The sequence below is a fragment of the Cupressus sempervirens genome, chromosome 6 (genome assembly GCF_028749045.1).
Source record: "Cupressus sempervirens isolate cs-2001-9-10 chromosome 6, ASM2874904v1, whole genome shotgun sequence".
In the NCBI taxonomy this organism is placed as follows: domain Eukaryota; kingdom Viridiplantae; phylum Streptophyta; class Pinopsida; order Cupressales; family Cupressaceae; genus Cupressus; species Cupressus sempervirens.
In genome coordinates this window covers 8773354-8917532 of record NC_143123.1, presented here as the reverse complement: position 1 = coordinate 8917532, position 144179 = coordinate 8773354, and the positions used below count along the sequence as shown (strand labels likewise).

The 144179-nt window shown below is 34.1% G+C and overlaps 2 protein-coding genes and 1 pseudogene across 2 annotated transcripts; all 3 read left to right on the top strand.

The window, feature by feature from the left end:
- The first annotated feature begins 41046 nt into the window (after positions 1–41046).
- Positions 41047–42399, top strand: LOC149550749 (F-box/FBD/LRR-repeat protein At4g00160-like; annotated as a pseudogene).
- Positions 42400–86171: 43772 nt separating this feature from the next.
- Positions 86172–129411, top strand: LOC149550748 (uncharacterized). Its single transcript, XM_089789580.1, has 10 exons — positions 86172–86240; positions 86935–87093; positions 100820–101020; positions 101276–101371; positions 101746–101835; positions 102153–102284; positions 102364–102486; positions 123120–123239; positions 123856–124014; positions 128872–129411. The coding sequence occupies exons 3-10, from the start codon at positions 100907–100909 to the stop codon at positions 129082–129084; spliced, it is 1047 nt and encodes a 348-aa protein (XP_089645706.1). The 5' UTR covers positions 86172–86240; positions 86935–87093; positions 100820–100906; the 3' UTR covers positions 129085–129411.
- Positions 129412–135434: 6023 nt separating this feature from the next.
- Positions 135435–140572, top strand: LOC149550747 (uncharacterized). Its single transcript, XM_089789998.1, has 3 exons — positions 135435–135841; positions 137786–137892; positions 139731–140572. The coding sequence occupies exons 1-3, from the start codon at positions 135435–135437 to the stop codon at positions 140570–140572; spliced, it is 1356 nt and encodes a 451-aa protein (XP_089646124.1).
- Positions 140573–144179: the final 3607 nt, after the last annotated feature.

Genomic DNA, 144179 nt, shown 5'->3' with positions numbered 1-144179 from the left:
AAACTTGTGTGTTTTGAAAAGAAAAAGCACATTAAAAATTATCTTGAAGACAAACACTGTTTAAAAGAATTACATTGAATGCTTTACATAATATTTATCGTCAACATGGGTGTTGAATACTTCAGATATTTCTTTAGCAGTGTATTTATTAGCAGATCAGATTAATCTTAATTTGTTACATAGTTCACATGACACACTGCTAATACAGATTTCCAAAGTACTTAATATGCACTGCCTCTTGAGCAAATTTACAGATTTAAGGTATTCTAGCGTGTAATTAGTACATCATGTCTTCTAGGCATACGTAGCAACATGTCTGTCCTTCTTATGGAACTTTGGAATATCAAAGCAAAGCATATTAGATATAAAATAAATTTTCAAATGATACAAGAAGTTGTTTTTGATAAATTGTAAGAAATCACAAAGTATGAAGAACCTTTAAGCGTGAATGGTCAAAAGAATATTTCAATCAACAGCCAAAATCAAGATTGGATCAATCCTAAGAAGTTTCAAAAGTAGAATTTTCTTAAGCTTACCTCCAATAACCATCCCAGCTCCTTGATTTGCCTTTTTATTTCGAATAGTTCTGTTTCTAACTAAGATTATGAAGAAGATAAGTTAGAAAACAAGATCTAACTAGAACATTTTATGAAAAAGAAAAGAAAGAGAAAAAAATTCAATCTAGATAAACATTAATAAAAATTTGTAAAATCAACAGTTTTGTTTGGAAATGAAAGCTTACCTTTAATGTGCTATCTATCGCCTTGGATTTTCTATTTGTATCCATGATTTCTAACTCAAAATCAATTTTCGCTACTTGAGGTGTTTCTCGTCCTTTACTATTGTAAGCATAGTCATTTGTAATAGGAGTATTGAAGATTATAGAAGCCTCTTCTATTGGACTAAACCTAGACCCATCAAAGCTATGAATTTCTCCATCACTAACAATTTTGGGTGTATTTGGGAAATTCAAATCTAATAATTCTTCACATAATCCACAACTGAGAAAGTTACTCTCAAAAATTTCATCTACATTGGTCCAATCACTCACTACTCTTTTACTAGAAGAAGAATCTACATGGCATGCATTTGCAATAAGAGTATTCAGAATTAAAGAAGCTTCTTCTATGGAACTCAACCTAGACCCATCAAAACAATAAAATCCTCTTGCAGATTGCATTGGTGTCGCAAGAGGGGTCATAGTCAATTTGTGCTGCATAAATCGATCAGGTAGCAAATTGAGATCAAGCAATTCTTCCTCACTCACCTCAAAATTGAGAAGATTATTTTCATCTACAACAATTGAAGTAGAAGACTTGTTCATCACCTTCATTGACTTCTTTCTCAGATTGGCAGAAACTGTTTCTGCAACATTGCTTTTGCTTTTCAACTGGGAAGAATATAAAGATGCATTTTTAGAGGCCTTAACCTTAACAGATGTTGAATTATTAGTTGAACAAGAGGGCCTAACTTTAGAATTCACTTCTCCAGCCAATACTGCCTTTTTCTGTTTATTAAGACTAGGAAAACCTTGCAACTTGGTTTCTCTAATGGAAATCGAGTTAGACTTATCTTCCAAAACTTTTGACGTTCTTCTTCTTTGATATTGAGATTCTCTTCCTTTTTCCCTAACATTCTTACCACATTTTCCATCATTCTCTTTGCTATTCATAAACTCATCTTTCTTCAGATTGAGATTTCTCAATGGTTCAGCTACAATCATCTTGGAATATCTACGCAAAGACATTATAGAGGCGACAAATGAAATCTCAAATCTCCACTCTCAAAAGACTAAGAGCCCAAATTTTCTATATTTTCCCTCACAATGGGAATGCTGCGAGCTCTCTACAATTATAATCTCCTTGTATTCTTTTCTCAATTGTACAAATCTGTCCATTTTTAGAAAATATCTTCGTGATAGAATTATGGTAGAGTTGTCAATTTCTGATAGAACTCTGGTGAATTTACGTCTGGCATGGCGCCAATCATGCTTCCCAAATATAATTAACCTAGAATAAATGTATTTTAAATGTCATTAGAACTCTGCAGATTTTTACCGTTGGAAAAAGTTTTAGAAACATCTTTAATTTAGATATAATAAGCAAAACAGTCTTTAAAAAACACTCTGACAGATTAATGCAGAGCCAACAATCAGGTAACCATGCAATAGGAAGAGATGAAGTTAGGATAAGAGAATTGGGAAGAGTCTCAGATTGTTATTGGAAATAGATAAATGCATCTTACACAAATTTCTCCAGAGTAAAATAATTATTATTTGTGTTTTGATCGAAGTAGTATAATCAAGAGTTGAGAGTCATCTGAAAATAAATTTTGGAGTACGTGGTCTTTGTATAATTGAATTATAAATTAATTGAGGGAAATTTAATCACATAAACTTTCTTTGTTTAATTATAAACATAGCCATAACAATAACTGGTAAAAATGAAGCTCTGCAGGTTGTTGTTAAGCTGTTAAACAGCCCACCTTTCTAGATAAGTTCAAGTAGCTGCAGAAGTAGCTAAATGTGTTGTTGCCGATCTTTAAATATTTGAGTTGGTCATTTTTTCTGGTCCTAATGTGTTGCTATGTGGTTGGTCGGTGGTGGTTTCAATTTTTGCCGGTTCGTGGTTCATAGATCGTGGTTTGACGTTGCTAGTTCTTACTACCCCTCTTTTGTCTGTTTTTTAGTTCCAATTTTTTTCCTTGTCATGGCTTGTGAACCTATTTTTCTCTATCCTTGGACATGACCTCATAACAATTGAAATTTGGATTAATTTTAAAGTTTTAAGATTTTGTATTTTGAATTTATAGTAAATCTAATAATCATCTAATCATATCATTTTTAAATCTAAATATACTAATAAAATATAATTATTATTTTTATATTTCAATTTTTGAATGGCCTAAAGACAATACACATGCAGAAAAAGAAAATACTTAAATCCTATAGAAGAAGAACACTTATATAAATAATTTTAAAATAATTTTATATATTCTTCATTTCTAATTGGCAATCATATCCCAAGGAAATGAAAGAAAAAATATAAGAACCATAACTTACATGAGAAAATTGGATACCTTGATATGCAACTATTATAGTCTTGAACCAAAAGATCCAAAGCTCTAGCCTTGAGCTCCCAACTTGGAGAAAGAAAACTCTTGCCTTAAACTTTTTTTTTTTTTAAAACAAGATAACCCCAACTCATTCTCCACTCTTTGCTTTATAAATCTATAGCAATTATGAATTTGAATCTACAAAAAGCATCAATAATTTTCAAACTACAATTCTTCTTAACATGATAACACTTTGAAATGTTAAAGGAATTCAAGAAGGTGTCACATGTCAACTTCTATGATTAAAACTATTGATTTCATGTGTCATACCAATTCGATAAGATGAAACAAAAAATCTAATAATGTTTTAAAATCATTCATTTATTCAACAAATTCAAGACATTGTATGCAAGATTATTCTCAAATGGTAAACCCCCTATGAATTCCATATTCAAACTTCTAAGCATGCAAATGAAGGTTAAATATGTAAATGAAATAAGAAATATGCTTGTGGGAAACCATCTTAAGGAACATTATGAGAAATTGCAGATGATCAATATCCAAGTGATAAGGTAGAATTTGAATGTGGTCAATGTTTGAAGTGTAAATATTATTGCTTAAATTTGTACACAAGGTTAGACAAAAAATATCTAATTAATCTTATTTTTCTAATAGTGTTTGTTGATGATCCATGAATAATTGCTCTATAACCCTAGTGATGTGGATATAATAAATATCTAAAACTATCTCTAGTCATTGGTATATTAATATTATTGTGTTGACTAAGTTGAAACGGTTTTCTAAACAAAACTAGCATACTTATATATAGGCTCCTCTATCACTACACTCAATAATTTCCTATCTCTCTATTGTTCTTGAATATAATGAATGACTACCCTACTACTAAGTTAATATTTTTTAATCTCACATGTTCCTTGCATTTCTTTCTTAAAGGATGTCATCCCTTGATTAGATAATGTTTTTCAATTTCGCATGCTCCTCTCACTGTATATTGTAATTTACATTCATGAATCTATTTAGGTATTAAAAAGAATAATATTTGATAACCTATTTAATCAATTTTGCAACACTCTAAACTATAAGAAAGAGTTTAGAGATTCATAAAAAAATTTATAAAAGATAGAGGACATATAATCACTCTGTGAGAGTCACACTTGGGAAACCAAGAAATTAATAAACTACAAAATGATAGGACCAAGCCCAAAACTATCAATAAAATAAAAGGTCTATAAGTGGCTAGAATAGTGCCTACAAAGGAGGAGGGTTCTGATCATCCGCCTTCCACCATACATCAACATGGTTAAGATTAGGGTCCAAATGGGACTAGCCAACCTCAATCTTTTTCTTCTAATTTGTCCTTCCTCGATGGACAAATAGATAAGGAGAGCTATAAGAGCGATTGATGTAGGGGCATTCGAGGGTCAAGGTTGTTGACTCATATGTGAGTTTTGGTCAAAATCTACTTCTTGGGACCTATTTTTGGGTCTCCTCCTTGGGCCTTGTATCAAGATTCATCAAAGGCATTAATTATTAGTCCATATGATTGGTGGGAGAAATTATTTTTAGGCCCTTTATAAACCTATTCATTATCTCCATTTTGCATCATGCATACGTCTATCATTTGTATGCATAAATACTCAAGCATTCAAACATTCAAGTCATCTTCAATTATATTCAAGGAGATCATTTTGCAAGCCATTGGAGAGGAGATCTCTTGCATTCATGGTACTTTCAAGGAGATTCAAGGAGTTTATTTGGGGGCTTCATCACATCTTTATGTTCATGCCATAACCTTTCAAGATCTAGTTTCCTTCATTGATGATAGTAGAGCTTTTCATGAAGAGAAGACTTCTACATTCACCCTTCTTATAAATTCACATCCTTTTGATCCATTCAGTTGGAAAGGTGACTTTATTACATTCAATTTGAGAAATCTCACTATTGTAAAATGAATTTTTGCATTTACTTTACATTTCTAGCATTTCAATTATTTCAATTTTGAGGTCAATTCCAAAACTAGGGTTTGACCAAGGCAAACCCTCCATCAACAAAACTTAAGGTTATGAATATTAGAAGGGAAAATAGAGTGCAAATTTTGATACCACTCGTTTTGAACTTCAGAGATCTAAAAGTATTTTGTATTCCAATAAACTTCCAAGCAGGGACTTACTACAAACTTACCAAGTCAACCATGTTGCCTTAGGTCGACCTTGCTTCATCAGGTGGACCCTGTTGCTTTAGGTTGACTCTACTTTGTTAGGTTGACCTTGCTAGTTTAGGTTGACCCTGTATATGAGAAATATGTTAGCAAGTAATACTAATCTATTCAAAAACAAAAGCATTAACTAGCATATAAACCATAACATAAATGAGAGACTAAAGAGGAAACCCCAATTGGAAATGTGAGCCAAATGAATGGACTCTCCCAATGGGATTTAGCTCCTTGCTTGGTAGATGGGTCTAAAGATTGGGATGTATGCTCAAGGTTCCCAAAAACTAGCTTCAATGGAGATGAAAAATGGCAAATTGGTAGCTTTGTGAGCTCTCAATTTGGCATCATAAGGGTATGGTTGATGGCTTTTGGCTCTCACAAGGGCATTATAACTTTAGCTCCAAGATTGTGATTAAATGGCTTGGGAGGGGATTCAATTTATAAGCTAAGGGCTTGAGAGATGGAGGGCTAAGATGGAAGGAAAGATGAAAGCTTAAGGAGGGCTAGGATGCACTCAAAAGGGAGCACATGGATTGTGCTTGTTTAGCACCAATCAGGGAGTGACACATGTCACAAGGTGAGTGGATGGAGGAAAAGGGAAGGATGAGTCAAAAAAGGAGGCTCAAAGGATAATATCTTCATAAAGACCCTTCATTATGGCTTGTAAGAGCTTGTAAGAGTCTTTATGGCTTATGTAAGAGCATTCATTGTTGGGTGGTTGGGATATTTTGAGGGGAGTTGAGATTGTTGACTTTCTTTGGCTTAAGAAAGTCTTAAGCTTGTTTAGGGAATGTGACAACATTATGGGGTGGATTAGGCTTGGGTTTAGGATTAGCTTAGGGATGTTAGAGATTTGCAAGTGGATGGCATTCATGAGGGTAGGTGAGTTAGTGACTAAGCTTAATTCGTATGGGTGGATGGGGTGGATTAGGCTAAAATGGGGATTTAGGATAGGTTAAGGGTTATTAGATTTGAGGGTTTTATTTATCAAATGGGTTTATTTAATAAATGGGGATTTTGGATTTAGATAGAAGAATAGGATTTAATTGATAAATAATAGGTTATTTGATTTATCAATTAGGACTATAGATGTTTAATTAAATTAATTAGCTAGGGGATGGCAAAGGATTAATTAAATAGGAATTTAATTAATGATGCCTTTTGAGATGGCTAAATAGGATTATCAAAGCGGTGTAATCAAATTTAGGTGTCTACAGACCCTACTTCATTAGGTCAACCCTACCATTTCAAACCTTCTTCTCTAGGTTGACTCCACAAGAAATCTGAACAATTTTTGAGTTTTGTAGATCTCATTATTTCTAGTCTAGTTTGTAGGTTTTGACAATTTTAGAGATTATTTGACAACCTATTTATAGGTTTTTATTTCGTAGGGTGAGTCTATTTTCTTTCTCTAATTCAATATGTATTTCTATTTCTTTACAATCAGCTTTATATTGCATATCTATCTATTTTGATAGAAACCCTCTCTTTGTGGAGGAGAGGGAGAAGTAAATCCAAGTAATTTACCCTTTTTCAATAGGTTATGAATTGATATTTTCTCTTGTGCTAAATTGAGCTTACATTAGGAGGTGAATCTTAGTTTTTACCCTTCATGTGTGCATACGGTAGAGTATTCACTTTCCCCCTATACATTTTGGTGAGTCTAACTTCTTGCCCCCATCTTTTCAGTTTTGGAGTTAGAATGTTAAATCCTTTTCTTTCTTTTTTGGAGTTAGATTTCTTCTTGGTGTATCTAGATCTACTTTTTATGTTATTGTTTTCATTTTTGGTATTTAGATCTCCTTAATTTCATTTACATATAGATTGCATTTCAAATATTGTGCTATGGATTTAGTTGATATGTGATGAGATTACTTAGACTTTACATTTCATGTATGCATGATGATTATTCAAGTGATTTCAATTATTGATGATGATTAGTACGATGATTTATTATCATATGTGTTTTCTTATGGATACTTACCCCATACTTGCATGTGTATGGTGTGCGTGTTTGTTCTTATGTATGGTGTGTCTGATGTGGTTAAGGAAGGGAGTCATAGTCACCTGCTAGTCGTATCTACATGATGCACCACTTCCTGCCATTGCTTGTTTAGTTTAGTATATATTGTGCTTGTACATGCATAGTTTTTATGCAGGTTGCAAGTACCAAGTATTGACTTCCCTGAATTGCCAGGATGAGCATACCCTATCACATTATCTCAATGATAAGAGAGGGGAGATATATTCTCAAGTCCAAATCCCAACCTTTTAATCCATTTGTCTTAATTGAAAAATTAGGACAAGTATCTTAGTTGAGTACCCTCCAAATACGTTGGATAAGATAATTCATGATATTAAGCCTTGGTTTGATTTTGTATGTATTTTGGCTATGATGGGTTTTCATATTTTTACCTTGTGAGTCTTTGGTGTATTTTCTATTAATTAAGCCTAATTAAAAGATTTAATTAATGGTTTAATTTAATGGAAAATTAATATGGTATTTTAATATTTATTTTATTTAATTAATTGGGAAATTAATTAAATAAAATAATTAAATTTGAAAATAAAAGTTATAAGTTTAAATTTGGAATGTGACAATATTTATTTTAATAATAATATATTTGGAGTTCATCTTTAAATAAATGACTAAATAATATTATTGAAGCAGAGTATCATAAATTTTCTATATGACATGCAATGCCTAATTTAGAAAGCAGGTAACTAAGGATTTCTGATTTCAGTTGGTCATTGGAGAGCCTTAATTCTTCAATGTTCCAAATATTTGAGGTGGTGAAATATCCACTGAATTTGGCATTCAGGAGAGCTTCATTCTGGAGTTCTATGTGTGTTTAAATTGGAGAATACATTTATTGTTAGTTGCTATAGTGCCCTGAATAGTGACATGAACAACAATGTAAATAGTGTTGTGAATAGTACTCGTGCTACAATACTTTTCTTTACTATGATTACAATTTCATCTCCTTCATTGGGTGATTTGTATATTAGGTTCTATAATAAATTTGCACCTTTTAAATTGGTCATTCAACATTGTAAAGGTGGATATCATAAGTAGTTGTAGATGCATGTTTTATATCAGATTTATAATGTCATTTATACTCAATAAAGGTTGAAAGCCAAGAGCCTTGGAATATTATGTTAAGCATTGAATTAGAAAATATCTCATTAAAGGAGTGATAAGTTACAAGTCTATATATTTGATGTAATGTGCATATTTATATCTTCCATGATTGACATAATAGTATGTATGCCAAGTGTTTGACAAAATACCATTTGGCTATAAGTGCACATTTTTCATTTAGAATTCATCTATATGTATTTGAAAAGCCAAAAGAGAATTGCATATGCATTTAATTCTTTTCTTAGATATAGTAATAATCGATTACAAAATTTTTGTTTTCCTTTGATATCATTTCAAGCAAGCATAATTAGTTTGAAACTCAAAAACAAAAAGCATAGAGATTGTATTGGAAGTGTTTGACAATTTTCCTTGACCTACGAATCAACAAGTTGAGGTTAAAATTGACAAGGGATATTATAGTGGTATCAAAGCTTGCTTACAAAGTGTTTGACAAAATGTCAAACAATTGAATTTGAGAAGAATTTGGTGTTTCATGAAGTTATAACTAGTTAGGGTTATTACATTGGTATTAGAGCAGTTTCCTGCCATCTTGTGGGGTTGGAAAATAATTATTTTTAGATTTGTCATTGCATTTAGAGTGACCAGCACTTTACCATTTTCTATCCATGAATGGACATAGGAGGACTGGTAGTTCTAGAAGTCGGTGGAGTAATGAGGAAGTTAGCACAAAGATGAATTATTTGTAGGAGAGTATGGATAAACTGAAGCTTCATCAACAGAGGTTGTAAAAGTGATTTTCAGATCCAAAGATAGTTGAGAGGGTAGTGAGGTATATGGTTTCCATCTTTAGAAGGCCGACATCAAGGTTGCAGGGAAGGAAGATTGAGTTTTCCCCAATAGGAGTCCCTAATGCAGATGTACCTATATTTAGTACAACACCTAGTAGTCCTATCTGCAGTGTTGATGATGGACTCAGCAGCACCAAGCGTTAGCAGGTTAAGGCTCCTAGAGCTATTGTTACAGTTAGTGTAGAGACAATTGATGCAATTGTTACCACTAATACTTTTGGCTCTCTCAAGGAAAAGATTATTATTAAAGATCTCATGGCGTTGCTATAGTGTAGGAGGTAGTTGCTTCCTTAGGTGGGACAAAGGCATGTATAGAGTCACTCAGTTGTGATGTTGGTGATGTGGGTATTTCAGCAGAGTCAGTAGATGTGGGTTTATGCTCTAGTATTATTGATTCGTAGCCTATTATTGAGTAATGTGGGCAGAGTCAGGAGTTTGTAGTTGAGGCTTTGTCAGGAGATGTTAATGTTGAAAGTATCCACACATCTGATGATCCATTTGATGATGCTATGAGATGTACTGGGTGTGACACCCCTTGTCAAATATTGGGTGACAACTCTGAGGAGGATTTGGATGAGTCCTAGGATTGATGCTTACAGAATCTTACTATTGAGGTGGATGTTTTGACATGGGAGGAGATTGATATAGTAAGGGCTTCCATTTCTTCGGATGAGGAGTTGGATGAGACACATGGTAGTTTTATATCAGATGAAGAATTGTGCAAGGACAATAGCACATGTATGAGTGATCTTGTGTAGACAGTTTTGATTCAGTTTCCTATCTTAGTGTAGTTAGTGAGAAAAAGAGCTTGCACAGGAGACTAGAATTATAGAAGCATCATGTGACTTGTTAGTTGACGGTACATGATAGTAATATTTATTTAGCTCTTAAGCATTATGATGCTATTCATTAGATGTTAGATACATTTTTTTTGGGTGCTCCTATATTTGATGAGCATGTTGATAGTACTCTTTCGCTAGTAGAGGTTCATGCATGTTGAGAGGCTGTTAGGATCTTTAAACATAGTTACTCTTAGCAAGTTGCTGATAGCTATTACCTTTTGGAGCAAGGTAGCACTTGCTATGAGAAGTTGTTAGGGAAAGATGAGGTGGTTGAGCTTACCTGGGAGCTTGAGATGATTGTGGACTCTCTTTAGTGTACTCAATTGGCTCTTCAGGAGACACAACCAAAATTGGATAAGGTTTCCATGGAGTTAGAATGGGTACAGTCAACACTAGCCCTAGACCATGTTCAGTTACATGTTGTAGTTGGTGGTGAGTTTGCTTCTACGATTGAGGATGAGGGACGTGATGATGTAGCAAACAAATTTGTCCAAGATATAATTTTAGTATGGACAGAGGAGGTGAGAGCATCAATGGAGACAGGCTTTCATGGCGATTTGCTTCCTTCTACTAGAAGTGAATGTATTTCTTCTTTCAATATGGCTGGTAGCATTTGACTATTGGCATTGTTAGATTTTTAGGGGGATCAGTTATGGATTGTGAGGGAGAAAATTGATGCTTCCAAATATAATTTCTACTATACTAAATCATTCATGGAGTATTTGCTTGATATCTTAGATTTGCAAGAGGTTTCATACAATATATCTAAGGATACTCTCATTCAGGTCTCTCATGCTATACAATGATCGATGAGGAAGATTGTACAGACCTTGGCTACAATGCTTCCCAATAGGGTTTTTTTGGGTTTGCTAAGAGGGTTTCCTTGGATCCTACTTTACCAATAGTTTAGAGTCAGAGATTGAAGCCATCTTCTAGATTCCCAATTTGAGGATGATGATTACTTGATAGAGATTGGGATTTTTTATCGGTATTACACTGTGAGGAGTGCTCATCACTTTTCTTTTGACCCACAACTAGAGGACTTGGTTTTCAACATTATGGATGGTGACAGAAGGTTTGGTATTCATTATACTCATAAAGAGCATACTTCTTCACCAAGGGTTGAAGATTCTAAGATACAAAATATTGTGAAACATTTGGATGTGCTAGTGAAAGAGATTAATTAAAATCACAAAATATGACCCAACTAATTTTGAATTCAAGATTTTAGTAAAGCATGCTATCACTTTTTCAAAGAGTAAAATGTGATGACACAATTGTAGCTTCATATTTGCAGGACATTTCTTATGAGATACTGCATGAGTTGGGCACAATTGAGGTGGAAGGTAATAAGACTTCATGTCAGGTTAAGTCAAATGATGCAATAGTTGGCATGAGTTCCCTGGATTATATATTTGATGGCGATGTAGAGATAGTGGGAGTAGGAGCTTGTGAGGATACTGCCATATTAGAAGCCACTTGGTGTTGGTTGAACCATCTAGCGAGGAGTTTAGTAGTATGCTTGTAGTTGTAGATGTGTGCTCTAATGATAGTAAACTTGTTAGTGCTAATGCGGTGAGTGAAATAGTAATAGAGTCATGTTGTACTATCGATTAACAAAGTGTTCATGTTCACTTCATGGACAGTACTATGTTCAACATGGATGCAACATTGTCTTATGATAATTTGATGTTTGAGGTTGATGTTGATCACTCACCTGAGTGGAGTTGGGCTCAATTTTCACCATCTATAAAGATTCAATTTTGTGTTGTGGTAGTTGGTAATGTTCTTATATCCACGGATTTTGGTGTGGCTACACCTATTTTTGATACAGTTGTCATGAGTGTATATGGTTCTCCTATAGCTACATCTCTTCAAGGTATTGTTGATCAGGATTCCAATGTAGTATATATTATATGGGTGGGACTAGGATGAAGATATTTCTTGAAGGGTTTTCTTTCAATGATATCCTAACTCCTACATCATTAGCATTAGGATTTTGAGTTCTATACTGTAGGCTATGTTGTTGGTCCTAATGTTGTTAGTGGTATGCAGTTGGTTCAATATTGACAAGGTTGTCACATACTACTTCATTTGGGATCCAAATGGAGGTTGGAGTTCATTGTTGTGCTAAATTCCTTGAGCACAAGCAATTTCAAGGAGGGTGGACTGCAATGTTCCCCATCTTTTCGACCCTCAATGGAGTTCTTAACTTTTCATTCTCCAAAGGCTAAGTGGAGAAATAAATTCAATTAAAGTCAATAAATAAATAAATAAATCTAAAGGTGACTTTATATTTAATTAATTTAATTTTCTAGAAGCACAACTAATTATTGTATTGGAAACGGGGAAAATTTCTATAGAGTGCATTTTATAGAAGCACAACTAATTATTATATTAGAAAGGGGGAAGCTTCTAGAGAGTGTAATTAAATAATATTTGATTTCCTTCTAGAAGGGTGAAAGAAAAGAATAAATAGAGGCAAGAGCTTCATTGTTAGGCATCTAAATATTGTCAATTGCAATTTTATATAAACTTGGGAGAAGAAACTAAGGGTTTTTTATTTTAGTTAGCCATTGGAGAGTGTTAATTCTTCAGTGTTGCAACCATTTGAGGTGGTGAAGTATCCATTGAATATGGCATTCAGGAGAGCTTCATTCTAGAGTTCTATTTGTGCTTAAATTGGAGAATACATTTATTACTAGCTAACATAGTGCCATGAACAATGTTGAGAACAATGACATGAACAACGTCATGAATATTGCCATGAATAGTACTCGCACTATAGTACTTGGCTTGATTATGTTGAAATTTCATCTCCTTCATTGGGTGATTTGTATATTAGGTTCTACAATCAATTTTCATCATTTAAATTGGTCATTTGGCATTGTAAGGGTAGTTGTCATAAGTAGCTATAGATGCACATTTTGTATCATATTTATAATGTCATTTCTATTTAGTTTTTTTGGGGGTTGCAAAGCCAAGAGCCTTGTAATATTATGTTAAGAATTGAATTAAAAAATATCTCACTAAAGGATTGATAAGTTGTAGGTCTATATATTAGATGTAATATGCATATTTATATTTTTCATGATTGACACAATAGTATGCATGCCAAGTGTTTGACAAAAGAACACATTTTTCATTTAGAATTCATCTATATGCATTGGAAAAGCCAAAAGAGAATTGCATATGCATTTAGTTCTTTTCTTAGATATAGTAGTAATCAATTACAAGCTTTTAGATTCCCTTTGATATCATTTCAAGCAAGCATCATCAATTTGAAACTCAGAAAAAATAAGCACAAAGATCATATTGAAAGTGTTTAACAATTTTTCTTGACCTACAAATCAACAAGTTGAGGTTTGAAATTGCAAGGGATATTATAGTGATATCAAAGCTTACTTTGAATTTGAGAAGGATTTGGTGTTTCAAGAAGTTATAATCGGTTGGGATTATTACAGATTCCCACTTTTCTCTTTAATAGTGATTGTAGACACCTAAAAATCCTTTAGAAAATAATATTTTTATTTTCTGAAAAAAAGTCTCTGATGACATCATCATTTATTAATTAATTAATTATTTAATTTATTTATTTATTTTTATGCCATTAAATCCCTTTATCTTAATTAAAAATATTTAATTAAGGAATCCCTCCCAAAAATGTTTAAATCTTATTTAAACTTTATTTCCTTATTTATTAATTATTTAATTAATAAATTGAGCAAAAATCCCAAAATAAATTAAAAAATTATTTTTTGCCCAAAACTTGGCCAATTTCCTTAAGACCACTAACCTCTTCCAAAATCTTCTAATCTTTCTTTAATTTTGATTAAAGGCTAATCCCATCATTTCTTACCCTTAATCCCAACTCAAAATATTTAATTAATATTAAATATTAATCTTCATGTTTATTAAAAATATTTTAATAAATATCTCCTCAACCCAAACCCTTGAAATAAATAAAATTGTATTTATTTCCTAAAAACCTTATTTATCCTCATCCTAGGAAGTTCTAGACTCTTCTAGGTAGTCTTCATCCTCATCCAAAGCCTAGACTCTTCTAGAAGATGTCAATCCTTATCTTTAATCCTAATCCTAATCCTCTCCTAACCTTTTCACATTCTTTAAACATGGGTTAAGACTTGCTAACCCAAGCCAAAGCCAGCAAATATCTCCTCCTTCACCCACCCTCATTTATTGTCATCCACTTGCCCATCTCTAACAAGCCTAATCTAATCTTAACACAAGCCTAATCCAAGTCTTAATCTTTTGCACATTCCTAAGTCAAGCTTAAGACTTTCTCAATCCAACCTAAGTCAAAATATCTCAACTCTCTCACAAATATCCCAACTATAAAACTTTATGAAGCCCACAAAGCTATAAATGTCTCTTACAAGCCTATTCATTGCTCTTACAAGCCATTATGAGGGTCTTTAAGGCTTTGAGCCTCCGTTGTTGACCCCTCAACCCCTCTTGCTCTAACCAATGACCCTATGACATGTGTCACTTCTTGATTGGTTGTAAAAAATCACAATCCATGTGCTCTCCTCTCATTCAATCTAAACCTTCCATAAGGTTTCTCCCATCCTTGCATACTAGCCCTTGATCCCTCAAGCCCTTTGCCTATTTAAGGAATCCTCTCCCAAGCCATTTTAACACAATCTAGAAAGCAAAGCCATAATGCCATTTTGAGAAGCCACTTTTACATCAAATCCATTCACCAAAATTTATCAAAAATCCTCCATTGAAGCCCATTTGAGCATTTGAGCATACATACATAATCAAGCCATCTTAGCTATTAGACATGGCTCTACATCAAGTGATCATCCTCATTGTGAGAGCCTATCCATGGCTCATATTCTCATTTGAGGACTTCACTTTGTCTCTCATGAAGTTATGTTAAATTAGTATACAAATGCTTTTGATTGTTTTTAATTTAGTGTTTCTAACATACTAAAGTAGCATATACATTTTGGCGCGCCAAGTGGAACCCCACATGGGTCATCTTCATTAACTTTTTTAGTCAAATTTTGTATGTCATTTGCTAATTTTGGCTAATTTTGCTTGTTTTTTGTGATTGTATGATTGTATAAATTGGTTTTGTAGGTCCACATGAGCATGAAGAAGACAAAGGAACTCATAGTCTATCTCATAGTGTTTGCAGATTTTTCAAACTTGTAGGTAGACAAAGCACTTGAAATTCTTCTTCCTCTTCTTGTCTATGTTCTTCTTATTCCATCTACTTCTTCTTCTTCTTCTTCTTGTGGGAGATCTTGGCCATTTTTTTTTTTAAGGAAGAAAAATCATACACACTTCTTTTTAGTGCTTAAAATGAACCCCCAAATCATACTTAAATCCATTAAAAACAAAAAATTTGCAAAAAAAAAAAATCTTTTAACAAGTGAAACTAAACCAATCCAATCATTTGAATCCTTGCAACATCAAGGTTTTAGATGCATTTATGCAAAGTTAGGAACACTTTATTTTTGGGAATTTAAAAAGAACTTCAAGTTTCCATTTCAAAAGGTTCAAAATCAACACTAAGTGCACACTAAAATCTAAATCAAACTCAAAGCATCAATCAAGGATAAAATGAACCTCATTTGCAAATATTTTAAAGTTCTTTTAAAAATCTCATGAAAACTAAGAGTCCTAAATGGTTGCCAAAAATTGTCCTAAAAGCTTTGTTATTTGTTCCAAATAAATGTCTTGTTGTAAAATCTTGAATGTTTCTTAGGTTTTTCATGCATCAAAACAACCTAGGAATATCATTTTTGGGCTTAAAATATGCAAAATAGAACACAAAATCTTGAATGAAAACCAAAGTCCAAAGAGTCATTCTCATTTGAGGACTTCACTTTGTCTCTCATGAAGTTATGTTAAATTAGTATACAAATTCTTTTGATTGTTTTTAATTTAGTGTTTCTAACATACTAAAGTAGCATATACATTTTGGCGCGCCAAGTGGAACCCCACATGGGTCATCTTCATTAACTTTTTTAGTCAAATTTTGTATTTTAGTCAAATTTTGTATGTCATTTGCTAATTTTGGCTAATTTTGCTTGTTTTTTGTGATTGTAGGATTGTATAAATTGGTTTTGCAGGTCCACATGAGCATGAAGAAGACAAAGGAACTCATAGTCTATCTCATAGTGTTTGCAGATTTTTCAAACTTGTAGGTAGACAAAGCACTTGAAATTCTTCTTCCTCTTCTTGTCTATATTCTTCTTATTCCATCTACTTCTTCTTCTTCTTCTTCTGGGAGATCTTGGCCATTTTTTTTTTTAAGGAAGAAAAATCATACACACTTCTTTTTAGTGCTTAAAATGAACCCCCAAATCATACTTAAATCCATTAAAAACTAAAAATTTGCAAAAAAAAAAAATCTTTTAACAAGTGAAACTAAACCAATCCAATCATTTGAATCCTTGCAACATCAAGGTTTTAGATGCATTTATGCAAAGTTAGGAACACTTTATTTTTGAGAATTTAAAAAGAACTTCAAGTTTCCATTTCAAAAGGTTCAAAATCAACACTAAGTGCACACTAAAATCTAAATCAAACTCAAAGCATCAATCAAGGATAAAATGAACCTCATTTGCAAATATTTTAAAGTTCTTTTAAAAATCTCATGAAAACTAAGAGTCCTAAATGGTTGCCAAAAATTGTCCTAAAAGCTTTGTTATTTGTTCCAAATAAATGTCTTGTTGTAAAATCTTGAATGTTTCTTAGTTTTTTCATGCATCAAAACAACCTAGGAATATCATTTTTGGGCTTAAAATATGCAAAATAGAACACAAAATCTTGAATGAAAACCAAAGTTCAAAGAGTCATTTTCATTTTTGTGTCCAAAACAATCTTGAATGATCTAAGGTTAAAACAAAGCACTTCAAAGTTCTTAAAACAACACACAAAATCTCAATCTTGAATGCTCAAAGGAAAAAACTTGAATGTTTAATCACTTGTCTTTGAATGCATGTTGCTAAAATCACTCTTGAGTGCCATGGATTAAAATCAATTTTTTCTTGGAATGCATGATTAAAACAAAAAATTCAATCTTGAATGCCATAGATCAAATTAATCATCTTTTGGGGCATAAAAAGAATCTACATTCTAGAAACTTTCTAAATTATAAAAACCAAATAAATACGCTCTAAGTGAGTTTGTAGTTGGACTCACCCTCTTTAATCACCCATAAATTTAACCATTGGTTGCAATCTCAGTGCCATCTATGGGGATGGGTCTACCTAAGAGGGTGTTAAGTGCTCCACAAAAATCAAACTCTACTTACTCGTGTTTTTATTAGTTTTTCTAAGTTAGAAAATTTCTTGAATGCACATTAGGTTCGCTAACACTTCATTTGGGCACTAAAATTGAACAACTCTTGACGTGGAGGGCCTCTGGGCACGTGCTTGAAATCGAACTTCACACACTTTCATTTTGGGCTTAAAACAAACTCACACTCAATCTATAATGCCTAACAATCAATGAACATCGCATGGTTTTGATGCATTTTCAATGACGCTTGCATTTCTTATGTTGACAATCTCTCGATTTCCATTATGCCGATGACGCTGTCAAGTTGGAATGAACATTGTATGCCATAATCACAAGTGTCTTCAATCATAGCTTACAAAATCTAAATCATCAATTAGAATGAACGTGTGTCTTTTAAAACCAAGATCATGTATGTGGTCTTGTTTTACACTTTTTAGGAGACCTGCTTGGGGATTTCATCACCCCTTGGGATGACCTCAACTCCAATGTTCCGACGGAGTATAAAGATCGAGAGGTGAATCCAAAGACACCTCTCTTGGGATCAAAATTTTGTCACTCGGGCTAAGCCTCAAGGAACTTTATACCCTTGAGAAGTGAAAGAGGAGAATGGGGTTACCGCTCCTCTCGGCTATGTGACATCTTTTTGGTTTCATCTACAGATTTCAGCCTCACATACCTTGCGTATATGGACGACTCCCTAGATAAACCAAATTTCATCCTTGTAGAAAGCTTCCTAGGATGTTGGTGTGTTTGACATGCTTTCCCCAAACTTTTGTCTTCTTGTTTGTTCATAGCTTTTGAATGAATGTTTGCCAACTTTGGTCAAAATCCCAGAAAAGTAGAAATCCCCTAGCTCAAGGCATACTTAGCATAGTCACTGCCTCATCAAAAAATCATCCAAGCTCCCCCGCCGCAAATTAATCTATCCAGTTCTTTGCTTTAGAACAATCCCAAATCCAAAGTCCATCCAAATCATCCCCCTAGCCAGCTAGCAACCCAATCCAAAATCACCCAAGCCTTTAAGGAATTGTTGTTACTCTGCCAAAGTTTGATATCCAATCAATCCTACCAATCAACCAATCTCACCAAGGTTATCCCTCTAATAGAGCATTGTCTAGGGTAATCCAGCTTTGTCACTTGTATCCCTCATCACCTTGAGCTAAAGGTTGGGATCCACAAGTGGTCAATCTCATGTCATGCCCATAGGATCATTAGTCTATCCTCAGGTTGACACAGCCACCAATCCTGCACATAGGAAAGCAAAACCCTCACCTTTTGACAGCATGCCCTTGAAGTCTTCCATCCTTAGAAAAGCCTAAAATCCCCATCCAATCCTCCTTAGGTTTGTCATGCAGCTTTGACTTTCCCTAGGAAATATTTGCAAACCTAATCCAAAATCTGAGCTTAATCCAAATCCAACCATGAGCTTCCGTGTTCATCCATATTTAAGACCTCATCCCCATCAAACTCACCATCAAAGCATGAAGTCCCAATCCTATCATGATGAGTTTGGTCACATTGTCCTTGCTTCTGCCACCTCCTATTCCAATGATGATGAAAATCTTGTTGACTATGATGGGTATATTGAAAGCCTTAGAAACATTCCGCCAACCATCCCCCAAAATCAAAGAATTCTTCCAAACTATCTAGTCATGCCATCTCATATCCCAGCTTCTCCTCCATCACCCAATCAACCAAGCTTCCAATCTTCCACCCCATCACACCAGCTATTCCTATCAATCCACCAACTCCACCTCTAACAGACGAGTCTCCCAGGAATCTCCTAGAGGAAATACAAGAAAAGCCACCTCCAATAGTCGATAAGCCATGTCATCTAATCCAACCATGTGAAGTAGTCAATGATGAAGCTTCCCCATCTATAATATCACCTCCATCTCCCAAAGCTATCATCCCCATGCCATCCATCAAATTTCTTAAAATCCTTCCACTTCCTGCAAGCATCAAAATCCCACCACCTATCAAATCCCTCCAAATCCTATCCACATCACCTCCTAGCATTTCCCAAATCTCCCATAATGACCCTTATGCATCCATCCTTTACTCACCCATCTCCACTATCAAATCTCCCATCTATCCATCTGCTGGCTTTGAAGAATCCATCCCTTCACCTCCTATCCCACCACCCACTCCAATCCAATCCTATCAAGATCCTACCCAAAAGCATGTTGATATCCCCCAAAGCATAAACAAAGATATCATCATACCATGTCTTCCACCCATAGTGCAGTCACCATCCTCTCCATCTCCAAAACCTCAAGTCATACCTCCTCTACTACAGGATATCTTTTCATCCCATCAGCTAAATCAAGATCCTATCCTACCATCTCCTCCGCTCCATGCTTCCATCTTACCACCTATCCAAGCTATTCCACCATCTATAATATACCCTCTTGGTTCACTTGCATTCATCCATAGTGGCCCCTTCTTCGTAGAAAAATTAAGAACAATATCTCCCCATTGTAGTACATCTAATAAAGAACTTCTACCATTTTCTACAAGTAAAAAGTTTCCTCAGCTTGTTCAAATGCTCAATTGATGGCATCATCAAGGTCAAGGCTTAGGACCACAAGAGCAAGGAATCATAAAGCCTGTTATTGCACAAAAGAATCTAGGATTTCATGGTCTTGGATATGTATCCAAAGGCTCGCCATCTAAAAGTGTTGGTACATGCCATCCCCAAACCAAGCCTATCTCCAGGCCCACCATGCCATCCTCCCATCACTCCTTCAAGAAATCTTATGTCATCTCCCCTTCACCATCTTTACAACTGAAAACAACCTACCATATCCCCCCTTCATCCGCTAAATCCATTTTGGGTCCCTATGTACCAAAATCTACCATCAGCCATCCTCCTATCATCTAGCATAAAAATCCCACTCCTTTTATTCCTATTCAGGATCAACAAAGGCACATCTCTCTACCTATCATCCATCATCCTCCCACTATAAGCTCCTACATATCCTCTCCATCTCGTAAAGCTTCTCATAACCATCTTCCCAAAGCTTACCACAACAATATGAATGCCAACTTCAAAATGCATAAAGCTAAAAATCCACATCCTAGGCAATCATATGTCTATTCTAAAAGACATACTCCACAAAGGCAAAATCCAATCAAAGAATGCAAAACAATGCAAAAGCCTATGAAAAGACAATCCAAAACCATGTGGATCTCAAAGAAAAAAGTTGAAACCCAATGTATAATGGCAGCCACCATTGCTAATCCCCCATCCAGTGACTCGTGTCCACCATCTCCTAACTCCATCTTGGGTGCCTATATCCCCAAGTGCGCTTCCACAAATCCTCCATCAAGCCCGCATCTACCATCTATCCCCCATATGCTCTTTTCACATCTATCCCAACATGTGCCAATGTTGATCCTACAAGCATCCCCATCTCATGCTCCTTTCCAACCTTTTCATCCCTCCATCTCCTACCATCAATCCCATCTAATCCGATCTATTGCATAAATCACACATCTGGTGTACCAACAACTAGCAACAAAATTGAACATTCCAACAGCCAGTGAAAAATCCCAAAAAATCCAAAAATAGCTGAAGAAAGACAAAATCATTTCAGCTAAGTCCAAAGTCAAAAAGTCAAAAAATAAAGAAAAATAAAGCGTCCACTGGTGAAAACTTGGTAATTCAAGCACCTTGGACAAGTACCATGATGAAAACTTGGAAAATAAGCATCATGCATAATCCAGCCATCCCCAGCTTAGCCTATCATCCTCATGCTTTTGGTCACATCTTGCCATCTAGCTCCATCTTCCAATTTATCCACCTATCTTTCATCCTCTAGCTTTTATCTATCACTATCCACTTATCTTCTGCAACCTCACCCCATCATCCCAGCTATCATCCATCTCCCTAGCACCTTCAGCTTTTCCATCCTAGCTTCAATCCTATCACATCCATCATAAGAACTCCTTTTGCATGTCATCTTCTAACTAGGGGCACTGTATTCCTTGGAGATCTTGTCTTGTCCATCCTCCCTTGTCATTGGTATCTAGCTCTAGGCTATCCTCATGCAAATCCAATGTCATCCTCTCATTAGCCATTCACTCTAGCACCATCTATCAACTCAACTACCACCAACCTTAGCATTGTCCCCATACTTGGTTGCACATATATCATCATCGTTGGATGCATCTTGCCAAATCCATATCTTCCACTATCACCTCATCCTTAGCTTCTGCATCTTGTACCAACTTGAGCCATCCCACTCTTTTATCATCCGGAGCTTCTATACAGCTTGTAAATAATCTTGTATCCAACGCTTGTATCATACCTTGTATCATAGCTTGTATATCCAATCTTGTCCAAAAAAAATTGTACATTTGTACCATATCTTGGTTCGTCAGCTTGTACATCCTCTTTAGTTTAGTACCATTGTATCTATCCAGCTTTCATGTCAGTTCATCCTTGATCAGCATCTTGCACACATCGCACAACCCTTGGTTAGCTATACCAAATGCATCCTTTAGCTAGATCTCCTGTCACCAAAGTGTTATCCTTCTTAGTTTAGCTTGCCAAACGCATCACTCATCCAAGTCCACCAGCTTAGGTGCTCTCCAATAGATCCTTGCAGGATATAGCTTTCCTCATGTCTGATCTTGGTCTGTTAGTACCTCGTCCTACCCATCTCATTGGCAAATGGTTCTCTTTTGGATTTTTGCTTTCTTTTGATTTGGAATCTTCCCTTTTGGGTCTTGCTGTATTTTTTCCAAGAAATCTTCTTGTTCCCTCCTCAAGGTTGCCACGATCTTCCATATCATAGTATGCTATGAATGGGGCACTCTGAGCGTATGGTTTTGATCAAGTCTTTCATTTGTTTCTTGTTTGCTTGTGGGTTACCCAGTGTCAGTTCCACGCTATTTCCTCTGGGTTTCATGTGTGATGCTGGGGAAATCCTTGTGTGTTTGTTTTGAGTCAGTCTGTTAGTCCTCTAGATAGTTGGTGAAAAGGCCTTGATGTTCTTGTTAGCCTTGGCAATTAACCAACAGTCCTATAGCAAATCTAGTGCTCAACTACATGGTGGTACTTCTCTTTGAAGTATCCCCCCGCTCAAAAAAGCTTTAATGGATTTCCTTCATCTCCATTATCCCCCATCCATATCTGGCATCTATATCTCCTACCCCAGCTTATGCATTAGTATCTCTTTGAATCAATCCTCACTTTTAGCCTTAGGGATCCACAATCCTAGTCTTAGGAATCCACCAATCAAATCAATCCACCAAGCCTCATCTTTCGAGATCCACAATCCTAGTCCTAGGGATCTCTAAAAACCATCTTCTACCAATCTGACTCTTTGAAATCCTATTGCATCAACTTTATCATCCCATCATCCATCTCCCTATCTTGGATTCCTTTTTATAGCGCTCTGCTCCTTCATCCTCTACAATCCCTGAGATCTTAAGCTTGCTTCCTCTTGTGCCTTTGATAGCCCTTTATCATTCTCCCATAGTGAGAGTTTGAGCTAATTTAGCCCCTTCTCTTTTCCAATCTGAGTCTCTTTTCTCATCCCGAATTCTTGAATTTTTCAAGAAGTCGTTGAGCCTCGCTTTCTGTTCCCATTGCCTTCTTGACGGGGCATCTTGCAGTACATTCTCTCCTCTTCTACTCTAACCTTGGGCATCTTATTTTCTTATCCTTCATGCCATGCCACTTGCTGCATCACATCAAAGAGGGGCAAAATGTAGACACCTAAAAATCCTTTAGAAAATAATATTTTTATTTTCTGAAAAAAAGTCCCTGATGACATCATCATTTATTAATTAATTAAGTATTTAATTTATTTATTTATTTTTATGCCATTAAATCCCTTTATCTTAATTAAAAATATTTAATTAAGGAATCCCTCCCAAAAAATTTTAAATCTCATTTAAACATTATTTTCTTATTTATTAATTATTTAATTAATAAATTGACCAAAAATCTCAAAATAAATAAAAAAATTATTTTTTGCCCAAAACTTGGCCAATTTCCTTAAGACCACTAACCTCTTCCAACATCTTCTAATCTTTCTTTAATTTTGATTAAAGGCTAATCCCATCATTTCCTACCCCTAATCCCAACTCAAAATATTTAATTAAGATTAAATATTAATCCTCATGTTTATTAAAAATATTTTAATAAATATCTCCTCAACCCAAACCCTTGAAATAAATAAAACTTTATTTATTTCCTAAAAACCTTATTTATCCTCATCCTAGGAAGTTCTAGACTCTTCTAGAAAGGCTTCATCCTCATCCAAAGCCTAGACTCTTCTAGAAGATGTCAATCCTTATCTTTAATCCTAATCCTAATCCCCTCCTAACCTTGTCACGTTCCCTAAACATGGGTTAAGACTTTCTAACCCAAGCCAAAGCCAACAAATATCTCCTCCTTCACCCACCCTCATTTATTGTCATCCACTTTCCCATCTCTAACAAGCCTAATCTAATCTTAACCCAAGCCTAATCCAAGCCTTAATCATTTGCACATTCCTAAGTCAAGCTTAAGACTTTCTTAATCCAACCTAAGTCAAAATATCTCAACTCTCTCACAAATATTCCAACCATAAAACTTTATGAAGCCCACAAAGCCATAAATGACTCTTACAAGCCCATTCATTGTTCTTACAAGCCATCATGAGGGTCTTTAAGGATTTGAGCCTCTTTTGTTGACCCCTCAACCCCTCTTGCTCTAACCAATGACCTTGTGACATGTGTCACTTCTTGATTGGTTGTAAAGAAGCACAATCCATGTGCTCTCCTCTCATTCAATCTAAACCTTCCATAAGGTTTCTCCCATCCTTGCATCCTAGCCCTTGATCCCTCAAGCCCTTTTCCTATTTAAGGAATCCTCTCCTAAGCCATTTTAACACAATCTAGAAAGTAAAGCCATAATGCCATTTTGAGAAGCCATTTTCACATCAAATCCATTCACCAAAATCTATCAAAAATCCTCCATTAAAGCCCATTTGAGCATTTGAGCATACATACATAATCAAGCCATCTTAGCTATTAGACACACCTCTACATCAAGTGATCATCCTCACTGGGAGAGCCTATCCATAGCTCATATTCTCATTTGAGGACTTCACTTTGTCTCTCATGAAGTTATGTTAAATTAGTATGCAAATGCTTTTGATTATTTTTAATTTAGTGTTTCTAACATACTAAAGTAGCATATATAGTGATGAGTTGTGAAATAATTTTCATAATTGTCATTGCATAACCTTTCAAATTTAAATGTGCTCCAATTTTTCATATGTAAAATTTGTGGGATTGCTAAAATTGGGCATCTTCTTTTTGAATTAGCAGGGTGTGAGAGCTTAGAAGAACTGAGTAATAACTTTCACTACCTGGTAGACTAAAAACATTAGAACTAAGTAATTGCAAGAGGTTGTTAAGGCTAACTCTAGGTTTTGGAAAACTTGGCTCACTACAAACGTTAAAATTATCAGTAAACTGGAGGAATTGTGCGGTGATTTCCATTGCCTTATAGCACTAAAATATCTAAATCTTTCAAAGTGTAATTGTTTAAGCAAAATTTCAGATCATTTTGATAATTTTAGCTATTTGGAAAGATTAGATCTATTAGGATGATTAGAAATATTGATTAGAAAGGCTTTCTTCTTTATGCTCATCAACACCCCTTCCATTCATTGTCACTCCAACCACAAACTCCCCTCATCTTCATCATGAATTCAATGAATCATGACTATACTCATGACAAATTGAAACATAAGAGAAGAACTTGCAGTGTCTGTAGTTTACTTCAAAAGACGTGCAAATCATATACGTTGGGAGCTATCATAAGTCATAAGCATCTAAGTTTCCCATCAGAATCCTGAATTATACACCTAACAACTCCCAAACTTCTTCTTTTTGTCATCAATTATATATTGTTTTTGAGATTGAAAGATTTTTAGTTTTCTATAAGATTTAACAATTAGAATAGAAGGGCCGAAAAAGCCTGTCAAAATGGGAAGACATGTCTTCTTATGCACTAGATTGAGTGGCCTTCCTCACAAACACTCTAAGATATATTCCATTGTTGGCTATAAAATACCTTGTGTTTGCGTGGTGGACGAGAAAGGGAGGATTTTGAACAAAGATGCAATGAAAATGATTGATACCACTTTCTCCATTGGTTAAGTACTTAAATAAGAGTACTTCATTCTGATTAGTTTTTGTGATCTAATTTCAATTAACCTCTGTTGAATATTAGTTTGATCTGTGTTCTATTCAATGAGCCTTGTCACAATATACTAATTCAGAGATGGAATATACATGCTTTCAAAGTTCAAATCTTAGCAACCATAGGGACAGCCACACCAACAAAATTTGTGACCAAAACCATATGAGAAAGAGGAACCTCCAAGAAAGAGATGAGCAAGGAAGACACACATCCCCCATTGAAACACCAACAAATAGAGTGGACACGACATTGCAAGGACCAAGGAAAGGAGCTCTAGTGACATCTTCAACAACAACAAGATGACCTCGAATTGTGATAGAAGCAATTGGAACCATCACAATGGATTCTTGAATCACATGATTTTCTACATAATGTTGTGAGTTATTAAGCATGATTAATTTTAAGATCATAATCACAATATGTTAGTATACATTATTTAGAACATGTTAAATTTTTTTTTTGTTCTTTTTTGTTAGAAATACATTTTACTATGTTGATCAGATGCGTACGTTGTTTAGCACAGGTCATGCAGTTTCCTCTTTGGCCTCTCTGACAGAGATTGTGTTTGACATTCTTCTAAGTTGTCTAATTGATATTGCTTCTACTCAAGCATTTCAAAGATAATGTTGCATTTCTATTTCCTTTTTATATTACTATACATAAGAAGATGAATGTCATGATTATTTTTCAATGTGCATAGATAAATAATTATGACGTTCAACTTCTTATCTATAGTAATATAAAAAGGAAATGAAAATGCAACACTATCTGTGAAATGCTTGAGCAAAAGCAGTATCAATTAGACAACTTAGAAGAATGTAAACCACAATCTTTGTGAGAGGGGCCAAAGAGGAAACTATATGACCTATGCTAAAAAATGTATGCATGTGACCAACCTAGTAAAAATGTATTTCTAACAAAGAAGAACAAACATTTTTTTTAATATATCAGCAATCTATTGCAAGTGTGATGGCACGTTTGAAGGAACACTGTTAGAATAACATCATTACCCTCGCATATCTATCGCAAGTCTGTCACAATTGAAATGGCATGTTTGAAGGAATGCCATTAGAATAATATCATTTCCCTCACATATTTGTCTCAAGTGCGATGGATAAACACAACAGAAAGCTATTGTACCCATGGAACTATTGTTGCATACCATAACAGTTACAATGTTAGTTGCAATGGTCTCCTGTCACAACTGACAATGTGACGACGACATATTGACCTTGGCTTCTACCAAATTATAATGGATTTTGGTGTCATACTTGCAATAGACAAGATTTCCATCACAATCTGTGACACAAAAAAGTGTGATGCCTGTCTGACGGGAAGCAATTTTTAGTTCTATCGCTTGGGAGATGGTAGGATGTCTTAATTGTGATGGCTTGCCATTGTAATTTGGGTCCAAATGTAACAGTGCCACCTGGTCATCATCATGTTGTCAATGTGTTGTAGTTAGATGACACATTATAATGCATTACACTTACTAAAAGACATTATTGGGAGAGAGGTTCTAGGGATGGTTTTGTTAGTTCACACAGGTCCTAGGTTGATGATAGGGCTAGAGTTGGTGACAATATTAGAGTTGAGGAGAAGGTTAGAGTTGATCATGGGATTGACAAGATAAGTTATATTGGAGCATACAATAGGCTATAAATTTGACCCCTTTTTTGAGCCTCTAAAGATTTCAAAACTGACCTTAAAGTTTTTATACCCTCTTATTAATGCTACAAATTTTTAATATCTTCAAAAATAGCTTTTATTTTATAAGAAAACTTTACTAGAAAGTGGATATATCTAAAGTGAATCTCCAAGGAACAAAATAGAAAATTTTGAGGTCAAAAAAATGACTTACTAAAAATAGTAATCTTCCAAGTATAACAATTATGCATTGAGATTTAACCCTTATTGAAAAAGACAAACCAAACATATTTTTTGGGTGATGCAATATTAACATTACACCTATGATTCTCTTGTATCAAAATCTTAGAGAAAGAATTTTATCCCTCTTCATTGTTCAATAGGTGTGGTTTCTTAATCCTTGGGTCAAGATGAGAGAAAAGAAGAAAGTTGATGCAAAAGTACCCTTGGTTCATTAGTAATCTTGCATCACTAGAAAACCTTTCCTTTCATCTTTGTTCTTATTTTCCATTATTTTTGTTTTGTGTGGCGATCATTCAATTGGCTCCATGGTTCATACGATCCTATTATTAATGTTGTATGTACCCCATCCTCAAAGCCATTATCTTGGCCAAAATCATTACTCACAAGATCTCATTGTTGCGAATTCTACAAAGCCTGCAAGCCATGACCATGCTTTTAGCACTTCCTTGTTCCCATGACTTGGTGACATTGGCACCGAGTCTACCTTTTCCCCAAGTTGATGACTTCTGACTAAAGCTTCAAAACTTTGGGAAGTAAGAATTTTCCCAATGGTGGTTTTCTCAAAGAATATTCATCATGATGTTACCTTGCATTTAATGAAGCAACCTTGAAAAAATCTTGTAAAGGGACTTACGCTCGATTTGGGTGTAAAAAAAATTCTTGTCATGAGGTGAGAAAGTACAATGTTTAAATTTCTCATGCACTGCTCTCTTAAATAAGCTAATTAGAGTGGTTATTAATAAAGTAAAAATGCATTCTTTGGATAATAAGAATTAAAAAATGGAAGTATGAATGAGGATAAATATAGATTGTATAAGCACTCTAGTGCTTTTTATCCATATTAGTGTGTACATCCTCGATGTCTAGAATGTATTCACAACATTTTTTGCTTGTTCCCAAAACTAGTGCACTTAATTTTCCATTGGGGTGTCACTTAATATTCATTTAGAAGTGGTGGTATTGTTTCTATTGTGCTAGGTTCCGTCAAGATTAATATACTATTTGAATTTCTGTGATCATATTCTATCTTTGGTGCAATTTCAAATATTTTTATTGATATACCAATTACTGTAATTATTGTTTTGGTACTTTTTCTTCCTTTGGATATCCTTCATTTTTTTTGCTAAATCTATAGTCATTTCAAGATGCAATTCTACCATAGAATGTGAAATTTTTTACTTATTCATATTTGAAGTATAAATTAAAATGAAGGATGTGAACGGTGAATGTATGAAGTAATGGTTTAGTAGATTCTATATGTTGTTATTTTAATATGTAGTTTTACAAAACTTTGAGAAGCTTTGATATACATTCAAGGGGGATAGTGAATTTTTATAAAAGTAGAAAGGTGGTATGTCCTTGATATGTTTCTATTTTGTAAGTGGAACATGTATTTTTGAGTATTTTTATCCATACATGGTCAATTCACGTTTTTATTTTAGTCTATGCTTTGTTCAAGAAAAAATGCATGTTGTATTGTCTCATTTTATGAATGAATCTTCTTGTACTTGAGTTTTCTATAGACTTATCAAAATTGAAGTCACCTAGAACGAAAAGTGGAGCCTGTATAGGTACATATGTGACTATTTTTTTTTTTTTCATTGTGCACATTATCTCTAGAAGAAGAGTATTGGGTTGTACATAAACATTAGAAAAATTAAGTTGATTGGTATGGTATCAATTTGTAAATGTTATGGATTGAATATGTTTTTTCCGATGTTATTTTTTTGTAGTCAATGGGAGTAGTTTATTAGCCAAACAACTTGTTATGCCACATTGTATGGTGGTTGTATTTTTAAAGGAGGGGATTTGTATTTGATGAAACAAAGTGAACCTATTGAAAACATAAAATTTTAAGGACATTATATCATGGTCATTGATAAGCTCATTGTGTGGGCTTTAAAGCTTTGTATGTTTAATGTCCATATAGTATGCGTGAGCCATGACTTGAGTAGGGAATAGGATTGTCAAATTGTCATTGCATAGTTGATTGAAGTTGAGACATTTGATGGTGAATCTCATATTTGACTATGAAGGCTTTAACAATATAGTGATTGAATTCCCCATGTTAATGAGACTGTTGTGTATAATATGTCATGTTGTGCTATTCTAGTTGGCTCAAATACGAGACCTTCCATGGTTAATCCATATAATCATTGAATTGCTCAAGTACATGTGGTTTATATTCGGAACTATTTTCTAATTTTTAATTTTCCATTAGTGAGTATTTTTGGATGGGTCTAGCAATTCACATTATGGGAACACAATCTCTTTCTATTATTTGAATATTGTATTGAGCTACTTTTTTTTGTTGCTTTCCAATTTTGGGATCATCAAATTTGATGCAAATTATATTGACATCTTGTTTTCCTATATATGACCAGAATAGTCCACTAGATCCATTTACTAGGTATTGTAGTTTCCTCTAATGTTCTCAATTATAATATTTGGTTTTATATTCCATGTAAAATACTATGTTCTTTTTGGTTTTTCAGGTGAATGGATATCAAAATTCTATATGGCCAATGTCTAGGCCTCTATTTTGGTGTTTCGTGTAGATTATTTTCAGATAACTATGAGCATTTAAAGTGTATTTCCCCTATTTGTACTACAAAATGTTTTATGCAAATGAAATTTGTTTCATTTTCATTCATTATTTATTTCAAAAGTGGTTTATTTTATTTCTTTGCAATCATGGTTATTTCCTTTCTTCTCTTTTTGGTTAAAAGCATACTTGTTTCGTATTTATTATACATCTTACACAAGGGAGTAGTACCTCTAAAATTTGGAGATGAATTTGGCATAATAGTTCCCCCATCTATTTGTTGTGAATGTTTTTTAACATTTATGGGCTTATAGAGTCATTTCCAACACTTCAATTCTGACTAATAAAATGTTCACCAATATCTATCATGATGATGTTTTTTTGACATCATAGTGAATCTATATTTTGGTTCACATCTTGATACATTCTTTCTTGGTGGGTATTCCTTATGTTTTGGTTTGGACATATTATTACTCCTCATTATCAATCAATTCAAGTTGTTGGCTCTTATGACTTGTGGGTTGTAATCTATATATAAATTATAAATTTGGGGAAGTCTTCAAGTAGGGAGTTTCTTAGAGGTTAGAATCCAAAAAAGATTTCAATTCCTATATGTAATCATGCATATATGTCTTAGAAATCAAGTTGATATGTTGTTGGGTAAGTATGATACACATATTTATTAGCTAAGAATGAGAAGGCTTGTTAGGCATGTTTGGTTGTAATCTATATATAAATTACAAATCTGGTTTCTTAAGAAGTCGTCAAGTATAGAGGGCAGAAGTAGTGTTAAAGTCCTTTGATGAGGAATTTACAAATTTGTTGAATGTTGCAGAGTCCAAAGCCCAAATTTCTCATGATGCTAATCTATTTAGCACCATTTGTTAGAATATCAAGAATGATTTGCTAAGTCTTGATACTTGTATCAAGGAACTTTAGAGATGTCAACAAGATGGAAAGGTATTATATATTAAGTGTAATTTATCTCATTAGTTGATCAAGGATTTTGACAACAAGATGGAAGGAAAATTGAGTGAGCTAGAAGCTCTAACAAACCAGATACAACAACCTTCCAACAAAGTTGATGACTTTAAGGACAAGTCGTCAGTGTTCATAGTGATATTAGGAAACTGGAACCTGAGAAAGAACAACACTTGAAGAGATTATCGGAATTTAGAGAGTCTATTGATATGAAGATATCATCTATTGAGAGATAGTTGGAGGAATGTGTCAAAGCCAAGGACACCTATTCAAACTTCTTATACTCTAATCTCAATGCAGTGGGAATTCCATCATATGCCCTATGTGTAATTCTCACTTCTACTGAAACAACCAAGGGCACATGGGTAAAAGTTTTAAATAGTATCAAGGAAATTTTTAATGATTACATGAATATGTTATCATCTTAAGGTAGATGAATGGAGTTTTTGACAGCAAATGAACAGTTTTGATAGGTTTTGACATTTTGACCTTTGTCATTGATGTCAAAGGGGGAGAAGATGCATAAGAAAATTATAATTAAGATAAGTTTTGAAATCATATTGAAAGGGGGAGCATGTGTAAGTTGTAATCAATTGTAAAAGATGATTAATGTATTGATATTGTAATATTTTGGGCAAGTTTTTGATACTTAGCCAATTTTTTCTATTTTATTGCCATTAATGCCAAAGGGGGAGATTGTTGACAATTGGCTAATGAAGATATGTAATTTTTTTCATTTATGGAAACACATGATGTACATGCTTGTAGAAAACCTTAGAAATAAAGATACTTAGCTTTTGGTACAAAGAAAATCGTCGAAGTATGAAATTGGTTTACAACAGTGTATTGTTATATATGTAAAATGTTTTTGACATTATATTATGATTAGTAAAGTTAGATGAAGATAGTATACATGTTGATGATGATGTGTATAACCTCAGATATTAGTATAGACAATACAGAAAAGAGATATTCACATTTTACTAGTGAAATTGAACAACGAAATTCAAGGTAAATGAATTATTTTATTTACAAAATAATTACTTTACCAATTAGGGCTGACATCCTAGATGTTTACTCTAAGTTGGAAAAGTATATTATGGTCTTAGTTGACCTAGCAACAATTTTTGATTCAAATGCATGGGATTTATGCAAAGGACATCTTGTGAAAAGAAGTGTGCAATTGTATTATGATAAATGATATGCAAACTTTTGTATCTTGTGAAGCAAATTTTTTGAGAACCTAATTTTGTGATCGAAGATCGAGTTGAGGTAAACGATCAGTCAAGAAAGAAGTTACAAAATTGATATACTAGAAGACTAGTTACTTGTTTGGGTAGTAAGCTCTTCTTGTAATTGGATGTACATGTTTGAGCAGTGAGCTCTTCTTGCATCTACTATACTAAAACTCCTAATAGGGTTGGAATCTCCTAATAGGGATCCAAAGTCTCCTAACAAGGACTCTCTTTATTGAATGTACTCATTAACTCCTAACACGGTCCATCCTCTAATAAGGAATATATATATCAGTATATTATCTAGTGGGTATTATCCCTACTGGGGTTTTCCCTTGGCCAATGTTTCCCTAGTTAGCAAAATATGGTGATCATACCATCTCAACATAGAGAGGTGGTGAGGAAGAGAACCTTCAATCTCCTTGTAGTCCTCGAAACTTTCATTGTTGAAGTTGAGGTAATCAATATAGATTTTCAGACTATATCGCAAAGCCAGACATAGAGAGGCAAGCCAAAATACAAAAAAAGTACATAGAGCCCCACAATGACACTAATAAATAGTGGGGTGAAGATTTTTCCTAGAAAATGCTCTTTTGCCACTATAATTACAACTGCATCCACATCGGCCCAAATCATCACTACTCTGTGATGAAATGGGAATGATGTTATGCACTAGAATAAAGCACAAGAATGATCTTGAAATGAATCTCAAACCTTGTTCCTACCATTGTCACAATTATTATCTTCTTGACATTCAGAACAAATGAAATTATTAGAATGAATGAGAATTCTATATTTACAACAAATGAAGCTTAACGTAACAAGTCATAAGGATATCATAGCAAAGGCATTATAATAAATATAAATGGGCAACTTAAGGAATCGACATGTGGATAACAATAATAATGATCTGCTATCATTGTATTTCGTGGAAGTGAAGAATATAGAATTGCAGGTGGATATAGCTTTCCTTAGCATGCGGCAACAAGGATGAGCCTGTGGAATGAACCCGCGTGGTGATGAAGAATTGAGGAAATGAAAATTGAAATGGTGCCCACAACCTTGATAATCCTAAACAAAATTTAATTTTTGGAATCTCTGGCTACGCAAGCTTGTAGCAGAGAATGTGCCTACGCAGGTTTTGAGTTAATTGTAATTTACAATTTTCAAAAAAGAAGAAGAAGAAGCATTTCCTTGAAGGGATATTCCACGTAAATATCTTGTAAATGGGAGGCATGTATCATGATTAGTATGGATATATTTGCTATGATTGCAACGTGCACCCCATGCAAACACATGCTACCTGACCCATCTTCGAGAGGCGAAAAGGGTAAAGTTAAAAGGATGTTATGGAAAGAAATATCCTTGGGAGTGTTGTAGAGAGTTGGGGAAGTTACCAACTTCTTTTAGGAGCCTAATGCTTTTGCAACATCTCGATTTAGTGGAATGTGAGCAGCTGGTACTTATTTCAGAGGATTTCCAACACTTCACAATGATGGAGTATTTGAAACTTTCTCATTGTGAGCGAGTGGAAGAGAATGAAATGGGCCACATCAGGAGAACTACAAATGTGTCATCCAAATCAGTCCATGACATGCAGCAAGCCATATAAGAGGGGTAAGTGATAAGTAAAGAAAAGTAATAAATACAGGTGGCATCCCATATAATAAGGCAAAGGGGAATATTGAAGGCAGACCAAACCATCCTTGAACCGAACTCACAAAATGCGATTACCAGCTTGGATGGGTACGATGAAATCAAGGAAAAGAGACTGTTCATATTACCTCAACCGCAGACTGCTATAGAAATATGGACTAAGCCACATGGATGACAACTGAGCGAGGAATAGTGCTATGTAATTGGTGGGCCCAAAGCCAAAGATTTAACAAAAAGATGAGCAAGGGTTCGAATATGTTGCATTCATAATAAGTAATAAAAGCATCCAAGGCGAAGTGATATTGTACCCCACCACATGAATTAATTATATCAAGATCTGAATAAGCAGGAGTTGATATATTTGGTGGAACAACATTGATGTCTAGATGGTGTGCATATTGATAATGATTTTCTTTCTTGGAAATGGAGAAAGAAATGATGATAAACAAACATTATTTGATACATGTGCATGTGACACATTGCGAAAGCCATACCAATGTGGTTTGAGTTACAAGGAGATAGGTTGTGTGTCCATATTATATGTTAAATAATATAAGAGTGGGAATCCAACATTGTAAGGGGGAATGATGACCAATTTTCTATTCCCATTTGAATCGTCCTTATATGGGAGCAGAAAAAATGTACTCAAATTGTTTGACAAATTCTTACATGGAGGCATTTCCTGATTTGATGCATATGAACCTTCATTGGAGCAACTTATATTATTATTGTAGATAAGTATTTATTATCCTCGAGTATTGCATGTATCTACTAATTGTAGTCTCTCTCTTAATTTGTACGAAAAGAAGATTGGTACATTAGGCATGCTACCAAATATGGTGCAGACTCAATAGTAGCTTCAAAGAAGTTGTGATTTAGGATTCACGAATCATCCGATGATTAGGTTGGATAATGTGAGTTTCTTGAAGAAAATATCCTTGATGATTGAAATTATGAGAGGGAGTCTGACAGTTCATTAGAGGCAACCTTGGAGAAAGAGAGGGAGCAGAAAATAAAAATGCTTCAATCAAACTTTTGATGATATTGGTTCAGAAGGAGTAGACCTTGTTGATGGATTCAACACTAGTAAGAAACTATAATAGCTAAAGGACTATGATTCATGGGATAAAGTCTCATGTATGTAGGCTAGAAGGCTTTATGCTATCAGGATACCCATTGAACTAGAAAAGCATGATATGACTTGCTACCAAGAGGTTAGAAGGATGATAACAGATTCAGAGGAAGTTTGACACTTCATCGGAGAGAACCTTGTGCTAAGAGGTCAAAAATTTTGATATCAAACTAGGAGGGAGAAACCTTATTCTCTGATATCTTTTATGGTGAATGTTGTGACATCACCACATGATAGTATTCGTGGAGACTTCATGCGAACTTTTGATGTCATACATGTATGAGTCTATCCCCTATGTACATCATGAAGAAGTGACGAATTCTAAATGATTATCACTTGTATTAGGAGAAGTTATTGTAAAGTGACATCCTTACAATAACTTGTAGCATGATTCATTTTGACGAAATTGTTTCATGTAAAGGCGTTATCTTATAAATCAACAACTAGGCAGTTGATATCATTAATTTGATTATCTACAAGTTGCTTGTATAGATATATTTTTGGTACTTGGTGTGTATCTTGCCTTGATATTCTGATAGGCCAGTACCACATTGAGTACTTGGTGGATATCATTTAGTTGATGTTCTAATAGGCCATTACTCAGAGTATTTGGTGAATATCATTTGATTGATATTTTGATAGGGCAATGCTCATGTTACCAAATATGATATCAAATAGTAATTGGTGAATATCATATGTTGATATTTTGATAGGCCAATACTTGCATGATATCATATTCTAGAAATCTTTTGATCAAAGATTTCCTATATGTATTATTTTTGAAATATTACCTATGGTATAATATCTATGTGTTTTATCCTTCTTCATTAAGATGGAGTATTAATGTTATAATTTTTTCGGATAAATTATATTATATATATGAGAAATATAAATAATATATGGTAGATATTATATATGGAATAATTAACTTATGTTATATATATATATATATATATATATATATATATATATATATATATATATATATATATATATATAACCATTATAATAGATTGAGAATATATTACTTGTATTATAACTATAACTAATGTAGGTTAATATATAAAAGAGACATGTCTCTTCAAGAGACATGCCTCTTTATTTCATATATATATTCATTCATATAATAACTTGGAACACACATAAATATCTACAAGTTCTATTACAAGTTATAGATCAAATTTAATGGATCCTATCACTAACATTTCTCTTCATAAATAGATATACAAAAAAGAAAAATATCTTGTCATGAAAATGATTGCATTTGAGGCTTTGTTGATTAATATATTAAACCTAAACTTGAATATTTCCAAAAATATTTTAGTTTTCTTGTTTTGTAGTTAGTCATTATGATGTAGAATAGGCTCAAGTTCCTTATGAAGCCTTAGTTATTTAAACACTCTTTTTCTTCTAAAGAAGTCAATAATAACTCTTAATTATGAAACATATATAAATTTTACAAGTGTTCTAATCATTTATTTACTTTGGATTAATTATTTTCTTTTCAATAATAAATAATATTTATACATTTTTTTAACACAATCTAAATAGCTTAAAATTCTACATGCCATAATTTCAAAAAGTCATGTATTCAATATAAAATGAAAAGATTTATGTCTAGGTGTTATTATTTATTGATATAAATGATGAATAAAATAGTATTTTATTTTAATAATATTTTAAATTGTATTAAAAATTCATGGCTTGCATAGAGAATATTTCTCTTCTTGATAAGAAAAAAACATTTTTTAGGAATACAAACTATGATGGGAAACTTGGTGAACAAGAGTTTCTTATGCTTAAAATAGCCTTGGTGCCCTAATCCAATTGACAAGGGATGAACATTTAGTCTCAATCGATGATAATTCTTGAAATAATTCAATTTGGAAAGAAGATGGGCAAATATCTAGTACTATGGTTTCCTCTTTAATTTTTTCATCCCATGTTGATGGGCATGGGAAAAATAAGTAGATCACAAACAATGGTGGATGGGTCCTCATATACTAGTTAGATGGGAGTAACTATCCTATCATGAAAAATGTTCAATCTATTCTTAAAGGAAAAGTAAAAATTACAAAGAAAATTTTTTTAGACAACCCTAAGAAAAGGGTATCCTTCTCAAAAATTCCAAATGTCCAAAGGTTTGAAATTAGGAAGGCTCCTTCCAAATCCCCACCTCAAAAAATTGGTCATCTAATCCTAATGGCAGCCATGGTAGGGAGATTTAGAATAATATTTTCATTTCTTAGAGTTCTCTTCTCTATTAAAACAATGGAAAGAACCTTGATTGGACAAAAATATAGTTACAACAAGGAAAACAATCCAAAGAGAACAAAAGTTCATTATGGATAATAGTCCAATGAAATGAACTAACCAAAAGCATCAAATATGCCATTAAAATTCCTTTTAAGTAAAAATTCATATTCCATTCATACCACAACTCAGATAGCTACTTTGACCTAAATCATTGAGTTCAAATCATGTCATCTTTCATCATTACACTCTCACATACACCTTGTCTAAGTTGACAAATTAATTTCAATTTCCTATAAAAGTCTAAACCACATATTAGGGCAAGTCAATTTAAGACCTAATACATAAATAAATTATATCACTCAATGCAATTTCATAAGTGTTAGTTTGACACACATAGAATACATTGAAACAATAGTTATCACAATAACACTCAATAGATAATCATGATAATTCAAACAACACATTTCCTGATTGAGTGAACTACAAAATTAATTCCTTCTCTATCCAACAACCAAAATACCTTTCAAACAAATACTCCTCAAGAAAATTTGCAAATAAACAAGAATACATGTCTCCATTAAGTATCCTAAATCATAGATCAAAATTTTTCTTCACTAAAACTCACCGATAAAAATACCAAACTACTGTCTGAAATAGTTCTTAGGAGGTAATGATAGTAACTAGTTTTTAGAAAATCCTCTTTAAATTTTCTAAATTATCTCACAAACACATGCGATGGAAAATGTAGCATGTAGACTCTTTGAACAATATCCTTTAACATCCAGGAGAATAGGTGCATCAAAATATGTCTCTACAAAACCTATTTCTACACTGATTATAAATGTCACACTAAAAGATAAACAAATATGAATTAATAAAAATATTAATGTAAAAAAAACCACTCTCAAACAATCTCTCAAATGATCACAATCTCTCAACAAGTTATGATATCATTGATCTCTTTATATCCTTGTACAAACAATTTTTTAAAGGTTACTGAAAAAGAAATACAAAAGTATGACACGCCAAATAGCATAATATGGGATATCACATTGCACACAAGTGAACACACACAAAAAAGTATCCACTTCATCAGAATACTGGTATTAAAAAATGTCTACTTCCTAATCTTTCTCAATATTGTATAGAAGTCCTTGAAAATACACTAAAGAAGATATTACTAATGTGGTAGAAAAAAAATTTCTAGTACCAAACGCCATTGGTCTCTTTATATCCTTCTACAAACAAATTCTCAAAGGTTACTAAAAGAGAAATAGAAAAGTATTACACACCAAATAGCACAATATGGGATTCCACATTGCACACAAGTGAACACACATAGAAAAGTATCCACTTCATTAGAATACTGGTATTAAAAAATGTTTACTTCCTAATCTTTCTCAATATGGTATAGAAATCCTTGAAAAGACACTAAAGAAGATATTACTAATGTGGCAAAAAAAAAAATTCTAGTACCAAACATGGAGCATGATTTTTAACGAAAAAAATATACATGACTAGAAACTAAAGTTGGTGCTTATAAAAATGTTAAAGAAATATCACCATTATCATTCACAATGGTTTCAAAAAATTTAGCTCAATCATATAAATATGTCACCACATAATATTTTATATAAGGATGAGAAGAAGAGTCACCTACAATTGATAATGAGGTCTCAAATGTTAAATAATCTCTCCAAAATTAAGTTAACCATTCCATCAAGATTATGTCGCACTATGAGTTTATCAATTATGCTTCAATTTTTTTATAGGAGCTCTTGGATATCACTCCACATAGTTCCATTTCCTATTCTTTATCTAAGAATATGGGGAATAAAATGAACCAGTAAAGATTGAGAAATGGGTCCATATTAATAGATGTTGGTATGTAGTATTGTCTTTTCCCTTTATAAAAGAGAAATGATAGTACAACAAAATTCTAGGAATATTACGACTAGGTAGGATTCTTGTTCTAAGATCCTATTCACTTCATTAATCACATTGAAAAATAGATCATAAAGAATTGTTGAAGGATAAACTAGACGATCTTGGAACTCCTAATCATGTTCAATTGGATGCTACAAATATTACAAGTTTCTAAAATGTTTCCAAGAGTTGGTTATGACAACCCTAGGTCACCCCTTAAGTCCTAATGGTCATAGCCATTATGAAGGCTTCCCCATTGTTATAAGATTCAAGATCTCCATAGTTTCTCTTCATAGATAGTTATACAAGAAAGAAAGAAAAAAGAGAACACAAAATATTGGCATGATAATGGCTCCATTTGAGATTATTTTCATCCATATACCTACGTTTTGATTTAAACTTAGAATATTTCCTAATCTTTTACCTTTTTCATTCTATATTACTATTCTATGATTTGAAAAAGGTTCAAGGTCCTTACCAAACCTTAGTTAATGGGATTTTTTTTTTTGTCAATGTAGTTTCTAAATTTGATTGTGTAAGTTTATTTAAGAAAAAAAAGGTTTTCTAAAAAGCTAGTGACAAACTTTTAATTATAAAATAAACATTTATTTTAAAAATTATTCTAGATATTTTAAACTTTGATTAATTGACCACACATCATTTATTTAGCATATTTAAATAATTTAAAATAATATAGTCCATAATCTTAAAATAATAATAATGTATTTAATATTTTTCTAAATTATTTTAATGTATTACTTATTTAGGATATAAATTTATTATTATTTAAAATTATATTTCTAAGATTTAATAGTTATTAGAATTATAAGAGAATAATTGTGTTATGTGAAGAATGCTTATTATTAGAACTTTCCCTATTTCTAACATAATATTTAATTTTGATGGCTACCATCTATTATTACATAGATACTAAACATATCTAAAGAAAGGTCAACCTAATGGCCACACTCCATCTCACTTTTGTAATTGATTTCTATTTTTAATATAAATTTTATATTTAATTTATTTGAACCAATATGCATAAATAATAAAACTAATTGGTGGGATGAGATTTAAGACAGTTTATAATTGTTCTTAGATTTAGGTATGTTCAATCATACTTTTATTTTAGTCATTAATTAAATGAATATTTTAAAACCTAATTGATTTATTTTAACTTTATTTATTCTTTAATTAAATAAATAATAATTATCCATTTGTTTCTTTTTCTATTATGTTTATTATTTTGATAAAGAAAGGTAACATTTTTATTTTAGAACTATGGTTGCCCTATCACTATTATTCTTACAATTAAATTATATATTTTTTAAATTTTAACTATGAATTAAATGAGGTCTTAAGTATTATTTGTTTATTTATTATTATATTTTAAAATTAATAAATATTATTATTATATATTAAGTTCAAATAGACAGAACCGGAGACCTTCTAGATAAGAGACTTAGAGATGATAGTGATGGCATGGATGGCCTCAGTCCTTGACCTGTGTGGGTCCATTTCGGTAACCCAGCCATTTAAAAATGACACTTATCACACACCGTAATCCTCATTCGATTTTAAACATCCATTACCAATCTATCTTTACCTTTGATTTTGTTTTGATAATTCTATAAATTGATAGTTTCGTGTAATTTGGACATTACAAGTCCGGCATCTCCCACCATATTAAACCTTTCATCCTGTTGTTTAGCTCACCAAGAGGCGTCCAGATGATCTGAGGTTTTATTTTTAAAACTAAGATTAGCTCATCAAGAGGCCTGTACATGCTTTGAGGTTTGATTTTTTCAGCTCAACAATCTCCTTCGAATAGTTCAGAATTTAAAAAGGAGAAGTTATGATGGCTAAAAGAAATGAATTAGGGCTAAATGATCTTTCAGATAGCTTGTTAATCAGAGTTCTGTGCAAAGTTCCATTGAAACAAACAGCATGTTCTTCTCTTGTTTGTAAAAGATGGAGATTTCTTTGGAAATTGTTACCCAGCCTAAAATTTTCATCAAATGATTTCTCATTGACTTCAACCAGCTCCATTATTGATAATATTTTTGGACATCATTCAGGTTCTCTTGAACTTCTTGAGTTTAGCACTACTTTCTCATATGAAATTAGTATCAAACTTTATGAGTGGATTCGCTTAGCTGCCTCCAAGGATGTAAAAGAGATTAAAATTGTAGACATTTTCTTAAATAACCCCTCGCATGTTAAGGTTCCCACCTCAGGTTTTTTCATGTCACAGCCTAACATCTTTGAATATCAAGTATTTTGTTCTCAGAAATGTACCCAGTTGCTTTGTTGGCTTTTGCCACCTAGAGACACTCAATTTTGAGAATGTTGACCTAAATGACAAAATCATTGAGATAATGTTGCACTTGTGTCCAATGTTGAAGAATTTGAGCATTCTTAATTGCTATGGACTCACATGTTCTGACAATCTGATTTCACTAAAACATTCCTTTCGATCAATCTCTGCAATTACAACAAATTGCCAAAGATTGATACCTTGTATTAATAAATAGATTTGGTTATAGGTCTAAGATAATGGAATTCTTCTTGGCGGCATGTTTAAGCTTATCTGCAGACACAGCCCACTTTGATGAATTTGATTCAGAGGCAGGATGTACCATTTCTGAGCCAATTTCCCAAATTAGAACAAATGTGCATAGACAACGTTAGATTTTCTAAATTGGTAAGTTTTGAAGTCTTATTCGGCACTGATTATTTATGATTCCTTGTTGGCAGCAAGATTACTTCCATTACTTTCTCAACTACATTTTAATTTTAATATCAAAGACAAGGAAAAATCATTGGAGCTACATTTCTGGTTATTATTTTAGAAATTTGTATGTTAAATTCTTACTTTTCTCTATAGATGTAATGCAGCCGTGGGATAATGCCCTAATTCCTCAAATCTCAACATCTTCATCAATGGAAAACCTAAAGCAAGTTCATATAAATATGACCCGATTTTGCGACCTTACTCCTTTTCTTGAGTATTTGCTTCCACGCGCTCCTGCCATGAAAAGTTTATTCATTTTTTTGGAGAAAAGGTTTCGATGGCACTAAGGCTCAGTGATTTTTCAACAAGGTATATAAGCTTCAGCGAGAATTTAAAGGCATCAAAATTTTCCCATTGCGAGATATTATAAAGGAAGGGAGATACATCAATTGCAATCTCAAGGGATTTATTTGATAAATGACGGTGAAGAGGAGTACAAATACTTTTTGGGCTTATATTGATCAAATTTGAAGGAAAGTATGTATAAAATTTTATATGAACTTATTCAACGAAGACTATGTCTTAATGTTTCAGCGAACCATTCGTATTATTTTCGCCCCACCATTTTCTCTTTTTTGAAGGGATTTTAATTCTAATTTTTTTGATCATTCAATTTGGTGCTTTTACTGTTTCGGTTTTGTTCTACAGGCTTGCCTTTTGTTGTTCTTATTGTAACTCTGACAGACTATTCAGCAATAAAGCTTCTACCCTAAAATAACTGATATGTATATTTTAATAAGTTCAATGCGTTTGTCATTTCTAATCATGTTTGATCCGAATATGGTAATGGTTTAGACATTTAATTACTTAATGAATAAAACTTTGTACCTTCTGTAGTCTATTAATTTGTAATTCAATTAGAGTCGGCATGTGCTAAAAATGATGAATTTCGAAGCTCGGTTCATCTGTTCTAAACTGTGTCCCCTTAATTCCAATAAGCAATTAGATGTCTGACTCGTTTTATTTCACATATGTAGTCTGATCATCTTGTCTATCGGATCTTCTTCTATAAAGATGAAAGCCAATGGAACTTTAGTAACATACTAATAAGATATATGTTTTTGTTTTTGTTTGGTCTCATCTGTTGTAGCAGTTGCTATATACATTTTATGTCTCTATCTGCAAGTTCCATTTCAGACAATATTTGTTGCAGGTAAAAACATGACGGTACCATCAAAACAGAAAAATGGCACCAAAAACAGATAGATTCTGCATTATAGTTGTAATAAAGTAATGGGAAAATTATGTGCATCTCACTTAAATCAATAATAGTGAAAGTTAAGTTTAATGTGGAGTTGTACATTTGATTCATTTGTTCAGTCTAGTGTTGTAAGATTGTGGAAGTAAGGCAGACCGTGACCAACTTTCCTTTCTCATTCTCAGTCAACAAATTAGTTGTTTTTTCACATCAAAAGTGTCAACACAAAACAAAATTATTATATATTTATACCATCAAGCTGGAAGAAATACCATACAGGAGTCTGCCCAATTTACAAGAATGATCCAGCAGTATAAAGTGTGTTGGAACAAAACTTACATGTATAGAAGACAAAATAAGCGGCCCAAAAATATCTTTGACAGACACATGGATATGGAAGATACAATTTAATGTCTTCACAATTTGCAAGTTTCACTAGGCTTCAAAGGTGCAAACACAAGCGTGTATGAAAACATGGATTTGAAGAAGGCTGCCGAGTGTCTGTTGTTAGTTTGTGTCTCTCTTTTTTTCCTTTTGTTCTTCTGTGCTTGCTTGTGGCTTTTTTTTTTTAATTCTGGTGTGTCTCCATACCTTTTCCTCTTCTGTTGCTGGCTGTTTTTTTTGGGTTTGATCAGGGTTGGATTTTAATGATTTTTAATATCTCGATGTAAATGGTTTTTAAGTTCCCAAAAATATAAAAAATTGTCTGAGCTAAAACAAGAACTCTTGTCAAATGAACAGTTGATAAAATAGTGCGGAAATAATGTATCTATAATATATGGTTGTGTCAATTAAGCATTAAGAACCTCACTACAATGGACTGTCAATTGAAAGCAGAAGTTTCAGAAAAGGGAGCTTTTGTAACTATATGTGTGTATGTGTATGTGTATATATATATATATATATACATATATATATATGTATATATATATACATATATATATATATATATATATATATATCTATATAGATATATCTATATATGTATATATATCTATATATGTATATATATCTATATATGTATATATATTTATATATGTATGTATATATATATATATATGTATATATATATATATATGTATATATATCTATATATGTATATATATATATGTGTATATGTATATATATATATATGTATATATATGTATATGTATATGTATGTATATGTATATATATATATATATATATATATATATATATATATATATATATATATACACTTAGTTAGAGCCTCCTTCATTATGAAAGTACAATAATATGGTAAAAGATTGGCTAAATTATTATATTTATATGATTATTTGATAATATTTAATATTTAATTTAATTTTAATTATTGTTAAAAAACTAAGAGGTGAAATTAAAATTAAATTCATAATGAATAGTAAGAAAAAATAACATGCAAGACTTTTGTGAATGTTATATCAAAAAGATGTAGCAAAAGAAAAATATACGTAAATATTTATTAATATTTATATGTAATAAATATATAAGTAATATTAAGTAGACAAAAATGGCCCAATAAACTTTATACAAAACAAGTATATTTATATGGTCTTCACCAAGTCTTGAGTTATTATTAGGTATTATTGTTTTGAGGGTGAATCATAATCCAATAATATGATTGGTTCTCTACATTCCCAAAATAAAAATCCTTAAAACATTTTCTTTCAAAATGACTAATCTTCATTTTAATGGGCTCTTTATAATTTGCGTGCCCCTAATAATTAGTTCTAAGAAAAGATCATGGGATCTTGCTTCTTTTTTATTTGTTCTTCTATGCAAAATGTGATTTATTTTCTTTAATCTGAATTGTATCATACGTTAGTCTCATCCTTCTCAAATGGGATTTAAATAAGGTGAGGAAAATTCAAATTATGAAATTATGAAATTATGAAATTGAATTAATTAATCCTCTTTTGATAACAATTTCCTTAAAAAGTAGTTAAATCAATAGATTATAGGAAATGTACAATTGTACTTAAAGAGATAGATGATCATTGGAAACTAAGTTAGAAGACAAAATTTAGATGGTTGAACTTCAAAACTATAGTGCCTACACCTAGTTTACTTTTCATGTTATATTACTGAATTATTTTAGGTCAACTTTATGGTTATGTTTTATGATTTAATGGTACTCGGTTACCTAATTTGATTTGGATGTTATTTCATACTTAGTTTATATATGTGTGTTTGTGCATGTGTGTGTGTGATGAGCTACTTGATACTCGGTTATTTCACGTGTTCATGTTTATTCTTTTGATGATAATACTTCGTATATTCATATAGTGATTTTAGTTGTTTCATGATGATAGTTCGATGAATGATTTATATACTATTTTCTATGGTTACTTACCTCATACTTGCATGTGTATTGTGTACGTGTATGTTTTACTTTATGTTTGACATTTCTAATGTGGTTGAGCGAGGGAGTTGTAGTCACCTACTAGTGGTGATCTATACGATATACCACTCCCTGCCATTGCATGTTTAGTTTAGATTTATATGTATATGTACATGTTTGATTTTTATGCAAATTAAAAGTACCAGACATCAACTTCCCTGAATTGTCAAGATGAATGTGCCTTATCGCAATATCTCAATGGTAAAAATGAGAGATAGTTCTCGAGTCAAAATCCTAAACCAGAGATAATCGTCCTAAAAAATAGGACAAGTATCTAAGTTAGTTACACTTTTGAATTCATCAAGTGACGTGAATTAAAGATTTTGACTCTTGAGCTTGATTTAGTATTCTGTCTTTAAATATGAGTTTTCTTATTTAGATTTGGGGGTCTATTGTGATTTTCAATTATAATTAAATCAAAAAAAGATATTATTAAATGATTTAATTTTTTTAAAAATCAAACTTTAATTTTATTTAATTAATTGAGAAATTAATTAAATAGAAGAATTAAATTTAAAAGATTTAATGAAAGTGTCAAATTTGGCATAATTATAGTATTTTAATTTAATAATAATTAATTTAGGAGTTTTATTTTAATAATAAACTCTAAATATTATTTAAATTAATAAATACACTTTTAAATATGTCTTATTGTTTAATAAAAACTTGAGAGAATAAATTAAATAAAGTTTATTTTAATTAAAACGTAAAAAGTTTGCACATGAAATTAAAATAAATTAATAAATAAAAGAAAAGACTTTGTGTATTCCTAAAATTGAAACCCTAAAAGGAGAAAGCTCTTTATTAAGAAGTTAGAGCCCATTTCTCCACACATAGGTTTGGAGGAGGAGGAAATTTACGGAAAGGGTTTTGAGATCTAGGAGAATTCTTGCAACTTTTGAGCATTGGTTTGGTTAGCATCAAATTGAGATAAGAAAATTTTTGAAATTATCACATTAGATTGCTTCAAATATTTCCTCTATTTTCTTTGTGTTTGTTTCTGGATCTTGTTTCAAAGATCAATTTTGGTTGAAACCCTTGTTTGATAAACTATTTTTATGCGTTATTGAAACCTCTGTGAGAGGAATCAATTGAAAAATCTTATTGGGAAATTAGATCTTTTAGAAAACTAAGATCGGAATAGGCTTTGAAAAAGAAAACTAGAATTTAATTTAATGAATTTGATTGTTTGCAATTATTTTCCTTATCAGATCTATACTAGAAAATATTTTATATATATATATACATATATATTTATATAAAATTACCACAGTAATGAGAATTATTCTAGTAATATTTATGTTGTAATGTTAATCAATACTAAAAAAAATTTATTGAATTTCATGTTGTATTTCTTCGAGGAGAATTTTATTTCTATATATATGTATGTATGTATATTAATGGGTAGGACCACCAGCCCCCCACCCCCCTTTCCTCTCATCCTCGGCTCCATGAGCTGCTGATAGGCTTCAAAGTCTATCGTACAACAAACTCTGTTGCCTTAGCAAGAATCCAACAAGCCTATGGGCTTTAAAATTAATTAAGGCAAGTCTTTTTTTTTATTTAATTTATTATTATATATTGTTAATTTATTAAATAATAATTATTATTATATTAAAATTTATTATTAATTATTATTTTATTATTAAGATTTTTAATAATTATTATTAATTAATTAATATTAGTTATTTATAATTTAATAATTATTATTATTATTAATTGAATAGTTATTATTTAAATTTTAATAAATTTTAATTGGAGATTTTTATTTTGCAATTTAGTAATTAGAGATATTTTTTTTAAATGGAAATTGTAACTCAATTTAGAATCGAGGGAATTGATTGTTTTTAATAAAACTTAGATTTTGTTTAAATGGTTCTTTTTGTATGAAATGGTTTTTATACTAAGGAATTTTATTATACTTGTGAACTCGAAAATTTTATCAAAAATGACATTTTGAACATGAGAACTTGAACTCATTTGTAAATTGAACTTTTATATTTTCAAACCAAATGAACTATGAAACTACACTTGTTTAAATACTTGATGTGATGTATGGTTTACTTTGTGTTGGGGTTGGGTTTGACTTATTACATTGACAAGTTTTGGATGTTTGCCAAAGGCCCATGAGTTATTGTTTTATGATGTTGTAGGTGATGTAGTGGTTATGTGATTTAATCTTTGAGATATAGAGCAATGTTTATATTGTGATTTCCAGTTGCTTGTATAGAACTGATGTGGACATTGTAACTTGATGAGACTTTCTACTATTTGCTTAGGGTAGGTTATCTTTATGCATGTTGGGAAGTGGCTTGCAATGGAGGTCGGAGGCCTAAAGGCTGCTTGGGTAACCCATTGTAGGTTGTATTAATAAGTGATAATATTTCATTAAATAGGTTTTAAATGAGTTAACATGAGTTAGTGGACTACCCCACCCATGCCTTGAGTGCTATTATAGGCTAGGATGGGAGTAGAGAGGATGTTTGGTTGTGACCTTGCCTCATTAGTGTGCCTTGTCTGTAAGAAAGGGTACTGATGCCACATAGAGTCACTAGGGGCCGAAGTCTAGAGAGGTTGCTAGGGTAACCTTATAGTTGGCTCATGTGATGATACTTACCCACTTACATAGTAGATTTCTTATGGGTAAAAGCACAAATCTGTGTCACCTTTTATAAAGAAATGTGATATCAGAATGTGATAGTTCAACATTAGTGATAAAAAAATGGCATTTGTGTTTAAAATATGAAGATAATGTAAACTGGTGAAATGTGTAGAATTGGATGAATTTTATGCCTATAATTTTTATAATTTTTTTGAATAGGAATTTATTCATTTAATTTTATTTTGAAGTCCCTTTTTTAACAGTAAAAAATATAGGGTGTAGTTCTCATCAAACAAGTATATGCAAATCATCTTTTTTTGTTTTGATTAGAAAATATCTTATAGATGACATGTATAGCTAGTGCACAAAAAAAGAAATAATTATTTTTGATGTATATTTTCTTTGTTACAAGTATTCAAGTTTGACCTTATCAGAATCCAACAATTTTTTCCTCCCGTCAAAACTTTCCTATCAAATCTATACCTTCTTGAAAAAAAATTACATATTCATGAAGAGGATTCTGTCCTCTATAGATAAATATAATTTTTAAATTTTTTTGATATGATTTACTATTTTTTTTCCTTTTTTTAGGGAGCATCTTCTGAAGTGTTGAAATATCGACTTATAATACTTTGAGATTATAACATATTATAACTAATCAAAACACTTAAAAATTTATATAATGATGATATTATACCTGAAATCTATAAAAGGGTATTTTAGTTTTTGAAAAAAATTGAGTTTTGATAAAGAAATGAGATTTGACCAAAATAGGTTTTGGTATCACAAACGGTGACACAGATCTGTGCTTTTAACCTTACATGTCTTTGTTGCCTCTGGGATTAGATGTTACTTATGTCTTAGTACCTTTGAGATAGATTTCTATCAGGATTTCCTTGACCTAGATGATGGTTATGACTTTTGGGATCGATATCCGTATGGAACTTGAGATTATCTTCTCGGCATGGTGGGAGTGGGTCGTTTGGGTTCCATGAGGTCAGGTGGTAGTATTTCTCATACTATTGAGATCCGACAACTAGATGTCATTACTGGATGTACTTGTGCAGTTGTTCCTTTCATTCTAATCCTGTATTAATGTTCGCTAGTCATCTTTTGATGTAGTGTACTTGATTATTGAAAATCTTATGAGATGTATTTATTCATGATGTATATTCTTTTAGCTTTTCATACCCTGTGAGTTGTATAGAGGATGATTATGCATTTGGGTTATGTCATGTGACATCTTATGTAATTGTATATTATTTCATTTGATTCACACTTATGGTTATTCTACGATGTGGATTTTGCTATGTATCAGATTTAGTCTTAATAAAACTTATATATGTGATTCAACATCATGGAACCCTTAAGAGATGTGATTTTTTTATGTATTGTTTGTATCTATATGCAAGATATTGCTTCTACTATATTATCTCTTGTTGTTTTAATCTTTAAAAAAAATGTTTGGCAAACTTAGTGACATTTTAGGTTAATTTCTTTTGGACTCCCTAGTGGAGCATTACAAAAATAGTATTTCTAAAGAGGAAATTTTTATAAAAAAAAAGATCTAGAGTTCAACGTATTCAAAACGGTAGACATAATACTAAATTGTTCCACCAATCTACCCTTAAACATAAAAAGGAATTCAATTAGAGAATTAATTTGTCCATATGGCTTTATTCTCAATACAAAAGAAGATCTATTAATAAGGAAGTAACTAATTATTATTTTTCCTATTTTGAGCCTTGCTTTGCTATCTAACCAAACTTTTGATTTTCTTTTTAAAAACATCTATAAAGTTCTTTCTCCATACAATGCCAAGGGTATGTGTACATATATCTCTATTGATGAATTCAATAAAATTATTATTTTTAATCTCATGTAAGGCATTTTCCTACCCATATTTTTCAAATGTTCTATGATATTGTTAGAATTGATATATTCTTGTATGCTAGGGAAATATTATGTTATACAGGTATCTTACAAGAACTCAAAAAATACCTACATTCCTTCAATGCCTCAAACTATGGAGAGAAAAAAATGACATGTTTATGACATAGTAGCCTTTGTAAAACCATTTACAAAATTCTATTCATATTCTTGGGGAATTTTGTAAAACCATTATAAAATTCTATTCATATTCTTGGGGAATAAAATTAAACCTTTAACCTATGGAGATGTAAAGCACATCATAAGGTTTTAACTATTTTTGAAAAAGTTAAATTAGAGGCCAAGAAGACCCCTTTCCATATTTTTTAATAGTTTATTATTCAGCTCTTTGTGTTAGGAAGATTAAGATTGTCTAGAATGTTCTAGAGTAGATGGGAGTAAATTTTCTAGTCTTCTATGGAACATTATAGACTATGAGTTCGAGACCTTTCTATGGAACATCCAAGACTTTGAATAAAACATTCTAGGATGTAGAATATTCTAGAAGAGAAGTTTCTAGATCTATTTATTACCTCTATAACTATGTACTATGCACAAACAAGCAATGCATAGTTAGAAGCAATTTGAAATCTCTAATGGTTTTAAGAAATTTATATTAATATATTCTTCTTTATGAGTTATTTGCTATTTTTTTTCCATATTTTCTTATATTGTAGCAATTATTATTGTGGAATTTTAGTTTATTTTGGGTTGTTTTTAACATGGTATCAGAGAAAGGGTTCAACTAGAAATAGACCGTTGAAGTAATTTTCTTACACGACTTCCATATTGTTGGAGTAATATTTGTTTGAACTTTTCTTTTATGGCTAAGATGGGCTCTGCAAATGAGGTATTGGCAATATTTGATGGAAGTGGTTTTGTAGATTGGAAGATTGTAAACAAGAATGCTTTGAGAGAAAAGACTTTGTGGAGGATAGTGAATAAAGTGATTGGAGAACCCCAAATTGGTAGAGAAAAAGAGTTTTGAAAGTGCAAGTTGGAGAAAGCTAGATGTATTATTGGTAAATCTTTTAGCCCCAATCTCATTAGAAGGTTTCTCGATGCTAATGATCCAATAGAGTTGAGGAAGATTTTAGAAAAATATGACAAAGATGAAGATATTGCTAGGACATTCAGTATAGAATAAACATTGGTGAATTTAGATCCATCTTATTTTGAAAAAATGACAGATTATTTCATTGAAGTTAATTTTTAAAATGCTCAATTGAAGAAAATAGGTGTTGAGTATGCAAAAATAAATAAATAAGTTGATTGCAATGGTTGAAAGTAAGCTCCCTTAGTCGTACAGCTATTCAAGGAATCAAGGAAAAGGGTTATTCAACTAAATCCTAATGCTCCACAATAAACATTTGATCAATTTTGTAAGTTTGTTTTAGATGAAGAAGATAATCTTACTAAAGAAGGATGTATTATAAAAAAACATGCATATGCAACTAAAAGTAAAGTCTTTATATACTATGGAAAGAATAATTGGAGATGATATAATCAATTTTAAAATAGTGAATGTTCTAACTATTTTTCTAGAAATGATAGTACAGAAAAAGAAGTTGGAAGCAAACTCATTATTTGCAAGTACTGTGGTGGTGAAAATCATATGGAAAAAAATTGTTTGAAAAAGGGAAATGAAAGGAAGTAATACAAGCCCAAGAAAGGAAGTTTTAAGGATGGAATGAAGCATAGACACAACTTTATAGCCGTCTCCTAAAACATGCAAGAGAAAACAAGTATGGAGGCAATTGATATCCCTTAAATTAGATGTAATGTTAAGGGGAGATACTTAACTTCAAATGTTGTTAAAGAATGGATTTTAGATTCAATACTATCATTTCACATTAGTGGAGATAGATCTTTGCTTAATTATTTTTATGAAGGAAAGAATTCAGATCAAGAAATTACAACTGGAAATAAAAAGAAACTTCCAGTTCTAGGGACAATAATTGTTAATATAACAAATGGATCTTTGAGATATCTTTTATTGGTTGAAGGATTAGGGATGAATCGTATTTCAGTATACATAATGGTTGAAGTTGGATATGAGTTTTTTTTTATACTACTGATCAAGTTATTATTAGAGATAAGAAAGACCTAAGCAATATAATTTATATTCATAGAGTTGATCATGAAGAGAGTCTATTTAAATTAAGGGATTGATGAATTTACACACTCTCGTACTTATATTTCCCAAGATAATCATATGTCAAAACTTTGGCATGCTATATTTGGACAAATAAATTATAGAAAATTACATGATATGATTAGAATGGATATGGTTAGAGGATTAACAAAAATTTCACCCTTTGAAGAAGTTTGTGAAGGATGTGTGGTAGGGAAACATCACCAATATCCTTTTGATTTAGATAAAGCATGGAGATATAAACATCCATTACAACTCATTCATAGCGATTTATGTGAACCGGCCTATCATTCACTTTCAAGTGCCAAGTATCTTCTCAATTTTATTAATGATTATAGTAGGAGAGTATGAGTTTATCTCATTGGAAAAGAGAATGAAGTACTCGAAGTTTTTCAAAAATTTAAGGCATAAGTTGAAAATATAAGTGGGAAAAGGACTAAAAACTTAGGAATGGATAATGGCGATGAATATTGTGATATTTCATTTGAGTTATTTTGTAAAAGTTGTGACATTAAAGTAAAAGGTGAAGTTCTCTATAATCCTCCACAAAATGAGGTGGATAAAAGAATGAATAAAAATCTTTTATAAATGGCTCATTATATATTTCACTTTGAAAGTTTACATAATAAATTTTGGGGTTTGGTTGTTTCTTGTGTTGCATATATTGTGAATAGAATTCCCACCAAATCCCTCACAAATATCACCCCTAAAGAAGCTCTGAGTGGTAGAAATCTCCACATTGGTTATTTTAAAGTATTTGGGTGTATTACTTGGATATATATTCTTAATGAAAAGAGAAAAAAGTTAGAACCAAATAGTCACAAGTGTTTGTCTATGGGTTATAGTGAATAATCAAAGGCTTATACACTATATGATTTGACAACAAACAAGGTATTTGTTAGTAAAGATGTAAAGTTCTCTATAGTCCTCCAAAATGAGGTGGCTAAAAGAATGAGTAAAACTCTTTTAGAAATGACTCATTTTATTACTCACTTTAAAAGTTTACATAATAAATTTTGGGGTTTGGTTGTTTCTTGTGTTGCATATATTGTGAATAGAATTCCCAACAAATCCCTCATGAATATCACCCCTCAAGAAGCTTGGACTGATTGAAATCCCCACATTGGTTATTTTAAAGTATTTGGGCATATTGATTGGGCACATATTCTTAATGAAAAGAGAAAAAAGTTAGAACGAAAGAGTCACAGGCATTTGTCTATAGGTTATAATGAAGAATCAAAGACTTGTACGCTATATAATTTGACAACTAACAATGTATTTGCTAGTAGAGATGTAAATTTTGATGAGTATTCACAACTTTCAACCACCTCCTCTCCTATCACAAAAATAAATCCTTCGTAGATTATAGAAATAATTGAAGACTATATTGATAAGGATGAAGAATGCATTGTTGATACAAATGAAATAACTCATAAAACTTATCAAATAACTCATAAGACTTATATCAAACTCATAAAACTTATCAAATAATTTTTTAGCTATAATAGTTACATATTATAAATTCAAAAATATTTTTATGAAACTATTATTTGATATATGTAGTTTGAAGGATAATTGTTTTTATTCTTAAATTATTATAACTTACCAACTCACTATTAAATTTTTAGTCTTAAACTATTATAATTTTCATAAAATACAAGCCACTACGTGGCACTTGTTGTATTTATCTTAGGCTATACTATTGCAATCAGTTGTACTTAACTAGTTATTAAACTTTTTTATTGTAAGTATTTTTTATTTTATTTTTAATTTTTAATTTTTCTAATGTTTATTTACAAGATTTTTAATTTTTAAAATTTTAAAATTTGTTTTTCTTCAATTTCATTAACTTATAAAATTGGGTCTTATAGGAGTTGATTTTGAGGAAGCACTACTCGATATTTTAGATTGTAAAAATATTTTGTTATGTAAAAATATTAAATCAATAATATGCTACTATATAATTATTTTAATACAATATTTTTCTTTTAAAATAATTTGTATATTGATATTAATACTTTAAGGTACAAAGTTATAATAGTGCATTGACATTTATATTTAATTATAATTTTTTTAATTAATTTTTTAAAAAAATTCAAAGATAGATTTTTAATTTAAAAGTATAATTTAAAAAATTAATCAAATTTTATAATATTAATTAAATTTTAATAAAATTATATCAAATATTTAAGATTACTATTCTATCTAATTAAGCTATTATAAATTACGACAAATACATGCCACTATGTGGCACTTGTTCAATTATGGAATTGGAACAAATCTTCCTTTTGGTAGCATTTTCTTTTAAGAAAAATAGTTGAAATAAAATATTATGGAAATTTAGAATGAGATTGAGAAATATGCAAGGTTGTTGAACACTAAGTTAAAAGAGGAAATCTTAATGGATGAACTACACAATATTTTCTCTTAAGAGAAAATCTTCTATAGAAAAGATCTAGAGTTTAACGGGTTAAAGAGAGAGAATATACTTGTGGTGAGCAAACTTAGATACACAAAAAAAAAAAAAAAAAAAAATCATTTTTTTTTTCAAGATCTAGAGAAAAAAAAAAAACTTCTGATTTTTTTGTGTATCAAAGCTTGGTCACTCTTGAGTGATACCTACTTGTGGTGAGTGGTATCAAAGATTGGTCACAAGTTTGAATCTCCTCCAACATCACTCACCACAAGTAGGTATCACTCACAGAGGAGATTCAAACTTGTGATCAAGCTTTGATACCACTTGTTAAAAATATTATTTCTAATGCATTGAAAGATCATCCTAATACACTTGCTAGGTAGGGATAACTTTAAAAAACCCCTCTCCACAAAAAAATGTAAAATGTTGGCGAACGAAAAATTTCTAATGGAGTATGATTTTTTTGTTTGACGGAAGGCATAAATTTCTTTTCTTTTTGAGAAATTTCCTTTCCATATCAAAATTTAATAATAATTGTGGTGAATTAATTTTTTTATTTTTTGGCATACAAACAAATGTAGGCAATTTTTTTTGTTGGTAATAAACATTTTTGTAATGTAAGAGGCAAATATATATATATATATATATAGTTGGCTCAGTTGCTATGGAGAGATTGTTTAATTTTTTAGTGAATTTATAGAGTCACAGGTGGGCCATGACCCATATGCCAAGTCTATAATGTATAGTGTACTTGTAGTCTACCAATCCATTAAGATTCAATTAATAATGTGTCATTTCTTGTTGCCAACTTGGTTGTCGTCACTTTGCATGTTATCATTGTTATCTTGAAAGGAATTAATGTAGACCATCAATTTAAGATAGATCAATAGCTTTAACTTTATTTCAGGCTTAATTTTAAATGTTATAACATAAATTATAATTCTTCCTGAAACCAAGACACCTGTCCCAAAGTCCAAAATATAAATAGTTGGCTAAACGGGGGTAGTTGGAGACACACGTAGGTAAAAGGTAGGTGACACTTGGCCCTAAGGAAAATATTATTTTATTCTAAGGGCGAAATGACATTGTCCAATAAGAATACATTAGGTAAAGGTTTGCGAATATTTTAATAAAATAATTGTGTCCTAAATGTAGATTACATTGGTGATTGGACTGAGATTTGGGACCAATTATGTGTAAACTAATGGAAAATTAGTCTAGGATTCAAACTCAAATTAGTTAATATCTTGGTGACCTATTTGACCCCAAATGTAGGTTTTAATTGCCAAATTGTGATTTCCTGAAGAGACAGAATTGCCAACTGGTGATGATTAGACACTAAAAAAATCACTATTGCTAGGCATATTAGTGCACTTCAAATAGTTCCATTTCCAAACAATAATGTTTTCCTAGCGGCTCCACCTAAGAACCACCCATAATATAATATATAGGAATAGTGGTTATATTTTCTAGCTTGCATTACTATTTGCACTAGGTAGCCATGTTTTAACTACCCCACCTTCTCTCACAAACAACTAAGATACATGTCTTATTTGGCTTAATGAATCAACATGTTCTAGTATTATACTCTTGCTCACATGATTAGTTGTCTTTTCTAGTAAGATTTTGAAGGCTAGAACCTCTCCTTTCCTAATTACTTCTATTTGGTATCTCCCATGGTTGTATTCTGTTAGTGTTTATTTTGATCTACGATAAACTCTATTTATATTTTCTTATGGCTATTTTTACATTAGTCTTATACTATTGATTTTAGTGATGATAATATATGCATGCTGAGTCTATGATAATGTGGCTCAATGTTATATGAAATATATATTTTATATTTATATGAAAATTTCTATTTTATATTTATATGAAAATATTTTGGTTATATGGATCTTGATATGTTTTTGGGCTATTTCACCAAGGTTGTGTGGTCATGGAGATGAATTGATTTACCAAGATTTGTAAGAATCTAGTTTAGGGGTATGCTATGTTTTTATTGCAAATTGATAAAAGATGTTTCAAGTTATTTAATTGTATTTTATGTCATCTAATATTGTGCCTCAAATCTCCTACATCAACCATTGTGTACTGCACCTAAAATGTTTTGAACAAGGTTAAGTTTCTTATTTTTTCTAATTTATTTTCAATTCTCTCTCAATAGTGGTTAAATTAAAGGGTAAAACCCAAAATATTACTCTTATAGGGCCCTTTGGGCCCCAAATTATTTCCTTCCTAGTCCCTATGATGCCATTTTTCTTCCTCATTTCTTCCTCTGCTTTTTTTTTCCACGCACCCTCTTAACGATTCATGAATAATTCCTCATGTCATTTTAATCTTAGAGTGATTACCTATCTCTTTAGTCTATATAGGGAATTTATGATGACAAGTGATGTATTTTGGAGGCCACTCAACTTGCATCAAATTCTACTAAAACCTTTTCATGAATCATCCACTCCCATAATAAGAAACATCATAATTTCAATTTTTTTTCAGAGTTTTCAATCCATTGTAGTCATTTTAGTATCATTTTGGGATTAATTGAATCCATTTAGCATCTATTTTGGCCTATCATTCATTAATAAATCCAAAGTCCCCATTGTCTTTTGCATCTAGTATCCTCATCATATTCATTATCATGCGGTTTAATTTGAGCACCCTTACAAGAAAAAGTGAGAACACATCAAATTGAGGATAAAAAATATCTCATTACAAGAGGCTTTAGCTATCTTATTTCTTGGTTTATAGTCTGTTTAATTTATTTATTTTTTTACTCATTTATCTTCAATATTTTCTTTCATTTTGTGTTTTATTATATTGTTAATTTAATCTTTTATTCGCACTCATTTTATTGCACATAGTAAAAAGATTTCACCAAAAATATTAAAATAAGGGAGTTCACAAGCTAATTTTTTTTAAGGAGAGTCATATTTTCTTTCCTCCATATAGTTGACAGTATTCTAATTAAACCAAACATAAGGATACATATCCTAAGAAATTTGGAAAGGGTTATGACTTGATTACCACTCATGTACTTAATGATGTTGGATGAATCATTTATAAAATAATTGATGGATCTTTAATTAAATATTTAATTTATAAAATTAGTGTATTCATTATGTTGTTAGTTTTGTTGATAGTTTTTCAATCATAGGTAAAGTGATTAATACCTCTTTGATTCCTAGCATCTCTTATTAAGTCTTATTATTAAATCATATTACAAAGCAAGGAAAGATTATTGATTTCACTCTCAATTGAGTGCTTCTTTATTATCCCATATGAGATATTTTCATAGTTGGTAGGCTTGATATTCAATCCAAGGTGTTTAATTTAATCACTTTATTGAGGATGATGATCCATATGTTCCATAGAATCCTTCTTCCTTAGAGTGAAGTAATTCCAATGGATTTGTGGGTTTGATTTTCCTTCAAGATAATATAAGATCATTCATTTTCCTTTTTTATTGTTTTATAATGTTTCATTGTAAGTCTATCTAGCTTGGCTTCTCATTCTACAACTACAAATTTGGAGAGCATGCTTAAGGAGACAACTCTTCTCTTCATAGGTTGTTCATTACAATATGGTATTAAGCCTTCGACATATATTCTTTTCTTCATTATATTATGTTTTCAATGTCATTTATATATTTATATTTATTGGGTGGGTCATTGTATTGTGTTTTAATAATGAATTTTTTTCTTGGGGGTATTGTAGAGATATCCATTCACCACTTCATGATTTACATATCTCTTTTTTTGGATAGGAGATTTTTCCTTAAAGTTTTCTTCCTTTCATTATTGGTCAGAGATGAAGTGTATGATTAGTTATGTATAAGTACCTAACATGGTCTATAGTTAACAATAACCATCATTGTACCAACATTATTATGTTACATATTGGTTTTTTCTCCTAAATTACGCTTAGGCTTTGTTAAACAAATTTGTCACTTGAAAATGGCCCAATAGAGTGTATGTGGGAAACTGTTCACAAAAATTGGATAGGCCCTTGGTATGCGGCTTTCCTCTATGTTTAGAGGGGTAGCTCCCTCATATGATGTAATTTTGAAGATTTTCAAATAAAAGTGAAATCAAACTTTAAAAGATCAATAGAAAACCATTGATGATGAATACACCAGATGACTTCAAAGCTTTCCTGGACTAACTTAAACTTCTAATTACAACAATCTAGATCTACACTTGAGAATTATCACTAGCACAATATTGATCCAAAGATTCATAAACATCTACACAATACCATGAAAATGTTGACTGCAAAGAGAATCAATATTTCTAACAATTTAGATTTGAAAGAAGAGAACTCAAATTGCACATTCCTTTATTTTCTTGCACCAAGAACCTGAGAGGAATTTTTCATTACAAAGACAAAATTTGTATACACTTTCCAAATATTATCTTTTGATCAAATTTTTAGCATAGTGTTCCCTTTTTCCAAAGTCCAAAAAGTCCTTTACAAAGCCAAAAATGACTCCTTATATAGATTTAGAGGTTAAGAAATACCCCTTCATGGTTAATAACTACCTCCAAAATATGTAATTTTGTAGAGGTTAATTAACCTTAGAAAAATTAACCTTAAATGAAAAAGATCACTAATTGAAATGTATAACTTGGAACATGTCTTCAGAAGGTTGAATCATCGAGTTGTTGAGTTATTCGATGCAAACTCTTCTCGTGATCATCGCCAAGTTTGACATATTGAGTATTAACATAGAAACAATCATTCACAACATCAATTTCTCGTGTACTAACTGTAGTCTAGATAGTGATACTACAACCTTAGCTTCCCATTGATATTAAATTATAGAATTTTCAATCCTTTTGAGACTGATTTTGATGAACCATTAGCATATCCACCTATTGATGCTCTATTGACTCTGAACCATTGACTTGATATTTGTGAACCATGGTATAGTTGAGCTAAACTACAACAATGGGGGCATTATGTCCAACGCCAGATATAGTATAACAATTCTCCTTTCCTAATACTGGTGCAAAGTGATGTGGCCTATGAAAGCCTCATGTTGACCATGTTTATTCTGTCATCTTTCACAATCTATAGAACTGAAGGGGTCATGAAGAGCGACAAGAAACAAACAACTTGGTTGACCATTAATAACCTTCTCTATTAGTGATTCTATTCCATCGATGTCATGTATTTCTATGCCTTTGTCTGTAATTGTATTTATATTAATCAAGCATCAATCACATGATATTATTGCATGGTTTTGGCTCATTCCATACCCATCATAAGAAGGAATTGGAAGCCTATGAGCATGATTAAGTGACCAATTGACATGCAACATGTCTCTGCCCATGTGATTTATTATTCTCCCAATCTGCGCAAGAAAATTCTTTATGGATGCCAGGGCACATGGTTACTTTATTTTGAAAGATTTGAAAGCCTTCACAATAGGCTCATTATCTTGGATTTAGAATCCCATAGTGAAATGAGACGTTATTTTCTTCAAGCTATAATGAGCATAAAAAAAGGTCATTTGTCACCCGTGTTAAATTTTTGAAATGGTTGTCATGACATATCACATATTACTCCCTCAATTTCATCTTTGTAACCAAACTCTCTAGCTTAGCCCATGACTATATAAAGTATCAACATTTGATCTTATTCCTCAATATGCTTCTAGCGCTCACGCTATGAGTATGAGGCAATAATTATTGAGGCATTCTATGAGACAATCATGAGTTGAGGGGGTCAAGCATTTGGTCAAACAATTGGTGTTTTTTCCATGCTTATCAACATATATTCCCAAGCACAAGTCATAGATGATTTGGATTTGCAGACACTTCCATCTGACAAACACTACACATTGCATTATTGGAACTATCTGATGTCTTCATCCATGAGCTTGTCTTCTTAGTATGCTAGCGATACCTATGTTGATATCCTCTTAACCATCATATGAGCACACCTTCTACAGATTTGTATCTTCCATTGAGAGTTTCCATATTTCACATCCATTTCTTACAAAAATTTGGTCAAATTGTTTCAAGCAGACTGTGATAGCACTAGAATATTCTTTGATGTGTCTACTTGGCTGCTCCAATGCTTCTCACTATTGATATATCTCACCTATGTTGCACGATGAATAGAGGATGAACTTCATGTGCGTTGTGTGCATCTATATTTGCATCTACATATTCAAATTTTTCTATCAAACAATTCTTGTATCACCCTTTGCACATTGTCCTTGCAGAACAAAGTCTCCACTTGATCTGCCAAATATAGAATAATCTATAGCCAAGGTGGTGGATAGTTTTAGAGGCTCTGGCTTGGAACACTACATTGTGCACATCCTTTATAGTCTTGTCATTTCATTGAGCTAGTAGACTATCATATATGCTTTACATCTTATGGCATCTTCTCTACAAAGGTCATGGCATTTTGTCAAACATATGGTGACAAATATTGACTATACCACCATACATATATCATACTATGTGCTTTGTTTGGATGGCACCTAGTTTCATTCTTCAATAAAATATTTTATGTGCCATTGGTTAACATTTTTCAACGTTGTATCTTGAGAATGCATCACGCAATATTAGCGTGCTACATTCTTGCAAGTTGGATATAAAGTAGATTGACACCCATTGGAAACTTCACTCCTTTGAGTACCTTCAAACTTATTTTTCATGAGTGATACACATTTTTCCATCTTACACCTACCTTTGAGATGATCCAACTTCCTATTATTATCCTTTATAAACTTGGTCAAAGAGGTTGATAACTGAACCCAAAACAGGTGTTTTGGACCCTTAACCTGAACCTTTTTGGATGAGAGGTTAACGTTAATGGTTTGGAATACGTGTTTTAGAAATTTATCTTAACTTCTTTTTGATGGAGAGGTAAAATTCCAAAGTCAAACACATGTTTTGGACCCCAAACCTTAACCTTTTAAAAGGTTAATGTTTAATGATTGAACGAAAAATATGTATTTTGGTGCTCTTCATTAACCTGTGACAACTTTTGACTCGGGAACTAGATTTCAAAAATTTGAAGTGCTGGACAGAGCTAGTGATTAGCCAAAGGATTGGAAATCATGAGACTACCAAGAATTGGATAAGCCTTCGAACACTTTAAAGATTGAATTTTTGTGTCCTCCTGCACATTTTGATTAAAATTTTTGAAATTTGTGTATGATAAATACCAGGGCAACAATTCTAAAGGTACTAGCAAGGAAAATGTAAAAAAGTTTTGATATAGAGGAGAATGCCAAGAGTAATTATTCTATTGGGTCAGGTGAAAAACTACTCAGACCACCTAGTAGGTGCCCCTCCTCTATTTTGGTCCATTTAGAGGAAGTGAAAGAAAGCTTGTAGAAGCAAGATGTGGGTTTCAAAAATGTTGATATTGGATAGAAAGAGGATGATTTTGATAAAGAAGCCCAGTGCTTCAAATCCTTTGAGGAAAACACTACCCATGATGTGTTCATTGAATCAGATAATTCGCCACTTAAAGAATCCCCTGAAGAAATGGAAGAAAAGAATGAGGAAAATAGAGAAAGGATTGTCTCAATTGTCAATCTAGTCAATATGAACGAGGTCAATATGAAATTGTTGGAGGATGATCTCAAATGGATGGACATTTAACCTCCTCTGGGTGTCCCCCAAGCTACGAAGGCCACCTCCATGTACACCTTCAGAATGGAGCAATGGACTTTTAATTCTATAAAGTAACTCAATATTAACTATAGAGCTCTATAAGAACAATTTGTTACAAGGGATGGTTTAGAAAATTGATAACTTGGAAAGAACTACTGGTACCTTGATCAATTTACCAAAAACTTTTTGAGGCCTCAATGTAGAGTATGAATAAAATTGCAAGTAATATAGATTTGAATGCAGACAAAATTGTGGTGTTCAACCTAGATGAAGCTAAGGGAGCAGAAGAGTCTTTGAGTAAGAAAGGAACCACATCTACTAAGAGGAAGTTGAAGACCAAAAATGATGACCTAATCAAAGAGGATGTCAAAGTGTCATGGAAAAGATCAAGGAATAGAAGGAGTTGGCTCTTGAGACAGTCTAATATTTGGTTAGTTATCTTGTTTTATGATCTTTTTGGTTTTTTCAGTCATTAGTCTTGGTCTATGGGTTGGTTTTGTAGGTGGTCTTGGTCTATGTTGTGTTGGATTTATGGGAGGTTGGTGGTTTTCTTTTCAGTACAATTTAAAACTAATGAACTTTTTAAAATATTTTGTAATGATTGTTGAGGTTCCAAATTTCCTGTAAAAGAAATTGTGTTGACCCTACCTAGACTTAGAATTTCCTATTTTATTATTTTATGAATTAAAATTTTTAATAGATTTATTTATTTTATTGAATAAAAAAAAAAAAAAAAGAGGGTAAGGAAAGATATATGTGGACCCTTTCAATAAAGATGAGACTAGCAACACATAAATGGGGCAAAAATAGAGTTGCTCTTGACTTTAGACTATGCAAGGAAGAAAATCTAAAGAATTTAGACAATTAAGAAGAAAATGTAAAGATAATACATATTATTTTTGTTCTAATTAATTTACCAAACTAAAGTTAGATAATCAAAATAAAAAAACTTGTGTGTCTAATTATTTTTTAAAAGAAAAAGCACATTAAAAATTATCTTGAAGACAAACACTGTTTAAAAGAATTACATTGAATGGTTTACATAATATTTATCGTCAACATGGGTGTTGAATACTTCAGATATTTCTTTAGCAGTGTATTTATTAGCAGATCAGATTAATCTTAATTTGTTACATAGTTCACATGACACACTGCTAATACAGATCTCCTGAGTACTTAATATGCACTGCCTCTTGAGCAAATTTGCAGATTTAAGGTATTCTAGTGTGTAATTCGTACATCATGTCTTCTAGGCATACGTATCAACATGTCTGCCCTTCTTATGGAACTCTGGAATATCAAAGCAAAGCATATTAGATCTAAAATAAATTTTCAAATGATACAAGAAGTTGTTTGTGATAAATTGTAAGAAATCACAAAGTATGAAGAACCTTTAAGCGGGAAGGGTAAAAAGAATATTTCAATCAACAGCCAAAATCAAGATTGGATCAATCCTAAGAAGTTTCAAAAGTAGAATTTTCTTAAGCTTACCTCCAATAACAATCCCAGCTCCTTGATTTTCCTTTTTATTTCGAATAGTTCTGTTTCTAACTGAGATTATGAAGAAGATAAGTTAGAAAAGAAGATCTAACTAGAACATTTTATGAAAAAGAAAAGAAAGAGAAAAAACTTCAATCTAGATAAACATTAATAAAAATTTGTAAAATCAGATAAAAAACAGTTTTGTTTGGAAATGAAAGTTTACCTTTAATGTGCTATCTAGCGCCTTGGATTTTCTATTTGTATCCATGATTTCTAACTCAAAATCAATTTTCGCTACTTGAGGTGTTTCTCGTCCTTTACTATTGTAAGCATAGTCGTTTGTAATAGGAGTATTGAGGATTATAGAAGCCTCTTCTATTGGACTAAACCTAGACACATCAAAGCTATGAATTTCTCCACCACTAACAATTTTGGGTGTATTTGGGAAATGCAAATCTAATAATTCTTCACATAATCCACAACTGAGAAAGTTACTCTCAAAAACTTCATCTACATTTGTCCAATCGCTCACTACTCTTTTATTAGAAGAAGAATCTACATGACATGCATTTGCAATAGGAGTATTCAGAATTAAAGAAGCTTCTTCTATGGGACTCAACCTAGACCCATCAAAACAATAAAATCCTCTTGCAGATTGCATTGGTGTTGCAAGAGGTGTCATAGTCAATTTGTGCTGCATAAATCCATCAGGGAGCAAATTGAGATCAAGCAATTCTTCCTCACTCACCTCAAAATTGAGAAGATTATTTTCATCTACAACAACTGAAGTTGAAAACTTGTTCATCGCCTTCATTGACTTCTTTCTCAGATTGGCAGAAACTGTTTCTGCAACATTGCTTTTGCTTTTCAACTGGGAAGAATATAAAGATGCATTTTTAGGGTCCTTAACCTTAACAGATGTTGAATTATTAGTTGAACAAGAGGGACTAACTTTAGAATTCACTTCTCAAGCCAATACTGCCTTTTTCTGTTTATTAAGACTAGGAAAACCTTGCAACTTGGTTTCTCTAATGGAAATCGAGTTAGACTTCTCTTCCAAAACTTTTAACGTTCTTCTTCTTTGATATTGAGATTCTCTTCCTTTTGCCTTAACATTCTTACCACATTTTCCATCATTCTCTTTGCTATTCATAAACTCATCTTTCTTCAGATTGAGATTTCTCACTGGTTCAGCTACAATCATCTTGGAATATCTACACAAAGACATTATAGAGGCGACAAATGAAATCTCAAATCTCCACTCTCAAAAGACTAAGAGCCCAAAATTTCTATATTTTCCCTCACAATGGGAATGCTGCGAGCTCTCTACAATTATAATCGCCTTGTATTCTTTTCTCAGTTGTACAAATCTGTCCATTTTTAGAAAATATCTTCGTGATAGAATTATGGTAGAGTTGTCAAAATTTCAGATAGAACTCTGGTGAATTTACGTCTGGCATGGCGCCAATCATGCTTCCCAAATATAATTAACCTAGAATAAATGTATTTTAAATGTCATTAGAACTCTGCAGATTTTTACCTTTGGAAAAAGTTTTAGAAACATCTTTAATTTAGATATAATAAGCAAAATAGTCTTTAAACAGAGCCAACAATCACGTAACCATGCAACAGGAAGAGATGAAGTTACGATAAGAGAATTGGGAAGTCTCAGATTGTTATTGGAAATAGATAAATGCATCTTACACAAATTTCTTCAGAGTAAAATAATTATTATTTGTGTTTTGATCGAAGTAGTATAATCAAGAGTTCAGAGTCATCTGAAAATAGATTTTGGCGTAGGTGGTCTTTGTATAATTGAATTATAAATTAATTGAGGGAAATTTAATGACATAAACTTTCTTTGTTTAATTATAAACATAGCCATAACAATTACTGGTAAAAATGAAGCTCTGCAGGTTGTTGTTAAGCTGTTAAACAGCCCACCTTTCTAGATAAGTTCAAGTAGCTGCAGATCTTTAAATATTTGAGTTGGTCATTGTTGCTGGTCCTAATGTGTTGCTATGTGGTTGGTCGGTGGTTGTTTCAGTTTTTGCCTGTTCGCGGTTCATAGATCGTGGTTTGAGGTTGCTAGTTCTTACTACCCCTCTTTTGTCTGTTTTTTAGTTCCAATTTTTTTCCTTGTCATGGCTTGTGAACCTATTTTTCTCTATCTTCGGACATGACCTCATAACAATTGAAATTTGGATTAATTTTAAACGTTTTAAGATTTTGTATTTTGAATTTATAGTAAATCTAATAATCATCTAATCATATCATTTTTTAATCTAAATATAATAATTATTTTTATATTTCAATTTTTGAATGGCTTAAAGACAATACACATGCAAAAAAAGGAAAATAGTTAAATCCTATAGAAGAACACTTATATAAATAATTTTAAAATAAATTTATATATTCTTCATTTTTAATTGGCAATCATATTCCAAGAAAATGAAAGAAAAAATATAAGAACCGTAACTTACATGAGAAAATTGGATACCTTGATATGCAACTATTATAGTCTTGAACCAAAAGATCCAAAGCTCTAGCCTTGAGCTCCCAACTTGGAGAAAGACAACTCTTGCCTTAAACCTTTTTTTTCTTAAACAAGATAACCCCAACTTATTCTCCACTCTTTGCTTTATAAATCTATAGCAATTATGAATTTGAATCTACAAAAAGCATCAATAATTTTCAAACTACAATTCTTCTTAACATGATAAACACTTTGAAATGTTAAAGGAATTCAAGAAGGTGTCACATGTCAACTTCTATGATTAAAACTATTGATTTCATGTGTCATACCAATTCAATAAGATGAAAAATAAAATCTAATAATGTTTTAAAATCATTCATTTATTCAACAAAGTCACCACATTGTACACAAGATTATTCTCAAATGGTAAACCCCCTATGAATTCCACATTCAAACTTCTAAGCATGCAAATGAAGGTTAAATATGTAAATGAAATGAGAAATATGCTTGTGGGCAACCATCTTAAGGAAAATTATGAGAAATTGCAATGATCAATATCCATGAAGTTTTGCTAATGAATATAGGAAAGTGTAAAAAGGAAGTTCTAAACATTTGCAATGTTGAATGAATATCCAAGTGATAAGGTAGAATTTGAATGTGGTCAATGTTTGAAGTGTAAATATTATTGCTTAAATTTGTACACAAGGTTAGACAAAAAATATCTAATTAAATTTTTTTTTCTAATAGTGTTTGTTGATGATCAATGAATAATTACTCTATAACCCTAGTGATGTGGATATAATAAATATCTAAAACTATCTCTACTCATTGGTATATTAATATTATTGTGTTGACTAAGTTGAAACAGTTTTCTAAACAAAACTAGCATAGTTATATATAGGCTCCTCTATCACTACACTCAATAATTTCCTATCTCTCTATTGTTCTTCAACATAATGAATGACTACCCTACTACTAAGTTAATATTTTTTAATCTCACATGTTCCTCGCATTTCTTTCTTAAAGGATGTCATCCCTTGATTATATAATGTTTTTCAATTTCGCATGCTCCTCTCACTATATATTGTAATTTGCATTCATGAATCTATTTAGGTATTAAAAAGAATAATATTTGATAACCTATTTAATAAATTTTGCAACACTCCAAACTATAAGAAAGAGTTTAGACTGTCATAAAATTTTGTATAAAAGATAGAGGACATATAATCACTTTGTGAGAGTCACACTTGGGAAACCAAGAAATTAATAAACTAAAAAATGATAGGACCAACCCCAAAACCATCAATAAAATAAAAGGTCTATAAGTGGCTAGAATAGTGCCTACAAAAGGAGGAGGGTTTTTATCATCCGCCTTCCACCATACATCAACATGGTTAAGATTAGGGTCCAAATGGGACTATCCAACCTCAATCTTTTTCTTCTAATTTGTCCTTCCTTGATGGACAAATAGATAAGGAGAGTTACAAGAGAGATTGATGCAGGGGCATTCGAGGGTCAAGGCTATTGACTCATATGTGAGTTTTGGTCAAAATTTACTTCTGGGGGTCATAATCTTTGACTCGAATGTGGGTTTTGGCTAAAATGTTAAAGGCAGTTGCGCGAGGAGGAGTTATTTGGATTGCTAATAGAGCTCAGCTCGAGAGTTGGCCATTTCAACTTTTTTTGGGAGCCTAAAATCTCATTTTGACCTCCAAATTTGGCTTTACATGTTTTTTTCTATTTTTTTAGAAAGTTGGTTTTGTAATAAATTCAAAATCATATTTTTGATTTCATTGATTAGTTGCAATTCATCTTGCCTTAGTTGGGGGCTTTTCTTGGGAAAAATCTAGATTCGTAGGATGGCTTTTGAAAATTACCAAAAATAGAAAAAAATTTATTTTTTCTCGAAAATTTGTGAAATATGGTAATTTTTGGAATTGTAATAAGTAGTTGATTTCTTTCATTGTAGAGGTAGAGTAGAGTTGCAAAAGTTTATAGAAGAATTATAACATTTTGAAACTTTTGTGTTCTACCTTTTTTTTATTTATTCTTTGAAGGGTTTGGGTTACATCACCCATTTGGAAGAGTTGAGAAACCCCAAATATTTTTCCAAACCCCAACCAATACTACTAAGAGTGAGGGAACTATGATAAATAGTGGGTCATCTAGTCACATAACCACCTCTAGGGTAGAAAATGAAGTAACAACATTTAAAGTTTATACTACCACTAGAACAATAGAGTGCCTAGGATCTCAGTTTGTGGAGTGGATGATAGAGAATTTTTGGTTTTGTTAATGGTCATGGGGCAAAGATCTATCACTAAAAAAAACATATTTAATGTCACTATTGCAACCATATAGGGGGTCACTACTCCAACATTGAAATAATTCTTGAAGGAAGGGCACCTTGTTGGATTGTACTTGAACATGCATCATAAAATTATTACAAATGCATGATTTAGCATATGAAAAGACATGTACATCAATAGCAATGTGAGAAAAATGATGCATAATCTCCATATTTCCAAATGATAAAGAGAACTTTCATCCTAAGAGTAGTCATTTCTAAATGAATCTAATACCTAATGCCTAGGAGAATCTCCCAACAAGATCATATTCCAAGAGTAGGGTTTAGACCTAAATAGATTGAAAAAATAATAACTCCAACCCCAAAACTATTGGGCTTTCCAATTCTATCAAAAGAAGTAAAAAAAAATCTCTAGATATTAATAGAATACATGTACCATCTTAAATTGGAAGAACTTTAATTTAATAACAACTTAGCACCTATTTAATGAGAGACTTGCATTTAATTTACATTTTCATCTTTCTTTGTATCTCTCTTTGTTCCTCCTATATAGAATTGGGGTAGAGCCTAATAGATATTCCTCGGTATTCCTATTCCATGATATAAATTTTGAGGTAGGATCTATCCATTTGGGTTATTCCTTTCCTCTTTCCTATCACTTAGAATCTCATTTTCACATTGAAATTGGGTTTTCTCAAAATCTACACCCAATTTTTGAAAACTAAGACCTATTTTGGAACCCTGAGGAATTCTCAAGGATTTTTGGACCTAGTTAGTAGGGATGTAGTGCATCTCTACATAGAAACTAAGACTTGTTGGGCCCAATTGCCGTTGCACCAAAAGCCATGACTGTTAGTGAACATGGAACACCACATAATTAACCACCTGTGGGCAGGGGAGCATGTTGCATCACCCAACAATCTCCCCCTCGACGCGCATACCAGGTGCTTACGTGGGTCAAGAAGGCACCGGGGAGATTTGAACCCATGACCAGGCCAAAACCAGGCTCTGATACCAATTGTTGGGCCCACTTGTCATTGCACCAAAAGCCATGACTGTTAGTGAACATGGAACACCACATAATTAACCACCTGTGGGAAGGGGAGCACGTCGCATCACCCAACAAGACTTATTTTGGGACCCTAAGGAACTCTCAGGGGTTTCTAGACCTAGTTAGTAGGGACATAGTGCATCCCTACATAGAAATCAAAGACATGGTGTGTCCCTTCTTGGGACCTATTTTTGGGTCTCCTCTGTGGGCCTTGTATCAGGATTCATCAAAGGCATTAATTATTAGTCCATATGTTTGGTGGGATAAATTCTTTTTAAGCCCTTTATAAACCTATTCATTATCTCCATTTTGCATCATGCATACATCTATCATTTGTATGCACAGGTACTCAGGCATTCACACATTCAAGTCATCTTCAATTATATTCAAGGAGATCATTTTGCAAGCCATTAGAGAGGAGATATGTTGCATTCATGGTACTTTCAAGGAGATTCAAGGAGTTTATTTGGGGGCTTCATCACATCTTTATGTTCATGCCATAACCTGTCAAGATCTAGCTTCCTTCATTGATGATAGTGGAGCTTGTCATGAAGAGAAGACTTCTACATTCACCTTTCTTATAAATTCACATCCTTTTGATCCATTCAGTTGGAAAAGTGAGTTTATTACATTCAATTTGAGAAATCTCACTATTGTAAAATGAATTTTTGCATTTACTTTACATTTCTAGCATTTCAAGTATTTCAATTTTGAGGTCAATTCCAAAACTAGGGTTTGACCATGAAAAACCCTCCATCAAAAAAACTTAAGGTTATGAATATTAGAAGGGAAAATAGAGTGCAGATTTTGATACCACTCTTTTTAAACTTCAGAGATCTAAAACTATTTTGTATTCCAATACACTTCCAAGCAGGGATTTACTACAAACTTACCAAGTCAACCATGTTGCCTTAGGTCGACCTTGCTTCATCAGGGGGACCCTGTTGCTTTAGGTTGACTCTACTTTGTTAGGTTGACCCTACTAGTTTAGGTTGACCCTACTTCATTAGGTCAACCCTACCATTTCAAACCTTCTTCTCTAGGTTGACTCCACAAGAAATCTGAACAATTTGTGAGTTTTGTAGATCTCATGATTTCTAGTCTAGTTTGTAGGTTTTGACAATTCTAGAGATTATTTGACAACCTATTTATAGGTTTTTATTTCATAGGGTGAGTTTATTTTCTTTCTCTAATTCAATATGTATTTCTATTTCTTTACAATCAACTTTATATTGCATATCTATCTACTTTGATAGAAACCCTCTCTTTGTGGAGGAGAGGGAGAAGCAAATCCAAGTAATTTACCCTTTTTCAGTAGGTTATGAATTGATATTTTCTCTTGTGCTAAATTGAGCTTACATTAGGAGGTGAATCTTAGTTTTTACCCTTCATGTGTGCATAGGGTAGAGTATTCACTTTCCCCCTATACATTTTGGTGAGTCTAACTTCTTACCCCCATCTTTTCAGTTTTGGAGTTAGAATGTTAAATCCTTTTTCTTTTTCTTTTTTGGAGTTAGATTTCTTCTTGGTGTATCTAGATCTACTTTTTATGTTATTGTTTTCATTTTTGGTATTTAGATCTCCTTAATTTCATTTACGTATAGATTGCATTTCATATATTTGTATTGTGAAAATATAAAAAACTACATCTAGTTTCTTTCATAATCATTGCATTTCCTTTTAATAGGATTTTTATCTTTATTTTCAAGTTATCTTCATGATCTTTCACACATTTGATTAAATGCATACAATAATGCTTTAGTATGTTCTTTGTAATGAAACTTGAAACTAAAAACATAATTGTTTCCACATAACCCATAATAGATCTAAAATAAATAAACTCTTAAAATCCAGATGCAAGAGAATAGATAACATACCCACAAAATGTGACATAAGATATACCCTGGGAAACCCTCATTGAGAGTAGAAACCTAGTCTCCAAAAGCCTCCATCACAATGTATTATTCAACAAAACACCATTGAAACACAACCATGAAAACCTTCAATGTCATAGTTGTAACCAAGAAATCCATATGAACACTTGCATGAATCCACACATCCCATGTCAGACTTTCAACCTTCACAAATGCTCCCTTGGCTAACCTATCTTGCTATGTCTTGCTTGACTTTCATTTCTTTCCTTGCCCCTGCAACAACTCTTGTAGTTTCTTTTATAGTAGAAAGCTCCCAAAAAACCACCAAGGGGTATTATATAAAACATGTACTAAAACCATGAGCTAAAAATTTTCATTACCCACATTTAATTATATTTTTCCAATATTAAATAATTACAACAAATATTATCACAATGTATCAATACAACTCATCAAGGATATCCCGTAAGAATCTCTACATGTTGCACACCCATCTAGTTGCTCCTAGGTGCAATATTACATAATAAAATAAAATAATAAAATATAAACAATATTATGCAATGTGTGCAACACACATGATCTCAAAATCTCCCACTTGTTGTATACATTTCATAGCGTCAATCCATAGGCACATAAATGAACAAGAAAATCATTCCTCCTAGCATATCCACCACCATGAATCAAAGTACACCATGTGCTCCATCCAAGTACTCACAACAAAATCAAGTATCCAACATCTCAAACATGAATGATCCCACCTCCTATTATGCCAGTACCACCAGACATACATAAAATTCATCCAAAGAGAAAGCCACCCAACTCATAAAATCATGTATCAATTAAAATGCCAAATACAAACACATGTATCTATAGCTATGAAAAATACATAGCTGAAATAGCACCCACAAAAAATGCCAACTCATCCAACTATTTGTACCTCTAAAGGTATACCAAGTGAATGCCACAACATCAACACATCCAATTTTTAGCATGCAATTACAAGCCTCAAGAGCAATATGTGCCACATATGCACCGAGAAGTTCTCATTACAAAAGATAATGTCAAATGTATAACCAATCCACTCACAACATCTCAAGAACTAAATCCACGTAGTATCAATGACACCCATAATACGTAAACCAATAACCTTCAAGAAAAAATCTCATATCAAGTCTCCAACACTCTCCCAAGTTCTCCACAAGTAACAAAAGAAAAGAGATAAATGAATAGCCATGTCATCTCTCACATGACATATATGAACACAAACTAGTGATCACAATCTCTAACAAATCTCAAATCTAATGGAAGTGAAATAGAACATCAAAGAAGATTACCAAGAACAAAGTCAAACCATGCAAATCATAACTTGTTTCATGTACTTTTATGCACACCTCTAGATGTAAACTATGCCAATTAAGATCTCCTATATAAACCCCAACCAAGAAGCCACAACAACACCCAAATCATAACATATAACTGATCATGAATGTAAGCATCTCACAAGAAGATCAAACTCATAAACCATAGAATAACCATTCCTCATCCAAGGAATATTGCCAATAGAAAACCATTTCCCAAACTCAACCAACATAAAAATGCACATGGAGATCGCCAATGTTAAACCATCTCTCAAATGAACCCTCCAGAATGAAGTCGTGTACAATATCTCAAGATCCATATCAATGGAAGACAAGCATAAACATAATGCACCTAAGAGAAATAATGGGTTATACCCCTCAAGTAGTAAACCACCGAGTAGAAGGATTGGGGAATGAGAATGTTCATTAAGATATCCAAGTCTCCAACCAAGACTAGTCTAAGAAAAATCTTCTCTTAAGTCCATATCAGATGAATGCCCCTCAAACTTTGAGTTGAAACCATACAAATGCCTCAAAAAATACTTCTATAATCACAAGAGAAATTAACATCACCACTATCTCTAAGTATCCATGAGCACTTGTAACCAATCAATCTATGCCACCTCCAAATGCAATATAGGAATATCATAAAGTGTCTAGCAAATGATCAATGTCAAAGTTCCAACCATTTCCTCAAGAACATAAATGTGGCAACATGATCTAACCATCTCAACCCAAGAGATAACATTTTCCATATGAACATACCATAATATGTCAAAACTCTAAATGCGTATCAAGCTCATATATTTTGACATAATAATAAAACCATCCTAACACCAAGGCTAACATGTCAAATGAAAGCATAAACCACACCTCTACCAAGAACCCCATGAGTCCTTAAGATGCAACTATCTCCACACACCATGAAGAACCATCTCCACATACCATAAAGATAACAACCACAAACAAGTCCACCATGCAAATGTTAAAGATGCTTCTGCAACAATAGGATTTAAGACATCCCCAACATCTGCATACACTCAATAAATATATGAATGCCAACAATTGTCACTCAACCATGGAATTGAGTCATCCATGACATCATGATACCTCTCCTACATGAAGATCCTCCAATTTTACATACACAACCAAAGTATCAGTACTAGGTGAAACCAAGATATCCAAACTAAACCAGGAACTAATCCTACATTACCACCTTATCACTATCATAAGCTTCCACTAAATGGTGTATCCAAGATATCCATGAGATCATGATGAAAAAATATCTCAAACTATGAGAATCAACCTATGCACCAAACCATCAAAGAACTCAAAGTGCACATCATGAGATCCTCAAAATAAATCAAATAACCATGGTCCTCAACTAAGAAGATATACCGCCATTACCAAATCAGGAATCCAAACCAATTAACATCAACAAAGGACATATATATCCAATTATTTGATGCCAAAATCCATGTAACAATATATCATCCCTTCTACATGAAGAAAAATCATGTGACTAAGGGCTTAGACAACCTAAATCCAAGCCACCAATCTGAATATAAATACAAAGATAACCCAAATTGAACCATAAATACAACATGTAAGTATAGACCATTTTACAACACTACATAACTTATACACCCAACAAGTAATTATACATATCCAAATCAAGCATTGATAAGTATATCATCATGTGACCAATCTGAAATGTAAGTTGAGTATACAATGACATCAAATGTCAAATATCTAAAACATACAATGTCATAAATTCATAATGTTACCATATAGTGGATATATATTATAAACTATTTGAATTAATATATCACCTAATCAACAATGTCAAACTTACACCAAATCTAAACCACACATGTAGAGATCTCCAAGAGATTTCCATTGGCTATTTTAAGTATAAAATTTGACTCATTGTGCCTAAGTTATACCCAAATATGTTCTCAAAATAAACAACATCTAACTTTCAAGCTCTTAAAACTTGAAAAACATAAATATCATAGAATCAAACCTACACCAAGGTGTAGTGCTCTGAATTAGCTTTCCAATGACTATAAGAAGTCCAAAATTTGATATTTTGAATGACAATTATGGTCGTTTTACCAAGACAATATTTTTACCACTTTCAAAGAGGAATTTTTTTTTTGTGATGAAAACATTTGGACATGATTAAATTTAACAGTAGTCATGACTTGAAACTTTCAAATCTTTTGCATTTTCTATCAACATGGCCAAACTAGAGCATATAATATATCAAAATTTATGGAAAAACCTATCCAAATTCAATGGTGAGGTATATTTTTTTCCTAGACGTCAGTTCTACAAGCTCCCTCTAAAACTCTCATTAAAATGAAACATTCAAAAAGCGATTTTGTCCAACAATTTCACATGCCCAAAATTTGCCAACAAGCCATCATAACAACAAACCCAAAATCCTTAGATCTATAATAAACAATCTTAGAAATCCATGTGTTTCCCTTTCTTTTATTCTTTTATGCATTCCCATAGATTCAATCTAAAGTTGTAATAACAAAACCATAGCTATAATACCACACAAACAAAAAATAGAGTTTTTAAAATCTTCTCACTTCTAAGGCTAATTTCTCCATAAAAAATGAAGTTTTTTTCAAAAACTAAAAATAACCTTTTGTAGATCTTAGAGTCAAGATTATGGTCACATAAATTTTATAGTGTTTTGAGTAGTTATAATATATTATACTTTTAATATATTACAAGTAGGTATTTTTAGAGTCAAGAAGACATCACTTCAAAATAGAGAAAAAAAAATAGTAAATCATGTTAAAAAATAAAACTTTATATGTACCTCTAGAAGAGAGAGTCATCTTCAAGAATATGTAACTTGTTTTCAAAAATATGTAGATTTGACAGGAATAGTTTGGCAGGAAAATAAAACTATCAATTTTATGACAAGTTTGACTTTGAACACTTATAACTTTAAAAATATACATCAAAAATCAAAATTTCTTTTAAACTATATGTCAACTATTTAACATAGTACAAAATTAGAGAAAAATGTTATCATTTGCATATATTTGTTTGGCGATAACAACACTCTACATTTTCAATTTTTTTTTTTAAAAGGACTTTAAAATTAAAAAATGCAAAAAATATTTCTCAATTTAAAATTAAAATTAAAATTATAGACATAAAATTCATCCAATTTTACACATTTAATCAATTTACATCATCTTCAAATTCTAAACACAAATTCCACTTTTAAATCATTAAAGTTAAACAATTTAAGTTTTGAGATCCTTTTTCTTTATAAATAGTGACACATGTTTGTGCTTTTATTGCTTAGATTTGAGGATTTTATAGAATTTATAAGAGAACTTTCACTATTATAACACTACTTGTTAAAGTGGGTTCAGTGATATTGGACATTCCTATACATGTTATGGGTGGACCCCTCAATTATAATCTTCTCTTAGGAAGACCTTCATTGTACTCTATGCATAATGTTCCTTATACTCTTCATTGTAAGGTTGGGTTTATTTATATAACAACATTATGTATACCCTTCATGTTGATTATGCACCTAATCCTATTTTAAATACATAATACACCCAAATTTCTCCTCCTACAAAGGCATTGAAGGAACCTAAAACTACATTTAAACCTACAAAGACCAAAGATTTAAAAAAATTCCTCGCTATTAAAAGATTATTGTGGTACATTATATTTTAATCTCACTTTTATTGGATAATATATCTAGTTAATGACCTTTCATTCATGAAATTCAACCAACTCCTCTTTCTAATAACTTTGTTGATACTTCCACTCATGATATAATCTCTCAAACCTAGGAATATGGCTTCTCATTATCATATGCCTTTAGGTAATGGGTAGCATGAGTATTCTTTCAACATCATTTCCTATCATACAAATTAGGATGTATGCAACAAAGAATTAAATCTCATTCTTTGTCTACTCTGTTGGTCTCAAATTGGTTTTGACAATTGAGTGTCAACACACTTAAGAAATTTCTAAGTTGATGTCGAGTATAATATAGATGCCGAGCTACAATATGTGCCAAGCTAGAAATTTAATAGATGCTAAGTTATTCAGATGCTGAGCAGATAGATAGTGTCAAGCAAGTTTCAAGTGTTGAGTGACAATTAATGTCGAGCCAATATATGTGCCGAGTAAAGTATAGGTGCCAAGCAAGACTGAATTACTATAGGTGCCGAGAAAAAAAAAATTCTTATATAGATGCCAAAAAAGATAGAATTCCTATATGTGTCAAGTAACATAGAATCAACATAAGAGTTTGTACCCTCACAAACTCATATGTAAACTATTTTTGAGTGGACATATGATGAATCTCGAAGGATTAAGAGATAAGATCGAATCTATTACATTCCCTATGAAATCAACATGCAACCAATCATAAAAATGGAAAGAACATGCAACCAATTAGAAAAATGGAAAGATTTGAGTAGGAAAGATGGATGAATCTCAATCGTAGATTCATACCTAACCCTAAGTCTCGAAACCTTTTTAAGGAGGATGAAACCCCATAATTTAATATAGTGTGAGAGAGAGTATGGAAGGTATGGAATGCATAAGAGAATGCTAGCAAAGTTTTGAAGGAAGTGAAAAGGGGTGAAAAGACTTAGAAGAAGGACAACATTGCAGTATTAGTCAGCAGATCAGTGAACATTAGAACAGAGCATCAGCACTTTAAATAGAGTTATATCAGATCAAGAAGGATCAAATCAGATTGGATAGAACAAGGATCTGAAATTAGCAATTGAGGATTGTAAGTTATCAAGTCAACACATTCTACAATACTTTCTAGCCATTTTATTAGGACAATGAAAATCCTATGAAGATAGGTTGATTTAACAACCATATTGTAAATCCTTTAACAGGGTGACATTCCAAGTGAATGTTTGTAAATCCTTTAAACAAGTCACTTTTAACAGGGTGTTAGAGCCTTTAACAAGGTAGGCCTTTCACAGGGAAGACCATTGTTGATGGTCAAACTTTGTAACCTTGACAAGTTACATATTGTCGTAGTGATAAGTTGTGGGTGTCATCCCCACCCCAGTTTTACCTTCTCTTTTTGGAGGGTTTCTAGGTGATCAAATCTTGTGTTACCTATTTTCATGCATGTCTTTACTTTCATGTTAATTAGATGTGTTAGATGCATGAATTAATTTCAGTTAAAGGTTTTATAGCTTAAAATATTGGTACTTCTTATTCACCACCCCCCCCCCCCCTAGAAGTATTCTTCCCACTTGTGATTTCCAATACACTCCTCTATCATCTATGAAATCACATCATACTAAGATTCACGAACATGTTTTTCCTAAAATCGTCCATGCTAAGGTGATTACTAGACCTAAACATGATAAAGAAACATAATCAAAAGCTAATGAATCTTCCATTTGCATGTATAATCATTATCATGATCACTCTACTAATGATTGTCAAGATTTAGATTATAATCTATTCAAAAACTCATTAATAATTTAAGGCTATTCACATATCTCATTATGATGAGTGCTATTTCAATCCAAATTTCTTTAAATGACATAAGTGTTCCTATTATGATGATCCACACCATGCAACATTGTTAGTCTATCTCTAGGAGGATCATTGTCATACATGACCTCCACTTTATGTGTAGTATAATAGGTCATGTTTTCCATTTGTTCCTACACTTGGTGGGTAAGGGAACCCTATCCATCTTTCTCATTCTCCCAAGGATCCACTATTCCTTTGGTTGTTTGTTATTTATTTATCATGTGATATTCAATCTAATATCATTTGCAATTGGATTTCCATGGTAGATTCATCACTTACCCTGGAGCCTCATAATAATTTTGTTATCCCTCACAAGGATTTACTTTTTCACTTCTCACGTGTTGACTCATTGCATTCTACCCTTCCATGACTTCTTTGGTTTGGGTTGGGTGTTGCTTGTGGATACTATCTTAACATTGAAATTGCTTTATCCTTCTTCACCACTTCCTTAAGATGTTAAATAAACAATTATTTTTCCATATAAAGGGGGACATACATGTCCCTTTATTTTCATATGTTTAAATGTGTTTCAAGCACAACATATTGAGTACACTAGCATAACAAAACTTGCTAGGGTTAGCTACTCTCTCTTTTTACATGTCTTGGATTGGTTGACTAGCATGATACACACAATTGTTAGACCATTTGACCTATTCTAGCACATTCATAAATCATCCTAATGGTATATGATTATTAGATCATGGGGGTGTAAAGTTATTGCAAGGTGCCAATATCCTTGGGATTAATTATAGGGCACACAAACCTATTAGACCATTTAATTCCACCCTTTTCAAATTCAATATGCTAAATCTCATACATGGATAATTCATTTTTAGTTATTCACAATGAGATGTACACTTCTCATTGGGTGAATTAATCACATATTTTCTTTCTATGCTTCTCTTAGTCAATGATTTCTCCCTTATTATGATCTTTGAGTTAGAAAAGACTTAATCCTTTGGGGGCTTGATGGATTCTTTATCTCCTTGATCATAATAAGATTATCTTGTGCCTTGTTCTCTACATTCCAAGAGTTTGGATTGAATCCATACTCTTGCTAAAGTAAGGGCTCTATGTACCATATTAAATTGGAAGCACTTCAATTTGATGATGGTTTAGCACCTATTTAGTGAAAGGCTTGCATTTAATTTTCATTTCCCTCTTTCTTCATATCTCTCTTTGTTCCTCGTAGATAGAATTGGGGTAGGACCTAATAGATCCTCCTTGGTATTCCTATTTTGTATTGAAAATATTGGAGCAGTATCCATTTCTTTTCTCTTTCTTATCACTTTAAATCTCTTTTCCGCATTGAAATTGGGTTTCCTCAAAATTTGTACCTAGTTTTCAAAAATTGGAACATGTTTTGGGATCCTAATGGATTCTTGGGGATTTCTAGACCTAGATTCCAAGGACACACTCAATCATTGATGTCATGTGCCTCTGCATAGGAATTAGGGATGCAATGCATCCCTTCTTGGGAGCTACTTTGGGTCTCCTCCTTAGTCCTTGTATCGAGATCGATCTAAGGCATCAATTTTGAGTCCAATCAATCGATGGGAGAATTTTTATTTGAGCCCTTTATAAACCCATCCATTTTCTTCATTTTGCATCATACACATATCTATCATTCACATGTACAAGCACTCAAGCATTTAAGCCATCTTCAATTACATTTAAGGAGATCCTTTTGCAAGCCATTTGAAAGGAGATCTCTCGCATTCAAGGGTCTTTCAAGGATCTTTAAGGAGTTCATTTAGGGGATTTGTCACATCTTTCATGTCCAGGCCACAACCTTTGAAGATCTAGCTTCCTGCATTGATGATGATAGAGCTTATCATCAAGAGAGGACTTCCACATTCATCCTTCTTCTTCACCCGCATCTTCTTGATCCATTCAATTGGGAAAAAGTGAGTTCATTACAATTGAATTGAGAAATCCTACTATTTTAAGGTGAATTCATGCATTTACTTTACATTTCAATTATTTTATTTTTAAAGTTGATTCCTAACTATGGTTTGGCCAAGGCAAACCCCCTATCAACAAAATAAAACTATTTTTCTAGCAAGTTTTCAGCATCAGAAGGAAAAATAGTGTGCAATTTAATATGCCTTTTTAGCCAAACTTTGGAGATCTAGAAATAGTTTTGTGTTTGGACACTACCAAGTAGAGATGCATTGTGACCCTACCAAGTTGACCTTGTTGCCTTAGGTCAATCTTGCTTTGTTGTCTCGACCTTGTTTCTTTTGGTTGACCATGCTTTGTTATGTTGACCCTACTTCTCTAGGTCAAATATTCCAAAAAGCCAAACAATTTTTGGGTTTTGTAGATCTCACAATTTTCAGTTTTAGTATAAGGCTTTTGACAGTTATGGAGATCATTTGATGACCCATTTATAGTTTTTTATTTCATAAGTTAGGTTTCCTTTCCTTCTTTATTTTAATACACATTTCTATTTCTATTTCTTTTTGGAGGTGAGGGAGAAGTAAGTCTAAGTAATTCACCCTTTTGCATTAGGTTACGAATTGACACATTCTCTTGTGTTAAAATGGGCCTACATTAGGAGGTGAATCTTGGTTTTCACCTTTCACGTGCATATGGTAGTGGTTTCATTTCCCCCCTATACAAGACTAAATAATGATATATAAAAATGCATTTACATGTAGAATGGATAAAATGCAAGTTCTAATATTGGTTTAATGTGGGAAACATAAGCGAGTCTAACCAACTAGAGGTATCCCCTTTGAGGCTTCTAATGGGAAAATGATGTGCTGGGAAACAATCACCAATATTTTTTCTAGGACTTTATCAAATGAGTTTCGAGAAGCTTATGAAAAATATTTGTGTCTAGATTTGAAATAACAAAAACAAAAGTTTGACAATCTAGCCAAGATAAATGGAGTTGGGCTTGTAAATTTTCCTTAGTGAAAATATTTGTACTTGCGTGAGAAAAAGGGTCTTGAGGGGTAGAAATGACTTTCTTATGAAAATAAATGACTTTTAATCTTAGAACTTGGGCTAAAGGCATCACTTGGGCTTGAATGAGAGGAGGCCATTGGGTATTGTGTTGATTGAAGGAAAGTCCATCATGAAATCCAATAATGCAATGAAGTAGTTTGACAAAAAATTGCTGAGGTGGTGTGAGGAGTATGGGTCCACGTAGAGAGGGGTACTGACTCTCTAGAAATTATCCCCTAATTTTGATGGTTGGAAGCACCAAGATAGTAAACTTATGGAGGCATTTGTGGTTGTACTGATTGTGAAACAAACAATCATAAAAGAAGAAACATTACCTTTATTAGACATAGAGGCTTGGGCCTATTTGCATTTTCACACCACCAAGGTCCACCTATTTTAGCACCCTTAGAGGAAAAAAGGGAAAGGTGTCTCCTTTTGAGGAGACTTTTTCATTAGAGTAACAAAAGGACAATCTTTGATCTTATGCTTCAAAGATTGACATCAATAGTAAATATCAAGAAAATAAAAAAGAGCACTCAATGTGAGAAACATTGACCACTCAATTGAATATCAATGGTCTTTTTAAGGTCATAAGATATATCAACTTCAACACAAACCTGGTTTTGAGGGCACACGCAAGGGAAAAAATGATCTAGCTCCATGCAAACAACATTGCCAAGGGTTTGAGAAATGGTTTGCAAGAAAGGCCAACACAAAAAAGGAAACCCCATAAATTCAACCCAAAAAGGAACTTTGAATTTCTTTTCATTGAAGAATGTAAAGTCATGTGACCATGGTTGGAAAACCAACAAGGATGTTGTAACAAAATAGGGCCCATTCTTGAGAATATCACTAATATTAGATGGGTTTGAAAAGTGGAACAAGATGAAACCCTTGGTGATATTTTGAACATTCTCAAGCTAGATCCCACAAGTGGCAGAAACATTATGAACCAATTGATAGCTCGCTAACCAACAAAACAACAAACTAGCCACCCATGTATTCAATATTAAAAATACAATGCTACAAAAAGAGTTTAGCATCCAACTATCTAACCACCTAAAATAGTAAATAGCATAAACTATACTATCATTAGTATTAATTATTGGCTCAAAAGTCCAAATATTCATATTAGATACGCAGGGCCTAAACTTAACTATAATGAAAAATTTTTAAAAAAATAAGAATCAGAGAATGAGGTCGAACCCTCATTCCTTCTCCTCCTCCTAGGGGATTGGTTTTGATAGCAAGACATCTAGCCAGCCATCAACAAGGAACTTATAGAGCCTCTAGAAGTTGTTAGCCTCCTCCTATGCTTTACCCTCCACCTTCTCCCACTACAAGAATTGGAGCATGGTAGCCCCAACATGCATGACTTTAACAACAAAATATGTCAGGGTATTGAACCTTAAGTCCAGCTTCGTCACATTCTTCTTCAAATTGTTTATCTCCAACCATATATTCTTTATCTCGGCTTCAACTTGCCAAAAAGGTAGTTTTTTTCAAATATGGGTTAGGGAGGGGGTCCTGGACCAAGGGGATGGGGTTGATAGAAGGCAACTAGGGATTAAGGTCTGGCTTCTTGAGAGGAGAAGTGGTGGTCATGGGGGAGTTTTTATTAGTGCATAGAGCCTCCTTCTTAGCTATGAGATCCACCTTGTCCAAATTGAAACTATCTAACACATGAGATATATATTTATCCTAAGAAAGCTCCTCCATCTTCAAGGGGGACTTAGAGACAGTTTCCTCCTCCTCATCGTCAATTTAATGAAACCTCCTAGCTTTCTATTTTTACCTCACATGTTTTCCTTTTTCCCCACTTCCTTTAGAATCAAAGTCAGAATCCACCTCTTTTAGGATCTCCTTTTTTTTCACTCTTTTTTTCTCATTGGGGTTTGAGATAATTCTATGAGAATGTCTCCTACCACCCATTGATTTCTTCCCAACCTTGTCCAAATCCACAGTGAGCTCTAGTTTATGGTTTAGTTGGCCAAACGACACTATGGGTGATCATTAATTTTTAGGCCACTAGAGGAGGGGGAATCCTAAGAAACAACAAGGGTTTTGCGAATGTAGGTCAACACAACCATAGCGAAGGTGTTAGGTGTCGAGGGCTATAACAAAACAATATTGTTAGGGGGACACATGGCCTGGTGAAAGTTGCACACGTGGAAGATAAGACCCTAGTGAAGGATAGTAAAAGTTTTTCCTTCCTCTCTACACTTTCTAACATTCATAATCAATGCTTTAAGATAGTGAAGTGAAAAGAATGGAAAGGAAATCTCATCATGGTAGCGGAAATGGTTTAGCATAGGGAAATGGTAGTGATAACTTACTTTGAAATGACCCTCCAGTGTAAGGTACTTTATCATCAAGTAACAACAATCATTCCATGGCCTCAACAACTTTTCTAAATTGAATCCTTCTCTCATGCGAAGCAACTCCTCATTGGCCTTGAAGAACTATTTCATGCTTGTTTCATCTGCAACCTTGGTAACACATTTTCATTTTCTACTCTCCAAAAATAAGTCATTTGCTTGGGTTATGACTTCTTCATTAATTGCAAATGTGATGCCATTGATAGTAACTTTATGGTCCTTCCAAGTATTCACCACCTACATGGACACCATCTCGACAGAACCTTCCATGGACTCCATAAAAGGCAGGAGCCGACCCTCAGTAATGAATATCCATGCATAGGTATTCTTGTGCCATTCATCTTCAATTTTTTGTGGCTCTATTCATCCATGTCACTGCCCATGTTAACTAGTAAACTAGGCTCCTTAGTTTCTTCTAGTGTGAAAGCCTTAGGATAATCGCAAAAAAATGGAAATTTGCATTTGCAAAGATGTTGCTTGTTAAAATAATGCTTGTTAGTGAAAGAAATAAAGAGAATGCCTTTCCAAAGAGTTCTTTTGCCAAAATTATTATTTCGACTTAACTGATCAGAAATCAAATGATAATGGTACTCCAACACATGAGATAGGTTATTCAAATTAACCCTTCCATAAATGAATCTAGATCTTGGGAATCACACTCATCATTAATGCACCATCTCCAATTGTACTTGATGAGATAGCCCCAGATCTTTGCCAAAATCCATATGGGAATAATTTCATAATAAACACTAGACAAGATAATAATATCTAGTAATGATATCACTCCTATCGATGTTATTCATCCATAGTCTAGCTGCAAAAAGCACCGCTTGACCAACTAGGAAGCATTTCAAGGCTCATCATCATTCATGCGGTTACGTCTACCTTCACTCTCAATAAGAGTTTGAATTTCCATGAAAAGGGATGCCAACTATCTTCAACACCGCAATCCATTTAGCTCCAATCCCTAACCTACCAATTTATTTGTTACCATGTTGCCTTTCTAGTATGTGTGTTGGACTCTAGTTTCCTCCATTGTTTCAAGGAAAGGCCACGTGTCTATCAACACACTTGTCATCGCCCATCCCACAATTGACCACTGATTAACAACGTCAAGAACAAGTTTAGAGTGTCCCTCCACTATGATCATGTGTTTTCCCAAGGAGGCCATGAATTTGAGACCCCATAGAAGGGCCAAGGCTTCCACCATATTAGAAGAGTTGGTGTCAAAGTTACCAAAATAGGCCATAATAAGGTTCCCGCCCCCATGTCTAACAATGCCACCTCATACAACTAACCCACCCTTTGATGCCCCATCAAAATTGAGCTTGAGCCAACCATCATGGGGAGGATGCCAATGCGTGTTTTGCATAGGCCAACACTTTTTAGTTATCAAAGTAATTAGCAACCTTAGGGTGTTCTGAGAATCCCAAGGGGAGGGAGGTATGTTTGGCTTCTTCCAAGTAGAGACTGCAAAGTTCTCATGCAAAAGCTTAACAACCATGATCAAAATCCCTCCCGCAGCCATCTCTGTATCCCTAAAGATCTCATTATTGCTTTCCTTCCAAACATATCTCTTGGGACCTTGTTGATCTATGGGGAAAGTAAAATTATAGGGATCCCCTCCATTTCTATTTGGTGTTGTTCTTGTTGCTTAAGCAACTTATTGTTATTTTTGTTTATTATTTTTTGGCTCTATTTGCATGACTATTAGTCCTCTTTCAAGGTTGTACCTAATTAACTATTTTTATGCTCCTGTGCTTGAATTAACTGCAAAGAGTAACCTTCTATTCTTTCCTTTTTTCCTTTCATATGTACAATTATAATCAATTAATAGAAAGAGGTGCACAATTTATTATTGTAAAATTAAAAAATTATAATAAAGTTTTTTTAAAAAGTGAATTAGGAGAAAACTTTAGCAACAAAATCAGATGTTGGACATTAATCTTTTGAATAGTCTTCATACAAGTAATTACCAGTCAAAGAGGTGAGGGCGAATGTTTTTTTTTGTTCTTGAAGGTTTGAAGAACTTCTTCAATTAGGAGTCAAGGACTGAGGGGTATCCCTTTCACCAAAATCTAATTGAGCACAATCTCAACCTCATTTTTTATGGTGTCAAAGTCATGCACTCAACAAGATTTGATCTATGGATGGGTCATTCAAAACCATTCAACCTCACTACTAGACCAAGGGCCCATTAAGAGTCAAATGATTTTATACAAAATAAAATGAAACAAAACCAATGAAAAAATAATATAATAAAAAGAGGTTAGAGGGGTAGAAATGTGCTATATGCCCGTTTAGAGATGTAACCGAAGTGATCAAACCGTTTTTTAATCCAGCATAATTTTATAAAACACAAATACTTGAAGTACATCTTCACCGAAACGGCTAACGCAGTGATAGACTCTACCTTTTATTTCAGAAGAGAAGCCTGCTGCACACACAACCAATTATTACAGAGGTATTTGTGACACTGGCTCTCATTTTATTATTTCTTCCGAAAAGAATTTCATTCATTATCAATTTTTCCATGCGAATGTGCTATTCATGGTTTTGATTTTCCTTGCCTCAAATAACTATACAAACTTCAGTATAGTTTTGCATCTTAACGGTTTTTTTCCCGCAATAGACAGATTTTTTTCTAATTACAACATGCACCCACAATGAATCTTGGTTATGCGAGCGTCAATGTTGTTTTCTAACAGGTTTTTTTTTAACGAATGACCTGTTAATGTAAATTAATTGCTCACCTGCTTGGTAGGCACATACCAGAGAAGCCTCTAGATGCACGTAAAACATGTGCAGCACCTCACTGTTGTCTACAGCCGCTTTTCTCACCTATCCTCATAAATGCTTTCATCTAGAATGTACATACCTTTATTTATAAATACAATGGATCACTCTGATTTTTCAGCGCTCAAGTTTGGAGTATTTATCTGTTGTGTTCTATTTCATCTGTGTTTTCAGGCCACCCTTAAACATCCCACATTAAGGAAAAAAATTAAGCTTACAAAAAAAAGTCAACTTTTACTATTTAACACTTTTAGCTTAGGAATGAAACCTTAGTGTGTGATGTTTAAGCTGTCCGATGTTGTTATAGTATTAGAGCCATGGTTGAAAGACTGCGATTAACGTGGAATCTTGCTTTGAAAAAGATTGGTTGATTAGAAGTGTGAAGAAGGGAGATTGTGTTGATTGAGGAAGATCACTGTGAGAAGGCTGCCCCCATTACAAACTTGGATTGAAGATTAGTGACTGCCTATTTGGTGCAGTGAGCTGAGGGGAAATTAAACGATTTAAGGGAAGTGCTGAAGGTATGTTTGATTTCAGCTAAATATTTTTGGTGAATAGATATGTGTGTGTTGGTGCAGTTGGAGAGTAGTTTGATTTATGAAATATTGGAGGAATAAGTTGCTATTTGGGCCAGAATTTTACTATTTGTTAAGCTTCTATTTTCTGCTGAGATTTTTAACACGGTTTAAGTGTTGCATGCTTTTGTTATTTTGATAATCTTTTGAGATATTATATGTGGTTGAGACAGTTTCTTTGGAAGATACAAATTGTGTGCATCTAATGGTTGTTTGGTGATATGATAATCAAGTACATTTGAAAGATATTATTGTAAGAGTACTTTGAAAGATTTGTGTGGCAAGTTAAAAGTAGTGATTTTTGGAAATCCTTGTTTCTTTGGTTCATAAGAAGGCCAAAATCAAGGCGTGATATTTTCGAGATCCTTGATGTTTGTGTGATTTTGTGCTTGTGCATTTTGGATTTAATTATGGTTAGTGAGATGTCTAATCTTGTGGTTAGTGAAAATTTGGTTGGTTCAAATTATGCTAATTGGAAATATAAAATGGAGTTAATTTTACAAATGAAAGACTTATGGGAAGTAGCCATAGAAGAAAAACCCACGGATCAAAGTGAACATGATAAATGGGATAAAAAAGATATGAATGCAAATGCTACACTTTTATGTATGTTCAAAGTTTAAAAACAACAAAGAAAATATGGGAAATTTTGCAAATAATGTATGAAAGAACTAGCAAGTTAAAAGCAATGGATATTAAGAGACAATTAATTCATTTGAAAATGAAAGTAGGAGATAGCATGAATGATCATGTTGCTAAATTGAAAAATTTAAGAAATCAACTTGCAATGATGAAAGTTGCATATGAAGCATAGCTACATCGCCCTACGAGACGGGGGGATGGCGGGACAAGTTTCTGAGATGGGGGGACAGAGGGGGCTTGATTTGGAGATGACGAAGGGATGGTGACGGGGGACGGGGGGGTGGTGGGGGGAGTAGGGGTGTATATACTATACATATGGTACTTAAAATGCTAGTTATGAAAAGATGTACTACAATTATACAATATAAGATATAAAGATGTAAAAAACTTAAACATTGAAAATTGCATTGAAGTTTTGAACTAGAACATCACGATTCATGATCAAATGACAAACAATGAACATTGAACATCAACAAATGAAAGAGTGTCAAATTATAAAATTCTAAATTTATAATATATATTAGTCTTTAGATCTAGAAATGCAAATATGAATAAAAATTAAGAATAGAAGGCTTTTGAACAATGGATCTCTCTAATTTTTCATGATAACGATAATCATCATCTTTCATTCCTATAGAAAATCACTTCATTTAGATTACTATAAAAAAAACATTTTCAATCTCTACAAAGAAACCACATAGGTTTAGCTACGGATTCTCTCAAATCATAAATTAGAAACCTAAAGAGGGTTTTTATCCTCAAAAGATGTTGAAAGAATTTTTAGATTCAATTCAATAGCATAATAGTTGAATTTTTAGGTTCAATTCAATAGCATAATAGTGTCAAATTTTCAGCATATGCATAAATGAGCCCAATTCCTCCTTTATTTACAATTTTTAAAAATTCATAATTCCTTTCCCTCAAAAATGATCTTTTTGACATAATAATAACATGTGCAAAGGGCCCTTAAGTAGGCATGCAATCAACATTAGATTTCCACAATCCATTGATAATATTTTGGAGTTTTTCTGGAATTTGATTGTGTAGCATTTTTTAGCATCAACGTTTTGGATCACACGCAGTGATCCATCATTAGGATGAACTTACTATTCTATTCTCCAGCTGTTCATCTTGATGATGGATCACTGTGTGTGATCCGAAACATTGATGGTAAAAAATGCTAGACAATTGAAATTCCAGAAAAACTCCAGAATATTAGGCATGCAATGTTTAGAACACTTTATTACCTTCCCAATGAGCTATTAAGTTAAGTTGTCATTTTATTATTTCTCAACATCAGATAAGATTACTGAAATATTAATTAATTCAATAACTCCCTCAATTTACAAAAGCATTGAAACAGAATTCGAATCCAACTATGATCACATTGGGATGATATTAAAAATGTAGAATAGTGCTTGAACTTGACCAGTGACTTACTAAAAACTAGACTTGCTCTTCAAAAAATTTGGAGAACATCCTAGGAATCTAAAAACACTTCTTAAAGTGTCTTTGTAATTCATATTGCCAATTGGGATCATTTCTAAAAATACATATATTGAAATTCAGAACCCATATCTTCCAAGAAGTTTGGAGTTCATGAAGAAATTGTAGCATCTTATCAAATTGGAAAACATTCAAAATTGAAATGTGTTACCCAAACATTTTACAGAGGGTTTTAGAGAGAGAGAGAGAGAGATTAGTCATAAAAAAAAAAATTAATTAAACTTTCTCTCTCCTCGTACTTTTCTCTCTCCACGTACTAAAACTTGTAGAGAGAAGTACGAGGATTGAGTTGGAGTTTCATTCCCATTTTCACAATCCTCTCTCTCCATGTACTCCAACCTTTAGAGAGAAGTACAAGTTTTGGTTTTGGGTTTGGGTTTTCACTCTCTCTCTCCCAATTTTTCTCTCTCCACGTACTCCAACCTTTAGAGAGAAGTACATGGTTTGAGTTTTCACACTCAATTTTTCTCTCTCCACGTACCAAAATACTCTCTCTCCCCGTACTCCAACTTTTAAACCTAATCCTAACCCAAACTTAAATCCCAACTTCCAATTGAATGCCGGCTGGAAGTAAAGTTGAAAGATGCAATCTAAAACTGGTTCCTGACAGGGATTTTGGAAATCATTACATTGGAAGAATGTGCAATGAAAATGTCTATGGATAGCTACCAAAGTAGAATAGAAAAGTAACTTTCAATCTCAGGCATAAATCAAGAGGCACGTTTGGCAAAAGCTTCACAAAAACTCATGGGAGCCATTATATCAACAATACTCTTTGCAAGGGTTCATCAACTGTTGCGGCTACATCAAAAGTCAACTTGCTATCAGAAGATTCAACACAGCTGGATGAATAAGGATTGCTCATGTTAAAAAGGAAGTTGAATGAATGTACGTTGATCACCAATCTAAAATGTGCCAAACTATTTAACAGAATACCTCATAAATGCATGCTGCTCGTCCATCACAAGCCAGACATGTGAACTGTTTCAGTAATCATCTTCAAGCTTGCAGACTATGGCATCCAGAATTGTGGAAGTTATTGGGTTGAAAGAAAATCAAGAGTCCACAAGCCTTCCCCTATTGGTAAAGGTTCTATTGGTAAAGGCCCTAAGAAAAAGACACTTGCAGAGCTGAAGGAGCTTTTTATCAGACTATCATCAGAAAAGGAAGAGATGGAAAAGGAAAAGGAGAAGCTATTCAACATATTTTAATCATTGAGTGATAAGAATATGTTATTGAAGCAGGAGTTAGAATTGAAGTTGAGCACAACAGGGGAACCTCAGCCTACTGTCCAGTCACCGACAGTCTCTTCAGACATGCGATCACCAAAAGTGTCAACAGTAGCTGATGCATTAGATTCTTCAAAGAATCTTGTCAACAATTCTTCTACAGCTGCAGCAGTGGGTTGGTATTCAAGTGCTGAAGGGATTTTGCATTGTAATGATATAAGTTGGTTGGTAAGTCGCTTCAACAAGATTCATTAGCCCCCACAAAGTCTTTATCACATACTTTTGCCATTCTAGATGTAAACATGCCTACAGAAGATGTTGAAGATTTGTCTGACAACCAAGTAGTTCAGACAAATAGCAAAGCCATAGTTGCAGCTAAGGCAAGAAAATATAGAAGGGAATGCCTTAGATTGAAACATTCCCAGTCTGTGAAAGTTCACGCAAGATGATACTGACAATGGCAATGGTTTTACATGTACTTAATGAAACTAACAAAGCATTACTGGTGATTGGGCAGGCATGTATCTCATATCGAAGATCATGGAAGCCTGTCAACTGTTTGGTGGAACTACAGCTCAATACTCCCTTGTACTCGCACACTCACATGATTAGGAACAACTTTATGAGAAATAAAATATAGGCAGCAAATGTAAGGCAAGTGAACTGTTTGACAGAATGCATTCACCCTCAACTAAAGCATAGACAAACGATGTGACACATCATTGGCAAGGCTGCAGGTGTAAAGATGAATCTTAGGAAGGCTCAATGTCAAAACATAGACATGACATACAAACCATTTGACATAATGTCTTCTATGTACCCGAATTGCATTATGTTTATTGTGACCAACCCATGAGCATCCAGAATTGTAGAGGTTGCGATGTAGGTTTCTTGATCAATGATTTCATGATAAGAATGGTGATAGATGATGTAATCAGAACTATGTGAGCCGCACATGGAGATTGACATAATGCGTTGGAAACAGGAAATGAAGGAGGGGAGATTATAAACTCCCAATCAGATGGACAACACACTATTACTCAAGTGGGAAGTGGGCACTTTGCAGTAGAAGGATATGGTAAATCTAGTTATTTTTGAAATCTAATGATAGTGGATCGATCCAATGCCTATAGAGACATTGCAGACTTCACTATTCTTGCAACCACTAAGCTTAAAAATGTAGGCAGGTGTAAAGTTTAATCTCGTAAGTACAATTTGATGCTTCGCGATGACGAATATATATATGGAAGTGATGAAGGAACAAGTCAGTGAAATCGGTAAGATTGCAAATTGTCAAAGAATCCAAAATTGTTGAAGAACATGTATTCGATGGTGGAAAGTGACATGTGTCACTTATTGTAACCATAGTTAGGATGTTGTGTTTCAACTTCATAAAAGGTTGGAATTGGTTGTGAAATGCCTTCCTAATGTCCAAATCCTAACTTATTGGGTAGTTACGAACCCGAAAAGTTGGTTATTCTAGATTGGCTATAAATTCCTAAAAATCATTGTAATAGGGGACTTTTTGGACTTGGATATAGGGAACACTTATGCTCTGATAACAAAGCAATTTTTGGAAAGTGTGTACAATTGTTGTTTTTGTGTAATCAGTTATTTCTTTCTTTCTTGGTGCAAGAAATAAAAGGAAGTACATTTGGCATTCTCTTTCCAAGGAATCTAAATTGTTAAAGTGTTGATTCATCTATGATTACTTTCATGGTATGATGTGAGTATTTGTGGATGGTTGAATTGGCATTGTGTTGGTGAAAGTTCTCAAGCGTAGTAGTCCTTGATTGCTCTCATTAATAGTTTACATCATCTTTATGAAAACGTTGAAGGTGTGTGGTGCATTCACTATCAATGTTTTTCCTTTCTATTTTCTAAGTTCTTCTTATCTTTATTGAAAATCCAAAATTTCATTTTACGAGGGAGCTGCCCCTCTAAACGCAAAGAAAGGCTAGATATCAAGGGCCTATCTAACTGTTGTGAATGGTTTGCCACACACATTCCGTTGGGCAAATTCTACGGTGACAAATTTGTTTACCAACAGATTTTTGGCGACTCCGCTGGGGAGATTGAACAAGAAAGATTGACAGTTGGCTGCAATGAAGCACAATGGTGCTTCCACATGAGAACATTTTTCTTGTTCTCCAACCGAACCTCGGCTTTCAAGACACCCAGGAAGATATCATCTCAGACTTGAACACTCTAGCTTGGAGGTGTAGACAAAGTGCATAGCAATATCATCAAGTGAATCAAGTTCTTGAAGAAGAAGAAGAGTTCGGAGAAATCTTGCGAAGAGCCCCTATTGATCAGAACGTTGTAGTTATTGAAAGAATAGTGGTCATTCCAAGAAGAAACAAACAGAATCTCGGTCATATTCAAGGGAAAATAAATAATAACCACTAAGCTGGCTGACAAACCATACACCCGGGTTGATAGACAAAAGGGTTTGGTAGATGAAGATTTTGAAGCCCTTCGGAAGTTAGATTTTAAGCCAGTTACTCCTAAGAAGAAGAAAAAGGTCAAGTCTGTTAGTAGGTCTTCTTCACCAAATAAGGCCACTATTTCTCCTGCGGCCTTTCAAGCTTTGATTCTGCCAGGTACTCTTGTACATTTAGCTATAAATTTGCAGCCCTTGAATATCATTTTTCCGACTATGGCACATCAAGCACCACAGCCACCAGTCCCATGGGGAGCTGCTATTGGTCCTCTAGATTTAGGGAACCAATTACATGACATGCTCGTTGGTTCTCGAAAAATTCTTCCCAAGTTTTCTGGTGACAGAAAAGTCACTACTGATCAGCATATAAGTGCATTCTTTACAGCAAGCAGTGTTCTTGCAATTCAACATGAAGATGTTTCTGTCCGTCTTTTTGTTGAAACACTCACTAAAGCCGCAGCTGAATGGTTTGGACAGCTACCAGCTGGCTCAATTACTTCATGGGTAACCTTGATTCAAGCTTTCGAGAGGAGATTTAAGACTGCTGAAGATGAACATTTGCTCCTTTCCCAGTTGACTCAGATGAAGAAGGAAATTCATGAGCCAATGTGAGAATTCATTGCTCGTTTTAATCAGACGGTGAATCGAATTCCTGTCAACAAAAGACCCACTGAAGCAAATCAAATGACCTTCTTCATCAGTGCTCAACCTTCTGACGTAAGCTTTCAAATACGAAGGACAAGACCTGCTAATCTAGCGGCCGCACAAACTTTGGCTATCGAGGTGGAAGATGACTTGCTTAGTTCAGGAAAATGGAGTCGTGATCTACAAAAGGGAAAAGGTCAGCAAGCTCCTATCTCTACCATTGATCCTTTATATCAAAAATTGGCTAATGATCTGTTACAACTCAAAAAGCAATTGCCTTCTAATTTTAATTTTACAGTATTCTAATTTCACAGTGCAAATGTATTCTGATTTTGCAGTATTCCTATCTACCCTATCTCTTACATAATGGTAAGGAATTTCAATATGCTTGGACCCGGCATGAAAAAATGGATTCACAAAAAGCTTGATGGAACTCTGATTATCACAATGAATAATAGTAGGATTTATGGGTTGACCAAATAATCCCACAAGTAACTTTCTGAGCCAAACTACCTCCCCAGAGGCCATTGTTGTAGCAATGTATTCAGCTTTTGTGGAACTTTGTGCTACTGATGCTTGCTTTCTACATATTCAAGATATCATTGCTGAGCCTAAATTGGAACAACATCCTGAAGTGTTTTTCCTGTCAATAACACTTCCAGCCCAATCCAAGTCTGTGTACCCATTTAAGTCCAAGTCAACTTTCTCATACTTGAGCCCAAGGTTAAGAGTGCCTTGTAAGTATCTCATGATGTGTTTGACTGCAACCAGGTGAATCTCCTTTGGCTCACACATAAACTGACTTAAAGCATTAACAACATAGAAAATATCAGGTCTTGTATTTACCAGGTACATAAGAGACCCAATCATCTATCTATAAAGAATAGAATCTATGGAGGGTGATTGTGCAGCTGCTTCCTTAAGTTTGTGTAGATTTGTCTCCATTGGAGAAGACATAGGTCTACAGTTCCACATTCCAAATCTCTTCAAGATGTCTAAAGTATACTTTCCTCGATTAAGTGTGATGCTATCAGAAATCTGCCATACTTCCAATCTTAGGAAGTAATGAAGGAGTCCTAAATCTTTCATTTCAAATTCTTCGATTAGATCTTTCTTGCATTGATCTATAAGATGATCATCACCTATTATTAATAAATCATCAACATATAGTATCAAAATTATCATATCTTTATCCTTTTTATAATAGAGATTTGGATCAGCTTCATTCTTGAAGAATCCTAAACTGGAGAGATACTTATCAATTGTTTCACACCTTGCCCTTGGAGCTTGTTTAAGTCCATAGAGAGCTTTTTTGAACCTGCAAACAAAAACTTTAGGGTTATGAGTTTCAAATCCTTCGGGTTGTTCTGAATATACCTCTTCTATAATCTTTCCATTCAGAAATGTTGTTTTAACATCCATCTGATGTACTTTCCATCCCTTCAATGTTGCAATAGCTAGGACTGCCCTTATAAAGGTGTATCTGGCAACTGGAGCAAAGGTTTCTTTGTAATCAATTCCCTCCTTCTGAGAGAATCTCCTAGCTACAAATTTGGTTTTATATTTTTCAATGCTACTGTCAGCAACATGCTTGATTTTAAATATAAACTTAGAAAAAACAATAGATTTTCCTTCGAGCCTTGGAACAATTTCCCAAACATCATTCTTAATAATGGATTGGTAGTCTTTTGTCATAGCATCCTTCCAAGTTGTATGTTTAATAGCGTCTGAAACATGGTTGGTTCTAATTTAGATAAATCACTCATGTTTGTTGCATAACTAGAAAATCTTTTGGGTCTTTTTCATTTTCTGAAGGTTCCAAATGGTGCAGTGAAGTCTTATGCTTCCTCTATAGTCTTAATGGCCCAAAGTGGTCTTTTCTTAGGATTTTGAGTTTCCTCAAGATTAAGATTTTCAATTTCAATTTCAATTTCTTCAATGTTCTCCCTTTGAAACTCAGATTCATGATTTTCTTCAGAACTAGGTAAATGTGTGGGATCTTTGGAACTTAGGCCTTTTTTGATGCTAAATCTTTTTCAAATATTACATACCTACTAAGCTCAATGTTTTTCTGACTAGGCATGAAAATTCTATATGCTTTAGATGTTTCATTATACCTGACAAAAATACTTATCCTCCCGGAGGGTTCTAGCTTAGTTCTCTTTTCTTTGGGAACATGTATATATATTGGGCACCCAAATATCCTAAGATGGCTTATATTAGGTTTACCCTTACTAAAGACTTCTTTAGGAGTTCTATCTCTAAGGTGGGAGTGAGGACTTTTGTTTTGAATATAAACAGCAGTACAAGAGGTTTCTGCCCAGAGATAATATACTAAGTTTTGATCAAATATCATAGCTCATACTGTTTCTATAATTGTTCTATTCTTCCTTTCTGCTCCCCCATTTTGCTATGGGTTATAAGGAACAATATACTTCCTCTTAATTCTTACTTCTTTACAAAACTCTTTATATAAATCTAAAGTATATTCCCCTCCATTATCAATCCTAAGAGTTTTAATTTTGTGTCCTGATAAGTTTTCAATTAAGGTTTTGAATTCTTTAAATCTCTTAAGGATTTCTTCTGATTCTTTACATTTTAAGAAGTAAATCCAAGTTTTCCTAGAGAAGTCATCTATAAAAAGTATATAGTACCAAAATCCTCCAAGAAAAGGAACAAACATAAGTCCACATAAATATGAGTGGACTAATTCCAAAACATTGTTAGTTTTTCTAGTGCTATCATGAAATGGACTTTTGGTGTTCTTACCCAGAGCGCATCCTTTGCATATGTTTGAATGATCTTTATTCAACTTAGGTAAACCAGTACCCATTTTCTCCATAGTTGATAAGGCTTTGAAGTTTAGATGTCCTAACCTTCTATGCCACATTTCATTCATATCAGTAGCTTAATGAATTAAGGCTTGAATAGATTTTATGTTTAATTCATACAAGTATCCCTTTCTTTTACCAATCAATTTTGATTTCTTAAATGAAGAGTTCTTAGATTGGGTCATTATTTAACCATCCATGAATGCAACATTATGTCCATCATCTTCAAGTGTTGTAACAAAGATTAGATTCCTCTTTATTCCTAGTACATAGAGTACTCTTCTGAGATGGAAAGAAATACCCGACTTCAGTTTTAAGGTGCAGGTTCCAATTCCTTTGACTGAATGATTGGAATTATAACCTATGATAACTTCGCCATTAACTTCTTCTGATATTGAGTCTAGTACTTCTTTGTATCCTGTAATGTGTCATGATGATCCACTATCAATTACCCACGCTATGCTTGATACTTCATTTGATAGTGCAGAATACAATACACGTTTCTTAGGATCATATAATATTCTAAATTTTGATCAAATATCATAGCTCTTACTGCTTCTATAATTGTTCTATTCTTCCTTTTTGTTACCCCATTTCACTATGGGTTATAAGGAACAACATACTCCCTCTTAATTCTTGCTTCTTTAGAAAACTCTTTATACAAATCTGAAGTATATTCCCCTCCATTATCAGTCCTAAGAGTTTTAATTTTGTATCCTGATAAGTTTTCAGTTAAGGTTTTGAATTCTTTAAATCTCTTAAGGATTTCTTTTGATTCTTTATGTTTTTAGAAGTAAATCCAAATTTTCTTGGAGAAGTCATCTATAAAAAGTATATAGTACCAGAATCCTCCAAGAGCAGGAACAAACATAGGTCCACATAAATATGAGTGGACTAATTCCAAAACATTGTTATTTTTTCTAGTGCTATCATGAAATGGACTTTTGGTGTTCTTACCCAGAGCACATCCTTTGCATATGTTTGAATGATCTTTATTCAACTTAAGTAAACCAGTAACCATTTTCTCCATAGTTGATAAGGCTTTGAAGTTTAGATGTCCTAACCTTCTATGCCGCATTTTATTCCTATCAGCAGCTTCATGAATAAAGGCTTGAATAGAATCTATGTTTAATTCATACAAGTATCCCTTTCTTTGACCAATCAACTTTGATTTCTTAAATGAAGAGTTCTTAGACCGGATCATCATTTTACCATCCATGAATGCAACATTATGTCGATCACCTTCAAGTGTTGTAACAAAGATTAGATTCCTCTTTATTCCTGGTACATAGAGTACTCTTTTGAGATGGAGAGAAATACCCGACTTCAGTTTCAAGGTGCAGTTCCCAATTCCTTTGACTAAATGATTGGAATTATAACCTATGGTAACTTTGCCATTAACTTCTTCTGATATTGAGTCTAGTACTTCTTTATATCCTGTAATGTGTCATGATGATCCACTATCAATTACCCATGCTATGCTTGATACTTCATTTGATAGTGCAAAATACAATACACGTTTCTCAGGATCATAGTTTTCTTCTTTCCTAGTAACGTTTGTACAATTTACTTGCCGCTTTGTATTCTCAGGGCAATTAGATGTATAGTGTCCAAATTTTTCACATTTGAAGCATTTTATTTTGGATAGATCTTTCTTAGGTTTGTCATTTCTTTGATTACCCTTCTTCTTGAAGTGCTTCTTCTTACCTTTATAGGAATTTGTGTTGAGAACATGAATTTTTTCATCTTTGGTTTTCCATTTTCTTCCTTTATTAAGTTTCCTAGATTCTTCTTGAAGACAATCTCCTTTAAGTCTATTAAAGTCCTCCTTGTGAGGATATTTCCATGAATTTGGTAACCCATATATAGCAATAAGTATTAGCTCCTTCTCTTCAATTATGTAATGGGCACCCCTGGATGTCCCAAAAAACTAAACCAAATTGCTGAAAGGAATTATGTCAAACAGTTTGCATTCAACTTCTTAAAACCCCTTATAACTCCGGAAATCAAACGCTTATTTGTTTGTTGTGTTTCATGCATGGAATTGGTATCATACAACATAAACAAGAAAGGAACTACAATAATATGCGAAGTGGAAATGAACTGCTGCTAATAAAATGTTATTTTTAGAATTCATAAAACCAAATACATGGCAGATTTATCAACTCACTAATTACTTCAGCAATATTGTCATAATACTCCAGCCCATGCTTACGAACTTGCTGCTGCAATACTTTGTCCTTCAATCAGTCCACTACCTTCGTAATACCATTCCCTCAAAGCGGCATAAGCGTCGGACAAGTAGTGAAGAAGATATGAGCAAAATACCAAATCTGCCTGTAGCCGGGAATGCAACTAAACTGCCTGATAATGAAGCCAAAAACAGAGAATTCCAAAGGCCAAACCCCAAGGGAATGACGTCTAGAATGTTACAAGAGAGGATAGACGTCCTCAAATGCCAAGAACTGAGCTGCAACTCACATACCAATTTCTTCTCATATTCAACCTGCCTAATGAAGCCATAGATGCTTCCTTTTATTCTATTCCCACGGGTCCGCTCAACTCATATGGGCAATGTGGGATAAAAGATGTGTAATATAAAACATATATTAAAATACCCCTTATGTCTCCCTTGGGTACACATCACCATAAAATAAATATTAAAGTAACACTTTAATATTTTACAATTAAATTAGACTTTACTTTAATAAAACTTCAGGCATTAAAATGTATTAGCAATCGAACTCTGAATAATGCGAGTGATAGATCATCGGAAAGCTCTCACCGAGGAGTATCGAATCCAATCACCAAAATTGACCTGCACTGTGTCCTGCTGACTTACTAAAAATAGTAAGTATGCCTGAAACTGAGTAAATCAACTTCGTTTTGGCCCAAACTGGAAATGACTAGGCCAAAACACTCCAAGATCCCATTAAACCCTTCGTTAGCCCTCGGGACCATGTAGAACAAGGCTAACGCACACACACTTGGTCAACTGCTAAAATGGGGACATTACAAATTATGGTCCCTATACTTGCAAGTTCATCTCTTAGACTAGCCACTTTTAGGAAGGGTTCATAGATTCTCCCTTCTTTATCTGTATATGATTCAGTTGCCTTTTTAGTGCAAGGGTTCTAGTTGCATTTTTAACCTCATATGCATTTAGCAATGCATTCATCATATGCAATGTTGTCTGATGTTTCATTTTTGACCCCATCTAATATGATTTGCATGGCCTTTAATTCATATAATTTTATGAGGATTAGCATCAGGTTGCTTGGATTCTTTATCAACAAATTGTATTACATCATTGTCTTCAAGAATCATCATAATTCTGAATTTCCAAGCAAAGAAGTGTTCTTTTCCATCAAACCTATCTTCAGATCTGATTGTGCTAGCCATTGAAGGTAGAAGGTGTTGCTAGATATTTTAAATCTGATTGTCAATTTGCAGAAGCTAGGTTTGACTACTAGAGCTCTAATACCATGTAAAGTTTCTACAAATTCAGAACTTCCAAATCTGATATAAAGCCTTTATACTTTGCTGAAGATGACCTATATCGATCCTATGCTGTAGACACAGTATCCTTTGGCTGATGTATAGTTCTGCAATAATATAATTAATTCTGCTAGTAATTTGTATGAGGCAGGGAATGCTAAAGGAGCAGACGTCTTGTATTTTTGTGTGTTCTTTATCCACATTCCTATCTCTTACTTATAAGGCACCCAAGAGGCATGTCCTTGGAAAGGACACGACTCTTGCTAGGCTGGTCCTCTATACAAATTCCTATCTATGTTGCCAAGAGTGGCATCTCCTAGATTTACAATTAGTTAGTAGATAAACTAACTATAACCTATGCAAATTGGAACATTTGAATGGTTCCAAGGAAAGACGCCGATATGATCAAACATATAAGGTTACATAAGAGGTAAATCCTTTTAAGGATATTTATGCTTTACAAGATCTGGCGATCTGTAGTCCAGAACAAATATGATATCAGAGCTATAGAATTAACAACATAAAGCTCAATAGTCAATGAATTACATAAAGTGTTGCTATGTTCCTACCATCACTTCAGGGCTTCTAAACAAAGTTTAACAATCAATGGGTTACATTAAGTGCTCTTATGTCTACTCGCACTTTGGTGCATCTAACAATGGATAAAGCTCAACGTTTTAGCAAGACAATCTCTTTTCACAGTGATCCACTACTGTAGTCACTGCATATGCTCGTATTTAATCTCCCATCTTCTCAATTCTTGTGACATCATTGTTACTATAAAGATTTTACTTAAGATAGATTTTAACAGGGTTTTGTAAACACTTATATGATGCAAGTTTGATTCCCCTTGTCATTATGTGATTTTTTTCCCTCAGATTACGAAAAGGCCTGAAATTGGAAACTCCAAAAGAAATACAATTAAAGGTTCTGAGATACAATCAACTAGAAACTTCAAAAGAAACATGAGCGGAAGAGAAAGCATAGGATGCAGACCCACTGCACTTTTGGCAAAGAGAAGAAACTCTGTGAGTGCAGAATGCACTCCTCTATTAGATTTTGCACAATTCAAACCAACGGTAAGTATTTAACTACTTTTTTCCAAAACAAAAACAATCATTATTGTTTCATAGTAAAACCAAAAGTAATTTTTTCTACAACTTATACTTGATACTTCATAATATTACTATGGCTGATTCCAATAACCATTTTCTTAAAATATTTAAATGTACATTTGACTAATTGTCATTGAGATCTATGTCATCCAGTTTATTGTCCACTGAGAGCTGTGATATTGGTGGTATATTTCTCTTCATTTTTTTCTTTTATTGCAGGTTATTCCAAAAGTTGATGATAGCAGGAAGAGAATAGAAGAAGCATTACATAATTGTTTCCTTTTTAAATCTCTTGATAAAGAGCAAACCCAAATTGTAAGCTACTGCATAGAATCTTGCTAAAGGATATCAAGTACATTTTTTTATTGATATTTCATTTTGTATAACCAGCTTTACTCCCTAGGAATATTCCATCTCCATATTGAACTTTATTGCTTTTCTCTTTGCCTATTTTCATACAACTCCTTGGTTACCACAGAATAAAATAAATACACAAAAAACTACCAATCTGTTTTTATTCCTTTTTTAATATATTCCAGTGTATCGCATGATGTTCAAACTTCATACTCTCTGATTCTAACCGTGACATGTGAAATTTGGATCTCTACTCTCTTTTTAATTCAATACATTGACAATACCACATGTTTTATTCACTTTTTGAACCTAAGGTGTTTTGTTTGAATATTTAGGTTATTAGTGTAGCTAAAGAGATGAAGTATGCAAAAGGGGAAATCATTATTCAGCAAGGTGACTCAGGGGATCACTTCTTCATGTTGGAGGTATTTAAAATTAAATTAATATCTAATATCACTTGTTTTTTGTTCTACATTTTCTTAAATATGGTCACTTGTGCTAATTCCTATGAATAACAACCGTTCAACCTGATCTTTTTCCCAAATCAGACCATAGATCCAAAGAAAATAAAGGAGGGATGTTTTTAATTCATATCATTTATATCTATTTTGTCTTTATACAATGCAGATTAACTAATTGCCTAATGATTAAAGGAGAAGCCTTAAATAATTGTTTGTATTTTTCTAGATAAATTCTTGGCTTTTTTAAGGTGTTAATTGGCCTAGTCATCTTTACTTTTCAGGAAGGGACTTGTGATGTGTGGATAGAGGGATCTAATGAGAAAAATTCAAGGATGGTGAAGAGATATAGCAAAGGTGACAGCTTTGGAGAGCTTGCTCTGCTCTACAATGCTCCAAGAGCGGCAACCATAAAGGTAAATCTGGAAAAAGATGAAGAATGCTTATGTTTGTTCTTGTTCCTAGCTTTCTCATCAACCTTCTTTTCCTGAGCAGGCATTCTCAGACTGCATGCTTTGGGCAGTTGATAGGAACACATTCCAAACAATAGTAATGAGCACTACAATGGTCAAAAGAGATCTCTATGAGCAATTTTTGCAAGATGTACCACTTTTGGAGGTGAAAATTGATGTCTTATTAACTTTTTTGTAATTTCTTTATCTTTAGAATCCTTATTTTAAATGTAGAAAATCAAATTTTACTAACAAGGTAAAGTAAATCGAAAGAGAAACCGAAAACAGTTACTTTTGTATTTAACTTCATATTGCTGTTTTTGAGATTTAGTGTGTCCAATGCTCAAAAGTGTTGCTACTGTTACTTCATTTAAACAACCTACAATTAAAATAAAAAACATCTAATCAAGATCGCATACTTTTGAACACCCTTAGGGTTGTGATTTTTGTTGCAGCAAAATGTAATGTTCCCCACTAATCTTATTGAATGTATTTTGCAAATGTTAGTATGAAATCCAAACCTTGGCACATTTTGATTACCAAGATCCTGATGTGAGCAAGATGAGGGAATATGTTAACCGAGATACTAACTTACTAGTAAAAAGCTGCACAGTTCTATGAGGCATGCAATATAAAATATGTAAATGGTTAACCAACTATTATTGGCATTGCCATCCAAAATTACGTTCCAAAGGTAATTTGACAATGAAATGCAAAACTGTTTAATAAGCAATGGAATGCTATTCTATTTTCATTCTTGGATTTATACTAAGCAATTTTCTACTTCTATTTTCAGTCCAGGAATTATACCAAACAATTTTCCAACAATCTAGGAAAATTATTTTGTCAAATAGTTGGAAGGGAAACTGCATAGCTCATGAAATGTAAAATATCTAGAATGTGAAGCATGACCAAATGACTATGAAGTACATAATAGAGGAACTTCAATATTCATCCTAAGTATTTAGAATTATAACAACAATTAACTTTAAAAGTCCACATCTCAACCAATAATGAATGTTAGCGCCAAATCTTAAAATCTATATAACCTTAAATGAGTGCAGCCATTAAGAGCATAGATGGCTACGTTGTTGAAGTGAAGTAGCCTGTGATCAAATTGGAGTTCTCAATGGAATATAATTGGCCGAATCTGAGAATAGAAGTCAATAATTGCATTGTCTCACAGTGTTATCAGCAATGGAATCTCTTTTTGTCTGTGGCATCCATTTATTGGGAGGTTGCTGGAGCTGGTTGCAAGTACAGTAATTTTTCAAAGTCAACCAGATCTTTTGGGTATGTTTGAAAAGCCTTTGTAATGCAATCTAATGATATGGTAGTTCATATTTTCATGAAGATTTAATTTCAGATCCAAAATTAATTCTGAAACCAATTCTGTTTGAGAGTTTAGTGAAAAAGTATTGCCTGGAATGTTATTTCTGTTATTTCAATTTCAATTTCTGTAATAAGTTATTGTTATCAAAATTACTTGAGCATCACTGTCTATTTTCTAAACACTCAAAGGCTCAATGAGTCCCGAGGCAAGCCAAGCAAAATGAGGCCAATGGCCTCTTGCCTTGGACTCAGCCAAGTTCTGACCGAGTCAAAAATGACTCGCCAAGTTGCAGACTCCGCTGACTCGCCAAATCACATCAGACAAACTCAACTGGCAGTCAGCATCTAGAAAGCACCAAATTTTTATTTTTTTGAAATTTGTTTGTTTTTTTGGTATGTAAACATTCTAAAGCATAAGTTAGACCTAAAAAGGTCATTTTATCACTTGCAAACACGACGAGTAGAGAAAGAAGAGTAGAGGGAAGAGTATTGGGGTTTTGGGAGATAAATTAGCAAATCAATTGGCTCCCATCTATTAGTTGCTGATTTTTTGTGTCACTTTGTAGCTTGCATATAAGCATTCAGAGGAGTTAAAAGAAGCACTTGGAGGAGGCTTCTTCAAACTTGAGTTACATTTCCATTTCTAGAGCAAATTTGAAGAGGTAAGATACAATTTTTTTTCTTGCTATTTTGCAAATTTTTTTACATTCATGAACCTTTTTTCATTTGCATGTGTTTGGACTCTTTAGATTTTTTCCATTTTATGATGATGAAAAACTTGAAAGTAAGCAGCCCTAGTGTTTGTGAACTAGATTTTCCATATTACAAATGCTTTTTTTTTTATTTAAGGTATATTGCAGTAGCAAAAACATCATATCTCAACCTGAGGGTAGTGGAACTGGGCCTAAAACTTACCCTGATGCTGACCCTAGTGCAATAGCAAGGGATAGGGCTTGGAAACATGCTATTCCTGGGCATAAGAAAGGAGTTGTAACATGTTGGCATTGTATGATAACATATAATGGGGGAGGCATTAATAGATTGAAATATCACCTTGCACATATACCAAAGTGTGATATCAAAAAATGCAAGAAGGTACCTCAAGATGTTATGCATGATATGCAAGCTCTCTTAGAGGAATCTTTAGAGAAGAAAGAATTAAAGAAAAAAGCAACAAGAAGAGATGGCACAATTAGCTGGAACTAGAGTGTAGAGGGTTCTTCAAGTTATCATGGACATGGTCACCCTCCAATTCCACCTTCTACTACTACATCTCAGACTACAAGCATTGGGCCTCGGGTGCATAAGCAAAGATCCTCACTTGATTCCATCTTTGTTCTTCGCACAACTCGAGGTGCACAACCATTACTTGAGAGCATGGTTTGGAATAAGGAGAAGCATAAGCAAGCAAAATTGGCACTTGGAAGATTTATTCTTCTACAACAACCTTCCATTTAATGCAGCAAGGTACTTATAATTTTAATTTTTAATTTGTATGTCTTCCCTTGCTTGTATAATAAGTATACTTATATTGTTTATTTAATTTGTTTTAACTTTTAAGTCTCCTTATTGACAAATTGCCATAGATTTCGTTACTGTTTGTGGTCCGAGGTTCAAAGCCCCTAATGATGAGGAGCTAAAATGTCTCATTTTGGCCCATCACATTGCTGATGTAAAAGTTAAAATTGAGGAGCAGTGTAAAGTATGGGTCACGAAGAGTTGCACATCATGACTGATGGTTGGACTGATAGAAGAAATAGAACACTGCTGAATTTTCTTGTCTCCTCATCAGGTAATTCAATATTGTACTTAGAAAGTTAGTATTTAATAATTTAGTAGTAAATTGATTGATCATTGTGATTGTAGTAAATTTCTTTATTTTTTCTCAGGTTCCATAGTGTTTTTGAAATCAATTGATGCCTCGGGGAAGACCAAAAACTCTGAGTATCTTTGTAAGGTAATGGAGGAAGTGTTGAAGGAGGTGGGTGAGGAGAATGTGGAGCAAATTGTGACAAATAATACAGCAAATTATGTCGCTGCTGGTAAACTTCTTATGGAGAGGCACCACCACTTGTTTTGGACCCTTTGTGCTGCCCATTGCCTTCACCTCATGTTGGAGGATCTAAGTAAAATTCTTTGAATAAAAAAATGTGTAGAGTAAGCAAGGAATATGTGCAAGTTCATATATAATCATACTTGGGTCCTCAACCTTATGAGGCAACACACAAAGAATAAAGAGTTGTCTTGTCCAGCGATCACTAGATTTGAAACAAATTTTCTTATGTTGAAATCTTTTCTTAAAGAAAAGGCTGGTTAAGGTATGTTTGTATGTGAGAAGTGGACAAATTCATCATATTCAAAGATCAATGCAAAATTTGAGGTGGTTGATTGGGTTTTTTATGAGAGTGACTTTTGAAAACCCGCCAAGGAGATTGTGGAGGTAATTTACCTTTTTGTGCTCATTTCCATTTCATTTCACTGTTTTTGTTAAAGTTTTAAACACTCGTTTATGTTTATTGACATTCACATTTTTCATTTTTTAACGAAAAACTTAAAGGTTGATGTTTTGTTTTTCACAATGATTGTTGTTCATAGAGCCTCTTATTGTTATCCTACAGATATTGCTAATGGAGAAAAGCCCTCAATGAGTTACATTTATGAGGGCATGGATAGTGCAAAAGAGGCCATTTGAGCTTTTTATGCAAGGAATCATGAAAAATATGGTCCTATATGGATGTCATTGATAAGTGATGGCACAATCTACTTCATAGGCCTATACACGCAGTTTCCCATTTTCTTAATCCAGCATACTAATTCACCCCAAATTTGAAGGTTGATGAAGAGGCATTGAGTGGCCTTTATGATGTTATAGAGAGAATGTCATCTAATGCAACTGTTGGAACAATTATACTCTGTGAGATAGAGATGTATAAGAAAGCACTAAGAGACCTATTTTCACAAGACTTATGCAAGAAAAACTGGACAAAACTGATGTCTAGTAAAAATATATGATTCCAAATTCTAAAATCTTTTTTATTACCACTTTAGAATCTAGAATCTAGATTGATAAAGTCAAATTCATAGAGCTAATTTAAAATTTTCTTGTCTCAGATGTATGGTGGGAGATGTTTGGCAATAAAGTGTCAAATCTACAAAGGATTGCAGTTCATATCTTGAGCCAGCCATCTAGTGCTTCAGGATGCAAATGCAAGTGGAGATGTTTGAGCATATACACTCGAAGAGGCACAATAGTTTGATAGTAAAAAAGTTGAATGATCTTATTTTTGTTCACTACAACCTTCACTTCTACCACAAACAAATTTTGGGCACCGACACATCTCCCATTGTATTAGAAAAGGTTGATATACAAGTAGAGCGGAACACAGAGGTTGATGGTCCTATCTTCAGTGATGAAGACTTGGACTAGGTTAATCAGGTTGATCGAGAGGCAGAAGCAGTGGTGATGGTAGTGGAGGAGGCTAGAGTACAAGGAGACCCAGTGCAGGACCCTAAGGTCGAGAGTGATGGATCTGACTTTGATAATGAGGATTATGAGGATGGGGATGAGTATGAGGATGAGTAGGATGATCATGTCATTGAGGTTCAACCTCAGAAACAGGGACAAAGGATGGCTCTAGAGGCTTCCATGACCTATCTTAGGCGTACTCGTAGAAAGACATAGGCTACTATGAGCCTTTCTTTTGATATATGTTTTGAACTTTTGATTCCATGGATATTGACATATCGCAGACATTTGATAGTTGCATTATATTTTTGTTATGTTATTCAGTTTAACTTTATGTAATTTCTTTCAAGAATTTGTATTTATACTTACATGATCTATGAAAAGTTGTATATGTGTGCAAAGTAGATTCTATTTATCTCAATTATTCTGTATTTGATGTTAATTGGCTAAATTGTACATGGAAAAAACTTAAAGTCTTTAAAAACTTTTGAATTTCATGGGTTTTATTAATTTTTTGAGACCCGCCGCCGAGACCAAGTTGGAGCCTATTTTGAGCCCAAGCCAAGTCCAAGGCTGATAACACTACTTTTAACATGCTAGGGTTCACATCTTACTTGGTTAGAATCTTTTGTTATTGTAGGATTTGTAGTTTTTTTAATATTATAATGCTTTGTTATCAAATGCTTTTAAATCATTTTTTAATACTTCATTATTACAATGTTGTTAGTGCGAGCACTACCAAACTTTGATAATATATCAAAGCTAGTGCTAAAGGAAAGAGTTAAAAGTTACATTCCACAAATACTTTTCCTATAGCTTTGAATCTAGCATCCTTGTCCCTAGAAGCATTTCCAAGATGGCAGGATAATAGGGAACATCCCCTATCAATCACTAATTTTTCTCATATTTCTTCATCTTGTAATGTTCCCTTCTCATGAACACTCAGATTTAAAGGAGTTTGGCCTATAATCAGACCCTCTTAGGCCAATGTGTTGACTAGAGGGTCATGTGGGCAGTTTCTTATTGTTTCCACAATCTTCCTATAGCCATAAACTTTTGGCAGGTACAAGCTTCTTGCAGCCACTGACTTCCTATAGCCTATGACATTACTTGCACTTTATATTAATCTTATTGTAGTATTACTTTAAAGTGCAATTAAATATTATTATGAAAAAAAGTGAATCTTCTAGAAAGTGGAATTAAATTTTTTTTTAATTTCTTCTAGAAGGGGGCCCACCTCTTAGAGGAAAAGAATAAATAGGGAGAGAAGCCTCATTGTTGGATATTGAATGTGTTGCCATCTACTTTGTCTGATAACTTGTGGAGCCAAGGGTTTTTACGGTTTTCTACATTGGTCATTGGGAATGAACACTCCCATTGATTTGCACAACTGAGGTAGTGAAAGAGCCTCCAAAGGGTTGCAACTATTGGAGAAGACATATCAATCTTTTCATTGTGCCAAGTTTGTGGCCTCGGGCCAAATTTGCGAAGAAGATTGAAGAGATATGCCTGATATTAATTTCAGATATATTGTAGTAGGCTGGGATATTTGGATATTGATTTTGGGAGAGTTTGGAAGACTTCCCTATAGCTAAAGGGGAACAATGTTGTTGCTACAGTGTCATTGCTATAGTGCCTCACTATAGTACTGTCACTACAATGTTACTGCTACAATATCGTCGCTACGATAAAATTCAGATATTTTGGACAGTTTCCAGGTTTCCATGCATTTATATTTTGCATTGCATTGAGGCTAGATCTCAATCTTTGTGGACATTTGTAGGGATTTAGAAATCTGTTGTGGAATTATTGTAATCTGATTTATATCAGAACTTTATATCAAAAAGTTGTTATTTAAAGGGATTAGAATATCATTGAAGTTGCATGGCAGGCATTTGCCCAAGTGTCTTATTGTTGTAGATGCATATTTTCTCATCATTAACCAATGCTTTTACATTTCAAAAAATACAAAAAACATTTTCATTTTCATAGTTAGATATTTTGGAGTTTTCTTTGCAAGCGTATATGTTAAAGTTTGGCATTTAGAAAGAAACAGAATTCAGTAATCAGTTGTGGAATTATTGTAATCTGATTTATATCATAATTTTATATCAAAAAGTTGTCATTTAAAGCGATTAGAATATCGTTGAAGTTGCATGGCAGGCATTTGCCATAATGTCCTATTGTTTTAGATGCATATTTTCTTATCATTAACCAATGCTTATACATTTCAAAAATACAAAAAACATTTGCATCTTCATACTTAGATATTTTCGAGTTTTCTTTGCAAGCATATATGTTAAATTTTGGCATTTAGAAAGAAACATAATTTAGATCAGCAATATATTTCTTGTGTGTAAAGTGTTTGACAAAATTTTCAGGTCAAGAAATCATAAAAATAAATTCAGAATTATAACTGATGTTACAATGCACCAAAGCTTTGATCCTGCCATCCTAGAGGGTTAAAATTTCGTATGCAAACACAAGAGTGAAGTCGCCATAGGTATTACACTTGTAGGAGAGTAGAACAAGAGAAAATTCAGTTTGAGAATATACCCTTATAGGAAATGGGTGACAAGGAAAGAGAAGCACAAGAGTTCTTTAGACATTTGGCAATAAGGCAATAGCATGTAGTTGAAGTTTTATGAGCACTTACTACAACGATACAACATATGAACCCATAGGATAGACAAAACCAAGTGTTAGATGATGACCAGGGTGTAGCACAAAGAGCCCCCACCCGTACCATTAAAAGGCCTAGATGCCCTACCTTTTTGAGGAGTAAACTTGAAGATGATTATGTTGAAGGAGGAGAGGCAACATTTGCAGATTATCTTATGGCAGCAAATGTTGAATGACAATTGTTGACACTAGAGCCTGAGTTTTGACAAATTTCTAAGTCAAAGGAGAGAGCATTACAAGAAAAGGTGAGATCGAAGAATGAGAGACCATATCGATGATCAGAAGCATGCTGCCAACAGATTCACATTACCTATGTTTGATGGAACTGGGAAGGTTACAACTCAATCTTAGATTCACAAGCTAGACACTTTCCTAAAACTTCAACCCATGTGGTAGAGAATAATAACTTTATGTCTTCGAGTTCCATTAAGATATGTAAAAATTTATATAATGAATTTGATAGGCATGCAAATTTGAGTCCAGAAAACAATATGACAGCCTTGGGTGATGATTTTTCTACATCATCCTTACAAGGAGTTTCACTAGGGGTTATGGGAGTGACCTTGGGTATTGACACTCAAGAAATTAGTGTCATGAATGAAGATTGCATAAACACTTCTGATTTTTATGACAACAGTTATGAAACCTTGCATCCACAAGGGCTAGCAGTGCAGGACACTATCCTTGAATTGTCACATGTTAATACTCAAGAAATGGGTAACTAATGATGCAATATATGATGCAGATTCATGTCATGATAGAGTCTAATTTTTTAAATCAGCCCTTAGAAAATGGGTTTGAAGATTCAATTGTTGGCATGGAGTCCCAAGATTGCAAGCTAGACGGACATACAATTGAGCTATCTATTGAGATACATAGAAGCAGTACCTTGAATGTTGATGTGTACATGCATGATAGCACACAACATAATGCTTCTAATTCAGACTCATTTGACAGAGAGAGCTTGTGTTGGATTGGGCAGTTACTAAGTCCTCATCATTTGATTGAGCCACTTAAGGTAGATATGAAAGTTAATCCTTTACTTAGTGGAGCAGCCTCTGGTGTTTTGATTATACATGATGAAGGTAACACTTTACAATGGCATGATATCATTACCAATTTGTTTGAGGACAATTGTGTTATGCACTATTATCCTCATGTAGCAAAAGCTTATGATAATGAGAAAGTTCAACACTACGATTTCATCCATTGGTGGCATCCCTACATCTATTGGCAAACACAAAGATATCGATGAGATTTGATCTGACATACTTTGACATTAAGAGGTAAAGAGGTTTATAGAAATGAACAAAGAATGGTTGCAAAAAGCTAAAAATGTTAATTTGGTGGCTGCCAATGCAAGGCAACATCTTCAAGAAGTTAAGGGTCCATTTGGTTCGTGGAAGATGACAGGAATTGGCTTTCTCAAAATCCGGATTTAAGATTTTTTGTGTTTGTTTCAAAATTGGCAAAATGGAAGAATACCAGACTTCTAATTTTGTCTCAAAACCAGGTTTTCTGACTTCCTACTAGCAAGTAGGAATTGAAAATCAAAACCTAGCTACGTTTTTTGAGGAGTGTAAAAATAATAGATTGGACTAATTTTTGGAGTTTGCCTTCAACTCTAAGCTTATGCATAAAAATTTGTCTTCACACTCATCTTCTGAGTGAAACAAACGGTTCAAGTAAAATCCCAAAAAAAGGAATGAAGATTTGCAAAACCTTGATTTGACTAAATTGAGATTTGTACAAATCTTGATTTCTACAATTCTACAAACCAAACAGACTGAAAGCTCAATCTCTTCAACATAGCAAGACAAAAGAGGATGGATAACATTAGAAGACTCTTATTTCAAAGAGAAAATGAATTTGAAAATGCGCCTAGTTCTAATGACAACATTGATGTTGATGAGTTTGGTTGATCAAGGGATTTGGTACAAATTCCAAACATAAAAAAGCAAAAATAATTTGGGGGTTCTTCATGTGTAGTTGAAGTTGTTCATAGATTGGAGATTTAGTAGAAGGTGAAGAACGATGAGATTATTGCAGTGTTACACAAGGACTCGCACTCCCTCCCAAACCTCGGAGTACCCGTCCCTAAAATGTCCCCACACTGGGTACTCGTGTTCCCAAGTACCCTCACCTCTTCCATTCCGCAACCATGTTGTCACTGGATTGCGAATTTGGATTTCTATTTGAATTTTGATTTTTTAATGTTACTATTGGGTATGTAATATGTTACTATGTTGAATGTTCAATGGTTCTAGTTCATGGTGCAATTTTGCTATTTTCAAGTATTTTAATTTGGTAGGTTCTATTGAATTATCGCTTCATAACTAGAATTTCAAGTTCTATATGTATGGTATACAACACCCCTCCCTACCCCATTCTCCACTTGCCGCCATCCCCTAGCCATCCCCCTGGCATCCTGAAAATGAGGCCCATTTTCCCCCCCGTCCCGAAAACTTGTCTTGACATACCCCAATATTGGTGTTACATTGGATTATTGTAGCATTGTCTCATCTTCACATGATGCACAAATCGATTAAGGGTCATCTTTGGAAAACTCAAAAAAAGGTAGTCCACATTGGAAAGCAACAATGCCCCTACATTGAAAAAAAATTAATGATTTGAGTAGAAAGAAGTTGCACTTTTATTGCGAAGGGTTGTATGAGGTGTTCCATGACTATCCATTAAGGCCTAAGGAGAAGGCTAACTATGTTATGAATGAGGATTATGAACCTACACCCTACAATAATCTATTTGATGGTAACCCTTGTTCAAATGTAGTGAAGATCAGCACTTTGATCAAGAAGGGTTTGAGGTAGTAGGATCAGAACATGACGAAGGAAGGGCTGAAGAGGAAGAGATTGTTTAGCTATTGGAAGCACCTCTCATTAGCATACAACATGAGGGAGCCTTTAGGATGCATGGAGTTTTAGTTGGGCAGAAGATCATTACTTTTCTTGACATAGGAACCATGCATAACTTCATTGATGCTTGGTTGGTTGAGAGGCACAACATACAAATAGAGGACTTTGAGGGTATAACAATAAAGGTTGTAGATGGCTACACTCTTAGGTGCGACAGGAAGATTTCAAATCTACCCATGCATTTGAATAACTAAGAGTTTAAGGCAAGTTTTTATGTGGTGAACATGGGAGATACTGATATGGTATTGGGAATGACATGGCTTCATGACATAGGTGGGTTTACACTTAATCTTCATGACATAGAAATGAGATTTCAAATGGATGGGAACACCAATGTGTTAAAGGCCCTAAAAAACACTAGCTACAGGACTGTATCTTCGAGAGGATGTAACAACTCATGTGCAATGACATGGTTGAGGGCAATTGAATGTGTTCTAATGCCAATAGAGAAGGAGCAAAAACTTGTTTATCATCTAGGCATACAACAACTGAGGTAGTTTTTTCTAGTTTTCTTGGATGACATCTTGGTGTACAACAAATCGTGGAGGGAGCCTATTACATGTCTTGATATAACTTTGAGTATTCTTGGCAAAGAGTCCTTATATGCCAAGGAATCCAAGTGTGAATTAGGCTTGATAGAACTGTTGTACTTAGGCCACATCATCAGTGCACAAAGAGTATGTATGGATCTAGATGAGGTCAAGACAATCATTGAGTGGCCTATAACTGGGAATCTTACACAACTTAGAGGATTTTTGGGCTCATGTGATTTTTGCTGCAGATTTGTTAATGGATATTCATAGCATGCAGCACCACTTATTGATCTAACCAAGAAGGGACATCTCAAGAACTACATTGCAAGACAGCCAAAAAGGTGGATTAAGTGGATATATCTTTGTGAACACTGCTATAATACCACCTACCATGTTTTCTATTCAGATAACACTATTTATGGCCTTGTATGGTTATGAGGCAACCAACTTTCTTGATTTATTAATGAGTGATAGTAGAGTGCCTAGTGTTGGAGCTTTGTTGCAAGAAAATCAAGATATCATGAGGGCTCTCAAGGAAATATTCAGAGCAGAAAACTAGTGGAAGCAATATGCAAATCAAAAAAGGGTTGAACATCCATTCGAGGTAGGGGATATGGTGTACTTGATGTTGTATCCTTATAGACAATCTACACTCAAGAAGAATAGTGCAAAGAAGCTCAATCCACGATACTGCAGACCTTTTAGGATAATAAGGCATGTGGATGAGATGGCTTATGAATTCGTGTTACCAATTGATTGTAAGGTCCATAATGTTTTTCATGTCACACCTCAATAAGGCATTAGGACATTGTTTGGTTCCTTCCACAACTCTACCACCCTTACATGATGAGGCTAAGTTGATTCTGGTACCCAAAGCTAAATTGGATGTTAAGGAGAAAAAATTGAGGAGACAAGTTATAAGGGAATATTTGATGAAATGGAAGGACTTTCCATTTGAGGACGCTACTTGGGAAGGTGAGGAGATTTTGCAACATCCAAAGTTGAGATTTCTTGAGGACAAGCAATTTCAAGTAGGGCAGATTGTAATGTCCCCTTCTTACTAGTGCTCAAATTCAATAGAGTTTGGCCTATAATGTAATGTTCAGTTGTCCTTCTGCAGTAACCCTACCAGAGACTAATAGCCTTTTTCCAGAGAAATGGTAACCATACACTACAACCTGAGGGTGAATTAATGCTATTGTACCATGTCTACAATGCAATGAGGGGAGGCCATATGTTATTATAACAAGTCTATACAGTACGAAAAAAGGGATGTACAGAGAGAGAGGTCGATGTTGTGGGTTGTATGGCTGTACGGTGAAATAGGGGTCGTACGGTGGGTGACTAGCTGAGTTGTATGAGGAAAGATGGCCGTATGCTATGTTAGGGAAGGCCGTACAAAGTGTGCCTGAAGGGGGCCTGCTTAGCCATATGGTGTGTCATACGGTGTGCCTAAAGGAGAATGTTTGGGTTGTATGGTGTGCCTCCTAGGCCGTACAGTGTGTCAGGGAATTGCCTTGGGCCATACGGAGTTGAAAGCAATGCAGTAAGGGTGAGGGTGGTGAAACAAAGAGAGTTAAAATGCAGATAACAAAGAGAATTGAATTACTCAATTACACAACAAATAATTGATCAAATTAAACACGGTGACTTCTCTAATTCGCAATAATTTACAATATGATGGTGCTCCGATTTGCTAGATCTGAGTGAAGTATCATAGGCAACGAAATAGGGTGAGGGATGAATCCCACTGAAAACGCACAAATGAAATAGGGAAGATCTTTCACTTCCGAAATGGCGAATTATAGAAAATACCTACTGGAATTTGCAGTACAAATAAATAATCCAATAAATTGCATACCCTAAGACTACCTACAAGCCGTACTTAAATACCCATTCGGAAAACTTTCCAAGGGTGTGCAAAGATAGCTAGTGGCGGCACAAACTACGGAAACAAAAATAAAAATGGGTCCGAGATATATTAAATCAATCCACTCATTAACAATAGTCTTATAAATGATTTATTTTATAACGGGAACATTATAGTCCTCTCGTCCCAAATTTTTCTTGACCTCAAGCAAATGCAATGTCGAGTGTTGGAGAGTGTGCTCGTCCTCTCACGTCGCATCATCCAATGGCAAGTGTTTCCAATGCACTAGATATTCCTTCACCATGCGGTTCTGCATAGTCTTCTCACATACTTCAATGATCTTGGCTAGTTCCAATATGAGCTTTCCTTCTTCATTGAGTGGTGGAAGGTCTGTAGCTGCCGTGACGTTCTGCCCTACGGCTTTCTTCAAGCATGAAACATGGAAGACATTATGAATACGGCTTCCCTCCGAAAGTTCTAGCTCGTACACGACTTCACCAACACGACGAACTACACGATAGGGGCCATAAAATTGTGGCTTAAATTTTTCTTTTCCCTTTTCCTTCGATGAGGATTGTTGATATGGATGGAGCCGGAGATAAACAAAATCCCCTACTTCAAAATTCCTCTCCATTTTGTGTTTGTCAGCATACATCTTTTGTTGATTTTGTGCCCACTGTAAGTTTTCCTTCAAGCGTCTCAGTATGTCCTATCCCTCCTAAAGCCAGTCCCTCTCTCTTGGTGCGTGGCTGTCACCCAAAACTGTGTCGATGAAGGAAAGGGGTTTGTACCCGTACAGAGCTTTGAATGGTGCCATTTCGATGGACATGTGGTACATGGTATTGTAGCAATATTCCCCTAGATGTATCCATTTGACCCACGCTCGTTGTTGTGCCAAAATGTAGTTCTAAAGGTAACCTTCAAGCCACTTGTTCACAATCTTCATTTGTCCATCTGTCTGCAGGTGGTAAGTAGTACTTGGTGACAATTCTATGCCTTCCATCTGAAACAGTTCTATCCAGAAGATATTGATGAATTGCCCATCCTGATCACTGACAATGTTTCGGGGTAATCCGTGCAGATGAAAGACTTCTCTAAAAAATAGATCTGCAACTTGTGCGGCCTGGAAATCTGAGGTGATGGCGAAGGAATGAGCGTACTTTGTCAATCTATCGACCACCACAAAAATACAATCCTTTCCGCTCACCTTGGGAAGCCCTGTTATGAAATCCATCGAGATACTTTCCTACTTATGTTATGGAATTGGTAGAGGTTGCAGTAACCCGACAGGTAGAGAATGTTTTGATTTGTTCTACTGGCAGACCGTACACTCTGTTACATACTACAATACGTCCCTTTTAAGTCCTTTCCATGAAAACCTCTCTTGGAGACTTCTGTAAGTTTTGAGGAAACTCGGGTGTCCTGCCAAGGGTGAGTCGTGTACTTCCTTCAAAAATTTTTGCTTTAATTTGGATTCCGGCACTAAAAATATCTAATTCTTATAGTAGATAATGTCATCCACTACTTTGTATCGATCATCCTAGGTGTTGCCATCCATTAGCTCACAGGCAAATGTGTTTTTGGAATATTCTACCAACAAATATGCCTTCCAGTCAGTTGAAATCTAGTTTAATGAGCAAATGGCGGGTTTCCTGGACAAGGCATCTACAACCACATTGTTCTTTCTTTTCACATATTCAATGTCAAAATCAAAAGCCCGAACCTTGCTTACCCATTTTTGTTGCCTCTCGTTCATGTCCCGTTGCTCTAGAAAATATCTCAAACTATTGTGATCCGTACAAACAACAAACTTGGCACCCAACAGATAGTATCGAAACTTGGCTAGCGCATGTACGATGGCCAACATTTCTTTGTCACAGATGGAGTATAAGCGTTCTGTTTGTGTAAGCTTCTTGCTCTCATAAGCTATGGGGTGTCTATCCTACATCAGTACCACGCCAATGCCTTCTCCGGATGTGTCGCACTCCAAAATGAATGGTCGAGTGAAATCAGGTAATGCAAGTATGGGACAAGTGCTCATTGCCTCTTTCAGTTTATCAAAAGTGAGTGTTGTTTTTTCATTCCACTGGAAAGACCCCTTCCGTGTAAGATCTATTAAGGGTGCACTGAGCTGAGAGAATCCTATAACGAACATCTGGTAATAACTGCACAGTCTGAGAAATCCTCACAATTCCGAGAGTGATTTTGGAGGAGGCCAGTCAAGGATAGCCTGAATCTTTTCCTGATGAACTTGAACTCCATATTTACTGACAACATGCCCCAGGTACAATATTTCTGTCATACTAAATTCACACTTCGATTGCTTGGTGAACAAAGACTATTCCTGCATGATCATTAGGACTTCCTCCAGGTGCTTTAGGTGCTCCTTCCATGTCCTACTATAAATAAGATCATCAAAAAATATCAATAAGTACTTATGCAATTGTTTGTTGAAAATGCGATTCATGCATGATTGGAATGTAGCAGGTGCATTTGTCAATCCAAACGGCATGACCAAAAACTCATAATGCCCATAGTGACAATGGAAGACCGTCTTTTCTATGTCTTCCTCCCTCATGCGGATCTAATGGTATCCGAAATGGAGATCTATTTTTGAAAAATAGACTGTGCCATGCAAGTTATCCAGCAGCTCATCTATCCTTGGAATGGGATATCTATTCTTTTTTTTTTTTGTTCAACGCATGGTACTCCATGCACATGTGCATCGTCCTATTCTTTTTGACCAATACACAAATGACGCAAAAGGGCTAGAACTAGGGTGGATCCATCCTTTTTCTAATAGTTCTTGAATCATCTTTTCGATCTCATCTTTGAATTTCTAAGATGGCGGTACAGTATGGTTATGACCGGCTTGGCTCTTGCTTCCAACTCGATAGTTGTTCAAACCCTCGATGAGGTGGTATACCAAGAAGAATGTTTATTCAAAATATCCTAGAGATCATCATCTTGTGGAGGTGTCCATTGCCCTTTTTATAGGTTCCGTTGAGACAAAGCAATGTGCAACCCATGCAACATCATCACGCTGAAAAATTGCATCCATCCAATGTGCAGAAAATTCCTTTGGAATTCCACGGAGAACGACCTTCTTTCCATCAACAACAAAAGTGAAATCCATCCATTTGAAGCTTTGAGTATATTCATCAAGTGTCTCCATCCATTGTATGCCCAAAATAACCTCCATGTCATCAAGGTCCACTATGAAGAAATCCTTAGTCACCGTGTGATTTGCCATTGTGATACTTAGCTGAAGAACAAGGTGTGTACAGGGCAGAAGAGTCCCTCCAACAACCTTGACCTGAAATCCTACATGTGTCTCCGTAGGTAGATCTCTTCACTTCACCAGGGATGAGTTTATGAAATTTAGAGTAACTATGTTATCTAGCATCACCGTAACCCTTTGTCCTTGAAGGGTGCGCTGTACATGAAAAATTGTGCACCTCGGGCTACCAACTAGGGCAATAGTTCCTCTACGCCGTACCAAAGCTGTAATTCTTTCCTTACGATTTAGACTAACCATGTTGGTGTCATTGTGATGTTGGTTGTCTTCGGCGAGTGTTTCTTCCTATTCATCCTCATCATTGGACACGACCTCAATGTAGTGTATTTTTCCTTTTCCGAGGCATCTGTGGCCAGGTTCCCACGGTCCCTTGTAGTTGAAACATAATTTCTTCCTTCAGAGTTCCTGTTTGGTAGCTTCATCCAATGAGGACTTCTTGGGCAGAGGTTTATTATCTTTCTCTTTCGAAAATGCCAACAGTTTGGGCTGTAACTTCGAGAGGATGATGTCAATGATGATGCCATGCTCCGTGCCTTCTTAATAGCCTCCAACAAGGTGGCAGGATTGAACCCTTTGACCCAACCCTTCAGTGGTTCTGTCAGTCCGTCCATGAAGAGCACTATCCGTCTTTTTTCAGAAATGTCCATGACCAGAACAGAGTTTCTACAATTCCGCAATGTACTGGTCAACCAATCTAGTTTGTCTCAGCTGTGCCAAATCTTTGAAATTTAGTTTTGGATCTTTACCATCAAATCGCTCTATCAATCTCTCAGTGAATTCCACGTAAGTAGTTATTTGATCATGCCCCACTGTGATGGTGTTGTGATGCCATTATTCATGCACAACTCCCTCCAAAGTAGCGCCGCAAATTTGATTGCTTCTTCTAGCATAGGATTCAGTTGGAAGTAAGTATTGGCCTTCATTACCCACGCTTGCGCAGATATGAATCTGGATCCTTCAAATGGAGATAGATTTACTTTACTCAACTTTCTTCTAAGGTCATTGTTGAAATATCCTCGATTTCCGCCTTCCAAATATCTCATTCTCAGATCCGCATAATCTTTGTAGGATATATCTTCGTCAAAATTCGCATTCTTCCAGTCTTCTCTCAATTGTTCTTGCATCTCTTCAAAAGTTGGTTGTTTTCCTCCATGTGGTGCCTCCATCCGTGGAGGAAAAGATAGTATGGAAGGTTGAGAGCGTGCTAGAGGAGGGTTTGATTTACTCGACACTAAGTCCACATTGTGACCATTCTGTTCTCCAGATATTTTAGTCTGCCAACTTCTTGAGAGTCTCCTCCATGAGTTGCTAAGTATCAATGATCTAGCTCTATGCCTGATTCCTAGCAAGTTCTCTTAATAGTGCCCCAAGTCCGGTAGCTATTGGTTCCAGTTGGGCAGGCATTCAATCAATGGAATGCATCCTTTGTCTCTTCTGGCTATAAACTCTCATTCACTGTTCACAGGCTGGCAGGATCGAAGTGCTCTAATACCACTGTAATGTTCTGTTGTCCTTCTATAGTAAGCCTACCAGAGACTATCAGCCTTTTTCCAGAGAAACGGTGACTGTACGCTAGAACCTGAGGGCGAATTAATGCTACTGTACCATGTCTACAATGCAATGAGGGGAGGTTGTACGTTATTATAACAAGAAAGTACGGTATGGAAAAATGGATGTACAAAGAGAGGTCGATGTTGTGGGTTGTATGGTCATACGATGAAATAGGGGTTGTATGGTGGACGACTAGTTGACCCATACAAGGAAAGATGTTGGTCATATGCTATGTTAGGGAAGGTCATACATAGTGTGCCTGAAGGGGGGCTGCCTGGCTGTACGGTGTGCCTCCTAGGCTGTACAGTGTTCCTGTAGGGGAATTGCCTTGGGCCATACGGAGTTGAAAGCAATGCAGTAAGGGTGAGGGTGGTGAAACAAAGGGAGTTAAAATGCAAATAACAAAGAGAATTGAATTACCCAATTACACAACAAATAATTGATCAAATTAAACATAGTGACTTCTCCAATTCGCAATAATTCACAATATGATGGTGCTTCGATTTGCCAGATCCAAGAAAAGTATCATAGGCAATGGAATAGGGTGTCGAGTGAATCCCACCGAAATTGCAAGAGCCAAATAGGGAAGATCTTTCACTTCCGAAATGGTGAATTATAGAGAATCCCAACTAGAATTTGCAATACAAAGAAATAATCCAATAAATTGCATACCTTAAGACTAGCTACAAGCCGTGCTTAAATATCCGTCAAGAAAACTTTCCGAGGGTATACAAAGATGGCCGATGGCTGCAACTATAGAAACAAAAATAAAAATGGATCTGAGATATATTAAATCAATCAGTCCATTAACAATGGTTTTATAAATGATTTATTTTATAACGGGAACATTACATATAATCAGACCCTCATAAGCCAAGGTGTTGAGGAGAGGGTCATGTGGGCAATTTCTTACTGTTGCCACAGTCTTCTTGTAGATATAGATTTTTGGCAGCTATATGCTTCCTGCAGCCACAGACTTCTTGTAGCCTATGATATTATTTGCACTTTATATTAATCAAATTTTTTTATCACTTTAAAGCTCAATTAAATATTATTATGAGAAAAAGTGAATCTTCTAGAAAGTGAAATTAAAGATTATTTTTATTTCTTCTAGGAGGCTGACCTCTTGGAGGAAAAGAATAAATAGGTAGGGAAGCCTCATTGTTGGATATTGAATGTGTTGCCATCTAGTTTGTTTGATAACTTGTGGAGCCAAGGGTTTTTGCAGTTTGGTACATTGGTCATTGGGAATGAACACTCCCACTAATTTGCATAACTAAGGTAGTTAAAGATCCTTTGAAGGGTTATTGTTGGATGAGATGAATTAGTTTTTTCATTGTGCCAAGTTTGTGGCCTAGGGCCAAATTTGCGGAGAAGATTGAAGAAATAAGTCTGATGTTAATTTCAGATATATTGGAGTAGGGATGGGATATTTGGATAATGATTCTAGAAGAGTTTGGAAGACTTTCATATAGTTGAAGGTGAAGAGTGCCATTGCTACAGTATCATCGCCACAGTAAAATCCAAATATTTTGGGCAATTCCCAGGTTACCAGATCCTATTATGAAGTAATTGGAAAATATTTGATTGTTATTAATAATGATCAAGAAATCAATTTATACAAGAGACTAAATGGTGTTTCCTTACGAAACAATCGTAAAGAATATAAACATTCTATTCTAGAAACAGAAAACTAAATATTAGAAACATTCTAATATTTACAGAAGATTACAATAGATAACCATTAGATATTAACAGAGATAATAGAAACTATCTATTATCATAATAAGATCTGAATCTTTGTGGACATTTGTAGCGATTTAGTAATCAGTTGTGGGAGTATTGTAATCTGATTTATATCGGAGTTTTATATCAAAAGGCTGTCATTTAAAGGGATTAGAATAACATTGAAGTTGCATGGCAGGCATTTGCCCTAATGTCTTATTGTTGCGATGCATATTTTCTCATCATTAACTAATGTCTTATTTCTGTAACTTGTAGATGAATATTTTCCCATCATTAACCAATGCTTATACATTTCAAAAAATGCAAACATCATTTGCATTTTAGATATTTTGGAATTTTTTGTAAGCACATCTGTTAAAGTTTGGCATTTAGAAAGAAACAGAATTTAGATCAGCAATATATTCATTGCATGCAAAGTGTTTGACAAAATTCTCAGGTCAAGAAATCAGAAAATTAAATTCAGAATTGCAAGGGATATTACACATCCCAAGGACATCACAGAAACCACTTAAACATTTGCAGAATGTTTGCACATCTGTTGGATGATCAAAGACATCTGGGCATCCCATGTAGGAGTAAAAATTTGCTTGTTTCTTGTTTAGAAACTGAAATTACAAAAGGACAGTCTTAAAAAGGTATAGAGAGAACTGGACTTCACTGCTGCTGTACTGTCTATAATGTCTCTTTACAGTCATACACATGACTAAATCAATCAGTGATAGACTGATAGCAGTATAGTGAGAATAAAAAATACAATTAATGGTTAAACTTGCATAAATTTGAATATATATACATATATATATATATATATATATATATATATATATATATTCAAATTTATATTTTAATTCTTGTCTAACTCTATATAGATAGATAGCCATGTCCCTGCTGTCTGCATCCCTGAAATGCTGTCAAACATAAAGGCATTGTGTTGTAATTAAAGAGAGGTCGTTTCATGTCCTAAAAGTAAAGAATTAGAATTATTTTCTCTATTATATTACTTATAGAGATATTTAATGTACATTCCACAGAGCTTCATGTTTTTTGTTTGCTCCATTGACTGTATCTCCACATCTATCTCTGGAACAGAATGGTTAGATGGATTTTCTTCTATTGCTGTTCTTATCTCTCATTATAGCAAGAACTTTCAGCCATTGAATCAAATCCTATGTTGTATACTCCTTTTTCCGTTTTCTTTTTGTGTTTTTGTCAATTAATGAAATAGACCATGAAAATAATCACTTGAAAATGTATAGGATGTGTTGCAAAGCTCAGTTGTTCAATGCTAGCAAAATCTTTGGTAAAAATACATAAAAATTAGTATGAGTTATGCTATTATCTATTGGCAATATTGACTTGCTCCTTGAATTGTACCTATGTGCATGTAGACACTTGACAGGCATGAGAGGTCTGCAGTTGCAGATGTTCTGCTGGATGAATATTTTGCTGAAGGGCAGAACATTATTGTTGAAGGAGAACCAGGGGATAAAATGTACTTCCTGGAAAACGTGAGTACTTGAGATCACAATTATGGTTTTGTTTCCCTTTTTATTGGCCTGATGCAAATGCAAATGACTGCCGAGATTCAGGACCTTGAAAGCACCTACTTTTGTCTTTTAGAAGGGAATATTATTGATGTGGATTCTTCCTGAGTGGAAAAAGGTTTACAAACAGAATAATAAATCAAATAATAGTAAATGATATTGTTAAAAGGCTTACTTTCAACTTAAAGGGATGCAATTTTTCTCATAGGCATCAGGTGGTGATTAGTTACAGAAATTCAATGTTGGAAAACGCTTTACCCATACATATCTCAGACAAGATTGCCACTGTTTCACAACTAAACTAAAGGGTTAGAGGACTACAGAAGTAGAAATTCTTGGTTTCATTGGCATGCCTTTGTAACATGGAGACTTCTCTATTTTCCTTTTGAACTTTGGGATTGATTATTTGTTTGAGTTTTCTATTTCCATCGTTCTTATGTTTTATGTGGTTTGAAGCCCAACAAGAAGGAATCGTCATAAAAGATTCTAAGCTTTTACAAAACCAAAGGAAACTCTAGGGCAAGTCTAAATTGTTCAATTTGATGTAATTCTGAAATTAAAGCATGTTTGAAATTCGCAGGGGAAGGCTGGGGCAATTTGTAAGGGCAAAACAGTCATGGAATACAGTAGAGGTGATTACTTTGGAGAATTGGCTTTGCTCAACAGCCAACCTCGTGCTGCAACAGTTGCTTCAGTTACACAATGTAAATGTGTTTCAATAGATAGGGATAGCTTCAAGGTAGGTAAATTTACTTTTGCTTCATCATCTTTTGTATGCTTTCATACAGAATTGAGTTAAATGTTTTCCCTTATTAAGGATTGCTTCACATAATGTGCTTGCCACTTTGACACACCCAGATGCTCTCAAACATGTGACATTGTAAAATGGTAATTTCTATCGAACACTAGGCCTGGTCACCTGAGGCTGACAATGACAGTTCAAATAAACTTAGGTGACGGTCAACTAGGCCTGCTATCTCCAGCTTATATAGAAATATTTTAAAATGTTGATTCTCATAAAGAATTCACCAAGTCTCCAAGTCCAGATTATGCAAGCTATCTAGGAGATGAGAACAAAAAGGATGAGTGTAGGTACTGGTCTGGGGATACCATTAGAAAAAAACTTGTAGGTGTATTGGGATGTACCATAAATTAAAGTATCTAAATACATATGCCAGTTTCAAGAAGATAAAAGATATTAACAGAAAATGTGTACAATTTAGGAAGATACAGAATGCTTTTAAAATTCAAAAATTCAAAATTTCACTAATGGGTTTAAGACATGGAGATTAGTTCATCAATATAGGCTTTTAGATAATGGTGGCAGTGGACACTTTGGAACATTATTTTATTTAATTGTTTTGAGAGATGATTCCAATTCAAGTCAAAAATATTGCACAGAAGATGTCAATCTCCTGGTGTCTGGAAAGGTTTCTGCACAGGTTTCCATACCGGAGCAACATCTGGTTCCCTCAGGCACTTCTCGAGTGCCCAGAGATGCATTTCCTAGATTAATGATCAAATCAAATTTGAAGATGTGACTTCAAGAAAATTTTAGGTTAGTCTTCTTGAGATGGCTATTCCCTTAACTTTTTTTCAAATGTCATGTGTAGTTTGGCTCCACGCTTCTGCACATATATAGTCTTATTTTACAACCACAAATTCAGCTATAAGTTGATCCATTCGTGCTGTCATATCAGAAACAAACTATAGAGAAAACAATAATACATCCTTTGTTATCTTCCTCTATACTTGCAAGCTAGCATATTGTTGAAATTATTGAAAAAGAAAGATCTCCTAAGTTATATCCTATAATATATTGATAATGAAGAATAATTTAAATAAGTAATAAAGATTGCCTTTCGTAATGATCCAGCTCTTACCCATTTATAATTTGTATTTTCTCAACTGAAAAGATAAGGGCAACTCATAGGAGCCTAAGGTTGAAAACCAAGACATGTCCTAAAAGATGAGTGTGAGATGTCCCCTTGTTACAATCCTAGATCAAATGTTAGTACAATAGAAAATGTATAAAAATTATTTTAGAAATATTGAACTAATAGTGTAAAGACTACCCGGTCTAACCCTTCCTAATCCTTCGGAAGAAACTCTTCTCAAATCACATAATCCTCTAGTGAGAATTGCTTCCCGATTAGGCAATCGTCATATAAAGAGCATCTCCTAAGGCTTCTTTCGGGATCTCTGATTAATCACTTGGTAGAGATCCCACCTCTACCAAGTATCTCATCTCTGACATATGCATATGTTTGACCATTACAATATATATTGTCTCTAAGAGATTCTCTACAAATCTCTCTCTAGATTCTGATTTGGAATCTTGACATTCATAATGAATGCCCTCTCAATTTCAGAGTTCTCCCTTAGAGAAACTCGACATTCAAAATGAATGCCCTCTTAACCTATGAGTTCTTTATTAGAGAACCTAACATCTATAAAAGATGCCCTCTACCAAGATTAACTTGGTCTTTATAGGAACTATAAAATTCCTCTATACCTTTTAGCTGCACTTTACCCTCTAGCTATTGTGTTACTTATAATTTTCATTTCTTCCATATATTCCCTCAACCTCTGATTAGTTCACTAGTTTATTATTACAATAGCAATAAAGTATCGGCAATTTACTTCTAGTGAGAATTGCTTCCCGATTAGGCAATCGTCATATAAAGAGCATCTCCCTAAGGCTTCTTTCGGGATCTCTGATTAATCACTTGGTAGAGATCCCACCTCTACCAAGTATCTCATCTCTGACATATGCATATGTTTGACCACTACAATATATATTGTCTCTAAGAGATTCTCTACAAATCTCTCTCTAGATTCTGATTCGAAATCTTGACATTCATAATGAATGCCCTCTTAATTTTGGAGTTCTCCCTTAGAGAAACTCGACATTCAAAATGAATGCCCTCTTAACCTGCGAGTTTTTTATTAGAGAACCTGACATCTATAAAAGATGCCCTCTACCAAGATTAACTTGGTCTTTATAGGAACTATAAAATTCCTCTATACCTTTTAGTTGCACTTTACCCTCTAGCTATTGTGTTACTTTTAATTTTCATTTCTTCCATATATTCTCTCAACCTCTGATTAGTTCACTAGTTTATTATCACAATAGCAATAAAGTATCGGCAATTTATTTCTTGGCTTGATCACTTTATAGTATATATCATAAAAGGATTGTCGTTTTTATGTTCACACTACTCTCTTCTTATCCCTTCTTTTCCTGATGTTATCAATCTTACTTCCTTAGCCACTGTGACTTATTTTACTCTTATTTTTGAATATTCCTTCCTTCACTTATATATGCATACTGTACTACATGTAGATTTGATTATGTTTCTTATCTTCTCCCATTTGACTGTTCCACGAATCACTACTATAAGTCTGAATGGTTCCATGAAAGATTCAGTGATCGCTGCCTCTCAATTTATAATATGAAGGAAGTTTTATGTTTCTAACCATGCTCTGACTTGTCCCCATGTTTGTTGATTGTCCCTTCCATTGATTGTATCTTATATATCTTTGTCTCTCCAATTGTGATTACCATCATGATATTTGACAAGGTTTGAAGGAATGTTTGGTATCGTGAATTTGTTCCCATCACTGTTGACTTTCCTTGTTATCAATAGTCACCAACTCAGTGATCATCATTTATTCTGCATACTTCCCTTATGTTTTACTGCCATATGAAAGCAATTCTACTGCTGAGTCTTCTTTAGTATGCACTTCCTGACTTATGGAATGTATCTTTTTATTGCTGTCCTTCTTTTCTGGATTGGACACTGATGTGGGCCTGTTTATTGGTTACTAGAATCTATCCACAATGGTCTCTTGTTGTGGCTTTCACTTGCTAGGTAGTTTCCAACTCAATCGCTTGAATTGCCATTACTTGGTATGTTTGCTCCTCCTGTTTGTTTGCTTGCTATGCTGGCTTTCCACGTTGATCCTTACGTTGGAAGATATTTGTATTCTCCTAGCATCTTACTTATCATCGTTAACACTTACACTGTGAGGGCCCATTTGGCAACGGGAATACAAGTGGAATAGGCATATGTACTTAAAATTTTGAATTCTCTGTTTGGATGCACCAAATCAGAATTGGAATAGAAATAAAATTGGAATACGTATTCCAATTTTGGCCCAAAAATGAGCATTTTCTATTCCACCTAAATAGGTGGAATTGCGTATTCCTATTCCAATTTTTAAAAAATTTTAGAAAACATAAATTTTTGAGTCCATACATTCTGCATCAAATTCTGGGTGAACCAAACAAGAATAGGAATACATAACCCTATTTTCTATTCGAGAATAAGTATTCCTATTCCCATTTTTATATTTCCGCTGCCAAACAGGCCCTGAGAGACTGTTGATGTAATCTTTGTTTTGATTCAATGATCCATGTATATCCCCTTGTTATCATACGGGTCTGCACATGACCACCTGTCAATGCCTTTGAATGTTATTTTTTTGTCTCCTTCTCTTCTGACCGATGAGTATAGCGTTTCCTGTATGTTTTTCATCCTCCTCGTAGATTCCAAATGTGCATGCTCCCTTTTCCCTACTCTTTATCTTCTATTTTCGCTGACTTGGATTGATTTTTCCGTCCTCCCTCTCTGTCAAATAATTGTGCGTCTCCTTCCTGTCAGAGTAGAAGATGGTTGTCTATGCCGAATGGGCATGCCTCTTGGACCTAATGATCGTGACTCTAAAGATTTTGGGACTCTTTTATTAACTCCATCGATTTGGGTATGATCTCCACGTTTTGACTAATATAAGAAATGATTTATCCTTAGCTTGTTATCTATGAAGATCATACTAATAATGAAAAAATTAATTTATATTTTATATTTTATATTCTTATTTAATATTACTATATTGTTTCATCGTAATAAATGATATCATTATATTTATAATTATAATAATAATTATATATTTTTTATTATTTTATTACTTAATCTTACATTTTAATTACTATTAATGTAAAATTCTACTCTAGAATGGGACATTACAGAGTGACATTTCACTATAAGGGCTGTGCAAACATCATGTCTGTAATGGATAGAATCTGTGCAGCTACCCCTGTTTTGTTTTTACTGCAGATTGTTGCCATTTTGTTTTCTCCTTGGGCCATCATGGCCATTCCTCACTACCTGTGAACCTTGTAGTCAATTTCTTCTCTCATTTTAAAATACTATATTTTTAACTCATTTATCTGATTTCCTTGCCAGTCCATTTGTGGATTCATATTCTCAAATCTGTTGTTCGGTAATATTTGCTTCAGTATAGAAAAGGGATGGTTACTTTTGCAATTTCTCTTTCTAGTTATTTCTATTCCATAATTGTACGATGAACAGTTTCTGCCAGAATTTTTTGAATACTCTCTGGCAGCAGCATATTTTGATTTTGAGATGTGCAGAAGACATTTTTATGATAATTAGAAAACCAGTTAAGAAATGAATACTGTTGTAGCAACAATCTCTTGAATTTTTAGAATTTGAATCTCAACAAGGCATTTGCAAATAATATTGATTAATGATTCCCCTCATTTTAGTTTGCTAAAAAAATCTTTCTGCAGAGACTGCTAGGGAAAGTGGAAGATATAATGAATCGTAAAAAGAATTTGTACCAGACACTTAGGGATGGCAATGATGAGAAAGAAGAAGATGACATTACTGAGGAAGAGGACAAGAAGCACAAAATATCCATCAATGATGCTGATAACAAGGACAAGAAGCATGAGACATCAGGCAGTGATGGTACTGGGAAGGCAGATGGTAAATGTGTCTAGTCATCTATTTTGAAAATGCTAGAAATAACTAGGAAAGAAGTATGTGACACTCAGGGGCCATAAAGAGGATGGTCATGAAGATTTGATTTGGAAATGACTGTCTGCCACTGATAATCATAATATGCTTAGACAAGAGTGCAACATCACTGATAAGAGACTATAATTGGAAAGGAGCTCATGATAAAAGTTTGTTGACATTCACAAGTTTTCAGAGTCTGTTTTTTGAAGTTGTAGAAAAAAGTAAATTGGGACATTGGGTATCTTTCAAATAGTGAAATGCTTTGTAACATGAATACTGTTTTGTCTATACAAATTATTTGTTTTTAATTTTGAATTTCATTTTTGAGAATCATAATGCATTTTTTGTTCAAGCAATAATATTTTGGTACAATTATCTGCAATTCATTTTTTGTATAATAAGCTTGGATGAAAAACATTTTTTCAGGAAAGCTGCAGTTCATCACTCTTACATAAAAAATTAACCAGTACCTCCCTATGTACCATGTGGGAAACTGTGACTTTGAATAATTGGAATGCTGCTTATTCTCAAATTCAGGCAAGATCAAATGATGCTTGTTGTTAGAAACTTAGACAAGGCCTCTGCAAATTAATTTTCCAACAACTAAATCTCTTCAAATATCAAATGAAGTTATCGTAAACTAGGACAGGTCAAGGATGAGCAGTGTGTTAAATTTATGAACCAGAATAGCAAAAACAAAGAGCAGATATCTTAAAATATCAAAAGAACAGATAACACAAATTTATTCCAGGAAAACCCTCCACTTGAGGATGAAAAATCCAGCCACACCAAGAACAATCTATGATTGTGTTACCCACGTATTAGCCACGTCACATCTTTTTGTCACATGTCAAAATAAAACCCTCTTCTTGTAAACAAGTCTCAAGCATGCACCTACCAATCAAGTTGTCCATTAGTTCAGAGTCTTCAGACCCCTTCCTTTCAAAATGTTTCACCATTAGAATGAACATTGGATTGAACATGAACTTTGAACACAATCTGTTCAGAAGTTCAATGGTTCATTAGTTCATAGGTAAAATGTGTCGAGTCAGGATAGGCTTAAGCTAAGTTGTCATCGCTGGAGATTGTCACTCATTATTGAAGTTGAACTTTGAACACTTTATGTTCAAGTTCAATGGTTCACCCAATAGAGTTTTGTCTTGTTATGAGCATCAATTCCAACATTTCGAGGCCCACGTACTTGAACATTGAACTGTTACTAAGTAGTTCAATTGTTCATAGTTCATGGCCTGAGAGTTTCTTGATGGCAGAGACACGTGCCCAAATAGGTGGCTATACAAAAGATCTTCCTTTCCATTCCGAGGCTTGTGGGAAAGATACACGTTTATTAGAAGTTGATGGCAATTATGACAAGGTATGCTTCGGGATGTGCAAAATTGAAGGAATGATTAATGATGGAAAGTAACCTGTCTTTTCAATTGCGCTCTTTGCATCTGTATGCTTTCCCTCCAGGTTGCATGCCTTAAAAAGCTCTTTTCTTTTCTTTTTGCCTTAGCTGTTTAAGGTAAAAAAATCTGTTTTCTCTCGAGATACAACGAGATAGCAATAGGCCACGTTGTCAGCAATGATTATACAGCTACACGGTGAGTCCTTTATTTTCTTTCTATCGGTTGTTTCTTTTCCACAGATTGATGCTTGTCTGTGTTTTTTTCTTCTGGTTTTTTCTCTGCTTGCTATCTGTCAGTCCTAATCTTTCATGGCTGTCTTTTGCCCTAAATTACCTGAGAAAAACAAATCATCGGCCATAAGTAGTTTTTACCTAAAATTGAAGATACATTCTTTTCTAACAAGGACATTGGCAAGTTAGTGGCTAGGTTCTCCAATGCAAAACCTGGGTCAATATCTGAAAGAGTCTCAAGTAGTGGGTTGTTGCAAGCCTATGGCTTTCTTGATGCTATCCCTTGCCTAGAACTGGTTCTACTATGTCATAATAGGTATGATGTTGCTGAAAGGTGTATCAGCATATATGATGGCGAAGTCTTGGTATATGTGAACAAAGTTGTTGTAATTGGCCCATTGAGGATTCCCCCATGCGAGGTTTATGAAGATTGGACTATCAACTTTGCCTATGCCCAATTCACTACCAATGCTAATGAATACAATAATGTAATTGTGAAGGGTTGGTTACTTGAGCCTAAAAGAGGCAATTCCCATCTCCCACATCCTTTGACCAAGATCACATAATCCCTGAAATTAAAGATGTCATAACTGTGCTAAATAAAGTGAAAGGGAACTCACATGCCCTCCATTGGGAAAATGGGATGTACTTTTTCATCCAAAATATCCTAGGAAAGGATACGTTTATTGATTGGGTTGACATTATAGCAACAAGATTGCAAGAGGAGCTTTCCCAAGTGTCTGCAACCTCTAGTTTTTATGTCATCATATTTGTTTTTCATCCTAGCCTTTGGAAGAGAATGGAAAGGCCTGACTCACCAGGTGTGGAATCAGGATATGTTCATTTATGAATACTACCCCTTATTACAGAAAGATAAAAACCCAAAAGGTTTTAAGAGAGTTCAAGATACCTTTTTGGCCGAATTAGTATTTGAACTCCAAGGGAAGGAAAGAAGGAGGTTATTAAAAGAGGCAGCTCAGCTGGTCAACATCTTTGGTAGTTTCTTTATCTAGTTTCAAAAGTTCACTTACTTGAGGATTGCAGGATATGAAGCGAAACTTTTAAAATTGCCACGGCATTGTCTTGATTGTTATGTGTTAATCGAAGTATGCAGGCAACTAGTAGAGGTTGAGAGAAATTGTAAAGTCCGGAAGGGCTCTAGTTGCACCTTTCCAATGGAAATTGGACATTATAAATACAAGTCTTTTCCAGATGCCCGAAACCTGAGGGTGGAGATTAAAACTATGAATCTCTCAGTTTATACCCCTCGTCCCAGTTTTGATAGTCAGGAATTTGCATTGAAGTATTTTGAGATGCGTACCTCTTTCTCTCATGTTCCTCAAATTGAAGACTACTAGGCAGATTGCCAAGATGACTATGAAGTCAGGAAAAGATTGTGTTCAAGGCTTACTTTAAAAGATATCAAGGCTTTCAATCTACAACTTGATATCTTAGGAGTCCCTGAAGAAGTTGATGAAGAAGTAGTCGACTCAAAGTATATTGAACAAGTTGAAGCCTACCTCCTACCTATTGTCGATTGGTCGACTTCAGAAGAGGATGAGTTACAAGCCAAAACCCTACTTGTAATGACTAGAACTGAGCAATGGTGTGCAAGCAAAAGACGACCCTCACTGAGTACCCCTAATGTTCAAGACACACCTGCTAGCCCTAGTTCAACTCATCATGTTGAAGACACTAATGAAATTGCTCACTCTCACGTTGTAGGTTTGTCAAAGAAGAACATTGAACCTAGACTAACTATTCAAAGTTCAATTCAAATCCCTCCCTCGGTCAAGTGGACCCGTTCGTCCAGTAGGAAAAGTTTGAGTCAGTAGAGTTCTGTCAAGGAAACTTGCACAAAGCCAATTGAAATAGATTCAAGGAACTCTATAGCTAAGAGCTCGCATAATAGAATGGATGAAGGAAGTGAGCAAGCAAGTGAAGGAGCCAATACTTTGAGTTCGATGGCACTCAACACCTCTTCTGCATTTCAAACACCTCCCCCTCCAAAAGATAACTCTTTAGTTCCTAACTGGTTTGATTTATCAGTAGGAATGAAAAGAAGTCTAGTTCCTCCAACTCTCCCAATTGAAGACATGGTGAACAAATGCCTATGAAAAACTCCTAAAACCAAGAAGTCAAGGTTGAAACTATACTAGACATTGATGAAAAGACTGGACATTGGGTAGTAGACATTCTGAAGCCGGCAACTGATAAGAGTTTAGATGAGATACTTCCTCAAGATTATGTTGTGGAAAAGACCACCTTTGGTCCGGCCTCTAGGTCTACAGATATGAAGATATGGAACGTTGGTAATTCCAAGATCTCTCATCGTTATGGAAACACAAAAGGGATAAGCAAGAACTCAAGCAATCATTGCACAAAATGGTGGAATATATTCATGAACTTCAACACCCAGATACAAAAGCCAAACCAAACACAATTTCTATAATTGATGTTACTTCTCCTGCCAACAAGGGCTTCATTGAACAAGTAAAACGGGACAGGTCACTCGCTTATGCTTATGATGAATGGCTGAACAGGGTGAATGCTCAAGCAGCCAGTTATTTCTCCCATTTCACCAACACCAATGCTAAAGCCGAAAAGCTGATGATTGATCTAGAGTTTGAAATGAATCCATGGGAGTTCAAAAAAGTAAAATGGGATGAATACATCATTGATATTTCAGAAGTTTAGGAATATAGAGTGAATAGATTTTTGGTTGAGAAACATGGAGCCCATGTTAGTGCAAATTTCTTGTTCATAGCTCAGGCTAACCTTGAATGGAGGAACATCGTAATTGAGCAATCCTTTGAAGAATGTGCCAAGTCGCAGAAAGAAATGAACTACCTGAAGGAAATATTAGCCGCTAACATCAAATGTATAGAGGTGAAGATAATGGAAAATAGAATTATGATTATGTGGAAGTTGTGCCTAGAGCAACTTGGAATCCCTCAGCAAAACAAACTAATCAACTTTCTATTCGTTCACAAAGCGTGGAAAGAAGTTGGCGATGGTTTTCCTATGTCCTAGGAACAAAATGTTGACATTGGCAAGGTTGTTGGCAGTTAGTTAGGGATCTAGGGGCTATGAGCCATAAAGATTGGACTTCTTTTCTTTTGATTAATGTTTACTTAAGAATTGGTTACTAGACAGTTAATAACTCCTTAAGGAGTTAGTTTCTAAAACTGATTTGGAAGACCTGCGTGGCTATTTTACTTATTTTTGGTTAGATCTTAAGGGTCGGCTCTCTGAACGCAGAAGTACTGATATATTTCCTTTTTCATATAGTAGTAAGGACTTTTAGTGGCATTTTGATATTGAATTAATGACAAATAGTGTTTAATTGTAAGATTATCATCTAGTTATCATTCATATGATTGTATGGTCATTTGAATTGGTTATTATTTCATATGAAATCCAATCTCGCTGCGATGGCTTATTTTCATTAATTTGCTAAAGTAATGCATGTATTTATCTTTACAGTTCAGTAGGTCTGATCAGAAAATAGAATGGCATTTTAATTTATGTCATGTGGCATAAGTTGTGGAATAGTTATCCTTTTAAATCTGCAGCATTCTTTTATGTTCATAAAAGGATGTTTTTACTTCGTTATGCTCTTTCAAGTTAAAAGAACCATTGTTCAAAATTCTTTCTTAATAAATGTCTTTCATGATCAATCTTCAGAAAGGGAGATGTGCCTATAAACAAAGATTCTTTTGTTTTTCTTTTTGAATGGTTAGCAAGAGTCAGTTGTGGCAAGTTAGTTTTTCTTTGTTTGTTGTTGAGAGATAACAACTCTCAGGAGGAAAAAATGGTTTGCTAACATTTTTTGACGACTCTACTGGAGAAGTACTTTGAAAGATGGCATATAATGATCTTACCCCATCAAGACATTTTCCCTATTCTCCAACCAGGCCTAGGCTTTGATATTACCCAAGAAGATATCATCTCCAACTTGAACACCCTGGCTTGGAACAACAGAACTAGTAGTGACAACATCTACGGATTAGTCAAGTCCTTGAGGAGAAAGAAGAACGTGTTGTGCTAATTAAGGGTGTACCCATAGCCCAAGAAGCAGCAGTGGTAGAAAGATTAGTTCAGCAACCAGAAGTAAATAATGGTAATCCAGTCCAAACACCCTTGAGTTTTATTTTGAGTAGGCTGGCTAGGAGTAAGTATACTCATGGTGATAAATATAAAGGTTCCATAGATGAATCTCATGAGTTTGTAAAACTACACAACTTCGCTCCTGACCTTACCCAAAGGAGGAAATGAACAACGAAGTATAGGAGTAGACCACTTTCCCCTAAAAGGCACACTCCAATCACCACAATTCTACAAGCCTTAGTACTACTTGGGACCCTAATCCCAACACATTTCAATGCGCAACTAATCAACTTCATATTACCAAATATGGATGCTAACCCATGGGGTGCCCAAGTAGGACCCCTGGCCCTAGGACCTAATCCTGACCCACTTCCAAAGGGAGCTAGGGACATCCTTCCAAAACTCAATGGTGATGGGAAGAGATCGAAAAATGAATACCTGAATGTATTTAACACCACTTGTGGGGTTCTTGCAATTCCTACTGAAAATGTGGCAGTCGGGTTGTTTGTTCAAACCTTGGTTGAGGCTGCTGCTAATTGGTTTCATCATCTCCCGAATGGAGTCATTACCAACTAGGCCTCTATGAGGATTGCCTTCGAGGCGAGGTGTAAGGCTACTGATGATGAGCATACTCTATTGTTGCAATTATCCCAGCTCAAGAAAGAGGTCCACGAGCCCATGCATGACTTCATAGCAAAATTCAATTGGATCCTACACAAAATTCCAACTGCAAATAGACCTAATGCAGAAAATAGAAAGGGCTTCTTTGTTAATGCCATGTTGCCTAACATAAGCTTCCATCTAAGGTGTGACAGCATAATAGACATTGCTGCAGTGCAAACATTGGTTGTTGAGTTAGAAGATGATCTCCTTGCTGCAAGCAAATGGAGAAGAGATTTGCAAACTCTGAATTCACAGATGTCTACTTCTAGAACATTGTTGAACAATGTCTCAAAGATGAAGAAGAAAATGCTGAGAACAGTGGCATCGTATCATGATATCCCTAGGAATTTCCCACACCTTGGAGTAGGGGGGAGACAACCCAACATGCTACCGAATAATCAAAAATTGGCTATCAAATGTCCCTTGGCTAAAAGAGCAAATATGTGCATCTTCCATCTAACAGATGAACATGATGGGCTTTCCTGTCCAGAAATGATACACTATTAGCAATTGCAGGCTAATAAGGAGATTGCAGGCTAATAAGGAGACCATCGAAAAGTGCCTACAGATGAAGAGTCTTCAAGAGGACCTAGCGACTCTATAAGTTTTTTCCTTGAGTACAAATCTGACTCAGAAAGAGGTGGTGACATTTATACTACTATTGAAGATCCTTAATGTATGGTACTTACTAGAAGCAGTCATAATGACAAGTCTCCTGCTATTCAATCATCCTCCATGCCTTCAAGCAAGTGGCGCAAACATACAAGATAGCGTAAAGAGGAATTCAAGGGTTAGAAGTGTCTTGTTCAAGAGGTGAAGTTCTTAAAGAGGCCCGACTCTAAGCCTACATTTGACATTGTTGAATTCTATAAGTCTGCAAAGATTCAAATTTCCCCTTTGATTATTTGAAGTCTAATCCCAATGAGCTGGATAGATTGATTGAATATGTTAAAGGTTTTATTCCTTCTAGTTCAGCTCAACAAAGCAACTCAGTGGTAACTATTGGGGTACTTGTTGAACCCGTGGAATAGCCTAACATAGAAGAGTCTTCCATTCATTCTAAAAAACAACACAAACTTGCTCAACAGTCAAAAAACCTAACCCCTTTTACATATCCTTGTTTATCCATGGTCATAGACTAAACAATTGTATTGTCGATTCTATAGCTTCTGACAACATAATGCTAGCTATAGTAGCCAACGCCCTAGATTTACCCTTGACTAAAACATTTGGTAGATGTTATGCTATGGATTCCAAGCAAGTCCCCTTAATAGGTCAGATTAAAGACGCTCAAGTTTCCTTGGCCGAATTCCCCTTTTGTCAAATTGACTATTCTAGTTGTTGATATCCCAGCTAGCTATGGTATGCTTTTGAGAGAGACCTTTTGCAAAGATTTAGGTGGGTTGGTTAAATTGGATTGGTCTTAGGCCACTATATCTATTGGGGACAAAAGGGTTATTCTGAAGCTAGAAAATAAAGCCAAATACATGGTCTTTCCTTTGAAGATCTCAAGTCAAATATCCTGTATAATGAGACTGATTGTGCTAATTATCTTGTGCTCCCTAAAGAGCACATTGCAAGATCAAAAAAGAAAATAGATGAAGAACTGTGGACCTTAGAATTTGATGGTAGTTGTGCATCGCTTGGTGCTGGAGCAGGGTTTGTTCTCATTTCACCCTCCGACAAGATCATTCCAAAGGCTTTTAAGTTTGATTTTGAAAATATAAATGATACTACATAATACAAGGCCCTGCTTTTGGGTATTGAAGAAGCTAACAAGAAAGGGGTCAAAATACTGAAAACTAAGGGATACGCTGAACTAGTTGTCAAGCAAGTTTGAGACATCTTTACTATAAAGAATGCAAGGCTTAAACATTATAGAAACAAAGTATGGGATGAGCTAAAGGTTTTGATGCCTTTTCTATAGTATCAATGCCTAGAGAGTACAATACTAGAGCGGATGTGTTAGCCGATTTAGCTTCCTTGATGATTCCACATCCTGATTTTTCTAACGATGTGTATACCATTGAATTAATCCATCGCCCTAGTGTGCCAGACAATGTGAACTCTTAGCAGGTTTTTGACAGTGATCTACATATTAATGCATTTATTCAAGGGTCCGGGCAGTTCCAATCCTCTTATTCTGAGAGTTTAGGTCATAGATGCCGACAAGCCCCTCTAGAAACAAGGGAGGGTGATGAAGATCTTGTTCAATTGAAAGGAAATTGCATCCCATGACGTTTGGTAACTTTAGAATCATTATTTGACAGGAAGGACCGTTGTTATAGTAAAGACGCCAACATAAAGGAGGAACTTTTAGGGGAATGCGAGAAGGTCAATATTGGCACTGAAGATAATCTCAACCTAATTAATTTAGGTAAGTGTTGCAATGAGTTTGAGAAAGGAAGATTCTTGAAATTGCGTAAAGAGTTTGGAGATGTGTTCACTTGGTTTTACGAAGACTTGAAAGACTTTCGGCAAGGAAAGTTTGAACATTAGATTCCTTTGAAGCCAGGAGCGACCCCTTTTCGCTAAAAATTGAGGAATTATAATCATAGGGTAGTTGGTGCCATCTTCAAGGTGGATAAGATGTTAAAAGCTCATATAATATACCTAATCCATCACTCCACTTGGGTAGCCAATATAATCCCTATGCGGAAGAAAAGTGTAGAGATTAGAATCTGTCTTGATTTCAGGAACCTATACCAAACTAGCTTAAAAGACAAATTTTCCTTACCACCTATGGACCACATTTTGCAGATGGTAGCAAGTTCGAAGATGATGTCCATGCTTGATGGATTCTTAGGATACAATCAAATTAGTCTCTCTTCAGAAGATCAGCACAAAACTGCCTTTACTACTCCCGAGGGTACTTTTGCTTATAGAAGAATGTCATTTGGTCTAATCAACATAGGTGCTGCATTCTAGAGAGCTATGAATTCATCTTTCGAACACCTTCTGAACAAGATAATTGTCATATACCTAAATGATATGAGAGTTTTCTCAAGGAGGAGGAAGAAGCATCTACATGAATTAAGGCTAGTCCTTCAGAGATGCAGAGAACATGGTGTTTCCCTCAATCCCAAGAAATTTGTGTTCTATGTGATTGAAGGGAAGCTCCTAGGACACCTTGTATCAAAAGACAAGATTAGGATAGATCTCGAGCGAGTTCAAGCAATCCAATAATTATGTCTACCTTCTAACCACAGTGGCATCCACTCTTTCTTCGGTCATTTCCTAAGAAGGTTTATGCCTATGGCAGATTTTCTTAGTGAAGAGCTAACGTTTAAGTGGAGTGATGAAGCCAGGAAAGCTTTCAACCAAGTGAAGGTTGCTATTGTGAATGCCCCAGTTCTTTCTCACCTTGATTATGAGAAAGATTTTATCATACGCTATTATGCTAGTGAGCATACCATGTTCGTCGTCTTGTTGCAAACTAATGAAAATGGTTCTGAAGTTATCTTTCATAAGTGTCCCTTTGAAAAATCATGAATTAAGATATTCGCTCACAAAGAAATAATCCTTTTCAATGGTTAAGGCAGTAAAGCACTTCTGATATTATATTTTTCATTCTCACTCCACAATCTTTGTTCCAAGCACAACTATAAAAAGTATTCTTACTCAACAAGAAGTAGTTGTGAATAATAGAGCAGCTTGGGTTTCAAAGGTTCAAAAATTTGATTTAGAGATCAAGCCAATGAAATTAGCGAAAGGGAAAGGTTTATGCAAATTGATGGCTGAAAATGTGGAAAGAGTTGTATAACCAAAAACATTAGCACTATTCGTAGGCTTGAAAGATAATTGGTTCTCAAATATTGCCTATTACCTTACCTACGGTGAATGTCTAGAGCATTTAACTGGCAAAGTGGTAAGGAATTTGAGGTTGAAATCTGCCAAGTATGTGATTGTTGATGATATTCTTTATAAGAAGGGTTTGGAGGGTATGTTCCTAAGGTGTGTAGATAAGGATCAACATGATAAACTTCTTCACTCCTTCCATGATAAAGCTTGTGGTGGTCACTTTTCCTCTAAGATCATGGCTTTCAAGATATTAAGAAGCTGGTACTGCTAGCCTGGAATGTTTGCAAATGCTTATAAATGGGAGGCAAGTGTGAAAATGTAAGTTATTTTCTGGTAAACCTAAATTAGAAGCTCTCCTATTAACACCTGTTGTCATAGAGGAACCTTTCAAACAATGAGCATTGGATTTCATAGGACCTCTCAACCCAACTTCTCGTATAGGGCAGACTCATATTCTAACTGCTACTGCTTACTTTACAAAATGGGTCGAGGCAGCTCCTGTCAAAAAGACTAATTCAGAGGTGGTGAGTAAGTTTCTGATGGAAAATATCTTTGTTAGGTTCAAAGTTCCATTAAAATTGGTTATTGTCAATGCTCAGAACTTTTCTTCAAGGAAATTACAACAGTTTTGTTATGACAACGAGATCCATCTTTCTCATTCTTCTGATTATTTTCCTCATGGAAATGGACAGGTTGAGTCCTTGAATAAGAACTTGGTCTCTATTATGAAAAAGCTAGTGAACAAAAATGTTAAAGATTGGCTCAAGAAACTCTATGAAGCATTGTGGGTAGACCGCACAACCCCCAAAAGAGTGATAGGTATGACGCCTTTTGAACTAGTATATGGGATTGAGGCTCAGTTATCTCTTCCTCTTGAACTAGCAGCTATCAAACTTCAAAAGGTCATCGAAGATGAAGTATTCTGTGATGCTTTGGGAAAACGGATTTGTTACCTCATGAAGGTCGAAGAAGATAGAGAAAAGGCGGTTGACCATATCACCTCTCATCAAGCATGGGTTAAAAATATCTTCGATCATAAAGCGAGACCTCAAAGATTCATGGAAGACAATAAAGTGTTGTTATGGGATAAAAGGAGAGAGCCAAAAGGGTCACATGGTAAGTTTAAATCACTCTGGAAAGGTCCTTTTGAAACCAGCAAGGTGTTGGGAGCTAATTCTTTAATACTAAGGTATTTGGATGGAACTGAAATGCCCTTATCATATAGTGGGCAAGATTTGAAGCTTTATCAGCTTTAGTTGTACCATCTCTATATTGCATTTTTTTGTTGTGGCTTAGCTTAATCTTTCTTTCCTTTCTATTGTAGCTTAGTTTTACACTATTCGTTTGTCTTAGTGCAAAAATAGAGATGTTTGAATTCCTTTTAGTCCTTTACACTCTGAAACCCCAGTCAGAGCCAATTGTTACCCACATATTAGCCACATCACATCTTTTCATCACATGTCAAAATAAAACCCTCTTGTAAACAAGTCTCAATCATGCACCTAGCAGTCAAGTTGTCCATTAGTTCAGAGTCTTCAGACCCCTTCCTTTCAAAATGATTCATCATTAGCATGAACATCGAATTGAACATGAACTTTGAACATAATCTATTCAGAAGTTCAATGGTTCATTAGTTCATAGGTACAAAGTGTTGAGTCAATCTAGGCTTAAACTAAGTTATCATCATTGGAGATTGTCGCTCATTATTGAAGTTGAACTTTGAACACTTTATGTTCAAGTTCAATGGTTCACCTGATAGAGTTTTTTCTTGTTATGGGCATCAATTCCAACATTTCGAGGCCCGTGAACTTGAACATTGAACTATTACTAAGTAGTTAAATTGTCTATAGTTCATAGGTCGAGAGTTTCTTGATGGCGGAGACACATGTCCAAACAAGCGGCTATATGAAAGATTTTCCTTTCCATTCCAAGGCTCGTGGGAAAGTTACACATATATTAGAAGTTGATGGCAATTATGACAAGGTATGCTTCGGGATGTGCAACATTAAAGAACCGATTAATGATGGAAAATAAGTTGTCTTTTCAATTATGTTCTTTGCATCTGCATGCTTTCCCTCCAGGTTGCATGCCTTAAAAAACTATTTTCTTTTCTTTTTGCCTTAGCTGTTTAAGGTATAAAAAATGTTTTATATAGATATACAAGGAGATAGCAATATGCCACGTTGCCAGCAATGCTTATACAGCCAACACGATGAGTTCTCCATTTCCTTTCTGTTGGTTGTTTCTTTTCTACAGATTGATGCTTGTCTGTGTTTTTTCTTTTGGTCTTTTCTCTGCTTGTTGTCTGTTAGTCCTAATCTTTCATGGCTTCCTTTTGCCCTAAATTACCTAAGAAAGACAAATCATCGGCCATAAGTACTTTTCTACTTGAAATTGAAGATACATTCTTGGCTAATGAGGACATTGGCAAGTTAGTGGCTAGGTTCTCCAATGCAAAACCTGGGTCAATATCTAAAAAGGTATCAAGTAGTGGGTTGTTGCAAGCCTTTGGCTTTCCTAATGCTATCACATGCCCATAACTGGTTCTCACGTGCCATGATAGGTATGATGCTACTAAAAGATTTATTTGCACATATGATGGCAAAGACTTGTTATATGTGAATAGAGTTGCCATTATGGGCACATTGAGGATTCCTCTACGCGAGGTTTATGAAGACTGGACTATCAACTCTATCTATGCCCAATTCACCACCAATGCTAATGAATACAATAATGTAATTGCCAAGCATTGGTTACTCAAGCCTGAAAGAGGCAGTTCTCGTCTCCCACATCCTTTGACTAGAGAGCATGTGATCCTTGAAATTAAAGATGTCATAACTGTGCTAAATAAAGTTAAAGGGAACTCCCATGCCTTCCATTGGGAAGACTGATGTACTTTTTCATCCAAACTATCCTAGGAAAGGACAAGTTTATTAATTGGGTTAACATTATAGCAACAAGATTGCAAGACGAACCTTCCCAAGTGTTTGCAACCTTTAGTTTTTTATATGGCATCATATCTATTTTTCATCCTAGCTTGTGGAAGAGAATGGAAAGGCCTACCTCACCAAGTGTGGAACTAGGACATGCCCATTTATGAATACTACCCCTTATCACTGAAAGATAAAAACCCAAAAAGTTTTAAGAAAGTTCAAGATACCTTTTTGGCCAAATTAGTATTCAAACTCCAAGGGAAGGAAAATAGGAGGATCTCAAAAGAGGCAGCTCAGCAGGTCAACATCTTTGGTAGTTTCTTTATCTAATTTCAAAAGTTCACTTACTTGAGGATTGCGGGATATGAAGGGAAACCTTTAAAATGCCATGACATTGTCTTGACCATTATGTGTTAATCAAAGTATGCATGCAGCTAGCAGAGGTCGAGAGAAATTGTAAAGTCTGGAAGGGCTCTGGTTACACCTTTCTAGTGGAAATTAGACATTATAGATGCAAGTCTTTTCAAGATTCCCTAAGCCGAAGTGTGGAGATTAAAACTATGAATCTATCATTTTATACCCCTCATCCTAATTTCAATAGTCAGGAATTTGCATTGAAGTATTTTGAGATGTGTACATCTTTCTCTCACATTCCTCAAAATGAAGACTACTAGGCAGATTGCCAAGAAGAGTATGAAGTTAGGAAAAGATTGTGGTCCAAGCTTACTTTAAAAGAAATCAAGGCTTTTAATCTACAACTTGATATCTCAGGAATCCCTAAAGAAGTTGAAGAAGAAGTAGTCGACCTGGTGTATATTGAACAGGTTGAAGCATAACCCCTACCTGTTGTCGATTGGTCGACTTCAAAAAAGGATGAATTACAAGTCAGAACCATAGCCAGAACTAAGCAATGGCTCACAAGCCAAAGACGGCTCTCACCGAGTACCCCTAATGTTCAAGACACACCTGCTAGCCCCAATTCAACTCATTATGTTGAAGACACTAATGAAATTGTTCACTCTCACACTACAGGTTTTCCAAAGAAGAACATTGAACTTGAACTAATTATTCAAAGTTCAGTTCAAATCCCTCCCTCGGTCAAGTGGACCTATTCCTGAAGCAAGAAAAGGTTGAGTCAGTAGAGCTCTATCAGGGAAACTTGCACGAAGCCGACTGAAATAGATTCAAGGCACTCTATAGCTAAGAGCTCAAGTAATAGAATGGATGAAGGAAGTAAGCAAGTAGGTGAAGGAGCCAATACTTTGAGTTCGATGGCACTCAGCACCTCTTCCACATTTCAAACACCTCCTCCCCCTCCAAAAGATAGCTCTTCAGTTCCTAACTGGTTTGATTTATCAGTAGGAATGAAAAGAAGTCTAGTTCTTGTGACTCCCTTGGTTGAAGACATGGTGAACAAATGCCTAGGAAAACTCCTAAAACCAAGAAGCCCAAGGTTGAAACTATACTAGAAATTGATGAAAGGACTGGACACTAGGTAGTAGACCTTCTGAAGCCAGCAACTGATAAGAGTTTAGATGAGATACTTCCTCAAGATTATGCTATGGAAAAGGCCACCCGTGGTCTGGCCTCTAGGTCTGCAGATATGAAGATATGGAATGTTGGTAATTCCAAGATCTCTCATCACTTATGGAAACACAAAAGGGATAAGCAAGAACTCAAGCAATCATTACACAAAATGGTGGAATATATTCATGAACTTGAACACCCAGATACAAAAGCCAAACCAAATGCAATTTCTATAATTGATGCTACTTCTCCCGCCAACAAGGGCTTCATTGAATAGGTAAAAGGGACACGTTAGTAGCTTAGGTTTATAATGAATGGATGAACACGGTGAATTCTTAGGCAACCAATTATTTCTCCCATTTCACCAACACCAATGCTAAAGCCGAAAAGCTGATGATTGCTC

Bases quoted from the DNA above. Each gene is read 5' to 3' on its own strand.
- LOC149550748 (XM_089789580.1), top strand. From the start codon at position 100,907: ATGAGCGGAAGAGAAAGCATAGGATGCAGACCCACTGCACTTTTGGCA. The intron at 101,021-101,275 runs GTAAGTATTTAA...CTTTTATTGCAG, and splicing joins TTGCACAATTCAAACCAACG to GTTATTCCAAAAGTTGATGA. The intron at 124,015-128,871 runs GTAGGTAAATTT...ATCTTTCTGCAG, and splicing joins TAGATAGGGATAGCTTCAAG to AGACTGCTAGGGAAAGTGGA.
- LOC149550747 (XM_089789998.1), top strand. From the start codon at position 135,435: ATGAGGATTGCCTTCGAGGCGAGGTGTAAGGCTACTGATGATGAGCAT. The intron at 135,842-137,785 runs GTATCATGATAT...ATTATTTGACAG, and splicing joins ATGCTGAGAACAGTGGCATC to GAAGGACCGTTGTTATAGTA. The intron at 137,893-139,730 runs GTAAGTGTTGCA...TGGATTTCATAG, and splicing joins TCTCAACCTAATTAATTTAG to GACCTCTCAACCCAACTTCT.